This window comes from Phoenix dactylifera, chromosome 2 (assembly GCF_009389715.1).
Source record: "Phoenix dactylifera cultivar Barhee BC4 chromosome 2, palm_55x_up_171113_PBpolish2nd_filt_p, whole genome shotgun sequence".
Classification (NCBI taxonomy): Eukaryota; Viridiplantae; Streptophyta; class Magnoliopsida; order Arecales; family Arecaceae; genus Phoenix; species Phoenix dactylifera.
The window spans coordinates 28,733,677-28,857,160 of NC_052393.1; the positions used below are offsets into that span (position 1 = coordinate 28,733,677).

Below are 123,484 nucleotides of genomic sequence, written 5' to 3' on the forward strand. Positions count from 1 at the left end.
TGCGTGAGTCGACTCCTGCTACAGCCGAGTCGACTCCTGATCGCGCGAGTCGACTCCAACCCACCAACGGTCATATTGTCAGGCTGCGCAGAGTGTGCAGAACAGCCAGAAAAAGCAGAGTAACGGCTAGTTTCCGTGGGGGTTGGCTTAAATAGCCACAGAGGACTGTAGCAAGGCAGGGAACAGATATTCCACTCCAAGCATTCAAGTTTTCAAGCTCTCCAAGTGCTCTTAAACGAAAAAGGGAAGATCTGCATTTACTGCTCCAACAACTTCTTTCCAACAATCAAAGCTTCCTCCTCCTGCATTCAAGTCGACCACTCTTTCAAGAGGAGACCGGAGTTCCAGAAGCCATACCTCTTCACCAGCTTAAAAGCGTTTGAGGGCTTCTAACTCCTTTACGATTATATTGTTTTAAATCTGCTTTTTGAGAAGCTATTTTCTGTTTTCTTCTATCTCTTGTATTTACTTGATTCAATCGGGGGATTGAATCAAGGGGTTTAAGGTTGGTTGGTGAGCCAAGTTAAAACCAACGTGTGTAAGGGTTTGATTGTGAGCCCGGGAAAACAATCGGGGTTGGTTCTAGTCGGTGAGCCTGGGAAAACCGACCGAGTTCGTTGTGAGCTCGTAAAACAACAAGTTTGGTTGTGAGCTTGCAAAACAACCGGCTGTAATCCAAGGGGGTTATAGTGAAATTCCCAAGTGAGACTTGGGGAGTGGACGTAGGAGCAAGGGTTAGCTCCGAACCACTATAAAACTTTGTGTTTGTAGTGCATTGTCTCTCATCTTCTTCCCCGCACATTACTCACAGCACTAGGCTTTAATTAAATAACTTGCTATAGTTTTTAATTAATCATCCACAAAGTTTTAATTAGCCAAATTATTTTAAAAACCCAATTCACCCCCCCCTCTTGGGTTGTCTATCTGGGCAACAGCATATGAGGCGGGTGACTCCAAATCCTGCAGACGCGTTTTGGGAGGAAAACAAAATCGGAGAGGGGTGAAGGACGCTTGCGTGAAGCCCCAGAACCGGACAATATCTGGCAGGGGAGCCCCGTGTTCCCCCCTCATATGGCCACACGTGGGCACTAGGTGCCTCACGTGCTTCGCAGAGGCGGGGGCGTGACATTTGGTATCAGAGCCGAGGACGGCTCTTGTCCGATGGTGGGAAGGGTGTGAGGCCCAATAGTCCCACATCGGAAAGACTCGTTCCAGAGCCTGGGCATATGAGGCGGGTGACTCCAAATCCTGCAGACGCGTTTTGGGTGGAAAACAAAACCGGGGAGGGGTGAAGGACGCTTGCGTAAAGCTCCAGAACCGGACAATATCTGGCAGGGGAGCCCCGTGTTTCCCCCTCATGTGGCCCCCACGTGGGCACTAGATGCCTCACGTGCCTCGCAGAGGCGGGGACGTGATAATTAGCTCCTCGCATGCAGCTTATTACACAAATGATGACGGAGGTGGGTTCAAGAACCTGAGCCTTGTGAGTGGCAAACCAATACAGGCCTGGATAGAATACAATCACTTGGAAGGACTGCTTAATGTATCGTTGGCACCTATTGATGTAGCCAAACCAGGCGTTCCATGCTTGTCTTCAAATGTAACTCTCTCTTCCTTGATCTCAGACTATATGTATGTCGAATTTTCTTCTTCGGTAGGACCATTTATAACATCTCATTACATTCTGGGCTGGAGCTTTAAGTTGAATGGAAGGGCTCAAGCACTCGATCTCTCACGTCTTCCATCCCTCCCCCGCACAGGGTCTAAATCGAGCTTAGAGTCTTGGAAGATTGGGTTGCCGATAATCTTGGCAATACTCTTGTTGTTAATAATCGTAATTGGCATAATCCTTCTTGTGAATAGTAGGATTAAATTCAGAGAGGTGTTTGAAGATTGGGAGGTAGAATATGGACCCCAGAGGTTCTGCTACAAGGACCTATTCTTGGCCACCAAAGGCTTCAGAGACCAACATCTCTTGGGAGCTGGAGGTTTTGGTAAGGTCTACAGTGGTGTGCTGCCAAACACTGGCATCCAAGTTGCAGTTAAGCAGGTCTCGCACGAATCAAGACAAGGTATGAGAGAGTTCATCGCAGAGATTGTTAGCATCGGCCGCTTGCGTCACCGGAACTTGGTACAGCTCCTTGGTTATTGCAGGAGAAAAAGGGAGCTCTTGTTGGTCTATGAATTCATGTCCAATTCTAGTTTGGACAAGCACCTATTTAACCAACCTAAGCCGATGCTTAGCTGGGGACAAAGATTCCAAATAATCAAAGGTGTAGCTTCCGCGCTTTATTATTTGCACGAAGGATGGGAGAAGGTGGTTGTTCACAGAGATATCAAGGCCAGCAACATCCTGCTAGATGATCAGATGAATGGAAGACTAGGTGATTTTGGCCTGGCAAGACTCTATGATCACGGAAACGATCCCCAGACTACACATGTAGTTGGAACTTTGGGTTACCTTGCGCCGGAGCTCGCCAAGACTGGCAAGGCAACTACAAGCACAGATGTGTTTGCCTTTGGTGGATTTTTGCTTGAGGTGGCTTGTGGAAGAAGGCCAATAGAGATAAGAGCATCAGAACAAGACATTGTGTTGGTAGATAAAGTTCTGGAGTGCTGGAAGGCAGGGACTATTTTGGAGGCAAGGGATCTTAAATTGGAGAATGAATATATTGCTGAAGAGATGGAGATGGTGCTAAAGCTTGGCCTCCTTTGCTCACACCCTAACTTCAGTTCTAGGCCTCCTATGCGGCTGGTGATCCGAATACTGGAACGCGAGGCTCCCCTTCCTGAGATGTCTGAAGATGGTTGGAATGCCGAGATTTCAGGTTTGGGGAAGGAAGGCTTTGATGATATTGGCATGTCAGATAGTTCACTGTTAACCATGTCTGCCTGCTCAGCATCAGCAATGGGATCTACTCTCTTGACAGGCCGTTGATAGTGGTAAATGTTTGTAAAAGTAATGCTTAAAGTATATCTAGCTTCATGCTATGAATGGTACAAATGCTTTTTATTGCAGTGTAGTTGTTTGCCGCAATTCAAGATTAAAATAGCAGCACCTAAATGTGATGCAGTTTGCTGAAAAAAAGAAATCCAGTAGATAAACAAAAAATGGAACGTTTATGCTAGAAAAGAATTTTCTCCAGTGTGGTGTAAAGTAGCATGCCTTGCATAGGTCAACTTGAGGTTCTCGGCAACTGTAGCTAGATATATGAGATGATTCAAATATAGATACTTATTTAGATTCCACTAACTTGCTCCAATGCATCCCCTTAATCTTTATTTAAAAGAGCATGAAGTGGACACTTGGGACAGAAATGAGCAAATTGGAAAACGAGCATCTCGAACTCCTAGTTTAACAGGATTAGTCTCACTGTCTCAGATCCCTTTATTTCTGGTGAAAGATATGAGCTTCTCCTTCTCTCTTTTTGTTGCTTTTTGTTTCCGGTATTGTTGAGGGAAGAGGAGGGCTAGAAGTCCGCCTAATTTATTTCTCACGGAAAGAAATACAATTAGAGGGATATCAGAAGGGAAAAAACAAAGAAACTACTAGGATAGACTCAAAAGATTAATAACTTGTTTAGAATTCTGGGCCTGTTTCGTGTTAACCAAAAATTTCCAATAATTAAGGAGTTTGTGTTGACCATTGTGGCCATGAAATCTAAATAAACGGAGTATCTCGGCACTCCACTGCAACAATTCCATGAGTCAGAAACTAACCTAGTCGTTGCAGAACTAATCTATCCATTGGAGAAGAGATGGAAAGGAGTTGTCAAAAATTTCCTCTGGTTATGAATGGAATGCTTCTATGTGAATTAGTTTTACAGTTTCTATAAAACTTTTCCACTCCAAGTCTTCATGAAAAGATGAGGGTCTTCTGGCAAATAAAAATCAAAGTTTTATTACAGAGTCCAAAGATCAGCAACAGAAGAAAAAATTTCTGGGGGTAGCCTGCTAGATGAGAGAAAAAGGAAGCAAAGTGGTAGGTGTCCTTATTCTGCCTCAATCAGATAGATTTTACATTGAATGGTCATATTCTTCAAATCATTTTCTAGGAGTCTACTTCTGATTATTTATTATACACACTTACCTATAGAATATGTAACAGACTCTATCACTTAGGGTCTTGGATAGTCCAATTCTTACTACAAGATCTCCAATAAGCTCAATTGCCTTAAACACAGTGGTATGCTAAATATAACTTATGGCACTATCCATGTAAGCAAAATATAAGGATTGAATGAAGGTCTTAGCGCCCTCATTTTCCTGATATATGGAGTAAATGAATGTACAATTGCCCATTATGTCAAAGTGTTTTAAAGTGATTAGTGCGGTGGGTTAAAAGAGACTGATATATCAAAACTTGCATTTTCAATTATTACCGGACATATGATATCTTAGGTAACAATCCTTATGATACAGAGAATTCTATGGACACAAAAATGAACAGGAATCTTTGAAAGATATTCCGATTGAAGACCTGATATAAGTTGAAAACTTCTCATAGGCTGGAGGTGCTAACTGGCAGAACTTGTAAAGGCTTCGGTCACATGATACAAGAGACCTAGGTTTGATCCCAACATCACTCCGATATTGACCCGGGCTTCTGTCCATCCTAGTTCAAAAAGGAAAAGTAAAAGTAAACTTCTTATAGGGTGGAGAAGTTAGCAAGTGGTACAACATCAGACATGGATTTAAAATAGCCTTTCTTCGAGGAAAATGAATATCATATCATGTTTTTAATTTTAGTATCTTCTCTTACATTTCTTAAATTTTAAATCATTGGCTAACCACTACCCTCCACTTGAAGGCGTCCTAGCTCTCAGAAGCAACAACATCGAAAGGCCCCGGAATAGTTCCAGCATTTTCATCCACAAAAACTTGCGTAGCCCATCGGCAAGCAAGTCTTGTCCAACGATGCAGCAATCTGAACTCTCTCAACGTTGAATTGGATGAATAGTTCTAGCATTTTCATCCATAAGGACTTGCGCAGCCCATAGACAAGCAAGTCTTGTCCATTGATGCAGCAATCTGGATCAATCTGGACTATCTCTCAACACTGAATTGGATGAATAGTTCTAGCATTTTCATCCACAAGGTCTTGCGTAGCCCATAGGCAAGCAAGTCTTGTCCATTGATGCAGCAATCTGGATCAATCTGGACTATCTCTCAACGTTGAATTGGATGAATAGTTCTAGCATTTTCATCCACAAGGACTTGCGTAGCCCATAGGCAAGCAAGTCTTGTCCATTGATGCAGCAATCTGGATCAATCTGGACTATCCCTCAACATTGAATTGGATGAATAGTTTTAGCATTTTCATCCACAAAGACTTGCGTAGCCCATGAACAAGCAAGTCTTGTCCACCGATGCAGCAATCTGGACTATCTCTCAACATTGAATTGGATGTGGGTGGATGAACTAAAAAAGGGCTTCTACACATCATAATGTGTGGCAAATAACCACTGAATTGCTCAAAAAGAAAATCCCCATTCTTCTCCAAATGGAGCGAAAACTGTCCTTACTTTTGGTCATATGTCTGCTTACAGGAATCGCAGCAACCAAACATGATGAATTCACATACAATGGATTCCAAAGGAGTGAGTTGTACCTTGATGGCATAGCAGAGATCACACCCAATGGCCTTCTGAGATTAATCAACACTACAACCCACCAGCAAGGACATGCATTCCACAAAGTGCCACTGCATTTCAAGAACACCTCAGATGGTAATGTTTACTCTTTCTCCACTTGCTTTGTTTTTGCAGTACTCACCGAATATCCAGACATGAGTGGGCAAGGACTTGCATTTGTGCTCCCTCCAACCAGGTGGCTCCCTGGGGCTTTGCCCAAACAATACCTTGGTCTCTTCAACACTACCAATAATGGCAATTCATCAAATCATGTCCTTGCCGTTGAGCTAGACACCAACCAAAATATGGAGAAATCATGTCCTTGCCGTTGATTTAGACCCCCGCACAGGGTCTAAATCGCGCTTAGAGTCTTGGAAGATTGGGTTGCCGATAATCTTGGCAATACTCTTGTTGTTAATAATCGTAATTGGCATAACCCTTCTTGTGAATAGTAGGATTAAATTCGGAGAGGTGTTTGAAGATTGGGAGGTAGAATATGGACCCCAGAGGTTCTGCTACAAGGACATATTCTTGGCCACCAAAGGCTTCAGAGACCAACATCTATTGGGAGCTGGAGGTTTTGGTAAGGTCTACAGAGGTACGCTGCCAAACACTGACATCCAAGTTGCAGTTAAGCAGGTCTCGCATGAATCAAGACAAGGTATGAGAGAGTTCATCGCAGAGATTGTTAGCATCGGCCGCTTGCGTCACCGGAACTTGGTACAGCTCCTTGGTTATTGCAGGAGAAAAAGGGAGCTCTTGTTGGTCTATGAATTCATGCCCAATTCTAGTTTGGACAAGCACCTATTTAACCAACCTATGTCGATGCTTAGTTGGGGACAAAGATTCCAAATAATCAAAGGCGTAGCTTCCGCGCTTTATTATTTGCACGAAGGATGGGAGAAGGTGGTTGTTCACAGAGATATCAAGGCTAGCAACATCCTGCTAGATGATCAGATGAATGGAAGTCTAGGTGATTTTGGCCTGGCAAGACTGTATGATCATGGAAACGATCCCCAGACGACACATATAGTTGGAACTTTGGGTTACCTTGCACCGGAGCTCGCCAAGACTAGCAAGGCAACTACAAGCACAGATGTGCTTGTGTCACGCCCCGAGCCCGGAGCGCGGCAAATGCCGCATGCTCACACGGCGGGCCGCACAGGCGTGCAAGGCATCGGAACATATCGGAGCAAATACAGATGTTCAAAACTTATTTAAGGGTTAATCACAGATGCTTAAAATTAACATAAATAATTAAAGTCATTCAAAAGCAGTCTTACAAAATTTCAAAATAGCATATGCTAACATAATTCAAATGTCCAAACTAATCTAACTTAAATGCCAATAACTGAAAAAATCATCGGAAAATCTAACACACTCCCCAATCCCATACGATCAAGCCTCTGGATCTGAAAAACAGAGAAAATAAAATAATGAGCTATACTAGCCCAGTAAGCAACAAAATACCCCAAAGTGGGATCAGAGCATATCAGATCAAAATACAGAATAATGATTGGGATAAATCATAAATAATATCGTTTTACTGTTTTCAAAACTTATTATCATTTTTTCAAAAAAAAACTCTGATACCAGAATCTCAACATAATAAGCTACGGCCACGTAACCCAGTGGCATGGGTTGCACAAGGTGCCAAATCCACTATATTTATCCACCGATGGCAGCCGGGGTTGCACAAAAGTGCCAAATCCACTATATTTACCCATCGATGGCAGCCGGTGTCCAGAAACCACTATTCTAATCACCGGTGGCGCGGTGTCGAAACCGGTTCCTCACAGATTACAAGTCGACAGGTCCAACGTATAATCCCCATTGGCGGGGCCAGAACAGAACATAGCCATGCTGAGAATGCATATATATAAAAAATAAATTTCATAAACTGTCCATTCAAATTTCACGGATTTCAGAGCATATAACCTGATTTTCAAATAAAATTTAACATGCCTGACCCATTTTACTGGATACAAAATATATGTCAAAACTTAATCAGTTTATCAAATAATTTGGAAATCACACTTGAGGTATTAAGTTACTTACCTCTTCTCGCTTAATCCCTACTTCAGATAGGCGGATCAGGTTCACCTGTTTAAATTAAATTAATTTCTTTGTTAATTTCAGAGCTAAACAAAAATCAAAAATAATACTATTAGGTTTCGGGTTCGGATTTCGGGTTTCGTGTTCCAGATTTCGGATTCCGGGTTCGGAACTAAATTGGGCCTAAGTTGGGCCTACAAGGGTACTACCCAACTGGGCCCAACCGGACTGGACTGGGCCCAAGTTGGGCCTGCAATGGAACAGGGCCCATCGGCCCATCATTCTACTCACGGCCCACAGTGGCCTTCTTCTTCACCGAGCTCCCCATGAACAGGAGAGATGGGAGAACGGGAGAGGAAGAAGAAGGGGCTGGCTGGGGGGGGGGCGTCAGCCAAGGCGGCCGAGGGCTGTTGCCCGGCCGACGGCCGGCCGGCTGTAGTGGCGGCTGGCGGCTTCTGCAGCGACGGGCGTCGAGGGAAAACCGAGTGATCTCGGTTTGGGGCCAAAGCAAAGGAAAGGAAATCAAGCATGTTCCAGCTAGATCGAAGAGCAAAAAGGGAAGAGGGCTTACCGGCGGTCGACGGAGGCGGCGGATCCCGGCCGCAGGTGGCTCGATCCGGCAGCTTGCCGCGGCGACGGCGGTGAGGTTTCCAACGGCCAAACTAGATCGAAAAACAGGGGACTAAGAGAATCAAAGGAGCTAGGCTCCCGGGGTGGCTGAACTTGATTGGAGTGGTGCATGCGGTCACCGGAGAAGAAGGGAGAAGAGGGAGGAGAGGTCGGTGGTGGAGCAATCACAGAGGAAGAAGAATGGGGGGTTTTTAATAGGCCCCCAATTCGAACGGTGGACCGCCATGATTCTCGCGCCAGCCATGATCAGCGGTCGCTCGTGCGGATGCGGAGCGGCCACAAAACGGCCGCGGGGCTGCCGCGGATTGTCCGCGGCGCCTCCGCTCCCGTCGCGCCCGGAGAAGGCGGAGGGGGATCGCATTTGCGATCCCCTGCTCTACCCTTCCAAAAGGGGCGTTGGGCTGAAGTCGGCTGGGGCTGCCGACTTCAGCCCAGTATCTCACAGTTTGCCTTTGGTGGATTTTTGCTTGAGGTGGCCTGTGGAAGAAGGCCAATAGAGATAAGAGCATCAGAATAAGACATTGTGTTGGTAGATAAAGTTCTGGAGTGCTGGAAGGCAGGGACTATTTTGGAGGCAAGGGATCTTAACTTGGGGAATGAATATATTGCTGAACTGAAGAGATGGAGATGGTGCTAAAGCTTGGCCTCCTTTGCTCACACCCTAACTTCAGTTCTAGGCCTCCTATGCGGCTGGTGATCCGAATACTGGAACGCGAGGCTCCCCTTCCTGAGATGTCTGAAGATGGTTGTAATTGTTAAAAGTTAATGAGATTGAAAATTAAAGCATCGTGATTGTTCAGAAAGTAGTGTACCAGTTCATGAAGCATTGCAACTCTACATGAAGGGATGCATCTATGATTGAAGCATTGCAACTCTACATGAAGGGATGCACCTATTCATGTCTACATATTTCTACAAATACTCACATTTGTAATCGTTTTAGCAGTGAAATTAATTATCCATTTCTCAAGTCTATGTTTTCATAGGAGTGGAACTCTTAAGAAAGTTCATATTCATTCCAACAAAGTGGTATCAGAGCACGGGTTTTCATCTACAATGGAGAAGCTGTCGACGTCAAACTCATTAAATGCTCTCTATCCAATTTTTAATGGAGAAAACTATGAGTTCTGGCGTATTAAGATGAGAACTCTTTTGTTGGCAGAGGGTATGTGGAATGCTGTGGAGGTTAAATTCCAAGAACCAGAACAAGGAGTGCAACTCACAGAAGAAGCGAAGAAGCAAATAGATAAGAGTAGAATGGTAGATGCTCGGGCATTGGCTCGTATTCAAGCTGGAATTTCTCCCAAAATTTTTCCTCGAATTATGTATGCATCTACAGCAAAGGAAGCCTGGGATCGTCTTTGCCTTGAATACCAAGAAGATGAGAGACAATCTGCACTTAGATTACAAAATTTGCGCAGAGAGTTTGAAATGCTACAGATGAAAGAAACAGAATCTATGTCCGAATTCTTTTCTCGGGCATTTGAGCTCATAAATCAAATTAAGGCCGCAGGAGATAATATTACTGAACAACGTATTGTGGAGAAGATCCTAGTAAGTCTTCCTCCAAATTATGATAATTCAGTAATCTTGATCGAAGAGACTAAAGACCTATCAACTCTCACAGTCCAACAACTCATGTACTCTTTGCATATGCATGAGCAAAGAAAACTTCGAAGAGAAAGCAGATCAGCAGAAAGTGTGTTCTCGTCAAGAATACAAAACAAAGGGAAGAAGCCAGAATCTTCATGGAAAAAGAACTCTGCAAAACAAGATAGAAGTGGTCCGGCATCAGAAGGCAAGCAGTTGACTTGTAAAATTTGTAGAAGAAGCAATCATAAAACTGAGGATTGTTGGTACAAGGGTAAACCCCAGTGTCGGTTTTGCCAAAAATTTGGTCACATAGAACGTGACTGCAGGAAAAAAAGAGGAGAAGGACAACAGGCCAAGATGACAGAAGCAGAAGAAGAAAACTTTCTCTTTGTTGCCGCCATGAAAGCCAAAGTAGAAACTACAGGACAATGGTAATTAGACAATGCCTGTAGCAATCATATGAGTGGTAAAAGAAGTCTGTTTGTGGAGCTAGACGAATCCATCAAGCCAAAAATACAAATCGGAGATGGGACTTTCTTAACAGCAAATGGAAAAGGCACAATCAAAATTCAAACCAAGCAAGGAAGCAGGCATATCAGAGAAGTCTTATATATTCCTAATTTGGCAGCAGACTTGCTTAGTGTGGGCCAACTCATGCAAAATGGATATTCTCTTTCTTTTGCCCAAGATAAGTGCTTGATATATGACAAGCATCAAAGATTGCTAATTTCTGTTCAAATGACAGAAAAGAGATGCTTTCCTTTCCAAGTTACAACAAACAACTCTGGATTAGTAGCAACTGAAAATGAATCCGAGCTATGGCATAGAAGATTTGGCCATCTAAATTACAAATCTTTAAAGCTTTTGAAGGAGAAAAATTTTGTGCAAGGACTTCCTTATATTGATGACCTGAAGGAAGTTTGTGAGAGCTGTGTTATGGGCAAGCATTCAAGAGCATCTTTTCCTGACAAAGCAAAATGGCGTGCAAAAGCCCCTCTTCAATTGGTGCATACTGACATTTGTGGCAAGATGTCAGTCCCTTCCCTTGGAGGTCATTTCTATTTCTTAACCTTCATTGATGATTTTTTTCGAAAATGCTGGGTTTATTTACTTAAGGAGAAGTCAAAAGCTTTCCAAAAGTTTATGATCTTTAAAGCAGCAGTTGAAGCAGAAAGTGGATACAAAATTTAGACTTTAAGATCAGATCGAGGAGGCGAGTTTACATCAACAGAATTTAATGAATTCTATCAAAAAGCTAGAAGGCATAAGGAGGCAACTGACAACTGCTTATTCACCGCAGCAGAACGGTATAGCAGAGAGAAGAAACATAACCATTGTTGAAATGGCTTCCTCCATGCTTAATCAAGCTAAATTACCAAAGCCTTACTGGGGGGAGGCTATCAACACTGCAGTTTACATTCTAAATCGATGTCCAACGAAGGTTGTATATGACAAAACACCTTTGGAGGCTTGGAGCAATCAGAAACCAAGTGTGGAGCACTTAAAGGTATTCGGATGTGTTGCTTTTGTGTAGGTTCCAAAAGAGAAGAGAACCAAGTTAGAACCAAAAAGTAAGAAGATGATATTTGTTGGTTATTCAGTTGAGTCTAAGGCCTATCGTTTGATTGATCCTAAAAACAAAAAGATTGTGGTAAGTCGAGATGTGATCTTTGACGAAGATCACTTCTAGAGTAATGACACAGCAAGGCCATCAACAGAGTGTATGCCACAAATTTTTGAAGAGCAGGAGAGCGATGATATTTATACAAGGTCACCTACTGGAACTCCTGCAGGAACCCCTGTTAGAGCAGACTTATCAGCGGGTTCTCCTAGCTCATCTACAAGGGACTCAAGCTCAAAATCTCCTCCTAGAAAGTTCAGATCACTACATGAAATTTATGAGCAATGTCAAATGATGTTGATTGAACCTACCACATTTAAAGAAGCCGTGAAGGAGCAAGTTTGGCAGCAGGCCATGGAAGAAGAGATCAATATGATCAACAAAAATCAAACTTGGATTTTTGGTTGATAAACCAAAAGATCGAGCAGTGATCCGTGTCAAATGGATTTATAAGCTTAAATTAAATCCAGATGGCACTATTTAGAGACATAAAGCCAGATTGGTTGCTCGGGGTTTTACACAAAAGGCTGGAGTTGATTACACTGGCACTTTTTCTCCAGTTGTTCTTTTGGAAATAGTGAGACTTGTATTCGCTTCAGCAGTTCAAAGAAATTGGCAAGTTCACCAAATGGATGTGAAATCAACCTTTTTGAATGGAGAGATCAAAGAAGAGGTCTACATACAACAACCCCCCGGATTTGAAGTTCCTGGAGAAGAGAAGAAAGTCTGTAAATTAAGTAAGGTATTGTACGGTCTAAAACAGGCTCCACGAGCCTGGTATTCTGAGTTGGACAGTTACTTCCTCAAACACAAGTTCAGAAGAAGTGAGAATGAACCAACTTTATATTTGAAAGAGGAAGGTAATTCTATCATATTGGTTGCTGTTTATGTTGATGACCTTATTATTACAGGCAACAATGAACAGAAAATTGGAAGATTCAAGGAAGAGATGAACACAAAATATGAGATGACTGATCTTGGACATCTCAAATATTTTCTTGGCATGGAGATAGATCAGACAGCCGTAGGAATTTTTCTGTCACAAACCAGTTATGCAAGAAAACTTCTCAATAAGTTTCACATGCATGATTGTAAACTAGTGGACATTCCTTTACCAGTTGGAAAGAAACTGAATAAATCAGATGGATCTCTACTTGTAGATGCCACACAGTATAGAAGACTTATTGGGAGCCTTCTCTACTTGACTGCAACAAGGCCAGACTTGATGTTCGTTACTAGCTTACTTTCTCGATATATGCAGAATCCAAGGAATATACATTTTGGAGCAGCTAAACAAGTTCTACGTTACTTAAAAGGGACCCTCGAGTTTGGAATTTTCTACAACAACAAGGAGCAGTCTTCTCTCTCTGGTTTTACAGATAGTGATTGGGGGGGGGGAAGCATTGATGATTCAAAAAGCACATCAGGATACTTGTTCATGCTAAGTTCGGGAGCCTGTTCATGGCTTTCAAAGAAGCAAAGTGTTGTTGCTCAATCCTCTGCAGAAGCTGAATATATAGCAGCAGCAAAAGCTGCATCACAAGCTATATGGATGAGGAGAATGCTTTCTAACATTGGGTTACCACAAATTGAAGCTACTATTCCTCATTGTGATAATCGATCAGCAATAGCCATTACTGAGAATCCAGTTCATCATGAGCGCACCAAGCATATCAAACTCAAATATCATTTTATTTGTGACGCTGTACAGAAAGGCGAAGTGAAGCTAAAGTACTGCAAGTCAGCAGAACAACTTGCAGATATCTTTACAAAAGCACTACCTCGGGACAGATTTTTTCAGATAAGAGAGAAGGTCGGAATTATATCCGGCAATCTCATTATGGGGGGAGTGTTAAAAGTTAATGAGATTGAAAATTAAAGCATCGTGATTGTTCAGAAAGTAGTGTACCAGTTCATGAAGCATTGCAACTCTACATGAAGGGATGCACCTATGATTGAAGCATTGCAACTCTACATGAAGGGATGCACCTATTCATGTCTACATATTTCTATAAATACTCACATTTGTAATCGTTTTAGCAGTGAAATTAATTATCCATTTCTCAAGTCTCTGTTTTCATAGGAGTGGAACTCTTAAGAAAGTTCATATTCATTCCAACAAAGTGCCGAGATTTCAGCTATGGGGAAGGAAAGCTTTGATGATATTGGCATGTCAGATAGTTCACTGTTAACCATGTCTGCCTGCTCAGCATCAACAATGGAATCTACTCTCTTGACAGGCCGTTGATAGTGGTAAATGTTTGTAAAAGTAATGCTTAAAGTTTATCTAGCTTCATGCTATGAATGGTACAAATGCTTTTTATTGCAGTGTAGTTGTTTGCCGCAATTCAAGATTAAAATAGCAGCAACTAAATGTGATGCTGTTTGCTGAAAAAAAGAAATCCAGTAGATAAACAAAAAATGGAACGTTTATGTTAGAAAAGAATTTTCTCTAGTGTGGTGTAAAGAAGCATGCCTTGCAGAGGTCAACTTGAGGTTCTCTGCAACTGTAGCTAGATATATGAGATGATTCAAATATAGATACTTATTTACATTCCACTAACTTGCTCCAATGCATTCCCTTAATCTTTATTTAAAAGAGCATGAAGTAGACACTTGGGACAGAAATGAGCAAATTGGAAAACGAGCATCTCGAACTCCTAGTTTAACAGGATTAGTCTCACTGTCTCAACCCTTTATTTCTGGTGAAAGATATGAGCTTCTCCTTCTCTCTTTTTGTTGCTTTTTGTTTCCGGTGTTGTTGAGGGAAGAGGAGGGCTCGAAGTCCGCCTAATTTATTTCTCACGGAAAGAAATACAATTAGAGGGATATCAGAAGAGAAGAAACAAAGAAACTGCTAGGATAGACTCAAAAGATTAATAACTTGTTTAGAATTTTGGGTCTGTTTCGTGTTAACCAGAATTTTCCAATAATTAAAGAGTTTATGTTGATCGTTGTGGCCATGAAATCCAAATAAACGGAGTATCTCGGCACTGCACTGCAACAATTTCGTGAGTCAGAAACTAACCTAGTCGTTGCAGAACTAATCCATCCGTTGGAGAAGAGATGGAAAGGAGTTGTCGCACCTTCCTTCCCTCTGGTTACGAATGGAACACTTCTATCTGAATTAGTTGTACAGTTTCCATAAAACTTTTCCACTCCAAGTCTTCATGAAAAGATGAGGGTCTTCTGAAAAAAAAAATCAAAGTTATATTACAGAGTCCAAAGATCAGCAACAAAAGAAAAAATTTCTGAGGGTGGCCTGCTAGATGAGAGAAAAAGGAAGCAAGGTGGTAGATGTCCTCAGTTTGCCTCAATCAGATAGACTTTACATTGAATGGTCATATTCTTCAAATCATTTTCTAGGAGTCTACTTCTAATTATTAATTATACACACTTACCTATAAAACAGGTAACAGACTCCATCACTGAGGGTCTTGGACGGTCCAACTCTTACCACAAGATCTCCAATAAGCTCAATTGCCTTAAACAAAGTGGTATGCTAAATATAACTTATGGCAACATCCATGTAAACAAAATATAAGGATTGAATGAAGGTCTTAGCGCCCTCATTTCCCTAATATATGGAGTAAATGAATGTACAATTGCCCATTCTGTCAAAGTATTTTCAAGTGATTACTACGGTGGGTTAAAAGATATTGATATGTCAAAACTTGCATTTTCAATTATTACCGGACATATGATATCTTAGGTAACAATCCTTATGATACAGAGAATTCCATGGACACAAAAATGAACAGGAATCTTTGAAAGATATTCCGATTAAAGACCTGATATAAGTTGAAAACTTCTTATAGGCTGGAGGTGCTAACTAGCAGAACTTGTGAAGGCTTTTGTCACATTGATACAAGAGACCTAGGTTTGATCCCAACATCACTCCGACATTGACCCAGGCTTCTGTCCATCCTAGTTCAAAAAAGAAAAGTAAAAGTAAAGTTCTTATAGGGTGGAGAAGTTAGCAAGCGGTACAACATCAGACATGGATTTAAAATGGCCTTTCTTCAAGGAAAATGAATATCATGTCATGTTTTTAATTTTAGTATCTTCTCTTACATTTCTTAAATTTTAAATTATTGGCTAACCACTACCCTGCACTTGAAGGCGTCCTAGCTCTCAGAAGCAACAACATCGAAAGGCTCTGGAATAGTTCTAGCATTTTCATCCACAAGGACTTGCGCAGCCTATTGGCAAGCAAGTCTTGTCCACTGATGCAGCAATCTGGACTCTCTCAATGTTGAATTGGATGAATAGTTATAGCATTTTCATCCACAAGGACTTGCGTAGCCCATAGGCAAGCAAGTCTTGTCCATTGATGCAGCAATCTGGATCAATCTGAACTATCTCTCAACATTGAATTAGATGAATAGTTCTAGCATTTTCATCTACAAGGACTTGCGTAGCCCATAGGCAAGCAAGTCTTGTCCATTGAGGCAGCAATCTGGATCAATCTGGACTATCTCTCAACGTTGAATTGGATGAATAGTTTTAGCATTTTCATCCACAAGGACTTGCGTAGCCCATGAGCAAGCAAGTCTTGTCCACTGATGCAGCAATCTGGACTATCTCTCAACATTGAATTGGATATGGGTGGATGGACTACACAAGGCCTTACTACATTTCAATGACATGTAGGTCAATAGCTACACACATAATGTGTGGCAAATAACCACTCAATTGCTCAAAAAGAAAATCCCCATTCTTCTCCAAATGGAGCGAAAACTATCCTTACTTTTGGTCATATGTCTGCTTAAAGGAATCGCAGCAACCAAATATGATGAATTCACATACAATGGATTCCAAAGGAGTGAGTTGTACCTTGATGGCATAGCAGAGATCACACCAAATGGCCTTCTGAGATTAACCAACACTACAAACGACCAGCAAGGACATGCATTCCACAAAGTGCCACTGCATTTGAAGAACACCACAGATGGTAATGTTTACTCTTTCTCTACTTGCTTTGTTTTTGCAATACTCGCCGAATATCCAGATGTGGGTGGTGGTTGGTTTGCACTTGTGCTCTCTCCAACCAGGGGGCTCCCTGGAGCTATGCCCAAGCAATACTTTGGTCTCTTCAACTCTACCAATGAAGGCAATTCATCAAATCATGTCCTTGCTATTGAGCTAGACACCATCTCCAATCTGGAGTTTGGAGATATTGATAGCAACCATGTCGGAATTGATGTCAATGGATTGAGGTCGACAGACGCCGCGCCGGCATCATATTTCGTTGAGAAAATTGGCAAGTTTAAGAACCTCAGCCTCACAAGCGAGGAACTAATGCAGGTATGGGTAGATTATAGCAATCCAGAGAAGAAGCTAAATGTCACAATATCCCCCATCAGTGTGCCCAAACCAAGCCGTCCGTTGTTGTCTTCTTCCATTAATCTCTCCTCGGTAATATTAGATACCATGTATATTGGCTTCTCTTCTTCTTCGGGCGCCATTCTAACATTCGCTTATGTTCTGGGTTGGAGCTTTAAGATGAATGGGCAAGCGGCTGCCCTCGACCTGTCCAGCCTTCCTTCACTTCCTTTGAAAAAGCATAGAAGAAAGCTAACGTCTCTGATAATTTGGCTCTCCTTAGGAGTAGTGGTGCTCATAGCTATAACCGCCTGCGGTATTGCTTACATAATAAGAAAAAAGGCAAGGTATGCTGAAGTTCTTGAAGAGTGGGAGCTAGAAAATAGAACTCATAGATTCTCATATAAAGAACTATTCAAGGCTACCGAAGGCTTTCCCGAGAAAAATCTTCTGGGAGTTGGCGGTTTTGGAAGAGTTTACAAAGGCAAGCTGCCCACCTCTAAAACTGAAATTGCAGTGAAGAGGATTTCTCATGATTCTAAGCAAGGAATGAGGGAGTTTGTTGGGGAGATTGCGAGTAACAGTCAGCTCCGTCACCGCAATGTGGTCCAACTTCTTGGTTATAGCCGTAGGAAAGGGGAAGTCCTTTTGGTCTATGAGTTCATGCCCAACGGAAGTCTAGACAAGTTCCTCTATGATGCAAACATGCCAACGACGCTTAGCTGGAGTCAGAGACTAAAAATTATCAGAGGTGTGACCTCAGGTTTGCTCTACCTGCATGAAGATTGGGAGCAGATTGTTCTACACAGAGATATAAAAGCAAGCAATGTCTTGCTGGACAGTGAAATGAATGGAAAGTTGGGAGACTTTGGACTATCAAGATTGTATGACCATGGTAGCGATCCCCAAATCACTAATGTGGTGGGAACTTTCGGTTATATAGCTCCAGAGCTCACAAAAACAGGCAGGGCAACTACGAGCACTGATGTCTTCGCCTTCGGGGTTTTCATACTTGAGGTTGTCTGTGGAAGGAGGCCATTAATGCAACAAGAATCACTGGACCTTCATTTGGTGGACTGGGTGTGGAGGAGTTGGAGGAATGGAGTAATTTTAGAGGTTACAGATGCAAGACTGGGAGGTGATTACCATCTGGGGGAAGTGGAAATGATCTTAAAGATTGGATTGCTTTGTTCACATCCTGTGCCTGGAGCAAGACCAACCATGCGCCAAGTGATGCAGTTCTTGGATGGTAATCTTTCGCTGCCGCAAGTGCCCAGGGGTGGGAGGGGCATCACTATTTCATCACCAGAGCATGCTGAAGAATTAGAAGAATCATAATATCATAAGTTTCACTTGTAAACTGTTCCATCCACCGACAGAGAGTTAATCCTCTTTGAAGGTTTTTGATTTTCTTGAATTTAGGTAACTAGTGGAATTTGAATGTATGTGCTATATTTTGTCATTTCCTCTCTTCTCACTTCACTGAGAGACCTAAAATAACATCCAATTAAGTGGTCATATTCATCCTTTATTCTCATTTAAAGATGAACACGAACTGCGATGAGCACCAAGCAATTCTGAGCAAGTCATTCAGCTTCTTTGCCTTAGGTTAAATACTGTGACATTATGTTCTTGCTCCAGTCCATACTGTCACGCCCCGCCTCTGCGAGGCACGTGAGGCACCTAGTGCCCACGTGGGGGCCACATGAGGGGGGAACACGGGGCTCCCCTGCCAGATATTGTCCGGTTCTGGGGCTTCACGCAAGCGTCCTTCACCCTTCCCCGGTTTTGTTTTCCACCCAAAACGCGTCTGCAGGATTTGGAGTCACCCGCCTCATATGCCCAGGCTCTGGAACGAGTCTTTCCGATGTGGGACTATTGGGCCTCACACCCTTCCCACCATCGGACAAGAGCCTTCCTCGGCTCTGATACCAAATGTCACGCCTCCGCCTCTGCGCGAAGCACGTGAGGCACCTAGTGCCCACGTGGGGGCCACATGAGGGGGGAACACGGGGCTCCCCTGCCAGATATTGTCCGGTTCTGGGGCTTCACGCAAGCGTCCTTCACCCCTCCCCGGTTTTGTTTTCCACCCAAAACGCGTCTAGGAGACACTGCAGCACAGATCCATTGAGGTTGACCACGGACCGATCGTGGTGTTTGTGATTAGATTTGAATGGATTTGAACCCTTAGCCTGACGAGGACGTCAGGGCTTGAACGGGGGGAGTATGTGAGGACCTGTGCGGGCGTGTGTTTAGTTCCACATCGGTTATTCGCTGGGTAGATCTTGGATACTTATACAGGATCAAGGAACCCAAATAATACCTTCCGGCTAGCCATTTTGGGTGAGGTCCTGGGTTGTTACAAATGGTATCAGAGCGGACCCGGCCCATAACTTATGTGGACTAGGAGACACTGCAGCACAGATCCATTGAGGTTGACCACGGACCGATCGTGGTGTTTGTGATTAGATTTGAATGGATTTGAACCCTTAGCCTGACGAGGACGTCAGGGCTTGAACGGGGGGAGTATGTGAGGACCTGTGCGGGCGTGTGTTTAGTTCCACATCGGTTATTCGCTGGGTAGATCTTGGATACTTATACAGGATCAAGGAACCCAAATAATACCTTCCGGCTAGCCATTTTGGGTGAGGTCCTGGGTTGTTACACATACTTTGTTGAAAAATAACAGTTGATGTTACTAAAGAAAAATGTTTCCATGGTACTGCTGTATTCCATCAAGTAAGAATGAGCTCTCTGATTCCCAATTAAACCAGCATCTATCATTCTCAGCAAACAAAAGGCTATAAAATCCAGGTCATGATACTCAATGCTAAACTCAAACCTATACATAAATAACTGAATGTTTGCAGGTTGTTTCATCCTGTTACCCAAGAATTTGGTTTTGGCTCTTCTCATGAAGCTAGTCAGCTTCTCTGATAATATTTTCATTCTCAGTGGATTCAGTGGAGCAAACATGGGTCTAAATGGGTCTAAATGGAGGTCGCCTCCAGTGGCATATTAATGTCACCAATGACACCAGGGAAGCAGAGGACTACACCCATGCATATTAATGTTCCTCCCCGTGAAGCACACAACCGAGTTCTCTCTCTCTTTTCTCTTCTCTCTTCACTGGATTTTTCCTCTCCTGTCACTGCCTCTTCCCTCACCCTTACTGTTGCCCAAACCTCACAGGAACGAAGTATTGCCGCCCCCATTCAATTGATTTTTGCAGTCCCTAATTGTCCCATCAAGAACTGTTGCCATCGGCTAGTGTCTCACAGATGAGCATCAGATTTCCACTGTTCCAATCCTCCCCTATTTCACGAATCACCAGCCTCATCCTCTATTTTGAAGCTAAGAATTGCCACTCCCCTCCAACTGAACCCCTTCCAATCCTCCCTAGTTCACGAATCACCAGCAAATGTTAAGTGCTGTTTTATCTGCCCTGCCAATCTATTATTATATTTAGACTACTTTCCTTGGTGCTAACTGAAATGAAGTGAACTGCTTCTGAACTGGTTTGCTTGGCTATTCGGAATATAGTATGTAAAGGTAAAGAAGAGGTAAGATTGGGCATCCTAAACATGGAAAATACAAACTCTGCATTGCTATAATTTCAAGGATGGAGATTGTTGGGGGGAAAAATGGACCACCCCACAAATATAATTAAAACACCCGAATCCGACAGCAAGCCTGACCTTAGAAGGCTGAAGGCCGAGCTCAGAAGACCGACCTCAGAAGGCCGACCTCAGAAGGCCGAGCTCAGAAGGCATAAGCTCCGAAGGCCGAGCTCAGAAAACCGAGCTCAGAAAGCATGAGCTCAGAAAGCTGAAGGCTGAGCTCAGAAAGCCGACCTCAGAAGGCCGACCTCAAAAGACCGAGCTCAAAAGGCAAGATCTCAGAAGACTGAGCTCAGAAGGCCGAGCTCAGAAGGCATAAGCTCAGAAGGCATGAGCTCAGAAGGCTGACCTCAGAAGTCCGAGCTCAGAAGGCCGACCTCAGAAGGCATGAGTTCATAAGGACGACCTTCGAAGGCCGAGCTCAGAAGACTGAGCCCAGAAGGCCGAGCTCAGAAGGCATGAGCTCAGAAGGCCGACCTTAAAAGGCCGAGCCGACCTCAGAAGGCCGACCTTATCGTCCACATGCTGCAGCCATGCCCTGCAGCAGCCTCTCCGCACCATGCTTTGCTTGCCGGCCACGCCACGACATATCAACCAGGGACCATACCCTGCTACGACTGTCAACGCCTCATCGTTTCTAAGAATAGACTGCACTGCGCGCCACAAGCAAGCTCTGGCTGTGCGCCATCTCCGCCCATGATGGGAATGGGTCATATCTCCGCCACCTGGACACCTTTACAAGGACTATAAATAACCCTATTAGGTAACGCCTAAAGGAGACTTTTCGCTAGGCCTACTAAACTCTACTCTAACTTGAGCGTCGGAGGGCCCTCACCGGAACCCCACCGGTGAGGCTTTGTGCAGGTCCTCCGCCGCACGGGAGGTGGTGCTCGTCCTCTTCTTCCACTCACTTGCAACTCCCTCGACCCCTCCAGCATCGTCACCCTCGAGCCAGATTTGAACCACAACATATTTGGCGCTAGAGGAAGGGACTAAGTCGTGATCATGAAGTTGAGGGGTCAAGGAGCTTCAAATGCGTCGAGGAGCCAGGCACCAGCTCTCGGCAACTCGCTCCAAAGTCCACCCCTTGCAGAACCGACGGACCAAATTTTTCAAGTCCTACCAGAACAGTTCGATAAAAAGGATTTCGGTTATAGTTTTCCTTGCGACGGCCCAGGACGCGGCGGTACTTGTGATATTTCTGCTTGGGACGCATTTTATTTGGCAGTTTTCTGGATGTTAAATACCATTGGATGGGTTACTTTTTATTGGCATTGGAAACACATCACATTATGGCAGGGTAACGTTTCACAATTTAATGAATCCTCCACTTATTTGATGGGATGGTTAAGAGATTATCTATGGTTTGCGGCCGTTCAAGGCCTACAGCAAGTAGAAGACCAGCCTCTACTCCCTCCTCACGAGCATGAGTCCTCAGGACGCCGCTCGCGACGTCATTTTTCTATAGAGCGTCGCCACCACCGAAGCTCCCACCGAGCTCGACCCCAAGCCGGGAGGGCTTGTTGCACATCCATTATCTTGAGAGCTCGCGTCGAAGCCTGACGCCTCGAGCACGGGAGCACCCATCTGAGGCGGGGTCTGCCCCATGCCGAGCTACAACAGGAGTCCCACCCGAGCTCGGCAGAAAAGTCGAGGACTTAGAGCGGCAGATACAGATGCTTCGAGACCGAGGCCCGAAGCGAGACGCCGACCTTGACTTTACAACAGAGTCTCCATTCCCTCAATGAATCATGAATGAGTCAATCCCCCAGAGGTTCAAGATGCCACAGATTGAGCCATATGATGGCTCATCCGGTCCTCTGGATCATTTGGAGAGCTATAAGGCCCTTATGACACTCCAAGGAGCCACAGATGCTCTACTCTGCAAAACCTTCCCAGCGACTCTCCGCAAGGCAACTCGTCTTTGGTTCTCCGGACTAAAGCCTAGCTCGATTCTCTCCTTTGAACAGCTGGGCAGGCAACTCGCCATCCATTTTGCCGCTAGCCGGCGTCAGCGCCGGACCTCAGACTCCCTCTTCGCCATCAAGCAGAAGAAGGGAGAATCCTTAAAAGACTACATCAATCGCTTTACCTCGGCCATATGGGAGGTTCGCGATCTCGACCAGTCAATCGCCATGTCATCATTGAAGACTGAAGCTCGGTCCTACAAATTTTTCTTCTCCATTGAGAAGAGCTTCCCCGCCAACTTTCTTGAAATGTTGGCCCGAGCTCGCAAGTATGCCAAGGTTGAGGAAGCCTTGGCCTCTCGGCGAGAAGCAGCCAAACGACCTGCCAAGATGTAGAAGAAGCGCCAGGAGGAGCACTCCCAACCAAGCAGCAGATTCCCCTGGCATGAGAAAGAGCCTCCTTGGCCCAAGAGCCTAGCTCGCCCGAGGTCTCCCCTCCAAAAGTTTCAGACATATACTCCCTTCACATCCACCCGAGCAAAGATCCTCATGGAGATTGAGGATCTGGGCTACCTCCGACCTCCATTGAGGATGCGACCGACAGAGTCACAGAAGCACTCGAAAAACCATTTCCACCGAGATCGCGGCCATGATACGGAGGATTGCTACGAGCTCCGTGATGAGATCGAGGCACTTATCCGCCGAGGTCGGTTGAGTTGTTTTGTCCGTGATCAGGCCTACAGGAGAGAGCCCGAGGAACAAAACCTAGTGCCGCGTAAGGAGCGGAACGACAACTGATCTCTCGCGGGCATCATCAATACCATCAGAGGGCAGGCGAATAGAGGCACCTAAAGCATCGAGCTCGGAAGAAGGAGCTTCCTCAAAACATCTGTGTACTGCGAAAGTCATCTCCTTTTCCGATGTAGACCACAGGGGTGTTGAACCCTCTTTATGACGACAATATAGCTATTTCCTTCATCATTGTAAGGCTTTAAAAAGGATTTTAGTACATAATGAAAGCTCGGCTGACGCCTTATTTTGTAATGTCTTCCAAAGGATGAGCGCTCCTTTGGCCAGATTCACAGGAGATTCCATCCCAAGAAAGTACTATGAAGTTAAACCTTCTCCTAGCCCAGGTCAGCTCGGCCTACAATGCAACTCTTGGCCAACCAAGGCAACAACGAGATCGGGTCCAGCCTAGCAAAAGAAAATGCTCTTGGGTAGCCATGGATCCTGCATGATCATGGCTCCTCGACCTCGAGGGGCAGCGGTACGGCCCAGAGCTCAACGCGTGCCGCCTAACGGCCTCCAACGACTCCCAGCCGGTGCTAAGCCAAGTCCTAAGGGACCTCGAAGCTCAGGAGCTATCAATATATCTCCAAAAGGTACCTCTATCTCCAACATCGCCCCCCCTCGTCTATGTTCTCGGGTTGATGCTTACCTTCGAGCTAGATTCTTCTATTCTCGAGCTCATCCAAGTGATCGAGCTCTTCCGTTCTCGAGCTCATCGAGGTGCTCGAGCTCTTCCGTACTCGAGCTCATCCAGGTGCTCGAGCTCTTCCATACTCGAGCTCATCCAGGTGCTCGAGCTCTTCCGTTCTCGAGCTTATCCAGGTGCTCGAGCTCTTCCGTACTCAAGCTCAACTAAGTGCTCGAGCTCTTCCGTACTCGAGCTCATCTAAGTTCTCGACGCCATCTTGACGCGAATTCGACGCCATTTCGACGACATTCGACGTCATTTCGACGACATTTCGATGCCACTTCGATGACATTCGACCCCATTTCGATGACATTCGACCCCATTTCGATGACATTCAACACCACTTCGACGACATTCGACGCCACTTCGATGATATTTTGACGACATTCGACGCCACTTCGACGATATTTCGACGACATTCGACGCCACTTCGACGCCATTTCGACGACATTCGATGCCATTTCGACGACATTCAATGCCATTCGATGCTTTCTACGACGACACGCCCCGATCTGAGCGGGGGAACCCTGCTGAGTCGACTACAAGCCAAAGAAGGCCGCTGAAGGTGACCTCGGAATAAAGTCGCTTCCTTCGGCTTGGACAGCTCGGCTTAAGGACGTTAGCTCCGACTGCACGAGAGGTACATCCTACTTGGCACGTATATCTCCATAGATATTTGGCTATATTACATAACGATCGACGACTGGACTACTTCCTTCGCCCGTGCTAAAAAGCAGCTCGAACTCGGAAGTCGGGAGGTAGTGTTGGGGAAAAAATGGGCCACCCCACAAATACAATTAAAGCACCCGAATCCGACAGCAAACCTGACCTCAAAAGGCTGAAGGCCGAGCTCAGAAAACCGACCTCAGAAGACCGAGCTCAGAAGGCATGAGCTCAGAAGACCGAGCTCAGAAGGCCGACCTCAGAAGACCGAGCTCAGAAGGCCGACCTTACAAGGCCGACCCTAGAAGGCCGAGCTCAGAAGACCGAGCCCAGAAGGCATGAGCTTAGAAGGTCGAGCTCAGAAGACCGACCTCAGAAGACCGAGCTTAGAAAGCATGAGCTCAGAAGGCCGAGCTCAGAAAACCGAGCTCAGAAGACCAAGCTTAGAAGGCATGAGCTCAGAAAGCTAAAGACCGAGCTCAGAAGACCGAGCTCAGAAGGCATGAGCTTAGAAGACTGAAGGCCGAGCTCAGAAGGCATGAGCTCAGAAAGCTGAGGGCCGAGCTCAGAAGGCCGATCTCAGAAGGCTGAGCTCAAAAGGCATGAGCTCAGAGGGCCGACCTCAGAAGGCATGATGAGCTCAGAAGGCTGAGCTCAAAAGGCTGAGCTCAAAAGGCCGAGCTCAGAAGGCCGACCTCCGAAGACCGAGCTCAGAAGGCCGACCTCCGAAGACCGAGCTCAGAAGGCATGAGCTCAGAAGGCCGACCTCAGAAGGCCGAGCTCAGAAGGCCGACCTTAGAAGTCATGAGTTCAGAAGGCCGACCTTAAAAGGCCGAGCCGACCTCAGAAGGCCGACCTTAGAAGTCATGAGTTCAGAAGGCCGACCTTAAAAGGCCGAGCCGACCTCAGAAGGCCGACCTTATCGTCCACATGCTGCGGCCATGCCCTGCAGCAGCCTCACCGCACCATGCTTTGCTTACCGGCCACGCCACGACATATCAACCAGTGACCATACCCTGCTACGACTGTCAACGCCTCACCGTTCTAAGAATGGACTGCACTGCGCGCCACAAGCAAGCTTTGGCTGCGCGTCATCTCCTCCCATGATGGGAACGGGCCATACCTCCGCCACCTGGACACCTTTACAAGGACTATAAATAGCCCCATCAGGTAACGCCTAAAGGAGACTTTTAGCTAGGCCTATTAAATTCCACTCTAACTTGAGCGTCGGAGGGCCCTCACCGGAACCCCACCGGTGAGGCTTTGTGCAGGTCCGCCGCCGCACGAGAGGTGGCGCTCGTCCTCTTCTTCCACTCACCGGCAGCTCCCTCGACGGCTCGACCCCTATGGCGTGGTCACCCTCAGGCCAGATTTGAACCACAACAGAGATATTGAAGCAATGAGGTTTGTGTATGGAAAAAGTTTGTCAAATGGAAATATTACAGGAAGCAAAAGCTTTCGGCTTTTGCAAAGAAGCAGCGGAAGTCTGGCACATGGATGAAGGTTGTCACACTAACACATGAACTATGGAAGAGGATTCATTTTGTAGTTGGACAAGGCAAGTATATAAGATGCTGGGAAGATCCTTGTTCTAATAATCTCACAATTCAGTGGACTTTTCCAAGTTCATACCAGTGTGCAAGGAACCATTCAGTATCAGTGTCATCTCAATTCAATAGGAGAGGGAGACGGGAGTTAAAAGTTCAACAACATATCACTTTGGAAGGAGACAATCCATCCTTCTGTCCCAAGATTTCAATGTACCATTTAACCTTGACATGGAAGTGTTATACTAAAAGATATTTTCAGAAGTGAGCTATTCTGATGTTATGGCTTAGTGAAAACCAAAGCACAAGGAGTCATAGAACTTTGGGCATCTATTGATTTTATGAAGGTTATCTTGGATCCTGGGGAGGTTTATATTCTCTTAATTTCCTCTCTTTTTTCTGTTCATAGATACTACATTGCACTGAAAGATGGGACATAAGGTAACTAGGAATTGAGCTGATCATTCATTGGAATTATAAATTTTACTCGATTTTGAATGGTAACAAGACTCAAGGTGGAAATTAGCAAACTTCATTGATTGGAATCCAGAAAAAGAACTCGCGGCCAAGATTAGAAAAAATGAAAGGTGAGCATTCTGTTGTCTGATGTTAAGAGGCGTCTGTTCCAATATTTTGGATCTTCATGGACTTTGATCAGGCTAGAAGCAATAATTGAATACTACTAAAAGGATGAAATGATTCTGGTCTGGTAGCTTAGGCTCCATCTTTACAGGCAAACAGTGGCTTTGAATTGATTGCCAAAGCTAGCATTGAAGGCGAATTTGTCTTACATGTCAGGTTAAGCTAGCATTGATAGCAACAGAAGAGGGAATTACAGAGGAGTTGCAGCTCATTTTCATGGGAAAAACTAGTAGAGCAATTTAGCAGATTGAACACATTCCACTCTTTTACTTAACCAAGTCCATTCAAATTACCACAAAAAAAAATCCATTCAATTGATCTGCTACAGCCATATGAGTATAGGAAGATGAGCAGATCGGACACAGCTTAACACTGTTTTATGCAACCAATTCCATTCAATTTACCACAAAAGAAAAAAGAAATCATTCAATTGATATGCTACAGCCTCAAAATTCAGATGAGTATAAGAAAATGAGCAGATTGGACACAACTTATCACTGTTTTACTTATACAATTCCATTCCATTTACCACAAAAAAAAAAAAAAAAATCCATTCAATTGATCTGCTACAGCCTCAAAGTTCAGATGAGTATGAGACACCATAACATTTTTTAACAAAACAGCAGCCTTGGTCAATTGTCGTCAACAAAAAAAAAACAGTAACCGTCCTCCAGACAGAGAAAACATTAAAGTTGATGTCCATCCATCAGTACCACATCAAAGAATTAGAAACAAACAACTACAACCCCCCCCCCCCCCCCCCCCAACCCCGAAAAAAAAAAAAAAACTCCCTCCAACATTAAAGTCATAAATCTGTTAATCAAATTCTAGTTCAACTCTCTCTTTTCTAGGAATTATACAAAAGTAATTAAACATATTTAATAGTAAGAGGGATCTACATAATTCAAAAAAGGAGTTCAACGACTCCACCGAAAAGAAAAGAAAAGAAATAATATATGTAATTAATAAGACAAAATCTATTTCAAATCTATATAGAGTATATATAGATCCAGAGATAATGTGATATAATCTAATCTAAACCATGGCATTGGGCCCCACACAAGCTTTGACCACGGGACTCCACACCCACTGCACGAGAAACCTTCTCCCTCCCCTCCCGTTGATGTTGTAGCTCCTCCCCTGCCCATCCTTGCTCATCTGCCCCGTGTAACCCCCGCCGCCGCCGGTCCCGTAGACCCCCTCGCAGAGGTCGGCGATCTCCGTCGGCGCCGTCGGGTCCTCGCCGGCGTACCAGGCGTTCACCAGGGGGTTGGTCGACAGCTCCGCCAGCTCGTGCGCCACCACGCTCACCATCCCGTCCGTCCCCACGTCGCCGTTCGGCGGCCGCATGGCCGCCGCCCCGCCGCCGGCCATGTAGCTGGGCACGGCGAAGGGGTAGGCGCACATGCCCGGGCACTGGGCGCCGCTGTGGCCGACCCACGCGTAGGGCAACGTGTGGCCCACCAGCGAGGCGAATGTGAAGTAGTGGAAGCCACAGACGGCGCGGCAGAAGTCCTGCATAGCGATCTCCGGCGCAGTAAAGACGAGGTAGACGCCGCGGCGGTGGTCGACCGGGAGGGAGGAGGCCTTGAGGGCGTCGGCGATGAGCTGCTGGACGGAGAGGCGGGTGAGGGAGCGGCCGCGTGAAGCGGCGAGGTCAGAGACCTCGGCGGCGATGGAGAGGGAGCGGGATACGTTGGAGCCGGTCTGGTCGGTGTAGAGGGAGACAGTGGACCACCACTGGGCGGCGGAGGGGGCGGCGGCGGAGGTGTCGGAGAGGGAGAGGAGGAAGTCCCGGATGGGGGCCTGGAGGGCCGGGGTCCACCGGCCGTACCAGATGACGTAGAGCCTCATGGGCGTCGAGAGGACGGGGCCCATGTGGTAGCGGAGGTCGACCAGGTCGGAGGAACCCTCGTATCGCTTGGAATCCGGCAGAGTGGCCGCCGAGCCGCCGCCAGCAGAGGCGGAGGAGCGCTGGTGCAGGTTAAGCGGTTGCTTCTGCTGGGGTGTATGGTAAGGGTAAGTGCTTGCAGAGTAGAGGAGCGTTGGGAGGAGAAGAAAGGATAGAAACAAGGGGAGCATGGGAAGGAGAGACATTTTATGCTGCTGGAGTAGGATTGGATGGGACAGTGCCTTAGGTTAAGAAGGGAGGGGAAAGGAGGGGGCTGTTTATATAGTAGTAGAGAGAGAGATAAGGGGGTCGGTGGAGTGGCGAGTAGTAGCCAGCAGGAGTAGTGGAGAGAGTGATGAGAGAAGCATGGGCTGGCAGGAGGGACTAGGGAGAGGGGGAGCTGGAGACAGCTGCCCCTGTGGGGCTTTGGCTTTGGAGAGAAAAAAAGGGAAGCTACAGGCATCGATATTCGTGCACATGTTGAATTTTTATGGGTCCGTTTGAAAACGGTTCATGCGCCTCGTCATGGGAAGATTAAAGAAGTATTATACCAACGCCAGATTTTTCCCATCTTTTCTTTTTTTCTTGAAACGGATGTATCATATAAGGCAGATAAGGCAGATACGAAGACACCAAAAAAAAAAATTAAAAAATAATAAATTCTGGAGTGCACCAAATAAATCCCTCCTCCCAACCAAAAGGCCTCTCCATAATGATTAGCCATGAAAGAGGGTATCCAATCAATCGTCGTGTTGGTCTTATAGTACACATATTTTGCCTCCATCCCCCCACTCACTATCGCCCAAATATTCCGAAACAGCGGTTGTCGCCCACCCCATCCACACTCTACTGAATTCAGTTAGATTTTGAATAGCGGTATTAAGGTTACTGTTCCAGCAGTTCTGTTTGTCAACGAGCCGGGCCAGGTTCAGACCGAACCTCAGGCTTTCTGGATTCCAAAGAGAAGGAACATGGCCACATTGGCGAAAGCCGAAAGCCATAGTGGCCGGGGGTTGAGAAGGATTGAGTTCCATCTCGAGCAGCATGGAAGCCCTTCTCGTCCATTGCTAGAGGGATTTCCACCTTCAAACCTTAAAACCTAGCTTGAATTCTTACCAACTGGTGTCGTGCTCTAAGAGCCTTACCGTTATAGTTAATTTATATATAATGTAAATAACTGAAGCTGTTAGAAAAACAAAGAAAATAAGGTTTGGATCAGGTGCGAGTTGGGCCTACATAAACTTGAGCCGAATTTGTTTAATGGATGAGCTCACTTTTAAGGCTCGACCCTATCCAACGGACAAGCCGCCCTAGATTTGAGTAGATCTATTTGGCATCTACTCATTATATTATATATCATAAATTAGAAAAATAATAGTCAATATGATCTATTATTTTGCATTTTATGTGTTTATTATGATATAAATATTGGCAGTTATTTTTACATATACCTTATATATATTATATGCGACCTCTTGTATATAAACATCTCAGGTGGGGATGGTGTGAGTCGTGTCGTTTGGTGGAGGATTTGGGTGTCTCCGAATCGTTGCGGTGGTCCCGCATTACCATTTCCTAATCTAAGAAATAATTCCTTTCTCATTTATTCCGTGTCGGGGCGGTTTCGGGTGGATGGCTGGATTCCCTTATGCGGAAACAGATGCGATGCCCCGAGCCCACCATCAGGAACCGTCCGATGATGATTGGATGGCTAGTACAATAATTTCAACTTCTTGGGTACACGGATGGGGACCACGCGGCTGCCGTCGATTAGAGAGCTCACGGGACCATCATAATGTAGAAAAAGAGAGTTAGGGCTTGAGCTGGGGAAGTTCAGCTTCTCGATCAATCACAAACGTCCATCTATTTTGCAAAGGCTGTGATTGAGAGGATCGTGTACATATAATGGTGGACTGCATGATACCACGTTGGCTCTCTCAGTTATAATTATTATGCGATACATGAATAATCATAATTGAGATATTAAATCTTTCTAGTTTAATCTCAAATTATCTCTCTTGTCAAAAGAAGAATTTATAACAAACCAATTGAGATTTCAATCAAAATTTTAAATAATAATTATTATAATATTATCATAATTATTTCAATAGTTTCAATGTGTTAAAATGCAAAATTACATAATAACTGTAAGGCAGTCATTGTTGTCTTAAAATGTATATTGCTTAAGTAGATGAGTGGCAAAAATTTTGAAAAATTTTTCATTATTAATATATAACAGGAGTTCCTCAAAACCATATAATACTTATTAGTTTTCGAGCCTTGTAGTCCACTAAAATAGAAATAAAACAAGAGAAATGTTGCAGTGGCTGGAATGATGAGCATTAAGATGTTCTACACTAGTTAGTATTTGGAATGTTTTATGGGTGTGATAGGGTGCATAAATACTTTAAGGATGTTTTTGGTTCAATCGGAATCGGAATCGAAATTAAAATGAAAATCAGAATGGTCATATTTTCTGATGCATTTGGTTCAAAATTAAAATCAGAATGAAAATTGAATAATAGAGAAGAGTCGAAATTGGATTTTAGAGAATTGGAACATAATTTCCGGTATCGGAATGAGTTTGGAATTCCTCCCAACCAAATGGGTGAAATGAGAGTCATTCACATTCTCTTTCTAGAGCCCAGCCCTCCTAACCAAACATGCTCTAAATAATTACAATCACTTTATCTAACAAACTATAATATATATATATATAAAAAAAAATTAAGTTCACTTTTTTTTTTTGGAGAGATTGAGTTAAGCCTGTGATGGGGAGATTTGTGTTATTATAATCATTTTTCATTTAAAAAATGTTAGATTTACATTCGAAGGTTAATGAAAAAAATGGAATATATATAATGAGGATAGTGACTTGTAATCGACTGTCGGACCGATTTAAATCAATCACGAGCTGTATGATTAACTATATTGGATCTATACTATAGAATTTTTCTACACGTCTTCTATAGTTATTTTTTAATATTTTATTTTTTAAAAATTTTAATGAATGTATTTACATTCATTTTAAGTAATCAATTCATCCATTCTATCAATAGTAATAATAATAATAATTATCAACCAAAAAAGAAAGGGAAGGGGAGATTGACTTGCACACCCCCCCCCCCCAAAAAAAAAAAAAAAAAGAAACAACACACACACGCACACACCTTTTTTTTTGGTAATCATAAATAATCCTTTTCAATCTCCTTTCTGCTTCATCTAAAGCATGTGGAAGGCACAACCATTCAATTGTTTAAATTTGAAAAGGACTCGGATAATAGATCACATGCTACTTAATAGTTTGTTAGTAGCTTCTTCTTTTTTTTGGTACACCAGCAACTTACAAATCTCGCGTGAGCACTGCCTACTGAATCAAAAGCCAAAATACTCCACACTGGTGGAGGGACAGGTACATACCGGGTCCAGACAATGTCCTCGGAATAATAAGCAGCGAAGAAGGTGACCCAATTAGTAGATTTGTTCGCTTTCCGGAATACATGCACAACCTGCAAGACATCACACTCCTGCAGTAACCATCGGACGTCCTCTAGGAGCGGATGGTCGAAGACCCCCGACCCCTCCTGTAGAATCCACTCAACCACATCCACCAAGTCCCCCTCTAGGATGACACACCGGGCCTTTAGAACTCGCCTCGCATAGGAAACACCCTTCTATGCGGCCCTGAGTTCCGCCGCCAGCACAGATGACTCGAAGGAGTAACGCTCTCCTGCTGCAATCAGCCTGGACTCATGATCCCTAATCACAAAGGCAACATCCGTGCCTTCTCCACCAGTGGACAAACTGCCCTCAAAGATAGTTTATTCATATATCATAATTATTCACATAAGAATTTTATACATTTGTTATTCATTTATCCAGTTCATAGGATTGGAGAGGCGAAACAAAAGAAAAAGAAAAAGAAGATTGGCACATATCGCATGGGGGGTTGGCCAATTACACGAGTCCTAGGATTGGATATGGGTCGGGCCACACACTTTGGGGTATTATGTTGTTTACTGGGCTAGTGTAGCTTATTATCATATTTTTCTGTTTTTCAAATCCAGAGGCATAATCGCACGGGATTGGGAAGTACGCTAGATTTTCTGATGATTCCTTCAGTTATTAGCATTTTAGAAAGACTAGTTAGAGTAATTGATTTATGTTGTCATATGATATTTTGAAACTTTGAAAGTTTGTTGTAAGTAAATTATTGATTAAAAAAAAGATAAATTTTGAGAATTTGTCATTGCTTTGATATGATCTGCAACCTTACATGCTTGTATGGTCCGCCGTACAGGTGTGCGGCATCTGTCGCAGTCCGAGCTCAGGGCATGACAAATATAGAGCCCATTTGTTTTTTACGTCGTGCTCGGGTATGTCACTAGCCTGGCCCGAAGCCAAGCCCGAACAAGGCTCGAAACAAAGCCCAAATTTAGGCCCGAATCAATTTGTTTTTGTATGTTGTTATTTAGAGAGAATAGTGAGGAAGTAAATGACAAATTTAAATGAGTTTAGCTGACAATAATGTATCACGTATCATTTACTTGTATTATAGGAGAGAGCCTAATATTTAACTAGTTAATTTTTTTGTGAAGCAACATTATGAAATGTTAAACTTCAATTTGTTCAGGCTGGACCTATTTTTGGCCTAAAGGCTAATTTGGGCTGGCCCAATTGAATTCAGGCTAAGTTCGAGCTTGGGCTCGAGCCCGGATTATCCAAAAATTTTCGGGCGGCCGGAAGCCCCCCAAAAAAAATCGGGTCGGGTTCAGATAGAGGCATGACCTAGCCCCACCCACTTCCAGTTGTATGTGAGGGCTTTTGGAATAGATTTAACATGCGTCGGACCTAATGTGGGTCAGGTTGGATCTAAGGTCCAGGTTGGGTTGGGTTAAAGGTACATGTTGACCTTAACAAATCAAAGTTGGTTTGGCCACGTATAATATTGGCACTCTAGACCTCGACTTAAGCTCATGTTTTGGACTAAGCCTAGTCCATGCAAGTATGGACATGATCCTAGCCCGAATTTATTGAGGCCCTATTTAGATCTAGGCCCGATCAAAATAGGCATGGGCCTAGCTCAAAGCCCAACCTAAATTTTGCCCCACTCAATTCCATTTCCAGCCCTAACTAGTCCTCTCATTCTACATGGTAGGCCTATAATACCAAGGCCTTTTTTAAGCCTGATGCCGAGCTGGGCCAGGTCTATTTGACTGTTAGTCGTTCGCACCCTTGTTATGGCCAATCGCCACCAAAAACTAGGTAAGAACCCAGTATCCCTCGAGCCACCCTCCCTCTCTTCTTTCAGGACTCTTTAAAATCTTGATTTTGGCCAGTGATCACCGAATTTTGGCTGAAAAGGGCAAAGCCCTTGTTTCCCCTATTTTGACCAGTTGACCTTTGTTTTTCCTCATCATTGGCAGGTTTCGCCGTCAGCGCTCGACACCGGAGTTTCCTCCTGATCCTCCACGATAAATTACGGTCATGATCGGCGATCCAGCCACCGGGTTTGCCCTGTTTCATGATTTGAGGGGTTGGAACTCCTATTTTTGATTGTCTTTAGCACCGCCGGTTGCCTGCCACCTGTTGGCCTATATAGGTCCCTGACTCAGGGCACCATCTGTAGCCATTCTCTCCTTTATACACATAATCATAACCACTATTAGGTGATGAAACACGTTGGTCTTAGAGTCATAATAAAGTCTATAAGTGTCACTATTTAGGTAGAATGACCAAGTGGATGGAGTATTTTCTATGAGGAGAATTGGATCATTCAGAGCACTAAAAATTGTTCACAACTATGGGTAAGTTTGCGTATCACATTCATATAGTTGTCGTTGTGTGAAGTGTCCAATAGCAGATTATAGTGGCTATTTTTTGCATAGCCATTATAATAGTTGGCCCTACACCGGCATGGTGTGTTTTTTATACTAAATGGTCAATGCTACGAGACCATCTCTTGAAAAATCACCATCTTAATTGGATAAAAGCCTCTCTTCGAGCTCATAAGTTTATCCAAGTGGCGGCCCCTAAGAGATCTTTGGTAGCAAGGGAAATTTGTAGCTCTCTCTCTACCGGTCCCATATCTTCTCAAGTGAAATTCTTCTCCTGGTAACCATCACCTTCTATTTCCTCCAGGTTAATTTTGTTGGCAGCATGAATGATAGGGAAGCTTATGTTGGAGTAGGTTTGATCATCAAGCATCATAGCAATAAAAAATTTATGTCTTACCAAAAAAAATAATTGTTGGAGTTGGAGATATTGTTCTTGTATGCACACATGCAAGTGATCCTTGACCTAAGGGCATGACTACATGTTGTAATTTTGATTCCATAAATTTGTAACCAAACCTTTGTATGGACAATAATACCCTGGACTCTATCCTTGATAGGAAGCATTGTAATTTATTGTTCCTTATAAAGGATTATTCCAACAAGGAATCTATTTACTAAATTTTATTCAGAATAAAGACATATCAGACATGACAGTCCTGGTACTATCCTGGTACTAGATAGTGTTTTAGTCAAAGCAATTTTCTATATTATAATTATTATTTATTTTTATTATAATAAAATATTATTCAAAATTGGTTTTATGAGTGCATCAATTTTCTATAGTGTCCACACATGATCTAGAATTTTTAATGGGCCATGAGATATTTTGGCTATGGGTTTAACAATGATTTTCCCCAATGGTCAATAAAGGACAAGTGGAGGTACTGAATTGCAAGAACAATGTATGAAGGAAGACTTCTCTGTCCACTTTACCGATCTAGGATTAACAAAATTTTATTTCTTTATATATAGGGAGTCTGGTCCACCTTACTTCATTGTGATAGTAGCACACCTATCCAGTAAGATGGGACATGGTAGATTAAAGATCCAAGTTGACTTCAAAGTCCCACACTAGTCTATCAACCTTGAACTTCTGGAATTTCTCTTAAGTTCTCTCCAAACTCAGATTCAGTCAAATTGAGTAGATAAATCAAACCTTTGCTATAAGGATTGGTTTGTATGGACTAGCATAATAAGGAAATTAGGATTTGTTTGAGTAGCATGCTCCTAGGGCTAAACCTAAGTGGTCGGCTACCTCTACAAGGACTACGGGCACCTGTCCAAGCCTAGGGTTTCCTAGATGGTTACCAACTGCAAGGGCTTATCCCTAGTTAACCACCAAGAGGATGTCCTCAACGTCGAGGAAAATGCACTAGGGTGTATGTGTGACTCGTTCAGATCATGAGTTCGAACAAATGAGACAATCCGGAAAGCAGTTTAGGTACTCTAATCAAGTTGCAAGTTTTAGTAAGGCCAGCTATGGGAAGCAGGCCATGGACAAAGAAAGGAATCAATCGTCCAACGCTAACACAATAATTCAATCTAGCGGTCGCCACATATCTAGGGATTCCAAGGGTGGCGGCATAGGAGTTAGGGTTTCTAACTAACGGCAGTAGCTCCATTAATTATAAATAGGGGAAGGGACTAGGGTTGATGTGTTTGAAAGAAATCATAGTGCTATGGCAAAGGTTGCCCAAGAAAGGGACCACATACCCAAGTGTGCTGCTCAAGAAATAGAGGGATCGGTAGGAAGAGAAGGAAGAATATTATGATTGAGATGAGGAGGACACTACCTAGTAATTTTTGGAGAGCTTGCTAGGTGCAAGTACTCTATGTAGTGCCTAGAGATCCCTCTATTCATCTTATTCATCATCTCCTTGTGCTCTTCCACCATTTCTATAGGTAAACATCTCCCATCATGCATGCAAATTATGTGATTATTGGTGATTTAAAAGAATGATCCTATTCATGCTACTCATATTGTTTTGCTATGCAACACCCTGTTGGACTGAGTCCATATTCTTTAGTGATCCGTTTCATGGGCAACCAAACAGTATATGTGGTTTCCATGCAGTGTAGAAGGGTTCACATCTTGATTTTGTTGTGGACCATGTGGGGTAATCATGTAGAAGGGGCCAACTAGAAGGCAGTTGAGTTTTGAATGTTATTGTACTTGGGCTAAAAAACTAGCTTAGTCCAACATGGTTGGTTGACATGGTTTGTCTTTTTGATAGGGTCTTCTGGTGTTACATGAGCTTTTAGGCTTTTGGATTAGTTTTTCTCTTTTTTCGATTTTCTTCATATTTCCTTTCTGTACTCATTTCATCTCTAACAAAATATAAGGTGGTCATTTCCAACATTTTGCTCAAAAAGATAAAAAAGGACTTTCATAGAAGCTACTAGATACACTCTTAGTTCTTGAGAAGGATTATTATCCCCCTTGAAAGGATTCTAAACCATTGTCTACACTATATCCAGACTGATGATCATAGTTTGTAGACTGATCAATAGCAGGCCTCAGAAGGTCATCCAATAAAGAACGAATATTGGTGGATCTTCAGAAGGGATATCCTGCACAAGCCGAATAAGTGGTTTTAGAAAAATGTCGAGCTTCATACCAAGATGCAAACTAAGAACTCGATTAGCAAGTTGAAGTACTTGGCTATCACACCAAGTTGTACTCAGTCAACAATCTGAAGTTGTACTCGGCAAGCAAACCAAAGTTGTACTTGGCCAATAGACCTAATTTGTACTCGACCAACAGTTCCAATTTGTACTCGACCAAAAGGCCAAGTTGTGTTGGGCTAGTAGTAGGCCAAGTTCTAATTAGAAGGAGGCACCTAAGACTGAGTACCAAAAATGAAGGTTGAGTATCAGGGCTGCAAGCCGTGGGGCAAAATCCAAGGAGAGTAGCTAGTTAGTAGTTAATTACCATGACCTAAAACATGGAAAGATTGGTAGCACTATCCAGAATATAGGTGTAGGAAAAAGAAGGTAACTACCATACATAGCAATACTGACCCACATAGTGCAAACCAGTAACGACAAGTATGAAAATTGAATGGTGTGACCTATCTCGGCGGTTAATAAGACCCACCTAGAAGTACCAAGTTGTAATAATAAGAGTGGACCTCTTTCCGGATTATCGGAATATTTATTATGTTTGTATCTTCTTTATTTTCAATTAATTGTCTTTTATTTCTTGTAGTTTAATCTCTTAGTTATCACCCTCCAAGTAAGTAGCATCTTAGTAGTAAAAATTTTTGAAAGTTCAAGGCAATAGGATCTACTACAATGCTCTAACCTTACCAATTCGAACCAGTAGCATGCTTGTGCATGTGTTCGATCAGTATCTTGGTTGGCCCCTCTCATAGCAAGAAAAAAAGACCAACAACCATATTATATCTAGAAATAATCTTAAGATCAAAAAGAGGTGCAAAAAATTATACTTCCAAATTTTAATTATTTGCACATTTTAGATCTTTGTCAATTCGCGTTTGAACTAGTAAGGTCCAATTTCAAGTTACCAGCCGCTCGTGTATTATAAAAAATTGGTGATATGAGTAAGATCTTTCCCATTCATGATATGTACAAAAGAGGATGCACACTCTATGTGTAACCAATGTTTCATATAAATTTTGCAATATGTGCAGCAAAGCACTGTGTGACTCCTTAGAATCATTATATCCAAGAGTGGTATTCTGTCTCATTTTTTGTTTCATATTTTAGATCTCAAACTCTGTTTGGAGATAAGAAATGTTATTCATTCCTCTAAATAAACATCTTTCTCTTAAAAAAGAATAGAAAATAAAAGAAAATCAAGAGTACAAGTCAAAAGTTCCAAGTATGAAGGAGTGAGATGTGGCTTAACCAAATCAGAAGGGGGGCTCCCTTGAGGTTGGACCCAGTCCCAACAAAATGCGACTTGAATCTAACTACAAAATTAAATTTTAACATTTGCTCATAACTACCTAGAATATGTTTTGTTGGAGGGAGTTGAGCTCTGTAATAGAAATGTGAATGAGTGACTCCAACTTCATATGTTTGTTTAGAGGGAGTCCAATTCCTATTCTCATTTTAGAGGGAATGAAAATTGCACCAATCTCTCAAAACCCAATTCCGACTATTCTGCCAGTATTCAAATCTCAATCCACCAAGTTCCCTTTAAACAATTAATTTTCCAAAAAATCCTCTATTTAATATAATTGATTTTTTGATTTTGAATCTCATTCCAATCATAAACTAAACACTTTAGAGAATAAAACCATTCTTATTTTCATTCTAAAACCAATTCTAATTCTAGTCATGAACTTAATGGACCTTTAAACTATAGATTGCGAGCATATTCGTTCATCTTTCTTATCATGTGATCCATAGTATATTAAGTAATCACCCGAGTGCAACTTTACAATGATATTCATAAATTTTGCATATTTAAAAAATTATATATAAAAAAGCCCTATATTAATTGATCACCAGAGTGTCACAACTTTTAAAATATATTGTTTATTGTAGGTAGGTCAAATATTGCAGCACAGCCAAATTGTGTCTTTTTTTTTTTTTTTTTTTTTGCTGCTGCTAAGGCAGGTGGATCATACCTAAGGAGTATAGATACACCCAATAAAATAGAAAAATAAAATACCTCGGAGTGCCAGGGACAACTCTCCATCTCTAGCCCATAGGATACTACCGAAGTAACTGGCTACAAAAGCAGTCATCCAGTCTGCAGCCCCATTAGCTTCATGAAACACTTGCTTCGCCTCCAAGATCCCTCCAGCCTCCACCATTGCCCAGATATCTTGGAGCAAAGGGTAGACACTACCATTACCCCTAGGCCCTCCAGATTCAACTGATGACCGTGGCCGAATCCCTCTCTAGGACAATGGAACTGGCCCGTAAAACACACCGGGCGTGACGAAGGTCCGCCCAAGTGGCCCTCAGCTCCGCACCCAAAATCGATATGTCAAAGAGTTAACTATCTCCTACAGCCATGACTCTAGCAGATGGGTTCCGAATAACAAAATACGCGCCATCCAAGATGGACTCATCGGAGTTAATATTAAAAAAAAATTATGCCTTTGTTTAAAAAAATAAGCATTTTTTTTTTAAAGCGGAGGGTAGGGTACTGAAAAGTATGCAGTTAAAAATTAATCTCATTGTGGGTGTTGGAGCCGCCCCTATCAATCTTTCGATCCGTTCCAAATAAAGCGCCAGTGGGAAGTCACATGTTACGGCCTGTTCGATCGACGAGTTAGAGTATTGGCGGCTGCTTTTTTGTCTTCATTCCTGTAGTTTCTAAATATCTTACTCTATAACTTTGGTTTAGTCTACATAGATATATGTGTGATTGAAGAAGGCGGCTCATTTGTAATATTTGCAAAAGCTTGCCTGTCTCTAATATTCGTCCATATAGCTTTGCACCATAGAATTTGTATTAATGGTAGAAAGTTTTCACCGATTTTTTTAGCAGTGCAAGATGAACTTGAAGGACTGTTTAGGCTTCCAAATGTTGTTTGGCTTGATTTGGAAAAAATTCGATTTGATGATAATGATATGATTGGTAGATCAATGCAAATGATCTTGGCTTGCTACCGATATTTTAAGGCATTTGCACATGGCTTGCCGCCGGCATTTTAGGGCATTTGTACATGCACCGCATTTGTGAAGCATGTGATTCATAAAAGACTATTGAATCTAATCATGGTCTCATCATGTGGTTGTAGGGTGTTCACATGTACATGGAAGGACATGAATTAAGCTATAGCATTTTTGAAACAAAAAATTCTAATTTTTCGAGAATAAATCAATTTTCTATCAAAAGAAAAATGTTCTAGTATTTTGCAAGTATTCCTATTTTTGATTGAAATACTTATCTAGGAGAGTTCTTGAAACATGTTTTAGCGCGAGAGAAGGATAAAATACTGAAGTAGTTTGTGAGCCTTTTTTTTCTTGTCAACATAGGTGACGTAAGAGGGTTAATTGGTCACAAAATGGGGAATGAACATCAAAGTTTATCTGATTTAGGTGAAGCTTTCCTTCAACTCATTTAACTCGGATTTCTCGAAAGAATAATGAAAAAAATATGAGAATTTATAAGAAAATGATGCTAGGCCTCCTTTTTGTCGATGGTTCCATATAAAAATTAATTATAATGCCTGTTGCCCAAGGTGACAAGCCAAGAGGGGGGGGTGAATTGGTTTCTTCTTAACTTTAGTGCTTTTAAAACTTTCTTAGTTAAATGCGATGGATGCTTTCTTAGGTTATTAGAGTAAGTTAAACTAATGCAAGAATAGAAAGTAAAGCAAGAGAGAATGAAAGCACAAACACAATCCAAACACAACAATATATAGTAGTTCGGTGCTCTCCTTAGCACCTACGTCCACTCCCCAAGCGTACCCTTGGAAATTCACTATAATCTCGCGGATTACAGTTGGATTGTTTTCCGGGCTCATAATCCAAAAACCTTGTTGGTTTTACGGGATCACCAACGAACCTATACAACTTTGGTTTTCCGGGTTCACCAAAAACCTTGTTGGTTTTGCGGGCTCACCAACGAACCTTTACAACTTTGGTTTTCCGGGTTTATCAAAAACCTTTGTTGGTTTTGCGGGCTCACCAACGAACCTTTACAAAGTATTCAAACAAATGAAAAGAAAAGATTTAAACTCCTAAATGAGCATATAGAACAATATGAGCAATGAAGAAGAGTTAGAAAGAAATTATCGCTTTGAAGTCGCTTGGCTCTTCTTTGTCAAGGAAGCTTCACTCTTCAATGGGGGAAGGAGCTCTTGATGCCTCTTTGAATCTGCTCAATCCCTTTCTTTGATTTTTGAATGAAGCTCTTGATGAAGAAGATTAGGGCACTTTTGTATTCTTGTGTATTCTTTGATAGACCTCTCAAAAGATATTACTCTCTGATGAATAGTGCCCCTTTAAATAGCCTCCCACCTTCTTTGGTCAAGCCCCAATGGTTAGAATTCAAAAACTAGCCGTTACTGACCTTGGGAAGGACAAAAAGTACATCTGCAGAACTATCCGTTACTGTTCAGCCCGTGTTTGGGTCGGCTCAACCTGTCCTTGGGTCGACCCAACTTGGCCTTGGGTCGACTCAAACATTCCTTGGGTCGACCCTCTCAGAGAACACAGAAACATGAATTTCAAACTTCCTTCACTTTGGTCGACCCAACCATTCTTTGGGTCGACTCAAAGTTCACTTGGGTCGACTCAACTTCTTCTTGGGTCGACCCTCTCAGTAATTCCAGAGAGCCATTTTCTGTCTGTCTTTCTGTCTTCCATTTGGGTCGACCCTCTCAGGGTTTGGGTCGACTCAAAGTTCACTTGGGTCGACTCAACTTCTTCTTGGGTCGACCCTCTCAGTAATTCCAGAGAACCATTTTATGTCTGTCTTTCTGTCTTGCCTTTGGGTCGACTCAACCACTGTGTGGGTCGACCCTCTCAGTAAATCCAGAGAGCATTTTTCCTTTGCATTTTGAGGTTCTTTGGAGGTTGGGTCGACTCATGCCTACCTTGGGTCGACCCAACTCACTGTTCATTTGTGCTGTTTTTGCAGGAGTGTGCCAGATGATTTCTTTAAGTCCCGGGGTCGACCCAATCAACCTATGGGTCGACTCAATTCACACTTTGCTGCATTCTCAAGATTAGATCCATCCAAATGAACAAGACCATATATATATTTTCAATTAAGCATATGTACTGAGAGTAATGAACTTATAAATGAAGTATCAATTTAACTTATAGCATGCTTTGGATAATTGTTTGTTAATCATCAAAATAACACTATCATCCTCAATGCCCCTATTTATACTAGTGAAGTTTTTCCTTATAAAATCATGATCTAATTACTTTTCAATTAGAAGAGGTTACAACTTTCTAAAATAGATGTGCCTAGTAAAAATAATTATGAAAAAACTAAAATCTTCTTGGAATTAGATTGACTCATGCATCAACTTGTTTTTCAATTGCTTCATCTAATTCTTTCGATATTGAGAGTTATGTCAAGTCAAAGTTTTCTTAGAAAAAAAAAATCTTTTACTTTGATCGGTTCGTTTAAAGTCTAAATATTATTTGAAAATACCGAACGTTGTATATGTTGAATCCTTTAAGTGTTGATACAGCATCATAGATCTTAAAAAATTATCTAATTTTGAAAAAAAGATTATCTCAACTGAACGCCGTATAGAAAAATTATGGCTTTAGAAAGTTGAGATGCGCAATTCGGTTTCCAAGGTAGCAAACTCGCAGACCTTAACCAGACATTCCTAAAGTTACTAGGGGTGCTGACGGTAGGTCTTGTGATGCTCGTGGATCAAGAATTCTTGTCCATTTATTCAATAATTCTAAGAAAGATAAAGTAAAAAAATAAAGTAAAAATAATGAAATCTATGGGTGAATTATTTTTTCTTTATTGAGTAGTGTTTTTTGAGAGAAATAACAAAAGGAGTAAGTTGGGGTTCAGTGGGGGTTGCTACACAGGTGAGATTTCAGCTGAATGGAATTTATTAATTAACATTTTTATTTATATTTTTTCCAAAATTTATTTCATATCCTTATGTTTTTTATTATTTCTTGAATCAAAATATACGCTTATCTAGATTTAGGTTCATGAATTCAGAATATGATATTTGATACTATAGCTTATATTTCATCTGTATTAACTGCTAACATAATACAAACATGATTTTTTTTCATGAATTATGATCCATGAATAGTAGTCAAGGTTAAAACCACAGAGGCCCAAATGGATCAAGTTGCAACCAACACCATCTACCACTGCACCAGCCATGCAAGCAGTTGTAGGAACAAGACTTCTCAACGAATTAATCGCTTTATTAGAGATAGAGCTGCAAGCAGGTTGGGTTAGATCAAGGATTTGTTTGATTTAGATCCAACCCCACTTGGATTTAGATCCAATAGCTTGATTAAACCCTATGCAGTCATAAATTGGATGGGATTGATTGAGGTTGATATTTCTTTGTTATAGATGCAATGGGTGGGTTCAGCTGGATAAGTCGAGATCCAAATCCAGCCCAATGCTTTTGGGATTGGGTCGAAGATTCGTATCGGTCGTGTCAAGCCCACGTTGGATCAAAAAATGATCCAAACAAAGATATTTAAGCCTGGCTTTGGACCTAACCCAACCCAACACTTTCTGATATGTTGGTTTGAGTCCAGTCTTGTTCGGTTGCCACCTGGACCTGATATTGGGAAGTTCCAATCCATTTGGAAAAGGCTTCTATGATTTTAAAATGTAGAAAATTTACTATGAATTCTAACATAATGGTTTAATAGAACCTTAAGAAACTTTGTTTGGGGTCATTCAAGTGATAGAAGAGGCATGTATATGATAGCTTGCGAAACCATGTGCAAACCTAAGGCTATAGAAGGATTGGGCATCCCAAATAAAGGTGAAAGTGGATCGGATAATATTTGTATGGATCTGCTTTCGTATTTAAAACTATCTGGATATGGATAAAACTTTGAGCATCCGACTAATATCCATATCCCTATCCCTATCTATATCCGTCAAAAAAAAATGAATATATATATGCATAGATAACTATTCGATCCGTATCCGAATATCCAATTCTATTAATTCCATTTATCATCCACTTAGTAATATCTTTGATTCTGTAGTAATAAAGTTTAATTATTCAATTTATATATGTATTTATATCCATGCTTTTAGTATCCGATTAGTATCTGTATCTGTTTAAAACAAAAATGGACATAAATTTTTGCATACAACTTACATCCATATCCGATCCAATTTCAGAATCAAAATAATGACTACCGGTGGGAAGTATAGATGAGCAAAGTTACTGGTAAGATTATAATGGAACCTGATTGCTTATTAGCTTGTGTGTCGAAAGCGAAGTATCACTTTAATGGGAATGGAGGACTTACAACCATCCAAGAAATGCATCTGCTGTATGGAAGAAAATTTGTATGGTCTCAAGATTGATAAGCGACAATTTCGTTTGGTTGATTTTCAGGGGAGATGCCACTTAGTGTGAAACATGTTGTTGGTTTGGACATGAACCTACCTCAAGAATACCCTAATGCTACAATATACATCAATTGACAGACCACCCTACTGTAGATCATTTTATCTTGGAAGAAGCTAATTGGAATGCTAATCTTGTGGATCAATGCTTTCCTCCAACTGTTGCATTTCAGATTAAACAAACTCCTATTGCCATTGCCTCAAAAAGTGACCAATTATGTTGGGGACAGGCTATAAAAAAAGGGTGGATGTTAGGGCGGTCTATCATCGACTAATGTTGCAGATTGGTTCTGTTTTGAACAATTCAATTCCAGGAGTGAGGAAGCTTGGAGTTCATGTTCATGTTCGCACTTTCTGTGGAGATTGGTGTTTGGTAAACTTATGACAAAGACTTTACTGGCTAGCAGAATTTTCTCGCTATCTCCTACCTATCTTCTATGCAAAAACCATCAAGACACCATGGATCACATGTTATTCCACTGCATCATGTTTTCTCCAATCTGGCATTTAATTCTAAACCCAGATTTGCTGCAGATCCACTCATATCAGAAGGCAGTGGATTATCTGCTGTCATCTACAAATTCCATCCCGATAATGGAGGCTAAGGGCTCACCTGGCTTGTGAAAAAAGAAGGGAAAAAAGTGTGGTCAGCAGAAAAATAATGAGATGTCCCTTGTTTGGTTGGAGTTTTCAAAAGAGAGAGAAAGAAAAGTTGTATTCAAATGGGAATATAATTCCCAGAAAAGTCTTTCCCATAAGAAACATGAAAAAGTTATTTTCCCATGAGCCGAAAATTACTTCATTTTTATTTTTTCCCAAAAAAACCTTCAGCATTAAAGAGGCATTAAAGATCTAATTTTTATGAAGGGTATAATAGAAATTACTCATACCTTTTCCAGAAAAGTAAATGGTCTACCAAACATAAGCATTCCGAAAATCTGTCACTTTCCTATTGTCAACTAAACATGCTAAAAGTACTTTTGCAGACATCCTCTTTTCAGAAATCTACTTTTCTCGAATCATATTCCTAGAAGAAAAAATATTTCCAGCGAATCAAACGAGTCCTAAAACTTTTTTGGCTTTTATTCTTTGGCTAATCTTGGAAAGGTAGAAATGTGTGTGTTTCAGAATTGTGCTGTTGATGCTGGTATATAATTGTTCACCAAAGGCAGTCTTCCAAATAAGAGGCACTCAAGAGGTACTCAGTTGAAAGACTCTGGAATCTAGTGCTGCCATTTACTGCAAGTATTTGCGGATCATCTAAAAGAAACCATTGCATCTTGGAAGCTCTCACGACACAGTTTATTAAAGTGAATTTTGATGGTTCGGTTCGGCCTAATGCTGCAGGTACCGAGTTTGTTATTCGGAATAATATAGGAAGAGTTCTTTATGCTGCATCAATCCCTATAATTACAAATTCTGTACCTATAGCAGAATCTATGGCTGCATGGTATGGATTGAAAAATATAGTTCAGGGTGATAAACTTTTGATCGAAAAGGTACTCAAATACAGTGGTGAAATGGATTAATGGGAAGGAGTCTTCGCATCAACCGGCCTTGAGAAGCATCAAGATGATATACGCCACTCTCCAACTTTGCTTGTCTTCATGTTCTTCGAGAAGCAAATCAGGTAGCTGATTGTTTGGCAAATATGGCCTGCATTGAACATCATCATAAAGTATCTTCTCAATCCATTAGTGCAGACTGCAGACGCTTCGGGCATTACCTTCAAACGTTTGTAGCAAGTATCTTCTCTCCCTGTTACCAAAAAAATAAATAAATAACGGTTGCAAATGGTACTTGCTTTACTCTCTAAACAAGTATTTGTGACTCTAGTAGAATTTAAAGAAATCCTTGAATGTTCGTGCTGTAAGATGAGAATTGAAGAAGGATCTAAGCTTGACAGTTAATGCATTTATAAAGGAAATTACACACATCTCTATTACTATAATATAATGCGGGTTAATTACCTAGACCTTCATCCATGATCTTTTAGACACTGTCCTTGATAAAAACCTGCCCATAGAAATAGACAATAGTAGACCAGCCAGAGTAAGAGTGCATTTTGTCAAACAGGCGATCACAACCATAAATCTTAAACATGATCACAGTCATGCATGCTCTTTCTATTCATTCCATCTGTCCAGCACTAATGCAATAAAGCTTTTATATATACTTCACTTTTGAGAGCAAATTTCCACCATGGTCCAAATAGTTTCATTGGAAAGACAAGAAAAGATGGAGCAGCCTTTCCACATGTCAATCAAGTTATAGGCAAAAGTACAGCATCAACTTTCTCAAATTTAAGGAAAAAGCTCATACTGGTGGTACTTTACAGCTTCTGAGTCTTGAGGGCTGAGGTTATTTAAACTCACAGTATGAACTTTCTCATTGAGAGAAGGCCTTTATTATCAAGTTGTACACAAATAAATTAATTTCAAAGTTCAAATAATACATAACACAACTCACACCACACCAAGCTAGTTTTTTGCTCAAGCACTGCTAAAACCTCATGGCTGAGCCCCTAAAACTTTCAATTGGATCTCAGCAAAACAAATACATAATATCTTCTAAAATGGTTAGCAAGTAGAGCTTTCTTAACTTCAACATCGATAAAGCCATGTGAGGCCCTATCCTCCATATTCCCTCACGATCAGGAAACATATTCTGTAACCACTTAACAAAAACAAAATATATATATATACCATATACTTATAACAACTGTCTGATGATGTCATGGCCTATTGGCCCCTTGTAAGTTTGAAGCTGCTTCCTCCAAACAACCCTCAATCTGAAACCCATTGAAATCAATGAAAAGAAAATAATTGAAGCTTTTCTGTGAATAACCAAATTAATATTACCAACATGGAGTAGGATAATCTTTGCATGTGGCATGTTTAAAATATTTTCACTTGTGCGCCTAAACTTTGAGCTTGCTGCTCACGCCCATCTCCAGCCTTTCTACACTTGCTTCGATATTTTCATCAGTGAGCTTTTTATCTCTGCTCTTAAGCCATGGGTGCTGCAGGCAGTCTGCAGCTGTTGGCCGCTTCTCAGGAGCAAAATCAAGTAGAGGGCAAAGAAAGTTAGCAAATTCTTGGGCATCCGAGTCAAGAAATTTGTACTTCTCAACAAGAAGACGATCCAAGGGCCAGAATTTCAGCCTTCGGATTCTCTTCAGGTCTCCATGCCTGTCAAAGAAGTCCTTTGATTGAGATCCCGAAGTAGCAATCTGTGCTCAGGAGGATAAACAGTTAATACTTAATGACTGCAAGAGTGTTGGAAGAATAAAAAGAAAATCTCACCTTTCGAGGCATTTTCCCAAGTAGCTCCATCATCAGAGCCAAGTGATCCTGTCATCCAGACGCAGAACTATGAATTAATAAAATAAATCCAATATCCAGAAGGCATTCATCTATTAAGAGAGCAGTGAAGTACAAACACCAGAAAAACCACATGTTTCTTATGACCAAGAAATGTTCGATAGCCTACTCATCACGAATAGCTAGTATTACAACTAATAATATATAGAACCAAAACTTTCTAAATATTCAGCTCCAGAAACAAAATTCAAAAGCCAAAACGAGTTACTGGAAGAACTGCGAAACTTCAGGTGCATATTGGAAAAAAAAACTAGTCCTTTGGATAGACACAATCTTCAGGTTAATGTGAGAAAAGATAGCAATGGTGCCAGAAGAAATTATAGCCACCCGAGTGACACCGGAGCACACAATCCCCAATAAAAGAAACAATGATAATGTAAATCAAGTTTCAGACAGAATGTATAATCCCTATGTTTTAAGGGTTACACGATCTGGTGCTTTCTCAACCAGAAGTCTTCTCTATTCATTGTCACACTTTTCTCAGCATAATTTAAAGATAAGGTCTATCTGATGTATAAGTTATACATCTTCTCAAAAAAAAAAAAGTTATACATCAATCCAAATAGCCCGTTGATTCCTATGGCTTGCCAAGTTAGTCCAACGACCAACATTTGTTTTTGTGTTGAATAGAAAGTACAATAAGCAGAGTTCCATATTGTGTTCAAAATAACTTGTTTCAAAACCATGCCATTTGGGAGACGATAACCAGTAAGTTATCCCATATTTTACATTTTATGCATGTCAAGAATAATCAAGGATATTAAAACACATTAAAAACGATTTATTTCATGACATTTAAAGTAGAAGTTGTCAACAACAAAACCACACTCATAAATGAAGGTTTGTTTTTCTTTCTTTTTTAATAAAAAGATACTGTGAACCAATAAAGAGAATTCTTCCTTCCATTTTATATCAATGATATCCAAATCCCTCCATACATGACACATTTTCACAATAGTAACTGAATTGGAAGCTGGAAATATCAAAATAAGTTTTTTAGAACATGTTATCAAACACATATCCATACAACAGTTTGATTTCATAATTATTTGATCTCAAAATTTCCCAAGGATCTGAATTTCAAATGTTGTATTATGGGAAAACCATCCAGCCAATACTAACAATTACCTGGCTATCTAACTTGTCTCAGGCAATGAACAACATCTGCAAGAAGCAGGGCATTGGCAAATTATGCATAAAAAGCATGAGCATACATAGAGAATACTTATGATAGGAATATAGAGATGTGAATAATTTAAATTAACTGGAATGGATTTATAGTGAATATTGTCTTGTGTGACAGGAATGCTGGGGTGATTCCATGTTTGGGAACGCTATATGTGGGTATTCCATGTTTGGGAAACTACTTGAACCTTAATTAGGTGGCTTCTTGGTCAGTTATCCAAGGTTACTAGAAAAGCTCTTTTTCCAAGGCTCTCTTTCAGCACAGATGGCCATACAAAGACTTGGACTCTCTCACAGGTTGCTGATGCAGAACAGACTTAAATGATTAAGAACATCGATGAAGATTTCAGCAAGTTAGGAATGTTTCTTTTTTTATGTACTCTCATGCTCAATCTAAGTTTTAAATTTGGCACATGAAAACTTTTTCTAAGAAAAGACTTCAAAAATTGGGATTTCACATGGAACACCAAATGGAAACACCCAAAAAACACATTGAAACATAAAGATCTTACAACTTCTCAATTCCATTTAACCCAAAGTAGGGGTTGTAGACACTTAACCTGGTTAAAGTGAGATTCTCTAAAGCCAAGCTGAAATTAGTCTTAGAAATCAAGCAAAAAATGGCATAGAATGGGAGATAAGTACCTATTTCTGCTAAATATAAATCATATCACAATTCTCACACTAAACTGAAACATCACCTAGATAGTGCAAGCACCCCATTGTGCAACTTAATGCCTAAGCCTATGAAGCTCATCTCTGTAGATACACCCCATGTTGATCCTCAATATTATGCCGCGGGTGCATGAAGAAGAGAAGATCAAGGAAAACTTTTTGTGCATTTATAAATTTTTAAGAAGAAAAGTCATACGGTCAAAAAACTTAACACAAACATTTTCAACTTCAATCAGTAACACCACAATCTGCCACATATGCCAAGGTCCAGTATATGTTACCAAAATCAAATTTAGATGTCTTTGAGCTACCAGTTAATGCTTCAATTGCCATATCATAAGTTAATATTATTTTACTAAAAAACTAATCTCATATGGCTGGAGAGAGAGAAAAAATTGATCAGGTGAAAAAAAAATACTTTTACCTCGTAATTAGTTATAGGCAACACAACTGCCATGTAATAATATATATCAAAATCACATTTAGATCACGTTACAACTAATGCTATAAATAGTCATATAAGGAGTTCTCCCTTTCTCAAAAGAGAAGATTTTCTTGTAGTTGGAGAAAAACTACAGAAAAAGTTGAAGGTATATAGCCAAGTGACTTAGGATCTCAACCTCATCAGGAACCTAATTTTTGCATTATTGACTTTTTCACATTAAAAATATAAACTAGATCAATATTTCTTCAACACTCATTCTTAACATTGTCCATTGCAAAGTGAATATTCTTCACAAACTAATGAGTGGCAAGAAGTTAAAGCAATCACCTTCCTTGAAGACATGATCTATTGATACTAGATCTATGTCTTCTCATATGTCGTCTTATGGCATTCATTCTAGAAGTGCCACAAATTTGAAACTTGTGCTTTCACATACCAAGGAGTTCATCAAACATTCCCAAAATGCTCTCTATCACTTGACTCATCATTGCAAACCCTGGATGGAGTGATGCATCACCCATCAGGACTTTTGTTCTTACACCAATTTGAGCTAATCTAGGCTAGGATTACAAGTTAAATGGTCACAAAGATTTAGGTGTGACTGTCTAAATATTGATGGTAATACTATTCAAATCCCAATCGATAACAAAATAAAATAGAATGGAAGAAATTTGATGCAAAAAAAAAAAAAGCCATTTCCATGGTTCCCATGGTTTAAAGAAATTAGATGTTACCAGAACCTTTAACATTCTACCTAGAGACTTGGCATGAGTCTCACATGTATAATGTCATACAGCAAAATAACCTCCAAATAACTAAACACTGGAACCATTTCTTAGAAGTATCATAAGCATAACTTTCAAGCTTTATCCCAACTATTTTGGGTCAGCTTCACAGACCCTTATTTGCCAAGTATCCGAATTAGCACTCCAATATTATTTGAAGCTTTTCCACATCTTCTCACGACTTCCAATCATGTTACTTTTAGGTCTTCCTCTTCTATTTCTATATTTTTCAGCATATGTTAAAGTATCCATGGTTATTAGAGCACCCTCGGAACTTCATAGTACGCCCACACCATTATGATCGGTTCTCCTTGGTCCTAGGCCTTCATACGTGATAAGACATCGCCACATGTCTGATGCCTCATACATACCTTTTTGTTTATAAAAGTACATCCCAATTAGCCTAGCTCTTGATGATGAGAGACAAACAAGAGTAAACCAGATAAAAATGAGGGTGCATCATCAAAGTTGGAATCACACCCAACAATGCTTCCATTATGTGATTACAGTGATCCATGTGTTCCTTCACATTATATTTTCCCAATAATATCTAATTTGTGCAACTCTTGTAGTTTTCTAATATCATACTCATTTGTCGGTCCAAGGTCTGTTGAACCAAGCCGAACCAGCCGATTCGAGGCATACCAAACCAGACTAGTCAGTTACCTGCACAATTCAATCCATTGATTCAAAACAAAAGGAAAGGGAGGAGAGAGAGAAAGAGAGAGAGGGAGGGAGAGGGCGAGGGAGAGGGAGGAGGAGAAGGAGAGAGAGGGAAAGGGAGAGGGAGAGAGGCCGAGAGAGAGAGAGGACTTGAAAGCCCTCATACATGAAGTCGGCAAACCATTTGCCGACTTCAGTTCAAAATCAGCAAACGGTCTGGCGGTCTGCTAGTTCACTTTAGTGAAGTCCGCAAACTATTTGCCGACTTCAATTCGAAATTGGCAAAAAAACGGTATGTCTCGAAACGGAACGATATGAACCGTACTACACTGCATCGATCGTCAACCAATACAAGCCCCGGTATTGCTGCGAACCTTGTAACTTGTCACTCTATCCTGGCCTGACCACATCAATCTTAGTTTTTTCATATTTTATATATTTAACTTGCTTTCCTTTTAACCCACTCCATTGCCCAACATTATGAGTTATAAAACATTGTAGGCCTAACTGTTATTTCATAAAATTTTCCCTTTAGGCTATGTTTGATTTTCAGAATCCAAAGTTCAAGATTCGCTGGATTTAATGGAGTAAACTAACACTCTATTTGGATGAAATTAATAGAAGAGAAAACAAGAGAAAAGCGAAGGGAGAAAATCAGAGAAAAGAAGAGAATAAAATGACTCTCTCCTCTTGTTTGGGGAATAAAGGAAACAGAAAAAAAAAAATCGAGCGTCTAGCTTCTCTTCTCTCCAAATCTCTCAACTTTCAAAGAGAAAAAATTGTGGGTTTGGAGAGAGATGATTTCTCGCCATTTCTTTTCTTTTCTCACCACTTTTTCCTTTACTTTTGGGACCAAATGAGTGAAACTTGATTTCTCTCTTATCCTCACCTTCTTTTCTCTTCTCTCTTTCTCTCAAACCAAACAGAGCGTAAGGGAAAAGTGGAGGGTTGACTTGTCTCACATTTCTAATGAAGTTATTCTGTGTACCAACTTTCAAAAAATGCTTGTTTTGCCTTTGAGAAAAAGTGATTTAACTAAGGCGCTTAAAGGACCATTTGAATAAGGTGGACAACTAGGTTAAAGTGCTCTTTGTTCCAACATAACCCCTACCTAGGCAAGCCTATTTATATTTCAAAAGCAACTCTCCACTTCTTCCAACCAGCTCAAATTCCATTAGATATCTCTTCATCATATTGTATATAGATTTTAGATAACGAAACCAATTACTCTAGGGTATCTTTTTTCCATCAATATTAATTAAGGCTTCATCTTTGTTTTTGTCTTCTCTAAAATTGCATTTCATGTACTTTGTTTTTGTTTTGCTAATTTTCATTTATCCTTTTAGGCATTTTTCCATAACCCAATCTAAAATTTAGTCAAGTTCTTAACATCAATAGATTGTACATCTTTTTGAATGCAAGCAGTAAGTTCATTTGTAATGTGAGCAAAAAAAATATGGTCTCAACTAAGGAATACCGAACTGACCCGAACCGGGCATTTCAGCTCATATCGAACTATACCAACACTGGCCCGAGATGGTTCAGCCATTTGGGTCAGTTCGTCTACAAAGACATACTCAATCCCAAAGTTTGCCGACCCGGTACTGTGCCCATATGATGCCATGCCGGAATGTACGGAACAAGGAGAGGGAGGAAGAGAGAGAGGGAGGGAGAGGGAGAGAGGAGGAGAGGAAGAAGGAGAGGGAGGGGGAGAGAGAAAGGGATAGAGAGAGGAAAGGCAAAGGTGGAGACATCATGGCACCGTGATGGCGTCGTCCTCTACAGCAAACCCTGATCCAACAAACAAACGAAGGTGGAGAGAGAGAGAGAGAGAGAGAGAGGGGGGGGAGTCTAACCTTGAGCGACGTCTAACGTAAAGGCCTTTGCGAGGCAGACAGAGCTAGCAAGAGAGTACAAAGTGCGGGCATGAAAGCAGAGAGAGTGGGCTAGAGAGCGGGGAGAGTGGGCGAGAGAGCAGAGTCCTATGCATCTCGAAGCTTCTTTTGAAGGAATAAAACATACCAATGGAACGTTTAATAGCCCAAACCTGCAATAGCAACCAAACCATCCATGTCGGCTTCAGTTCGGTAAGGGCTGAACCATCCGGTTCGAGTCAATTCGGCATTCCTTGCTCAGTCCACTTTGATAAGCGTATTCAAGAAGCAAGTTAGAGTCACAAAGTTGCTTAAATGATCAAATTTAATTGTGCTTTTAGTCCTTCATCTTCAACTGTGTCCAGAGAAGACTTTAACAATTAAAAAAGGGCGTCTGACAACTGCATCTTAAATAGAGTTAAATTTTACATCCACATCCATGAGTTCCCTCACATTTTTCTTTCTTTCTTCATAAACAACTATCCTTTAGATCAATAAATGGAGCTTAATTTGGTTTCCAACTTAGTAGGTAAATTTGATTGAATACTAATTTGCTGGACTATTAAGACTCCAAAGGAAGGAACTATAAGGGTCATATGCTGCAAAAGGCCTCCATGGGCCAGCTGAAAAGCGGAATAGAATGAAGTGTAAAAACCTCTAAGAAACCTAGTTAGCTTTCACTCTTCCATGATGTCAAGGACAGAAAATTTCCTCAAAAACATTTCATTCTTCAAATAGCTACCTACTTTAACTCAACTTACCTAAACTTCCAGTAGACATGGGTTACATCATTCAAAAAAAGGATATTGATTAGTTTGGAGAATGCCTTATTCAAGTATCATGGATCATAACCCTCATAACTACTTGACACCACTTTTACCAAAAGAAGCTTTAAAAGATTTAGGTTGTTTCAGCTCAAGTAGGTCATATCTATAACACCCCATCATGACAAAACATTAATAATACTAATCTCTTCCCAATGCATGTTCCTCAAAAGTCTTGAACATAAAAGAACTCTAGTTTCTCGAATTGCACTTTTAATACCCAGTTACCTCCTTAACCTTCAAGATGTCACAAATATAAGTAATTCCTTATTTCCTGGATTCCAATCTTTCAAAAGAACTTTTAAGCAAAATGTTGAAATTACTAATTCGGAAGGACACAACACTGAAAAGAAAATAAGTATGAATTGAAGCTTCCAGATGCAGCAAGGGGGGGAAAGCAATGGGCTATAAAAGGGCTCAAGATATTATGCCAATTTCAAAGGTCCTACCTCCAAATGTTGCTTGTGGTCATTAAATTCAATGATTTAGCACAGCCAAGCGCAAAATGACAACATTTTTTCAGCCATCTGTGGGGCCCTTAATTACATGAACAACAGATCAGTCCAAGAGCATATTTACGTGTAGCAGTGGGAGGCAAGGACCTCAAAAAGAGGGGAAAAAGGGTAAAGAAATGCCTATGATGCAGGTGTGGGATTGAGCTTCCAGGAGTCTTAAATTGAGTGCAGCCCTTAAGTAGAAACATTTCAGCTACTTAATATCAGGATTGGCTCCAAATCTCCACTTTTTACTACCAAAGGCTGGGTACAAACTTTGTGAATCAGCAATGTGAATGGAAAATTTGATAGTGGAGATCCTGATGTTGCTAGGTTTCATCGTTTTTGGTCCAACTATAGCTTATTTAACAAGAATACATATATCACGATGCCATGTTCAAAAAATTTGCAATTGGTTATAGAGCTGGAGTCATCAGAGAAAGATTACATACATGTTGACTCACCAATCTAGTAGAAGATGATGAGGGCAGAAAGCAGGATTTCTAATGCAGCAACAAATAGGTATTTACATGCTGAACACTGAGTATGTTTCATCCTCTCGCTCTCTTAAGCTAGTAAGGGTATCTTGCCCTGCATGCTACCATATCCACAAAGTCCTTGGCACATTCCAAAAAACTGTAATCATCTTAGAAATCTATATATTAGTATATTTTTCAGCTTGTAGAAGGTCATATTACAGTTCCATTATTCTAGTTGAGTGTCACAGCTTAGGATTTTATTTTTTTAACAATAGCTTTGTTCAATTATGAAATTTATACAAATCATGGTATCATGTGGATTTTTTTCATGAAAGAATAGATGCAGATATTGTTTGACATAATGAACTAATAGGAAGTGATGAGGGCACAATCATTATGTATGCCTTGAGAGCAAGATCTGATAGCCAACAGCAATAGTTGGGGTATCACATGGTGGTCATGGTTGTAATTAGCTAATATGCTATTTACTCTCTTACAACTCAGCGACAATATATTTCTGCCACTTACTACAATATCCATAAAGTCTTTGGGCATTCCCACTATTTGAATAATTCCAGTATAAGAAAATTTTAAATTAGTAAAATAACATATTATAGTCTCTTTTTCCGTTGACTCTCCTGCAATGGATATTCCATTAGAGGTCTCAAAACTTGCTTATGTAACCAATTGCATATCCATCCTCTGTTGGTTCCTGATTCATTTCTTCTATGCATATATCTAGTCAATATCCTAGAGTTCTCATTTTATTTTTTTTTCACAATAAGAAAGATGAATTCAAGAATGAAACACGATTCCCACTCCCACCTCATATAGTCATAGGCAATTACTCATACAGTCTGAGTATACAATTTCTAAAGTCATTTCAAGAGAAAGTATGTTTTTGGCATCCATAAAGAAACTAAATTTATGGAAGAGAAAAATTCTCAACAACGATCCTACCTGGACCAAGTACGCAAACAAACACAAGATGTTTAACCCAAAGAGATGCCAAGACAAACATCATTGCATGCGCATTACATGTTTACACGGATAAAGATTACTGTCCATTCACTTACTACTCACAGCTTTCCGTACTAGCATCCATCAAATCAAGGCAAGGCATTACATTCTATGGTTCATGAACCAGAGCAAGCAAAGAAGGAATAAACAAACATACCTCATCTTCGCTATATCCTTGTCCCTCCTTAGGTGTAAACAACATGTCACCAGTTGCAAGCTCAAAAGCAATGCAAGCAAAAGACCATATATCAGCTGAAAATGAGTACCCTGCCCGGAGAATAACCTCAGGAGACCTATACTGCCTTGTCTGAATATTATCTGTAAACTGCTTATCCACCCAACAAGCATTCCCAAAATCCACAACCTTGCATCTCAAATCAATCCCATCCAAGCTCCTTTCCCGCTGTGTCGGCTGCAATGTTCCTCCCATTGATGATCTTCTCCCAGATATCCTTGCTGCTGCCCTCCTTGCTTTTTTCTTCAGCTTCTTCTCAATGCTACTGGCCACAAGTGCCCCATTTGCATTGCCCTCAGGCCTCTCAAGGATTGGGGGAAAATCCAGATCGCACAGGATCTTTCAAAGGATCAATGGTAGAGACAAGAAGAACATTTTCCAGTTTCAAATCTGCATGAATGAGACCGAGCTCCCTGTGCAAGTAATCAAGACCCAACAAGATTGATCTGCATATGTCTCTAACCCTGTTCAGGCCAATGCCCTTATATCTGTTGTACCGGATTAGCCGGAGTAGGCTGTCACCAAGGAATTCAAATACCAAGCAAAGATGCTGCCCATTTGGGCCAGCATGCTTAAAATGGTCCAGAAGACGAACTATGCACTTGGAATTTGAGGGATCTCCTTTCGCAATTGCTGAGAGAATCTCAATCTCATGAAGAGCAGCTTGAGCAAACTCTGCTGCACTTTTTTGAATTTTCAGGGCTACAAATCTCTGCAAAACAAATTGATTTTAAAGAAATCTTTAGATTGGACATCACGTCTGGAGAGAGAGAGAGGGGGGGGGGGGGGAGATTTTCCATTTATTATAAAACTAAAGTGGAGAGGGTCATAAAGGCAAGTCCATGAAGGACTAAAACACTGATTCAAATATAACATCTAAAAGAAGATATTCTTGACGGTAAGCATCAACTTAAAGTGATCAATCTACAAATATAAAATGAAATGTTAGATGCGGCGAAATAAAGAAATTACATTGATCAAACTCATAAAAGCAAAGTGAAATAAATATGCAGTCCTCCATCAGCATCCAGCACGAATATTTAACACTGATAAAGGTGAAAATTGAACAAAAAGACACAAAAAGCAACAGATCTCTGCAATAAGAAAAGACAAACGCATATATCAATAAACGAAAGGAATAGAATTTATTGAAATTTGTGCATCTTTCTGAGAAATCGAAAGTAAAAAAGAAAGAAAAATATCACTATTTTATTTAAAATAGGATCCAAACAAAAAGGTGGGTAATAATCACAACAGTAAAACAAGCAGATCACTAGAATCCAAGGACAGCCCATACTACATAACAGATTAAGAAGACATAATAATGAAAGAACGACCCAGGGTTCTCGATTGGACAATAACAGTTGAAGCAGCTAATCTCAATCCATCATGAGCCGACACAATAATTTAATCAATTGTCGCACGATTCATGCGCATAGCAATTCAAAGTAAAAAACCAAACGGAAAAAGGACAGATCGTAAAAGATGAGATCTTTAAAGCAGAAATCGCGTGAATTCCCAGAAAAAAAAACTGCCGATTATAAAATGAGGAAATCCACAATAATCCGAATAAATATATCCAAGATGAGATCTTTTCCATCGTTTTGAAGCAATCGAGGAAGGCTTGGGGGGGTGGCGGATCGAGTACTTTGCATCGGGTGTCGAAGGCGAGCCAGACGGTGGAGAAGTGGCCCCATCCAAGCTTCCGCTGGGCGATGTACCGGCCGCCGGCGAACTGGTCGCCGACTCGGACGGCGTGGTAGCCGCCCTTCCGGTAGGCGTCGACGCCCTCGTCCTCCTCCCCCGACCCCGACGACGACGAGCACGACATCACTCTCCCTCTCCGCCTCTCCCTCGATCTCTCTCTCCTCTCCTCCCTTCGCTTCAATCCCACTCTTTGGTCGCTGGAGAGAAAGAATCCCACCACCTAAGAAGAGGCGGAAGGGGGGTTTTCTTTCTCTCTCTTTTTCTCTCTTTTTTTCCGAGTCCCGGGTTTCTCCTTTCCCCTTTCGTCGGTTGGGGAAACGGGGTCGTGGCTGAGTTTTTTTAACGTGACGCCGGATCCGACTGTGAAGCGATCTCAAATGCTATTTCTGGGTGCCTCTCTAGCTTAACATAATCTGCCCCACAGGACAAGGGATTTGAAGGTTTGTGGATGGTCCTTCTCAACGTTTTTATTAGCTGATAGCTATGGCTTGCGGCTGGGCGCGGGCTGGTGCTCATAGAAAGTGGGACCCAGTCATTGTGGAGCTCCAGCTGTTGCAGTTTGATTAGCCAAAAAGGATTGGCAGCCAACCTGAAAAGTATGAGTTACTGTTTGTTTAGGGTTGTGAGGGCAGGCTTCTCAAACTTTTTATTAGCTGATAGCTCTATGGTTTTAGTTGTATGAAATTCTTGCAATCAAAAAATATGGAACTTCTGGTCTAATTCAGAATCTTTGGCCTTTACAAGACAACAATGGTAGGAATTTACTGTAATAAAGGCTTTGTTGCCTGCCTCTCTTTTGAAGAACTCTTTATTGGTAGATTAGTATTAGTCAATTGCTAATTGGAGTTTTATTAAGAAAATAAGATACTTTGCCCTTCCTAAGCATGCAATATCACATCCTTTTACTGAATTTTATTATGTTGGTTATAACATATTTGAAATGGATTTTGTTTTACCTAAATGAACTAGTCAAGCTAGCCATCTTACATTATGCTGTTAAGAGACATGTAGATGCCATGAGGTTGGAGAAACACCCTTGATAAATCTGTAATTTATAGTAGCTTTGAGTACCACTCTAACCTTGGTGAAGCTAATTCATATTAATTTTTATTTATTATTTAAGATTAGGAAGGGCTATTCCTCGTCGTTTTTCTAGGAAGGGTTCACTTTAATTTCAATTGAACCTCTATACTTTGCTCCAGTGGCAAGAAGTGATACCACCTAGGACTAACAATAGGCTCATGTTAGCTTGAGGCCCATCGACCAGGCCAGCTTCAGTGGGGTTTTGGCCCAAACTGCAGCATATTCAAGTTAGGCTAAGGCCATAGTTTCAGCCCAGTCTAAAACCTAGCCTAGTTGATGTAGGCAAATGATCCAAGGCTGCCACATGCTTAAACCAACATTACAAACATCCAAAAAGGGGCCTCATAAGTGTAATGCATATGATAGAAGACTATCCAAGCTAAAGAGAATAACATGGCTATACTTGAAGCTGTGAGCTTGAAGGTTAATTGTTTGAGAAACTTGTAAAGAGCTTCAAGAAAGAACATAGGATGACACTTGACTCGCATTTGTTTAATGAGCTTAGATTTTGAAATTTACATCCAGTCTATTAAAAAATGAAATGCAACACATTTCAATCTAAAATAAAGCTCCACTAGCATCAGTATGGTCAAAACTTCCAGATGAAACATTATCTTATATATATTTAGTAGTCTTTTTTCGTTATATCTTGAATCATTCATAATGGAGGTCGAATAAGAAAAATATGGACGATTTATTGAAGAAATGCTAGTGATACCAAACTTTTGGATATTTATGAAAATACCATTACATGGTCAAATAATTTAAGATGATTTTTTTCTCTATGTTGCAATAGGGTTTAGAAAGTTATTTTCTACCATTTACTTTGATGTTTATCATTTTATCTTCTTTTAGAAAATTTATATTCTGAGAGCTAGAAAAAGTTTGTTGATTTTAGAAAATTTCCCATATAAATATCGCAGCCATGTATTTAGTTTTAACACAAAAATTAATAAAGCTTTTCTTTTGAGAATCTTTTTTAATTTTCTTATATGGTAAATTGAAGAGCTTGTGGTGGGATGTCATGGTTTAGGAGAAGACTTTGTAAAGAGGTTTGGATGTCTTTTGGTGAGACCCTATGAAGACCTATTATGTGAAACTGAAGGTCTAGTGGAACGGAAAGGTGGCATGTTTAAGGTAAACCCTAACCTTATTTTCATTGGGTTGATGGATTATTGTAGTTTTGGTACAAATTTAGGAAAAAACTTAGGTCTAAGTCTATGTCATCAACTATCTCTAGTGAGTGTCTAGCGGCATAGATTATACCTTTGGAGTCCACTTATTCTAAGGATTCCAACATGACCAATATCATAGTTTTTGGAGATGTGTTTTAATAATTACACACGATTATTATTACATAGAAAGCTCAGAACTAAAATTGACATCATTTATCAAAATCACTCAATTGGCCAAAATTAACATAAATTAGTTTTTCGATTTATTTGGAATATTTAAACTAATTTTTATTTTTTTGGAATTTTATTTTGTTAATTATGGAATGTTGAATATTGCATGGAAGTTTGGGGTTAATTAGCTTGAGAAATAATGTTGATTTTGATATGGTACTTAGGCTTATGCTAGGGCTCTAGTGGCTATACTTTAGTATACATGTGATTTGTAATTGTTAAGTATTAGAAAAGATTTGATTTGAGCATAGCAAGTCTTCATTGGACCTAGGTATTTGGTAACTAACCTCCTACCTAAGCTAAAGTTGTAACTCTATATTTTCTAAGGCATGCCCTTGCTAATTAGTCCTTAAGGTACTTGAAATAAAATTATAGTTGAATGCATGTGATAACTTATCCTCTAAGCATTCTATCTTGTTTTCTCATAGAATACTATGTTAGATAATTTATGATGTTTCATGAAATTGAGAATCATTATTATGTGAAACCCCGTTTTGGAATTACTTCCATCAATTTTCATTAAAATGCATTTATATCAATTAGGTTTCAAATACTTTGGAAATTGTGGATTTTAAATTATGAAACACTTCTTCTGAATGAAATGTATCTATTTGTAATAAATACTTAGATTTTCATACCAAGCTAGTACATATCGCGTCAAGATCTTATAAAGTCGGTACAAAGCATTGTTTGGCACAAAAAGTGTGCTATCACTGACACACATCACTATACGTATACTCTCTTATTAGCATGTACCATTCTAGTTGTGATTCATATGGCATTTGTGAGCTATTGGTATGATACTAAAACTTAAGCTTTAATCATTGTTCTAGCAAAATGTTTTTTTGTTTATATATAAGTTAGATCAAGCAAGTGAATACTATGATATCGTAACTTTGGATTTTTTTAAAAAAATCATGTGCAATTATAATTATGAATTTTATCGTGTTGTTTCAAGAGAATGTTAGGATTATTAGAAACTTTTGCTTGAAAACTTGAACTTATATTTTTGGAACTATTTTGAATTCTCTTTTGAAAAAATGTACCTTTGGATGTGCTTAGAAGACTTCCTTGGAACCTTTCTTACATGTTTGAAAGATATTTGAAACATTTTGGATACGCATATATGATTTGAGGTATGGATACTTGTGCAAGATTTGAGGTTTGATAAAATGTTTGAGCCATTATAGTAACTTGAAAACAAAATGAAATTGTATTTACAAAATCATTGGATTTTGTTTGTTTCTTTTGGACTCCCAATTTGGCTACATTTTGAACCCCACCAATGGAATTGATATATTAGCACATTGATTGTCGAAAACTTGATCGATTTAGATCTACTCCATAAGGGTTAAGTCCAATACTTTGAATCCTATCATGGGGTAATATGGTCATAGTATCACAAACTGATGGGTTGTGTAGTTCTGAATTTGAAAAATGATTTATAAATTGCTAATTGAAATTTCATGTGAAACATTAATTAGAAAATGGTTTATAAGTTGTTTTCTAGAAATATTCGTATAAGTGATATGTTGGTTCCAAAAATTGACTTATAATTGCCCTTTGGTATTATATATGAGTTATTGGTTTTGAAAATGGTTAGCATATTATCGTTTGAAAATTTTTGTATATGAAATATTGATTATGAAAATCCTATCTTTTTTAAAAGTATATATTTTTTTTATGCATCAATAGCTTTTAAATGCATTTTCTTGTTGTACATGCTTGATCCTTCTAACTAAAGCTTTTGGTTACTTACTAGGTTTTTAGCTTACCTTTTTCTTCTCTCTCTTCTTCAAATCCCAAGGCTTAGAAGGTTGATAGTACGTAGGGTGTGAGCTTAGAGCGAGGCTTGTAGACCTAGTTGGATTCAACCTTGCTATTGGAAGTAGGGTACATCCTAAAAGATATTTGGTATATTGAACACATCATTTTGGAAATATTTTATAGATATCTTTCCTACATATGGTCAAATAGTTATAGGGTTGTGTCACATAAGTCTTTGAGATAAAAAAGAGTTCATGAGTGTCATCGTTGGGCAGAATGATCAAGTGGATGATTATGTATTCCATAGGAAGAATTGGATCATTTTAGACCTTGAAAATTGTTTAAAACTATGAGTGAGTTTGGGCACTGTACTGATACAACTATTGTTATATGCAAAGTCGAATAAAAGATTAGAGTGCTATTTTCTAGTAGTCACCAAATTAGTTGGCTTTGTACCATCGTAGTGGATATGCTCCATACTAAATAGTCAACGATATGAAAACCATCTCTTAGAAACCATTACTAGGGTTGAAAATCAATATCATAGCAAATGGTTCCCTAACTTTAGGACACAACTATGTACTATGATTTTGATTTTCACTAAATTTGGGACCAAACCCATGTATTGATAATGTTACTCTAGATCTATCTTTGATAGGGAGCACACTAGTTTATTATCCCTTATCATGAATGGGTGTAAAAATTATCCAACAAGGAATTCACCTATGGTATTTTATCCATATTAGAACAGAGACGCGTTAGGCATGAAAATTCTGAATCTAGATGATGTTCTGATCGAATTGTGGTTGCATTATATAAATAGTTGAATATAATAGAATATTTTATTCAAAATTAATTTTACATGTGCATCAATTTTTGATGGTGTCTATCATATGATCTAGGATTTTGATAGGCTATGAAATTGACTAGTTATGGGTTTGATAATGCTAGTATTTTCTTGACAAGAAAATCGAGGATAAAGGGACATGAAGGGACTAGATTTTAAAAATAATTGCAATGCATGAAGAAAGATTTTCCTTTCCAATCTATCAACCAATAATTTGTGTAATAATACATCTTTATGCATGGGAAGGCTAGTCCATCTTGCTTCATCGTGACTATGGCACACTTATTGAGGAAGATAGAATATAGTATATTGAAATCCAAATTGATCTCGGAGTTCCATATTTGTCCATCATTCTTAGCCTTTCTCTAAATCTCTCTCGAGTGGTCATCACTCATCAAACTCAAGATCGATTAGGTTAAGCAGATAGATCGAATCCTTGGTATAGAAATTGGTCCTTGTGAGTTGGCAAGACCCAACTGGGTTGGTCTTGTCAACCACTATCAAATCCTGATTAGGATTTTCTAGTATAACTTGCTCCTCGGATTAGCCTTTAGCAACCAACTATAACTAGAAACCTTAAGTAGCTAACCACACACCTAGGGATTTCTTGGTGGTCGTTATATGCTTAAGGCTTCCTAGGATGGTGCTACATGGCCTGAGGATTTTCACAAGGCTAACATTTCTTAATATAAATAGGAGGGGAGGTGCAGAATTTTAGGTCCATGAATTACATGTCATATAGAGATCTCAAGAAAGAGATCCCTAGTTGCCCACAGACTGAGAGAAGGAAGAAAATGATAAGTACGAGACTGCAAGGTAATTCTTGGAGGGTATGCCAAGTGTGAGTGCTTTGCATGGAACCTAGAGAAGTCCTCATTCATCTTCTTTCATCTTCTTATCTCTTATATCATCTCTATAGGTATCAATCTTAGTATGCAAGTAATCTATGTTTTACTATGATTTCTTGATAAGAGTGATTTGAATTTTAGTATTCCAATTACATTGTGAGTTGGATTGTGTTGGTATCTATCAGCCACTACCATAGTTTTATTTTTCAAAACCTCTTGATAGTGGTTTTGTAGAACTTGTATAACCTTGGTTCATTTGTAAAATTTTGTGTTGGTTAAATATAAGGATTGTTTCGATGGTCTTTAAGTATTGTTTAGCTTGTGGTTATTTTTGGGATTGGCATGTGGTCGGTTCAAATTATTTGAAGTTAGAAAATTATGAAACTTTACTTTGCTTGCACTATTCCCTAGTTGTTAGAATTGGACTATTTTGGTGTTTGCCTAGTTGTTGCTTTGCATGCTCGTGAGGACAATCCTGGGCATGTGGGATGTCCCTCGACATGTGCCAAGCATCACATTTCTATTTATTTCTAATTAGAATTTAGGATATACACATACATGGTGGTTACATTTTGTGAGTTATGACTATGTCATGTGACATTAAACTTGTTTAAATATTTGACTATGTGACTCCATGTTTAAGTTATACAATGATATAGTTTTTTGTGTTTTGTCCTTTAGATATGTGTTTAATAGCTTAAGTATTATGTGATGTAAATTTACAAATACAAGGAATTGACAATCTTGAGTAATTACTTTTATAGAGATATAAGTTCTATACTTCTACTTCATAGAGGTGTTATAACTTATAGTCCTAGTGGGATTTGAACCCCCAACTTTGGCTTTTGGCAATCGTTTAAATGACGCAGAACTATCCTAAAGTTAAATTAAATGTGATAGCTATTTCACCGGCAATTCTCATAATCCGTATTTTTTTTCATTATTTAAAGATAAATACTAGAAAATCTTACGATCCATGATCGATCCAACTCTAACCTCTTTGTGGGTTAAGATCCAATTTCAATCTTAGAGACAATGCTCCTTAATGTTTCTTGTAATATAATGTTATCCTCATTTTTTCATGTGTACTTAAGTAAATCTTATCTTACGAGAGGAAAACAATAGGAGCAAATGTTAGATTAAAATAATGTAAAATTGTTCATGCATTGAGAGAGAGTAGATGAATAAGGTTGTAAGTAAATAAAAGAATGGCCAAAGAGTTGTGTCTATGGATTCACAACATGGTATTTTTTTTGAAGGTATATTTTTTGCAGAATGTAGATACACCGATGATGATCAAGAGAATCTACACAAAAAAGAGCAAAACAAGATAACATATTTATGTTTTATTTATAAAGTTATTTTTTATTAATTTGTGTAAAATTTTTCAAGATGTGAGATAGTTTTTAGCTAAAAGCAAATTTGATGAAGCCAAAACTTTTCCAAATGCTCCTCTAATGTTGCAAAAATAAGTCCATTATTCAACTCAACTCAACCGAGCCACAATCCCAAACTAATTAAGGTTAACTATATGAATTATTTTTCTGCATTTTGTTCTATTTATAGACATATATTCTAAAAAATTTACCTATATTAAGTCCTCCCTTACTCTTTTATCCTACATACTTTTTTATTTTTATTTTTTTTTCTTCTTATATGTGCATAAAACCAGATCAAAGGAATATAGCCAGTCCCAAATCCTAATAAAGGGGGAGTGCTGCGGTGGGTTAATAGCCAGTGTAAAACTACTGTCACTTTCTATAAGTATAAATTTGTATAAGAAATACAAGCATGTACCAACCTCAGTGCCAAACCTAGTCAATTTTAGTGTAACATGCCTGAAATCTTTTCTTGTACTCTATCTGCCCCAAAGCATTTGCCTTGCTAACATCAAAAAATAAGCCTATTTCTGAGCCCCATTGTATCCATAAATATATACAAATATATGCCTATCTCTAAGGCCCATTTTATCCACACAACTATAAAATTAGCTATTACCGTGAGAGGTTGCTGTACTTTGCGGTGACGTCATGAACCAACCTGGAAAAAAAAGCATGGACCTTCTCCTACCTTCCAAAGCGCTGCGGTGGCACCATCCTCATCACCCATCGCCATTGATCGGACGGACCACAGATCCCGTGCCTGTGCCCAACTCATTATTACATCACCTTCCCCTATTAAACCAAGTAACCACGGTAATTAACATAACAACCAAAAAAAAGTTAGCGTTCCTCTCCCTCTCACCATCCTGTCGTCCTCTATCGAGCGAGGAATACAACACCCCACGCGACGCATCGCTCCTTCGAATCTCTTGATCCCCGTGGAGATCCTCTAAACCCTCTCTTCTCGATCTCTTCCGGCCGTCGGCTGGGTAGTCGCTCCGGATCCGGCCAGTTTTCCGTCGCTCCCCGCCGCCGGAGTCGACTCCGGGCCGATCTCGCGCCGTGAGCTGAGGATTTCTTGGGAAAATGGCGGGAGTGCGGCCTCCCAACATGGACGTCTTCGATGCGTACTTTAGGAGAGCGGATTTGGATCGCGATGGGAGGATTAGCGGGGCTGAGGCGGTTGCTTTCTTCCAAGGGTCCAATTTGCCCAAACACATCCTAGCTCAGGTATCTCGTTTCTTTCCTTTTGATTTCTTTTTTTCCTCTCGAATCTTGATTGTTTGGTTGGTGATTGGGTATGTATAGCTATTTTTCAAGATTTTGCTTGAATTCTGTTGGTCTTTTAGGGTCTGTAGATGAATGGATGTTTAAATTGGCTGGGGATCAGCGTGGATTGATTGATTTGTTTTTTCATTTGTTTAATATCTTTTCATTGGAATTCGATTCAGTTCTTATGATCTGGCCTTCGGAGTCTGTTAGGCTTTATTTCATTATAGAGGGGTGGGGGGGTGGGGGGACAAGAAAGCTAAAACTTGAAGGTTCACATCTCTTCTGTTTTCCATTGCTTTTTCTCCCTCTTGATCTTGTCTAACTTCGCTTAGTTTCTTTTTCTTAACTTACTGTTACAGTTTTGTGGAATTTTTTAATGGGTTCAGTTTTCCTTAAAGGTGTATCTAGATGTGTTTCAATTTTATATCAATGCTTAGAAGTTTGTCAGGCCCGATATTTATTCAAAGTGCCTATGTGTGTCACATATTCGTACTGATCACTACTGGAGTATTTTACTGGTTAAAGTTTCATATTGTGTTTTGCTCTCTGTATCTGTTATTATCGCATTCTGGTCATATGTAGATATGGACGTATGCTGATCAGAACCGAACTGGCTTCCTCGGGCGCCAAGAATTCTATAATGCATTGAAACTTGTAACCGTGGCACAAAGTGGGCGTGAACTAACACCTGATATCATAAAATCTGCATTATATGGTCCGGCTGCAGCTATGATTCCAGCACCGCAGATAAATCCTATGTCAACTCCTGCAGCTCAAATGGCTTCAGTCCCTACCCCTCCACCGCAAGTAAATACTATGCTGCCATCATCCACCCAAATGAGTGCTATGGCACCTGCTGCACCTCAAAATCTAGGCTTCAGGGGGCCACAGGTAGCTCCAAATGCAGGCATGAATCAACAGTTTTTCTCCTCGTCAAATGCCAATATCATTAGGCCACCTCAAGCAACACCTGCTGCGCCTTCACTTCAGCTGCATGGAGTCAGTCAAGGACTTTCTGCGGGTAGCAATGTTGCTGGTCCTCGTTTGCCAAGCTCAGTTGCACCAAACATGTCAATAGATTGGCTTGGCGGTACGACAGGTGGAACTGCAGTTGGGGCAACTTCTCAAGCTGTTAGGGGCATTAGCCCTTCACAGTTCCCAAATGGATTTGGCTTGACATTATCTGGTACAACCCCTGGAGCGCCTCCTAAACTGCAAACACAATCTGCACCAGCATCCTCAGTGCAGCTGAAACCTCTGGATCCAGTCTTCCAGTCACATGGAACTGCTGCTAATAATGATAAAAAAGCATTGGCTGTATCTGGAAATGGTTTGATATCTGACTCAGCTTTTGGAGGGGATGCATTTTCTGCTACTTCTCAAGCAAAGCCAGATGTTTCTGCACCAACTTTTTCTGCAAGCATTTTGCCCAACTCCTCCAGGATCATGTCACCTGCTGGTTCTCAAAATTTAATTAGGCCAGGTCATCCTGATCCTTTACAGCATACCATGGAACTTCCTTCTGGTAGTAGTCAGCTTCAACAGACTCAGTCAATAGTTAAGCAAGATCAGCCAGATAAAATGCAGAGCTCTTTAGCATTGGCTACAGTTTCGGCTGGATCTCTCAGTTCAACTTCCAACCAATCGCAGCCTCAATGGCCAAGAATCACTCAATCTGATATTCAGAAGTACTCTGCTGTATTTGTAGAGGTAGACAAGGACAGAGATGGAAAGATCACAGGTGAACAGGCACGTAACCTGTTCCTAAGTTGGAGACTTCCTAGAGGTAGGCATTGTTCCATTACTTTTTGCTGTGTTAAAGTATAATCATTCCAAGGAGTGAGTACGATTTACTTCAAAATGTTATCAGCACCTTAAAGATAAACTGGAATCTGTTTGACATTATCATCTAGATATGAAATTAGAATTTTAGCTCTTGCTCTTAATGCCGAATTCTGTAAGCACAAAGTCTCAAAATTATATACCCAGGTATATATATATATATGCTCAAATGATTTTGTCTCTTTATGCTTCTGGTACTATCTTGGGCCGCATGTTTTTCTTTTTTTTTTTTTTTTCTTGTTGTGCATGTAAGCTAATTAAAAGGGTAATTTACTTAACTTTCAAAAGGGTCATGATGAACTTGGAGAGCTAATATATCGGCACTGCTATCTTGTTGCTATCTTTTTATGATAAACTGCTAATGCAGTTTGTTCTCCTGAGTTTTCAGAGGTCCTAAGACAGGTGTGGGACTTATCAGACCAAGATAATGATAGCATGCTTTCTCTGAGAGAATTCTGTATTGCTCTCTTTCTGATGGAGCGGTACCGAGAAGGGCGTCCCCTTCCAGCTGTGCTTCCAAATTCCCTTAGGTATGATGAGGCATTGTTACATGCCACAAGTCAGCCTTCATCTTCATATGGTGGTCCAGCTTGGCAACCAAATCCTGGTATTTACCTATCTTTGTTTTTGTAGAAGTAATTTGAAGTTAGGACTGCAGTGATTTAGAACTTCCTCTATTTTAACTTTTTCTTGCAGTTGTTATTATACCACTAATCTTCACCCATTTGTTGTTGTTTGTTTATGGACTAGGCTTACCTCAGCAAGGGATCCTTGGATCTCGTCCCGTAATGCCAGCCACTGGAATGAGGCCGCCAATGCAAACTGTCCCTCTGCAGCCTGATGGTGCAGCACAGTCAGTTCAACAAAAGTCAAGAGTACCTGGATTGGATAATCACCTGGTAAACCGACTCAGCAAGGACGAGCAGAAAACAGTGAACTCAAGTTACCAGGAGGCAACAGATGCTGGGAAAAAAGTATTTTTGTCATCTTTTTTTTTTTGTTTCAGTTATTAATTTTAAGTTGGATGGATGCTATCAATAATTCTTGATATTTACAATTTTAGCTTCATTTCTGTACCTCTATAGCCCACAATTTTACCTGTAAATGTTCATGTTTGTATGGTTTGTTTACATGGCATCCAATACTAGGATAACAAGGCTAGTGGACATTGGGCACTTAATATGTTATGGTAGCCAATACCTAGATGTTTATTAGCCACTAGTACGGGTAACGGTCAACTTGTTTATTAACTGCCCCAAAAATTGTATAAGATCGCTAATCTTTATTTTAACATTTTTTTTCTTAATAATGATCCTTGAGATGTGGAGCTAGAATAATGGTCAGGTAGTTGATGTAGTCAACTAATGACAGCAAAGACCTAATTATTCTGTTAAAGGTCGCGTGTGCACTTACCATCCTCAGGAATTATAAAAAATATTAGAAACTTCAATTTTATTTCCTTCTTGTTTCTGCATCGTCCATGCCTTCTCACAAGCTTATACTTAAGCAGATTACATGATTCATCGCTATCATTTTGTTTTCTGGTTTTTTTTTTTTTTTTGCCAAAACCAAAAATTGCGCTATCTGAGTGATCTTTTTTATAGATCTACCTTGAAATTCGATAATCAGAAAATATAAAAGCGAAAACTTCTTCATGGGTTTATTGCTTTGAAATATCATGGAGGGAGCGAAAATATTTCATTCATGAATTCATATGCATGTCACAACTTTGTTGGATTCCTCTTTTTCTTCCCCTCGCTATATCTTCGTCGGAGAAAGTCTGCATTTTTTTTTTGGCTTAAATGTTTGTTTTTTTTTGGGTAATAAGTTTGTAGGTTTAAAGACAGATTTTCTAGATTTCCCTTTGCTCTTCTAAGTGCTTTGCACAAATGACCTTATGCCAGTTGACAAATGATTGCTTGATATGTATAAAACATGCACAAGCATGCTAATGCATTCACACAAGAAATTGCATTATTGTTGTATATGGATGTCTGGAGGGTTGCTGGATGTGTGCTAATATGATCATTCCTGAAACTGTCAAGATGCACCAATTTTTTACGTTCTCCATTATTTCCTTTTCTTTTGAAGTATCCATCTCTTAAAGATTTTAAGAATTTAGATATTGTATTTTAATCTTGATGATATGTTGTCTCTCTTCGGTGCTTCGCATGTTTTGATAAACTGAGTGAATTCTTATTTTGTTTATGAAATAATCTGCATGGGAACATATTCTGTTGCTGGTTCTTCTTTTGTACCTTTTACTTCTTTTAGTTTCTATCATCATGTAGTTATGGGCATATTGTTCTTGCAAGATAGGATGTACTAATTCTTTTCTTGTATGAAAGGTTCAAGAATTGGACAAGCAGATCCTAGATTCTAAAGAAAAGATTGAATTTTACCGCACCAAGATGCAAGAACTCGTGAGTCCCCTGCTTATTCCTTATATAATTTTCAAACAATGGAACTGTTCTGCATGAATGAGTCCAAACAACTAACTCATACTCGATTTCTCATTTCATCTCTTGAACTTTTTAAACAGCCTGATTTTGATGGCTATGTGTTAATACTAGCTAATATCTCTGTTTCCTTTCACTTTTTTGCTTATTATAGAAGTAAACTTGTTGAATCTGAGTAGTTGGAAGTACATATATACTTCATCTACATATATAATTTCCTTTTTTCGTCAACTCTCAGAAAGGCAATGAAACATGTTTGCCTTCTGTGTCATTTGAGATGATTCAAATTTTACAAATAAAATAAAATTACTTAATAGGGGGCAGAAGCAACCTTTAATGCACAAGGTTTTTCAACGAAATTTCTGCTATCTAATATATTTACTGAATCTGGAGACATGCAAATCGAAAATATTAAATCTGATGCATTTTTTCTGGAATGAGTTTTGAAATATCTCACATAGACAATCAGTTCTATGGAAATTAGATCAGCATCTAAGAAGATTAACAATGGTATAACCATTACATGTCTAGAGGGTGAGTTCTAAATGTGGATCTAATTTGAAAACTTCTGCTAAAGTGATCCTTGTGTTATATCAAGGTTGTCAGAGGATGAATTGTACATTTAGAAGGATCTTTCAAAAGAAACACATTCTTAAGGTTGGAGTTGGAGGTTATATTATCATTTGGCAGGTTATACATTTTACTGAGAGGTACTGATCATGAAGTGACTCTCTAAAATAGATTATGATGTGGAGGAATTAACATATGTTGGTGTATATATATCTGAAAGTGAGTCTTTTTTTTAAATGAATTTAAGGCAATGGGATCTTCTTTGTAGGGTGTAATCAAGCCAGGCTTGATTGAGCCTAAGCACTGGCTATCATCACCTTGGTGGTGGACCATGCTTTATGCGCGACAATACTGGATGCCAAAAAATGTGTATCCTCAACGAAATTGTCAGCTATTGTTTAAAAAATTCTAATGTTTAGAGCATAGTAAATTTTGAATTTGAAATGCTTTGATTAGAAAAAGGTAGGTATAACCATGAAATGCTAAATATTAATTTGATAAATATTGTTAAGTGAATAAAATTCTAACACTGTTATGTGGATAATTTAATATAACACATTTAGTTGCCTTCTTGCTCTGCACCCTTTTTGTTTGATAGTTGTGTTTCTACTTTCTAATAATGCAATTCTTCTTTGTGTGATTAAGGTTCTTTACAAAAGCAGGTGTGACAACAGACTGAATGAGATCACTGAAAGGGCATCTGCTGATAGGCGTGAGGTACTATACTATTAAAAAAACAAAAAAAATAAAGATTCTGCATTTGTGGATCTATGCTACTTATGTTGCTGTTATTTTGTATGTGGATTGTTTTGCAATCTTACTGTTTTCTACTTATATTTGAAACTTGTGTCAAGAGAAATCTCAGAGCATGGAGATGCTGTCACTAGTCTTGTTAAAGCTGTTCATATATTTGTTTGAAGGTGTTTCCTTCTTTCCTTTTTGTTTCTTTGTTTTATAATGTTTCTTCATCAATGGTTAGCTTCTAGTAATCCTTGCTTTGGAATTCTAATTTTTTCTCTTGTTCTGTGCTGAGTGATTTTGATGCATCTTAATGCTTTGTACAACTTATGTTGAAGCGCCCAAATCGTTCTCATTTACGCAATGAAGTTTATAAACATTTTGACTGCTATCCCAATGTTCTCCATGCTTGAGGTGGTCATATTTTAATTTACACAGTTTGATTTTAAAACAACAGCTTGCTTCGAGTAAGTCACTCTGCATTTTTTCTTCATTTAAGCTGCTAAAAAAAAGATCTAGAGTGCCTCGGCCACCATTTGGACAGAAGAAATATTATATTGTTAGAAGCATGGAAGGTATATAAGATGAGAATAAGATTTAGTGCCATGAATCTTTGTCATGGTATTGATAATGAAAAAGTCATTAGAGGTCTTCAATGAATCAGCCATATCTTCTTCATCCGACTTTCTTTTAGGGTGATTCAAGATATTGTTAGAAAACTGGCTCGATGCTGAACATATTGTAAGCGGTCTCATATGATGATTTTTTTTTTTTGGTTTTGGTGTTGGTAAAGCTTCCTTTTGGATTGATGTGCATGAGGATGCCTTTTGCAAAACTTGAGTTTGTTGGTTACCTGGAAGTCAGGTGCCACCCATAAAATGGTACTTGAGGTTTGGTGATTGTCCAGACTTCAGAGTATGTTTTATTCCACCATTTGATCTTGGCACAAATCACAAAGTGATGGATTTCATGCTTTTTCAAACATAACTTTAAGTGTAGGCGTGCAATCCTTTGGAGCTTTAACGGTCATCCATTATGTTTTACTTGTATGAGATCCCTTTACAGACATTTGAATCCTCTTTGGCTTTAGTTTTACATATGATTTGGGCATGTGGCAACTAGAATGCCCCTCACTTGCATTAATAGGTTATGCATCTGCAAAGCCAGATCATTTTAGGTTCATCAATCTTTGTATTTGTATGTATAATATGGTTGCTAACATCCTTGCCTGTCATTTTTGTCTATTGCTACTTAAGATCACACTGTTTGAGTTCAGAGCTTTTGTTCTTGGTTGCAAGTTCGAAGTGATGTTAGCACAGGAAGCTACTCATTCCTTGTCTTGTCAAGGCCAATTATGGCTGGAAAATTAACTATCATCAAGGTTAAGGTGAAAGTTTATACTAGGGTGCATTTGGGTTTTTGGAGGTAGTCTTGAGGAAGGATGTTTTTGCAGTGAGTGGATTCTTCAGATTCTTGGTTGAATCAAAATGTTTCATCCTTGGTACTTGTTAATGAAAATGCATCAACTAGTTAGTTTCCACCTAAGATGCACCTTCCCTCCTTTTTGTTTATATCGTCTTTGCTGATGTCCTCTCATGAGCCATAAACTAGAGCCTTCCCTTGTGTTTTCATGGGTAGTAGGGATATGAGATTTTGAGTTTTTAACCACTCCTAGGCCAGTTTAGGTGAAAACAGAATCATTAAGGAGATTATTTGTAAACATTGCAGCAGTTCTAGCCAAAGAATTGGTTGGTCTAGATGTGCAACCGACATAGCCTCCATATGTTGCAACTATGGATGGAATCTTAGATCGGGAAGAGTTTAATTAAGGTTTGCCGAACCAGTAGTGTGACTTGTACTAATCGGCTACTGGTATGATATGGGTCCATACTCCATACCATGCCATGCCGGAATGTACCGAAACATGGAGAGGGAGAAGGAGAGGGAGGAAGAGAGAGAGGAAGGGAGGGAGAGGAAGGAGGGACATAGAGAGAGAGAGAGAGAGAGAGAGAGAGAGAGGGAGAGAGGTGGAGCCACCATGGCATTGCTGCCGCCAGCGGAGGCGAAGGGGGGTTGATGGGAGAGGGGGAGGGCGAGAGAGAAGAAGAGGAAGAGAGGGAGTGAGAGGGGTGAGACATGGGATTCGGGTGGTGGGGAGGCTTGGCTTGGCCATTGATTGAGCGGCGGGGTTCGGCAAGGAAATTGGGGTCTCGCCGAAGGGGGGGAAGAGAGAGGGAGGGATGGGGGTGGGAGAGAGGGAGGGATGGGGGTGGGAGAGAGGCTTACTTAGGATTATCGTCAGTCGTGTCAGTTAGCAAAGGTGAGACAAGAACGAGCGAACGGGAGAGACTAAGAGACGAAGGAACCCTCGAATCGAACGACCTTGAACGAACCCACAAATCAAATGACCTTGAACAAACCCTAAGCCCCGTCTCAAATATGTAAGCTAAACTGTGGTGGTAACCGACTAGTCTTGTTCAGTACACTTTGAACTGACTAGTTTGGCAGGGTTTGGCAATCTTCGGTTTAATGGGACATCATTTCAATTAAATTTGAAATACCAGATTTTGATATTCTAGAACTTGCTGTAACTCCTATTTTTTCGAGACTATAACGGTCACTTTCATATATTGAATTTAATGGGATCCTCTATTCATGTCATGGGCAAATTGAACTTATAGGAGGTTGCTGACCTTGATGACTTACAAGTTTGCAGATTGTCTGCCAGGGTGAATGATTAATGGCTCCACTGATAACTGAACCGGGATGGATCCATCTTATTTGCTTCCTGATGAGGGTCTACCTGGTTTATAATCCCAAGGAATATATGTGAGACCTGCTTTCTTTTACTTGTTCTTGGAGAAGTGCAGCTAAATTAAGAGTTGTGGAATGAAGTCATCGAGCTTTATTGCTTTTTCTTCTATGTTAGCAGTATTTCAAAAAGCTGCTTCACTGATAAGACTAAAAATTGCGTCTGGTATGTTAAATTGGCTAACATTCAACCCTGAATCATGTAAAATGAGCTAATCATATAGTTTTCCTGACATTTATGCATCTTCTAAAAGTGAACGGATCAGTGCTTTCAGCACTAGTTTCCCCATTTTAGAACTTGTCCTGATGTTCTGGGTTTGCATCTTTTAATGAAGGTTGATGCTGCATTAGATGGTCTTGCATATTATGTTACCATTGAGGGTAGTGTTAATGAAGTTAGAAGTTTTTAACATCGTGCTTACCATATACTTCAATATAAACTTCATTTTCTTTGATGGCCGTGGTTCTTGTCATCATTTTTATGATATCTGGCTTATTATCAGTTTTGTGCATCCAGTCATCAAACTATGTTTGAAATGTGTATAATGGTTGTCCTTTTCCTCGGGATTTTCCTTGGGAAATGTGCTGAACAGTGTTTGGTGTCAGGTTGAGTCACTGGCAAAAAAATATGAAGAAAAGTACAAGCAAGTTGGAGAATTAGCTTCAAAACTGGCAGTGGAGGAGGCTACATTTCGTGATATTCAGGTAATTACAGCATAGTAACTTAAAAAGGTTGTACAAAAGTTATCCTTTTCATATCTTTGAGCTTCTTTTATGGAACTGCTCCAGCTAATTTCCTAATATCTGATAGACTGAACTTACCTGATTCACCTGTAGGAGAGAAAACTGGAACTATATAATGCATTAGTTAAAATGGAACAAGGTGGAAGTGCTGATGGTCTGCTTCAGGTAAACTTTACTTTTACTAGATTTAATTTTTCCTTGTTTGATAATTTTCACTCAGTTTCAGTACTTTGTCTGCAGGTTCGTGCTGATCGAATACAATGTGATCTTGAGGAGCTAGAGAAAGCTTTGAATGAACGTTGCAAGCAACATGGATTGCATGTTAAGCCAGCTACATCAATTGAGCTTCCCTTTGGTACTTCTGATTTCCTGCTGACACATAATTTGTTCTTAGTGCGAATTAAATCTTGATTTGATTTTGTCCAGTTGTTGTATCATGAGTTTAAAGTTTCGGAAGCATTAATAATTTTTGATTTGTTTCTAAGAGTTGTCAGTTGGATGCTTTATGTTGTTTATAACCTTCAAGTTAATCATCTGCTTCTGTCCAAGTTGTCACAAAATTAGCAAGGTTGATTATATGTTAGCACAAGTTTCAATATATATTCTTTTAGCAGGATGCTTGTTTCACTTGCAATTATTTAAATGGTTTCTCGTTGAATTCCACTCTTGTTCAACCATAGCAGCAACGTCAAAAGAAAAATAGATATATATTGGACTGTCTACCGTATTTTTGCTTCAAAAAGTTTTATGAGAAACTGGGAAATTGTTAGACATATTGTAGATTAGGAGAGGTATCTAAATAAAAGACATCTTGATAAAAATAGCTGGATTATAACATATACATAGAAAATGCAAACCTCCTATAACATGCTGAATCTGTGATATGGGGGTCAGAATCCAAATTCAAATTTATGCCACACGCATGCAACACAATCATACCATGTGTTGAACTCTGTGGATTAGAAGGTTCACAATCTTGATACGGGATTCTGCACCGGTACTATGTTGATATATCGTTGGTATGTCCGAGTACGGGGATCAGTTTGGTGTATCAAGACTTGGTATGCCCCCCTGCTCTATACCAAGCCTTGGTTTGGTATTGGTACGGTATAGTATGCTCAGTATGGTGCGGTACGCATTGGTATTTTGAACCTTGGATTAGATAGTTTCCTGAAGCATTTCCTGATCTTGGTTTATATTTGGAGTTATCACTTTATTGCTTTACATTGTTTTCTTCCAACCAGTTAATCATCTTTTGTATCAAAATTATCAAAAAGAATTTAGCACCGTTGATTCTTGCAAAGGCAATAGTTGATAATGGCCAATAAGACAATGCCACCAGAAGTTTGCAATATGTATTCTCTTAACAGGCTATTCCCTCCATTTTAGTTACATCTTGGTTCCTTGTTACGTTCCATGCTTGTTGAATCACAAGAACAACACAATGGGAGAAGAAAAAAAAGGGTTTGACTTGTTTTGTTGTTGGAATAAGTCTTGTTTAACAAAAATCCATGAGCAATTTTAAGTTATTGGAGATATAATAGATCACGAGGGATTTCTGTTAAAAAAAAAATCTCAATAATGTAATATTTGGACGAGGTGCTTTTACATGATTACATTTGTATCAATTAATGGTCGACAAAAATTTTAACTGAAATTAGTCCCATTATTATAGCTTGTCGTTTGCACTTCTTGGCAGCAAATTTTGAGCTTAATATGCAGTACAGTCTGTCTTATCTAATCATATTATTTTTGGCATTTTTATGATCTTCTCAATTTAATCTCCTTTTTATTTTTTCGTTAATGTTTTCTTATTCGCTTATCCACTCTTTTTTGATGAATAGCTCCTTTTCTTTGGATCTTGTCAAAGGTTGGCAACCTGGCACACAAGAGGGGGCAGCTGATTGGGATGAAGACTGGGACAAATTTGAAGATGAAGGTATACTGCTTTGCCTTGAGTATACAAATTTGGATGAACTTTTCTTTCTTTTTTCTTACAAAAAAGATGTTTCAGTTTATAAGTTTGCTCAAAGTTGCCTATGATGCTACAATTATGGAGGCCCGAAAAAATCACTTGGAATTGTGATGCTTCCATCCACTATCTGAACTTGTTTTCCTAGGAAGAAAAGTTGAATATGTATGTAATTGTTTAAATCATTTTTTATATGATTAGCCATTTGGCTCGTGCAATGCATGTAAATTATTTAAATAGAGGGATATAGGCAGTTCACCAAGGGAGATTTTTTAGGCGCTTTGGTAGGCATATTGCCTAGGCATCTATCACTTTCATGAATCTCATGCAAGTAAGGATTAAAGTATCATACTGAGCTAGTCCATATTGGATAGATATGGCCATGGTTTAGAGATATGCACCCTTGAATCGTGCTCATTGGTGTATGTTGTTTCAGCAAGCACATTTTTTGGTATGACTCGGTATGGCATGTTATGTAACATGCTAGCCCTTGACCGGTGTCGACTCGACACCATATGGTACTAGATGCAAGTAGTGCAGCTACCCTAGGTTGGGTACTAGATGCCTAAAGGCCTCCTAGACTCCTAGTTTTATATTGCTATGTTGATTATGGTTCAATACATTAGTGCAGCTCGAAAATGTTTACATGATAAAGCAACTCCTGTTATAGTTGCACTAGCGAACTTAGATTTTAAATAAACTTTAGATAGTTCAAGAATGATGGAACATAGTTAACATTTTTCCCTTTAGTATTGGTAAAATTCTTGAATTACTATTGACCTTTTCCTTATTTGGATGATTCTCTGAGTTATTCACAATAGATTGATGAATTATGCATGATTAATGCAAGGAGCCGTCGTTAATTAAAAATCAACAATGCTATATGTTGTTGGTGGTCTTATTCTTGCTATTTTATTATTCTTACTCATCTTATACTTTGCTCTCATGAATAAATATATAAATATATAAATATATCAGTAATATTAACGTGATGTTTGGCATCACTTTTATTTTTTCTATTTCCACAAATAGAAAAATAGAAAATTTGTTTCCATTTTTTTCGATGTTTAAAATACAAACATGTTTGCTATAGTCAATCAATTTTAAAAACGCAAACATGGCGATGCTGGCAGAGGTGATGGTGATAGTGACTGAGGTAGTGGACGTGCTGGTGGTGTTGGTGATGGGGACGATGGCAATGTGGAGGCAATGATGATGGGGGCATCGGCAATGTGATGAAGGCGACTATGATAGTGGTGGTGATGTAGTGGAGGTGGTGGTAGGATGCCAGCATGGACTGTCGTACTGCCCAAGATGGGGCATACAACTTGGTGTCGGATGTACCGTTTCATACTGGATGGAAACTGATATAAAATCTGAGTTCAGGTTGGTACAGGCCCTATACTGAGACGTACCAAGGTATGTACCAACCTATACCAAGATTTACCGACATGTATCGAGACGTATCAAGATAAAAAATGAGAAAATGGTTGGAGAGTTGTTTCGGTATGGGGTGCGTACTACACTGTACCGACCTGTATCATACCGAACTGATGAGGTACCGGTACGTTACCTGGTATTGAGGTTGCGAATATTGGGTGTTGGGCTATGTGGTAGAGGCGGCAATGGTTTGGCGATAATGGCATTGGAGGTGGTGATGATGGTGGCGGTGGTGTGGCGAAGACGATGATGGCGGCGATGGTGGCGGAGGTGGAGGCAGAGAACGATTTTTGAATATATTGAAAGTAAGGATTTCTTCCTTTGATTTTTTTTCAAAAAATAATGAAAATAAATTTTGAAAAATAGAAAAAAAAAAGTAGAACCAAACATGTTTGTTATCTTGGTTCCTGTGATTTTGTTGTTAAAAATAAAAAACAAGAAAAAAGTGATGCCAAACAAGCCCTAAGTGATTTATTTTATTTGTTTTTTCAATTAACCAAATTCTTTCCAAATTTTTGATGAATCTTCTACTTTTTTGAATTATGAATCTTCTAGCTGGATCATTTTTGAATCCAAACTTTGTGGTCGTGAGTCTAGTGCCTACACCCTAATTTAGTTGAGTCAAACTGATGCATATCGCCCCATACCGGATGTACTGAATTGTAGTGGTAATGAATTGAGACTCAGTGCGGCGGGCATACCGAGTCTCGATATGCTAAACCGAACCCAGTACTAGGCATACCGACACTGTACTAGCACGGTACCAGTGTGCAATTTGGTATCAAAACTTTGGTTGACATACCATTTTGATGCTCTCCAAATAATGCTTTAAATAGAGAAGCAAGTACATTAGCTAAAAGCGTGTATATCTACTTGTCCACTTTTAATTAGTCAATGAGATAACAACCATCCGTCAGATACATTTTTTCCCTTTCCTCATTCGGATGCTATTTGTTTAGGTTATAGATGTCCGATGAGAAATTACTATATCTGTCATGTACGTAACCCCAGTTAGTTTGGGATTAAGGCATAGTTGAGTTGAGTTGACAAATTGCTATATTTGTGTTACATTGTTGTGTAACTTTGAGCTCAGGTACACTTAGCTGCCTACTCATTCAATTTAGGCCATTAAGGCAGTCATTGTCTCGACAATTTGACAACATTGGATGCTAAATAGGTGATGATGAATGGTTCTGATCCCAACACATGTGTGCTTATGATTGATACTTGTGGAAAGAGTATTTAATGGATGGGGCAATCTTTTCAACCCATGAAATATCAAGATGTACGTTTTCTTAGTATCATTTTTTTTAAAATTGATGTGAATTATTTGGGATGCAATGCATGTCACTGATTCAAGAGAAGGGTGTATAATGGATGATTCTGACCCATCATGTTTGTTGCATGCTATTTGATTAAGTGGAAGGAATATTTGATGGTTGTCCATGTTCCCATGAATGCTTCAATGTTTTGGGATTTATTTCTTCCATGTTAAAAATGTTGCATGGGTGATTCCTTTGATTCATTGTGGAAGGTGCATCCAATGGATGGCTGCAATTCCATCAACCAGTGAAATGTCTGGAATTGGTTTTTCATCATCGTTATTTATTCCAGGAAACAAGATTTAACAAATACACTCATTTTTTAATATCTGTCTCTCTCCTGAGAAAGAATCAATGTGAATGTATTTGCTTAAAGAGGTGATGTGTTTACAGGGGCCACAGTCATGCGTATCATATCGAAACCTTATGCTATAGAGATGAATATGCATGCATATCATCATGTTGAAATATTAAAATATCTTTAATAAGGCTGAACATTTTGTGGAATTTATGTTAAGCTACAGACTTCATTTTGTGATGTTAACCTTAAGTTTGGTGACATTGAGAGATGCTAGTCTTCACAGTCAACTTCACTAGATAAATATTCTGGCACTTCTTCATCAAAGTAGACATATATTAATTTCTAATGTTTAATTTAGTTATTTGGTTCTCATTTGAGTCATGTGAGTTGTGGTTCTGTATCCCCGCATTCACATCATGGCTGAATATGTTTGTAGCAGGACACAAGGTCCACCATCAAAATTGTGTTGAATAAGCCCATGATTTTGGTTATTGGCATTGATTGAGGACCACATGCTCATCCGAGATGGCCTGGATGGATAGGCACTTCATTTGTAGTTGAGTCCTAGTCAGTTTAAACATGTTTTATTAGTTGTTTTCTTTTCTGTTTCAGTTTGCCATGAGTCCTTACAGTAGTAGAATTGAAATTTGGAGAATGTTCCAAAGTCCAAGTTAGGAGTCCAACGGTAGTCCTCCTTAAATTAGGACAAACATTCTGCTATCACCAAGGATATTCTGCTATAACTCAGGTGGCAGAACAGAACCATTTGGTAGCTTATGAGCTTACCAATGCTTAAAGAATCAAACACTTCGGATATTGCATAGAAGATATATGACTGTTTTACCGAAAGACTGTTAGAACGCCCATTGATTAGGGTTTTGTCATTTTGTTTGTATGGATGACAATTTGGTTGATTTGACTTCTCTTTAAGTTTTCTTATTTCATTTACAATGTCTCTAACACAAATGAGAGCCCCTGGAGCACTCTTAAATCTACCTTTTCGTAGGCTAATGATGTTTTTTTTTTTAAGTTAATGAAGTTCCCTCACTTGTTTTAAAATTTTTATTGCTCACTTTTTCTGGTAGAGTGCTAACTCTTAACCAACCCTGCGGTGCCTGTTTTGTAGAATCTTTATGTCACCTTGGTATTTGATTCCAAGGAGGTAGGTAGGTGACTGCTTTGCTGGCCATGTTGTTGATGCAGCGGGCAAGTGAGGGATGGGTAGAACACTGTCTTATTAATCATTATCTTTTTCCCTTTTCCCTTTGGTTTCATATCCGTTTTATATTACCAAGATTGGAGAGAATTTTTGGACCCTATTCTGTAGCTTGACCTCAGATCGTATCTCGTTTCATTTTCAAGCAAACCCTACTGTGCATACATTAGAATTATCCACTTCTATGTGTCATTATTCTGATCTCACCTGACCTCTCATACTCAGATGGTGCAATGTTAGTCTGCTGTGTGTCATGCAAACTTTTTAATGTCATTTATCTACCTTCTCATGCATTTGTTGCTTTGGGATGAGCATTCTTCTAGGTAGTCTTTCCGCGCACGCACACACAAAAGACAAATACCAGCAATGCATTAGTGCTTTTATTGTCAGTCATGCTAAACAGAGTGCTGATACTGCTATTGTTTGCAGAAGTCTGAACATGCAGACTTTCAGATAGAAGCAAGATTCTTTATGCATAGCAGGGTCTGACCCTTTGCTTCTGCTTGCAGGCTTGGGATGAGACTTTTATTTGTGTTCTTTAAATTTAAACTGAGACACTCAGAATTAACTTGGAATAAACTTCTCTTTCTTTTGCCTTTTGTTATTTAGTTGGGCTTTCCTTAAGCCTGATGATAGCAAAACTTACTTTCCACCCCTAGCCAATGCTTTTTTCCATATTATGAAGGATTGTATGAAATTTGTTTCTTTTCACATATTTCTATGCATGTGATGCAAATCTAACATGTTAGTGACTTCAAAAAGGAGATATGACCTACCTAAGAATGCAGTTAGTACTTGCTTCTCTGTTAATCCTATATAGGCCTTCTTGAATTTACCTCCCTCTTTCTTATGGTATGTAAAAACTTTTGGCAATCACCATAACCAACCAAGTCATTTTCTCCTTTGATTAAAGCCTCTTTTAAGTCCTTTTGCATGACCTTTGCCCATGTTTTGTTTGTTCTTTTTGTAATGTGGTTTCAGATCTCTTGTTTTCAACTTTTAATTCTACATGTATCATTATTTTTTCTTTGTCTAAGAGTGCATCCCTGCAAGTTTCTGTTTTACTGGCTACTCCCATCTCGTCCTTTTCACATTTGTTTCTTTGAAATCTTGATGTTTCTTTTTTTATTTTGAAAATGTTAATAATTTATAGTCAAGCTTACTAGTGCTTGCCATGTATGTGCCTGAGATATGTGCATACAGTGAATTGGAATCTTTTAAGCCAAGTGCAATTTGGCAGGAATATATGATGAAACTTATCGTGGTCATCTGTTGCCTTATTTACACTTTCAGGATTCATGGTTGTAAAGGATCTCGGTGTAGAAGTAGAAAATTTTGTTTCTGCTTCAAATCCCAAGTCTCCCACAGTTTGGAGTGATAAAGCTTCTATGGATGAGTTTTCTCCTGTTGCATCTTCTTCTAATGCTAATAGCAAGAACGAGAAGCCTTTTAGTACTAGTGAACAGATAACTGAGAGTGGATCGGCCTATGATCAAAGTGATGAAGGATTAACAAGAAGTCCTGGCAGTCCTGGAAGGAGTACTTTTGAAAGCCCATTTCGCTCTGCACAGTTTGATGTGCATGATATTTCTCCTCGCACCAAAGAAAGTCACAGGTACAAGTATTTTGTTTTTGTTTTATGATACTTCTTTAATAAAGTTTATGGTTTAAAAGTGACCCTGAACCACATTAAAAGGAAAAAAATCCCAGCTGCAATGTGTATTAGCATCTTATAATGAGATGTCTACTGTTCTGTCACTTCAATATATGACTTGAAAATTTTCTACTTTTTCCATAGATCTGCAATTTTAGTCATTTTTTATATAGCATCTTTTTCCTGATATATTTACTTATTTTATTTATTATTTTAAATTTTTTGTTGGTCATAATGTATTCACCAATGTTGAGCATTACAAGAAATTATTTAAAACTATCCCTAAATATAAACCTTGCTGTAATCTACTAAAATCTTGCATACTATCCTAGCCTACAATTCTATTGCTACACGTGGTTCTCTCACAATGTGTATTCAATCAGGGGTTGAAGTTTGCATCCTTCTTTTTCAAAAACATGTTATACTTTTTTTCTTTATTGAGAGAATCAAGAGAAGAATAAGTCTATATTTTCTTTATCAAAAGAAACAACACAAAATTTGCTTATGGTAAAAGTTTCGTTTGCATATTATTGTACAATTTCTGATGCTTTGTTACGCATTAATCCTCTTTTTGGCTTTTATGTTTTAGTTTATGACTTTTCAGGCATTATCCTGATGATCATACTTCTGTACATTCATAATAATTTTTCACAAAGAATGGCTGGTGTGCAGCAAAACACTTAGGTTCTGTTCAAATGCTGAGAATGTTAGAGTAGAATTCCAGAGAAAAGTCTTCTTTTCCATTGTTTGGCTACGGAAGAAAATTGGGAAATGAAAATAAGGAGAAAGTAAATGGCCAACATACTCTAACTGGTCTAAAAATTTTTCTCTAGAAGATAGTGAATCAGGATAACTCCCCATATGCTGACCTCTTCCAATATGGTTCCTTCTCTCTGCAATTTTTTCAATTCAACTAGGCTTGAGAAAAATCTCTATTATCTTTATCTTCACATTGTTTTGTATTCCTCAATTGATCGACTTTTCCTTCCTTTCTTTTTCTTAGCAATCAAATAGAGCTTTATGTACATGAAATCATATATTGAAAAAATTTGTGGCCTTCTGAATCTTAAGCTATTTGTTCTCTTGGTATTTAATTCTATTTATGTTGCTTGATCATTATTATAATCTTACTTGCTCGTAAATATTTGGCATGTAGTGATTATGGTGGTGCTGAATCGTCTGTATTTGGTGATAAGTTTGCTGATGAGGCCTCGTGGAATTTTGATGATACTGATTCAGTATGGGGTTCTAATGCAATACATTTGAAGGTAAAAATGCTCTCTCTTTGACAAGCAGTTCTTTTTATATTTCCTCTTGCGTGATGCAAAGTGCTTGTATCTGATTATTGGACACACCTTATATTTATTTTCTTATGTAGGAGACTGATCATGAGAGGACCACAGAGAACTCTTTCTTTGGCTCTGAAGACTTTGGTCTAAATCCGATTAAAGTAGACCCCTTGAGTGCTGTTAGTGTATCTGGGAAGGAGAAGAAAAGTTTATTCTTTGAGGATTCTGTTCCAAATTCTCCATTTTTCAACTCTGGTTCGTCACCGATGTTTAATGAGGGGCGAGGAGATGACTCCTTCAACAGTTTTAGTAAATTTGATTCCTTTAGGATGCATGACAGCAAATTTTATCCTCCAGGCGGGAGCGTTACAAAGTTTGACTCCATTAGCAGCAGCAGAGATTTTAGTCACATTCAGAAATTCGAATCATTTGATGATGCAGACCCCTTTGGCTCGACTGGACCTTTCAAGTCTTCATGAATCCTTTATCGTAGGTAAGGTTTGGATAATTGGGGTCCTTGCTGGAAGATATTGCACCAAGGAGAAGTTTCTGCTTTGTGCCATGATGCAAGGATACTATTTTTGGAGCAAGATGTTCAATTTCATATGCGCTAAGATCCCTTGACATCTTGGCTATATGCTTTGGACTTAATTTTCTTTTATCGGCATTCTTTTGTTTTTCGGTATTATATGTTGTTTTGTCTTTTAGGTTTTAGGTTTGCTTTGTCTGTGCCTCAAAGTCTTGTTTCAGTTAGCCTACTTGTTCACCTCGTATCATGTATAGGCTAATATTTGTGACTTGAGCATTGCAGAATGGTAGTAATTTTTGGTTGAAAATAATTTCACGGCATACAAGGGACAGATTGAAGCATCAGAAATCTTGTGTTTAGCATCCTCGGTTGTAAGGAAATGCACTGACGATTTTAAACAGTACAGTGATGAAATTGACATCCCTTATATTTGTGCGAATGATTTTGTACATATTGATATGGTAATTATCTTGGTTTGTCTTGCATTTATATTTTGTCAGTCTTTTGTTACTGGGAATTGAAAGTTTTGCTACTCTAAATGTAGGGGCCAAGTAGGTTCACAGTAATTCTTTGGTATCTTGGACTTTTGGCTAGACGGCAGTCAGAGATTAGTAACCTGCTGAATCTAGTGAATGTGAAATATGGCATGGAATCAGCGATGTTACAGCAGGGGTAATGTAATTGCAGTTGTGGCATGACATCAATAACTCACCATTTCAGCACCATGTACAGATTTTGGCTGTAGATTTGATTGACATCCCATATAGGCTTGTCAATGTTGATTATTAGTTTGCAACCATCAAAGCTGATGTGATCAGGAGGATTTAGCCTTCATGGGAGATGACTATCATATTTTTGTTATGAGATGCTAATTTGTCTGCAAGGGTCTTCCTCTTCTGTTATGTGGAATACATGAGTGAGCTGGCTGGTTTTTTCTCTTATGGAATACATAAGTGATGCAACTCGGATGGGGTGGGGAGGTTGATGGCTATCCTGCCCTAGCCCAACTTGATCTGTAAAACGCTCAATACTAATTTGACCTGGCCTCAAGTTTGAATTTGTTCCAACACAATCTCAGCAAGCTATGTTTGATTGGGTCGCATTATCAGATTAGGTTGGTTTCAATGACTTTAATGGAGGCAAAAGGTTTGGGACGCGTTCTGTTGGGTTAAAATTTTAGTATAGAGGGAAAAAAATGGGCAGGGCAGGGGTAAGTCTGGTTGGGTGTCCTTGTTGCTCGGGCTTCAGGCTGGGTTCAGGTTTTGGAAATTTTTTCTAGGCCCTAGCCCATAATCCAATCAAGCTTGTTCTTGATCTAAGCCTGCATCCGTTCGTGATTAGGGCTCCCTTCGTAATTAGGGCTGAAGGCAGGTTGGATTACATTCGACCGTATTCGTTTTCGTATCCGATTCGGATATTTTTTTTTTTTTTTTTGATTCGATCAGATCTGGATAGTCAGTTCAAAATTTTTTCAGATACGGACATGAATGTAAATACATATGATTTTTCCAGATTCTGATTCGGATATCTGTGTAACAAGGCAACAAATTAAGTGATTAACTAAACCTGAAGTAAAATGAACTAGAATATGGGATGACCGTCATTTAAGATAATAATCCGAATATAGAATACTTGATTCGAATAAAATTTTTTGAATCACCCTGCATGAATGAAAGATTCAAATCTCTCGTTCGTCCATTTCATTCATCTTTTCTCTTCGTCGTCTTCAAGCAACTAGGATTTCAAGATCTCGCCCATTTTTTAGTCTTCACTCAGCGATTGCAACCGACAACGGTCATGAAACGCTTTGGAAGTGCTATAGATCTCGCCTACTGTGACGAGTAACTTTAAGCGGTATATCTTTATAAAATTATTAATTTTTATTATTGATGAATGTTTGTTAAATTATATTTTTTTAACTAAATTATTTTTTTATGAGCATGTCTTTATTGATAGTTTTTATCATTAAATTTTGCTCAAAATTTGATTAGTAACTCAGTCTGACTAAATTAAGTGATATCTCAGACTGAGCCCATCTCAAACCCAACCGAGCCCCCTGTTAATTGCCCATTTGAGATTTGGCATCCTTATAGGAGGGGTGGTTCTATATACACCCCCCCTATTGCTCAGGACACCCCCCAAAAATTAAAAAAAAATTAAATACTCTCTACACCCCCCCATTTGCTAAGGACACCCCTAAAAAATTAAAAATTCCTAAATTACCCCCCACCCTCCCCACCCCCTCACCTAAATTGCTCTCTACACCCCCCAACCCCTCCCCCCCCCACCCCGCTCTTCCCCTCCAAAACACCTCGCCAACGCCCAAAACCCCCCCGTTCCCCCTTCTCCCTCTCGTCGCCAGCATTCTCCCGATCTCCGACCACCTCGCCGGCTTCTCCCGGAACCACCTCGCCGGCTTCTCCCGAAATTTTTTTTTTTCACGGTTCGTGCTCCATTCGGCACTGGATCGCCGAACAAAAGGCTTCTGTTCGGCTGAACAGTGCCGGACAGAAGCCTTCTGTTCGGCACTGTGCAGCCGAACAGATCTGTTCGGTTGAGGGTTGCCGAACAGAAGGCTTCTGTTCGGCACTGTTCAGCCGAACAGAAGCCTTTTGTTCGGCGATCCAGTGCCGAACGGAGCACGAACCGTGAAAAAAAAAAAATTCGGGAGAAGCCGGCGAGGTGGTTCCGGGAGAAGCCGGCGAGGTGGTCGGAGATCGGGAGAATGCCGGCGACGAGAGGGAGAAGGGGGAACGGGGGAGGAGGGGTTTAAGGGGGGTTTGAGGGGTGTTTTTTTTTTTCTTTTCAAAACGAAACGGAGGAGGAGGAAGGGGGGTGTATGAGAAAATTTCAAGGGCAATATGGTAATTACACTAAAGGTTAGTTTGGGTATTTTCTTTTTGGTTTTTGGGGGGTGTCCTGAGCAATAGGGGGGGTGTATATAGAACTACCCTTATAGGAGGTGAGATCTTCAGCTTTCTTATTAAAATGACAATACTACCCATATAACAATGATCCCTAATAGAATAGATATATTTTCTAATTTAGCAAGCAAGAACCGCATATCCTAGTTAACAACAACAGCAGCAGCAGATTATTAAATATCTTAGAAGCTAAAATCATTGGCATGACAAACAAATATTTTCAACTAAAAAGATCTTTCCTTACTATATTTGAGACAACTTGCAACAAACCAACAGCGTGAAAGCTCCGATGGGATGCTATCTTCTGTCCGGAAACAAAAATAGAGCATTTGGAATGGCTGATATACATCCAACGACCCCAACCCAAACAACAATTGTTTGGATTTCCGAGGTAACCATCACAACACAACACAAAAATTTCCAGTTTCAGCTAATAGAGATCAAAGAATGGATTTTTGAATCATGAATCCGACAAATCGTGACAGGAATGATTCATGACACTTCCACCGAGGATAAGATCTCCTGGAGAGACGACACGGTTCCGGACACCGCCAGCGCAAGGCCCAGCACCAGGATCCCCAGGTCGGCAGCCACCGAGCCCCACCCCAGCTCCATCCCGAACACCTTCAGGTGGAAGGCCGCGGGCAGGACGAAGGCGAGGACGATGCACACGCTGCTCCCCACCAGCGAGAGGAAGTCGGCGAAGTTGGGCACCAGCATCGCCGCCAAGCTCACCGCCGCCACCAGCAACCACCGCAGCCAGGCGCAGTACCTCTTCCCGCAGAACCAGCGCTCCACCACCTCGTACACAGGATTCATCATCACCGGAAACGTGAAGAAGAGGTTGATGCAGAGGCCCAACTGGACCAGCACGGTGACGACGCCGGTGCCCAGGTTGGTGGTGATGATGTCGCGGGTGTCATCGCCGAAGGCGAAGTAGCCGAGGACGCCGAAGAGGCCGTACATGACGGCGATGAAGAACATGGAGAGCCCGAGGGTCCTGCCGAATTTGGCTTTGTCGGCGGCCTCGGACTCGAGGGGGAGGACCATGCCGATGCCCTCGAAGGCGTAGACGGCGACGCCGACGCCGTAGAGCAGGACGGAGGGGCCGGCGAAGGCGCGGAGAGGTGGGGGGTGGGCGAGGAAGGTGACGAGGTCCTCGCCGAGGACGACGGCCATGGCGCCGAGGTCGACGACGTCAGCGAAGATGCTGAGAGGAGCGAGGAGGGTGAGGGTTTTGATGGAGTTGAGGCCGAGCTGGAAGGGGAGCATGGCCCAGATGTAGAGGGCTTTGGGGGCGAGGAAAGGGGAGGGATTGGAGGGGAGGCGGAAGAGGTAGGCGAGGGTGTTGGAGATGAAGATGAGGTAGCCGACGCAGAACCCGGCCTGGCTGAGGACGATCATGGCGTCGACGGCGGCGCGGCCGGCGGGGCCGGCGACGGCGAGGCCAAGATCGCCGAAGCAGGCGATGTTGGAGACGCCCACGATCTTGGATAAGTCCTGGTCGCGCTCGAGGCGGCGGCGGGTGCGGACGAGGAGGAGCATGCAGTAGAAGGTGAGGGCGGCGACGGCGGCGAGGAGAAGAGCGCCGGCGGCCCACCCGGTGCGCATGAAGGTGTAGGGGAGGCCGAGGACGCCGGAGCCGACGATCGCGATGAATACGTTCGCGAAGGTCTTAGGCTGGGAGGAGAGGCGGGCGGCGGAGGGGTGCGGCGGGAGGAGGGGGCTCGTCGGGTCGACCAGGCCGTGGGTCGACGAGCTCGCCTCGCTGTTCTTGATGCTCTCGAAACCCATCTCGATCGATCGATGTTTTTCTTTTTCGTTTTACTCTTTGGATCCTTTAATTCATGGGTTGGCTGGAGGAGGAAGAAAGAAGGGGTTTGGATGGGATTTAGATGGGCGTTTGAAAGCAAGAAGGGGGAAGGGAACTCCGTTAAGCTAAAAAAAAAAAAAAAGGGTACTCCTCATATCACGTGTTTTTTATGGTTAGAAAAAAACTTGTGGGTCCCACGTGACGTTGGGAAAGGGAATCAATCTGCACCGTCAAATGGGTGATGTCTTTTTATCTTTTAAGCTGTATGCGATTCACGGCTGGCCACTGCGCGCCGGCACGTCGCCTCCTAGCGTATGTGGTAAGGAACGATGGGCGTGAAAATGAAAGGACACGTGGTTATGGGTGCTTCATTAAAGGTAGCGATTGGTGCATACATGTAGTCAATTTGGTGAGTCCAACTTTTATTTTTCCCTGCCTTGTTGCTGACGATGAAAATGGATTGGATAATATCCATTCAAAGCAGACGCGTGACTTCCAGCTTTCCTTGAGAGAGACTGTCATTTGTGGCAAAGATTTTCGAAATGCAGAAATTAATTTGGGCAATTATTATGTACAATATCTTCTCGTCTTAAATAATACTATTTATTTATTTATTTATTTATTATTATTATTATGGTAAATCGGCTACTCACATGGCTCTAGCATGAGCATAGCCAGCTATATCACTAACAAAAAAACTATACAAACTAGAAGGAGAAGTCTGCTGGATCCATAGAAAATCTCTCAAATGATGAGCGGCAAATGAGGCGACCTGATCTGCAGTTCGGTTCGTCTTCTGAAGAACATGCTTGATCTGGACAGCACGGCACTCCCGCATCATCCGTCATGTGTCATTGAGAAACAGATGCTCTGGCACCTCCCATCCCTCCTCCCATAATCGTTCAATCAACACAGCTGAGTTTCCCTCCAGAATGATATAGTCAACTTCTAGTGCATATCTCACGAAGGAGAATTCCTCCCATACTGCTCTGAGTTCTGCCCTAAAAGTTGAAGCTAATAATACTATTTATCAAGTACAATTAAAAATGCTATGGCTAGTTATTGCCCCCACTGTTTTCTAATTTATATCAAGTTTCATGTAATGCATGTTCGAGATTAAATAGAGAAATTGAGAGAGATATCGAGCTGAAGCACCCCGTTAATGATCCTAGCCAGCGCCATCAACATGATACATAATGAGAATTTGGCAAGATACATCTTTCTTTGCACAAATTTACTATTGGATCGCACAATGGCCATTTCAAAATAAGTGCAGATGGCCAAATCAAGAAATTTAGAGTATTTCGAGATTTGTGCATAATGCTATCTAATGGTTAATATCATGCAAAAAAAGGTTAATCTTTTTTCTTTTCTTTTGCACGGAACCTGCAACCCGAACTATTTACAACATTTCCGTAACAAAATGCTAAAGATCACCCCTCAATTCACCAGGCTAACATAAGTTGTGCTAAAGATCAAATTGCCACCATCATCCACATGCATGCAGTTTCTCTCTCTCTCTCTCTCTCTCTCTCTGTGTCCGTGTGTGTGTGTGGACTCGTTGGAATTTTTGACTCTTCTTTTGTTTTGCCCCTCTTTTAGCAGCAAGGCAAAGGGAGGAAAATAACAATGATTAGATGAAAGGACTGTATCATAAATAAATTCTTTTTTGCTTTTCTCCAACACCAGAGTGGTTTTACGTAGTGCGAAGATTAGATCTTGAGATTTCTAGAGCCATATTTGACTCGGAAACTAGGTATATGAGTCAATCACATAACCAATCTCTCAAAAACTTCGCATATAGGTTTTCGTATGGTAAAGGCACATGCAATGCTCACTTCTATATTATAGTCTGAATTTCTTATCAAAATTTCTTAGTTATACTTTTGACTGTATGTCGTCAATTTTTTTACTTTTTAAGTAATAAAGTAGATAATAGAATTCATTAAATATTGCTTAATTTATAGAGCATGCATTATTAAAAAATTAGTAACTATCCAAGACCCAAATCCAAAACCAATTCGACAAAATCCGATAATTGTTGGTGAATCATGCTAGACTTGAGCCCAACATAAAGGCTTGGTGGGTAAAGTTTAGGTCAAACGTTTAGATGGTATGTCCAAGCCTAATCTAAGTTGGAGGTACCCACTACAAGCTCTAACTATGCCATGCATATAAGAAAACTGTTGCAAAAATCAAGCTGGAGAGCCATTCTTAGGGAACAATGATCGATCTGGATAAACTTTACTGCATATTTTTTCCAATATACATCAACCTCTGTTTATGTTTTTGATACCAACTTTGTTGCGAGTATTTTGAAAGCTTTTAATTTCCAATTAAAATATATGGAATGATGAGAAACTTATAGTTCATTATATGTTAGTCCTAAATAACTAAAGCCATAGATTAATAGTTGTTTGGTAATAATAGTTTTTAGCAGTTAACAGTTGCAGTAATGCTGCAAAGTCCATATCAGGAATTATAATAGAACATTTCAATTCAAATTAATAAAAGTGAACTAATTGAAAATGCGAGACAAGCACTGCAAGCTGAACCCAAAAAATGGGACAGGAATTAAGAGACAGTTTGATGTTGTGTCTTAGCTGTTTATGATTGGGGTGCATTGTTGGAAAAATCACTAGAGAGAGAACTGTGTGATTGGAATTTAAAAAAAAAAAAAGGTGAAATGAGATCCTCTGCAGTGCGACTTTTGCACCATAGAGTATGGTACCATCATGGATAGATTTTTGTTTTGCTCAACATGGCATCAAATTTCAAAAGGTTGGAGTTTGGAATTCCAAACATTCTCAATTTGCACCTAAGATTAACTTCACACAATAAATGTTAGGGTGCTTCTAACTTATGCAAAAAATAAATGTTAAATAGACATTTTAAAAGAAGGGCCGTGCTGATTGATCAAATCTTTTGCAATTATCTACTCCTAATAGCTGAGTCTATATAAGGTTTATTTCACAAAAATTTCTCTCTCTCTCTCTCTCTCTCTCTCTATCTATCTATCTATCTATCTATCTATCTCTATCTTCTTTCCCTTCACTTCTCTCCAATGCGTTGCTCAAGCCCACAGCCTTTAAGGCATTCTTGGGCCAAAGATTTTAGGCATGAATGGCCGGACCGAGCCTAGAAAATTGATGCGTTTGACAAATGACAGAGCTCAAGCTTAGAGATTGAAGTCTTACCTAGTACTTATTTTTTATTTTTCTTTTATTATTTATTTATATTTGATGTATTTACCGATTTAATAAGATAACAAATATATTGTAGGTTGTTGGAAGTATTTAAAATATTTTAAGTTTTTTTAGTATTTTTTGAAAAATAAAAAAAAGTGGTGGTCCGAACTTAGAGTAAGAGCCAAACTTGGATCTGAAAGGTAGGCCGAAGGTCAAGCAGAACCTCGATAAATTGTATAATACTTTTGGCAAAATCTACTTCAAGCCTACCTTAGCCCGACTCATGAACAAGTCTACTCCCCCTCTCCTTACTCTTTCCATACACATATGGACACGCATACGCACAATGAAATGGCCTTTGTCCTTTGTTCCATCTCAAGCTTCGTATCTATCTCCTACCTTTTTTCGTCATATAGAGCACAGAATTCCCATCCTCCCCAATGAGCGCTCCTAGGTTTATTATGCACTTCTTCCAACATGCACCTATCCTACCATTCATGCTAATATCACAACCTTCCTCCTCGACGCCTCTTTGTTTTATTTATGACCTTCTTCCTCCTATTACGTATCCTTTCTACACATCATACTAATGCTATAACTTCTCTCCTATCCCTCCCTCCACTCAGCATGATACCCTCTCTCCTTACTATGGTGTTCTTATGATTGGAACTAGGCTGGGCTGGTCAAGTTTCCTTGCAACCATAGCCCGACCTGAGAAATGTTTTGGACTTCAAGCTGGCTCAAGTTCGAACTAGCATGAAACCAAACCCTAGCCCAATTTGAAGCCCAAATGAGCCTGACCAAGCCAGGCCGAGCTCCATCACAAGGTCCGATACCTTGACCCAACAAAGCTCGGCTCAATCACCCAACGTGGCACCGTAGGAGATACTGGTTGAATCGGATATATAATAGATCAAAAAACTATTAACCCGAATCCAACCTATTTATTGAACATATCAAAAAGGCATATCCGAGCCATCTAGTTTGATCTACAATGGGTTGAAACAAAATAAATGGGTTAAACGGTTGACCATCACCACCCCTGCCATTAACAATGTCCTCCTCTTCCGTTGTTATCTACCTCTAGTCTTTATTGTTCTTCTTTCTCTTGATAGTGTGAACCCTTCTTTTGTATTTATGCCATTATAATTGTTTTTCCTTGTTTATTACCATTGCCCCACCTCTTTTATCCTTAGATTGAAAAGATTGCAAATTGAGGTGATGAAGCAAAACTAACACAAACAGTATGAAGCATACTTCTTTTGCATATATAACCTTGAGAAATATTTATTATCGGAAAAAAAAAGGTTAAAATGTACCTCAAAAAACAAGGATGTCATGTTGTTACTGCCATGCTCCTTCATTTTCATTCAAATTACTTAAATTGGATTCAGCTAAAAAGACCAAATTGCTTCCCCCCCCAATTTTCATGGTAAAAATTAGTAGAGCACCAATGTAGTCTTTTGCACTCTTCACTTTTGACAGGATTACTTTTTATATTTCCCATCTCATACATCTCTAATCCCTATTTATACACTTCCTGGTTTTGCCAATCATCGCCTGCACTTCCTTGGACATTTGCCCACATATAACTTCATGGATAAGATCCCATCCATTCTTTTCACTTCTATCTCTTTCATATCTTTCCAATTTTTATTGGGAGAAATGGAAGGAACCCCACCGCATTATAATTATCTAAGTCCAGATTTTTAAGATGCACTATTCAAGAATCAAATCTAAAACCTTTGATTGATAAGAAGAGGAGTATAATTATAGAGGCAAGCCCCAATTCGATCTCTTTCATGAGGTTGGCCATCCCGCTAATACTTTAAATAAACCAACATAAGAGGACATTTCATATTTATGAGATACTTACAATGAAGTGCTTCAATTTGATATGGTGGAGAGCCAGCAGCTTTTACCTTGCTTTCATACCTTTTCAAATCAATATTATAAATATCAAGGATATGACTACTAGAGCTGATGCATATATGATGCTAAGTTTAACTTGACATTTAGATATGATAATTAGCAAACAATATTTGAGCTAATGTGCATGAAGCTCATGAATAAGTAGTAAAAGCCAACTTATGGGACTATTTTTGATTTTGAAGGCATGCAACTTCCTTTTTGACTTTGAGCTAATCTGCATGAAGCTAATTAATATGGGTAGAAACCAACTTGAGGTACTAACTTTTCGGTTTTGGAGGTTTCAAACTTCCTTTTTGACATTACTTTGAGGTTAATTATCTAAAGTGGACTCTACATTTAAATTATTGCCCGAAATAATTCTAACTCACCATAAATTTTTAAAGACTTATTGATCCAGTATAACTTCAGCCCGCTGAACGAGTATAATTTTGCTTTACTGGTTGAATACAACTTCGTTCTAATAACCGAGTATTTTGATTTGCTGATTGAATTTTGTGTCTATATCTTGGTACTTAACTGAAGATTAATATCCTTCCAAATTTTTTTATTGAGCCTGATGTCTTTTTTAAAGGCCCACCGACACTTGGTTCATGAACCATGGTCCTGTACCATGAAATGCCCACAGATGCTCCCTGCGGTAGCTTTCAATTTTTTATTAGACTTGTAGGAGACCAAACGAGCTCGTGGCCAATAAACAAGTACAACTTGCCCAAAAGGGTAGCAAGTTTAAAAAGTGGAGGCTGTAACATTTTAACGGCCGTCATAACCTTCTGCATGATAACTGACAGCAATAAAGAAGATAACTTCTCTGATTGGCCGGATCCAGGTCGCCCTAGTGGCAGTGAGGAGGGTCGTTCTTGTTTCAGAATATTTAGGCTACCATGGATGATGGTGTAATTTTTCAAACTAAGCATATATTTAGAGTGACAAATAAAGCAGTAGTTTTGTATGTATTTAATCACTCTGAAAATAAGAGAAGAAGAGTTGTCTAGAACGCTCTAGAGCTTATTGTTTTTTGACTTCTGTAAATGTACCTGTATTCGAATGATATAAATTATTTATTTTAGTAAAAAAATAAATAAAATAATAGACTGTGGATTAGAGAAGGAGAGTTGTCTAGAGCGCTCTAAAGCTTATTATTTTCTGGTTTCATTAGATGTATATGTATTTGAATGTTATAAATCATCTGTTTTAGTAAAAAGTAAATAAAATAATAACTTTTCTAACTGCCAGTTATAATGCAAACATTGGTCATCAATTGTGAAGCAGTGAACTATACTTATGGAATAATATATTTTAACCAAAAAATAGAACCAACTGAAAAGGGTCATTATTTTGATAATTTTAATACTAAAAACTCAAAATCATGACGGAAGGACATAACGGCCGTTATAGTTGTTATGACGGTGAAAAAGCCGTTCCTCGGTAACGGTTAGCCGTAAAAATGGAAATGAAACAACGCCCCAACCACCAAACACCGATTGGCGCCGCCTGGACGAATTACCCGCTCCGTCTTATCCCACCTCTCATCAATTCGCTTCGTCTTCTCTACTCTTTTCCTTCTCTTTGGGCGAGTCAAAAACCCTCTCCCACTCTCGTTCCTCCGCGCTTCCTCTCTCAATCCCCACCCTCTCTCGCGCTCGCGCTCGCGCTCGCGCGTGCTCTGATCGCTTCCATCTGCGACTGTTCTGTCTCTCTTAGCTTCTTCCTTCGAGCGGCCGAGGAGTTGGATTGCGCCGCGGGGCTAGAAGGGCCGTCCGTGGAAGGCGGAGCATGGGCGGCGGCGAATTAGGGCTTCCAAGGGAAGATCGTCCGGAGAGACCTTGAAAAGAACTCAAAGTGGTATGATTCGGTTCCCTATTCCAGTTCGTTGGCAGGTTTTTTGTTGATTCATTGCCCATTTTCTTGTTTATTTTTTCTGGTTTAGGGTTTTCTAGTTCTGGCATTTGATGGATGCTTTGAATCGATGTGCATTGAGATGAATCTTTGTGGATTTTGGTTATCTATCCTTTCGTGGGAACTTCAATTTTTGGATAAATATCCTTATAATGAAGTTTGGAGTAAGAAGTAATAAATGCACCCTCAAAAGTTGAAACTTTTTTCTGGGAATTATGGGTATTGTGACCTCTTTGTGTTTGGATTCGGAACAAGGGAAGGAACTCCTTCTTTGAGATAAATGTCCTTGTATAAAGGAGTATCGAGTACACTCGAAGGTTGAACCTGTTTTTGGGAAGTTGGGTATATTGACCTATTTGTGATCAGTTCAAAGGTATCACGGGTCATCTTTTTATTGTTATGGAGATATGGTTGGTTGGTATTTATAATAGCTTAGTATATCCAGATCAGCCACTTGGCTTTTGCATTCTCTCACAGGGACAGTGCTGCGTGGTTCTTATAGCAAGGTTTTCTCACTCTTTTGTGAGTTGGAACATGTTGATGCCACTTATAGCATTTTTCTTAAGAATCTAACAATTCATTGATATTAAAGCATGTCATATTGATAACAATTGAAGATCAACTGATTTTTCAATTGAGTACGTTAGGATCTTACAAGGAAACATTTTTTTGACAAAACTAAATTGAGAATTTTTTAAAATACGGGAACAAATTCATCTAGTTTTAATGCTTTTAACAATGGATGGTTCCTAGACTTCTGGATATTTGGACAATTGGGCCCATTTTGATACCTCACAGGGGTTACAGCATGACCTGTTTAGAAAGTAAGATAAATCGAGAGCCTTTAAAAAATACATGAACAAATATATGAAGTTTTAATGCTTCTAATAAAGGATGATTTCTAGATGTCTAGATATTTGGACAATTGGGTCCATTTTGATACCTTATAGTGGTCACAACCAAGGTTTGCTGTACCGGTCGGTACCAGTCGGTACCGACCGTACCGTACCCGTACCGATGGGTACCGGTATCGGTACACCAATGTCGGTACGGTCGGTACCGAGCGTATGGTACCGTACCGACACTCGGTACGCCTATACTAGTGCGGCACCGGTACGGGGTTCGGTACCGGTACGGCGAACCTTGGTCACAACTGACCTGCTTGATTCTAGATTAGGAACTAAGGTACATGATCCACAATTTGGCACCTCGATGTGGATTGATCATGTTGAATAATTTAATCACCAGAGAACTAGGAATTGCCATTTATGGAGGGCGATAAGCAACAAAGCCTCTGCAGGAAAGAAATTGGTACCTTGGAATTTTTAAAAAATAAAAGATGCCATAAGGTGTCAGGTTGTGAAGCTCTTCTGTATCATCCTCATGCACATCCAAGAGTTGTTGTCCTGACATATTTTAGTTCATGTAGAATGACTTTCTTTCCAGTGAAATAGCCATTGATTGGATAATTGTGGTAGAGTTTGTTATTGTTCTGTGCCATGTGATTTCTTATGTAATGAGCATAAAGTCACATGCTTCAAGAAAAGCCAGGCCTCCTAAGATGAAATTTGTTAGGGAAAACAACTACCTGCATTCTCGACCGATCACTTTACTTTGGATATAAAAACAGTCTTTTAACTGCATGGCATCATGTTCTGAAATAAGACCACAACAAATTCTAAACAACTATAGACATCACTTGGCCTATTTACCATTCAGGCAGCGGCAACTGAAGTGGTTGGATTTTTAGGATTTGTTCTGTTTTGCTTTTGCCATTGTTTAAAATAAAGCTTTTGGCTTTATGCTAGGAGTCAAATGGCCAGGGTGGTCATCGGTTAACCTGACCAAAAGAGAACTTTTACTAGGCTATTGCCTTTCAGCACCTGACTGCCAACCTGGACCAGGCTAGGTCATTTGGAAAAAAAATTCTGGGCCTTGCCCAACCAGGCCCATCCCAATCATATTTTATGTCTAATAATATAAAACTCAAGGATATTTTTATGATTCACATGACTTGCTATCTAAAAACTCAAATCAAGTTTAAATCATGAGATACCAGATTGAGTAATTTACTTTGAAACAGGATTTTTGGTAGGAGAAAAATAGTAAAACTCCATATGTGAACTTTTAAAGCCCAATATAACATATCCTAATAAGAGAGGAGCACTTATAGATTGTGCTGATCAAAGGTTGTGAGATTGCAGCCAGATTTCACTATGTCAATCAAAATGATGCTGTAGAAAGAAAACCCTGAGAAAATGTTGGGTGACAGTGTTTTGATAATAGGTCTGGGAATAACGAGAATGGAGGAAGAGAAGGGTTTCATGAGATGGGGTATAAAGACTAGAACTGCCATGCCAAGACAGATTCTTCTTGCACTCCCTTTATGTGCATTTTGTAGTACCGAGGCAGTGCGTAGAGAAGCCCATAGAAACTCATACATTGGCAGGGTATTTTCTTTGTGAAGAGATGAGAGGAGCCATCTTTTATGGTAAATCCAAATTCTTAGGCATCGGTGAATGAGTGATTTGATGGAGTTGTCTATATTCTTAGCAAGTAAACTAGTAGGATAGCAATAAATTGTTCCTATAATCAAGAAAGTAATTGAATAATCTGATTTAGTAAAAAGACACATATATACACACTTCATTTATACTTTAGACATTCTATGGTCATGTTTGAATGTTTGCCAATAACCACAAGCAAATGAAATTGCAACTTAAGAAAATGACAAGGCCATATAATTTGTATGAACATCCCTGTAGTTTAGATTTATTATATATATCTAAAAAAGAAGTAAACAGGATGGTAAAATGCTGCATCAAAAAACAAACAACAAAAAAAAAAAAAAAACAGGTTGATGGAATGATGAGATCTAGAGCCATTACCTGCATTTGAAATTATACTCAACTATATTTTACATTTGATGTGATAATCTACTTGATCATTGGACGGGACATATGCATGAGATTTGTGTGACATATAACTTGAATAATTTCCTTTGATGTTGATATGCTTCCACTTGGACTTTAATAATTATATTATCTTTTTGAGAATATGAATCAGTTAAATTATGAAGCACATTTGGGATAACAAGTTATAACATTGTGATAACTTTTTTTGTACTCTATTGGCACCTGTGCACATCATCGTTTATAGTCAGTGGATCATATTTGTATCCTTTGTGCGAAAGAAGGATTCACCTTCCTTCGCACCCATCCACCGTTGGATCACCCAATGCACAAATCTCAAAGTGCTCTGAACTCCATCATTCACACATGCATGGATCTCAAAGCATGCAGTGGATGATTCAGTGTGAATGAGCATGAAGGAAGGTGAATCCTTCTTTCACACAAAGGATACAAGTATGCTCCAGAATGAGCAACAGGATGTCACTGATTATCAACCAATACCTATGAAGGCACTATTGTTCAAGTCAGCAAATTCTAACTATTTATGATTCTACATATAAGGGAAAAAAATGTAATGTTATGTGCATTGGAAGAGATTATGCTGTTATCGTGGATATAAGACTATAGTGAAAGACAAACTAGATGGATTAAGAATTTAATTGTAAATCTAATTTATTAGTAGCAGAGAAATCCATTAATGGTTCTTTCTCTCATATCTATCTATTTGTCTATCTATTTATATCTATACATATATTTGCTAGATTTTACTGGAGAGTTGGAGGAGTGTGGAAATCACCACTTGTCCCAAAAGCTTAAGCTGATAGGATGAGATAGATTTATTTATATATTATATATTTTTTTACACTCCCCCTCACACGTGGGCCGGACTTTCCTTTTAATGGGCGAGGCCAATATATGAAAGTTTTTTAATAATGGGGTTAAAGAGTGCGGAGACAGGGTTCGAACTCAGATCCTCTGCTCTGATACCAAGTTGAAATCACCACTTGTCCCAAAAGCTTAAACTTTTAGGAAAAGTGGTGATTTTAACAAGAAGACAAGTCAACAATCAATTATTACATCCATTTTTGATTTTTTTTCAAACATCTTGTTTGATGAAGAAATTTGAAAAGGCTGAGACCTCCTTCAGCTCTTTAAGGGAAGTTAGTTTAAGATAGTAATGGGATCATGCAAAATATTAGCGGCTATAAGCACTGTCCACAATTCATTAATCAGTAATTACCTTTAAAAAACCAGTTGAGTTTTAAGTTTAGATTGCCCACCATGTATTTTGCAGTGACTAATATTTTAAATCCTACAGGCTGTGCGCATTATGTGCTTGTGTATATGGGATGTATTATCAAACACATAATCTTCTTAACTTTTATTGTGAAAATTATTAAAACCAGGGCATTGTTATCTGATTCACGTGTATATGTGTGTTTTATCATTGTTTTATGAACATTTCCTCCAAGGATTTACTCATAAAGTTGATTGCCCAGTAGTGGGTGCACTTTGGTGTATTAAACGTTGTACCATGACCAATTTAACAATATGTCTTTTGTTATTTTCATACTTTGATTTGTAGTTCACTTATACCTAATGTCTCATACTTTTGCATCAGTGGGTGCACTCTGGTGTATTAAACGTTGTACCAAGGCCAATTTAACAGTATTTCTTTTGCTGTTTTCATGCTTTGATTTGTAGTTTACTTATACCTAGTGTCTCTTTTGCATCTTCTCATTGTTTTTTAATCTTTGGATACCTGCATTGAAAATTTGGAGGGATTCAGAGTTGAATTCTTTTTGACTTATACTCATCTCTGAAACCTTTTTTAACATGACAACTATCTCTGGTGAAAGCATCCTTAGTTGTATTTGTATCTCACTGTTTCAGATTTTACACACACAGGCATATATATATATATATACACACACACATATACATCTATATACATATATAATGTCAGTGTGTATGTGTCTTTGGAAGTCCATGAATCATTTTCTTTTTCTACTGGTCCTTGGAAGAAGATATTTTTCTTTTAATTGCCTTATGAACCTCTATGATCAATTCATATGTTTTTCCATCCCTTCTATGCGAGGCTCAACTCCACATGTGATTGGATGGGCATGTATTATTTATATTTGCATGGTTTTGTGTTTGAAATGAAAATTCCAAGGTTATATATGGTAGGATATGTTATTTTACATGTTATGCAGACAATTACTTTGAACCAAAGCATGCCACCTTTTTGACACATTAATTTAAGATTTGGCCACATTTGGAGCATCAAAAATGAGTTCTTTACTGAAATTTAGTATGTTAACAATGCCTTATCCTCTTTGATAAGAGGAAGATTATCTTATGCCTCAAGGATTACATCTCACATTATCTGAGTTTTTGTATACTCTCATGCCTTGACCTTTTTTGAACATTATAAGCAAGCAATATTGTCCCATGTCCCCATCAGATTCACTGGTATTGGAACATTGTAGATTGACAGACTGACTAATTCTTGTTTTGTGTAATAGTTGTTCTTTTTGATGTGGAAGGCCCTACCTTATTGTCATTGCAGCTTGACAATTTGAATCATTTTATACAGCTGTCTCATCCTGCTACCACAATTAAATGTTGTCCATCTTTACCCAACTATTGCCTGATCCGATATTAATAAACAACTAGTTTGGACAGAGTTCATCAGGTATTGGTCCTATCTTAATGATTGCAAGAAAAGTTAGGCCTGTAATCAAGGTTATTAGCAGGATGGAGCCTAAGGTTTAATTTTGCAGCTTGTATTTGGTTGGGTCTTGACCTCTGTTAGTGCAAGAATTTTCTATTATTGACTTTATTACTAAATAATTATGGTTCTGATCATATCCATGGTGCCTGGAACTAACACAAATTTGTTTGTTGCAATAGGTTTTTGTTAGCAAATGGCAGAAGATCGGGAGGGAAATTATGATTCTAGTAGCCACTCCAATGAGAATAATCATGAACAGTTGCACATTGAGCCTATTTATGAGGCCTTTCTCTGCCCACTTACGAAACAAATTATGAGGGATCCTGTTACACTAGAGAGTGGGCAGACCTTTGAGAGGGAAGCTATTGAGAAGTGGTTCAAGGAATGCAGGGGCAGTGGGAGGAAGCCAATTTGCCCATTGACACTGAAAGAGCTAAATTGCACTGACCTGAACCCTAGTATTGCTCTAAGGAATACTATTGAAGAATGGACCCAAAGAAATGAAGCTGCTCAGCTTGATAAAGCTTGTAGATCTCTCACTTTAGGAAGCGCAGAAAGTGATGTTTTACAAGCTCTAAACTTTGTCACTTATATTTGCCAGAAAAGCAGGTCCAGTAAGCATGTTGTAAGGGATGCGGACTTGATACCTATGATTTCTGGCATGATGAAGAGTAGCAGCAGGAGAGTGCGATGCAAAGCATTAGAAACTCTTCGTATTGTGGCTGAAGAAGACAACGACAATAAGGTTGTCCTTGGGCTTGTTGCTGTTTTTTTTTCAGCTGCTTTTGCATCTTTCTTGAGTTGTATGTTTCTTGATGATATATTTTTAATTTCCTTGATGTGCAGGAAGCTATGGCTGCAGGGGACACCATTCGTACTATTGTAAAGTTCTTGTCACATGAGCATTCCCAAGAAAGAGAGGAAGCTGTCTCTCTTTTATATGAGCTTTCAAAATCTGAATGTGTGTGTGAAAAGATTGGTGGGGTCAACGGAGCAATTCTTATACTAGTTGGGATGTCAAGTAGTAAATCAGAAAACATTTTGACTGTTGAGAGAGCTGAGAAAACACTAGAGAATCTGGAAAAGTGTGAAAAAAATGTGAGGCAAATGGCTGAAAATGGTAGACTGCAGCCCCTTCTTACCCTGCTCCTTGAAGGTACCTTCTACTTATTATATCTATATATTCTGTTTGAAACTTCTTTTCTTTGTTGCTTGTACATTGGCCATGGAGACTGACTATACAAGAGATATATGAATAATGCATGGTATGTAAATGCAAGGGGAGGGATGCTTCCATAAAAAAGTAATAAGTTATAGTAAAATCAATTGTGGTTTGAATATATCAGTGCATCTTTGCAGTATGGAGGTAATTTCTGAAAGTCTCACTGAGTGCAATGTATCAGTGAATTTTTGCATCTTGTGAATTTTGGACAGATGAAATGTTGCTGCACCAATTTTTGCAAGCTATTCACCTCAATGTATGCCATGAAAAATTTTGCAGGTTCACCTGAAACACAGCTATCTATGGCTGCATATCTCGGGGAGCTTGTTTTGAGCAATGATGTGAAAGTATTTGTCACCCAAACTGCAGGCTCAGCACTGGTTGATATCATGAGAAGTGGGAGCAAGGAAGCAAGAGAATCTGCTCTCAGGGCATTGAACCAGATTTCATCCTATGAAACAAGTGCCAAGATACTAATCCAAGCTGGCATTCTCCCCCCTCTCATGAATGACCTTTTCACTGTTGGTGCCAACCAGCTCCCCATGAGGCTGAAGGAAGTCTCTGCAACAGTTCTTGCTAATATTGTGTCTTCAAGTGCTGGTATTGAGTCTATCCCACTTGGTCATGACCACCAAACCTTGGTCTCGGAAGACATTGTTCATAATCTACTACATCTCATCAGCAACACAGGTCCTGCAGTTGAGTCTAAGCTCCTTCAGGTCCTCGTTGGACTTACAAGTTCTTCCACAACTGTTCTAAACATAGTGGCTGCCATCAAAAGCTCTGGTGCTACCATCAGCTTGATTCAATTTGTGGAAGCTCCACAGAGGGATCTCCGCATGGCTTCTATTAAACTCCTCCATCGCATTTCACCTTACATGGGTCAAGAGCTGGCAGATGCCCTTTGTGGTACTGCTTGCCAGCTCAGCAGCTTGATCAAGGTCATCGCAGAGAATAATGGGATCTCTGAAGAGCAAGCAGCTGCTATTGGGCTTCTAGCTGATCTTCCCGAGGGGGACTCACGCCTCATTAGGCGTCTTCTGGATGAGGGGGCCTTCGACATAATCATTTCCAAAGTTGTCAGGATTCGGCAAGGGGAGACTCGTGGTAGTCGTTTTGTCACTCCCTTTCTTGAAGGGCTTGTAAGAGTTCTCTCAAGGCTGACATATATTCTGGAGGATGAATCTGATATCGTATCCCTTGCTCGCGATCATAATCTTGCTGCACTTTTCACTGATCTTCTTCAGATGAGTGGGCTTGATAGGGTACAAATGGTCTCTGCTATGGCATTGGAGAATCTCTCAAAACAGTCAAAACATCAAACAAGAATTCCGGTTGTCCCGGAGCAAGGATTTTGTTGTTCTATATTCCCATGTCTCAGTAAGCAGCCTGTTGTAACTGGCTTGTGTCGAGTCCACCATGGGATCTGTTCTATGAAGGAGAGCTTCTGTCTGTTAGAAGGGAAGGCAGTGGAGAAGTTGGTTGCCTGTTTGGACCATACAAATGGGAAGGTTGTGGAGGCTGCCTTGGCAGCCCTGTGCACGCTGTTGGATGATGGTGTGGACATCGAGCAAGGTGTGATGGCGCTATGTGATGCAGATGGGATTAAACCAATACTTGAGGTATTGCGGGAGAACCAAACAGAGATACTCAGGCAACGAGCTGTTTGGGCTGTTGAGAGAATTTTGCGGACGGATGACATAGCTTACGAGATTTCAGGAGATCAAAATGTGGGGACGGCTTTAGTTGAAGCTTTTAGGCACGGTGACTATCGAACAAAGCAGATTGCCGAACGAGCACTGAAGCATGTAGATAAGTTGCCCAACTTTTCTGGAATATTTCCTAAGATGGGAGGTTGATGGGTGGGCGAGGACAGAAGCCTTTTTTGTACAGTAAGCTTGTATGTCTTTTTTCTTTTGTTCCCTCATATTTATCTGTTTCGCTCCCCAAGTTATTGAAAGATTTGACATTCTCGTATCTTCACTGCATTCTGTTTGAATTTTTTATATTGGGTGGGATTTTTTTTTTCTCTTTATTTTGAATCATTCAGTGTGTTGATTGTTAATGGTGCTATTCATCAGTTGAAAAATAAAATATCATGATGGCATTGGTCAAAGCTTTCAGGTATGGTGCTTACCAGATGAGGTAGATTAGTGAGCCATGTTTCATAGATTGCAAAACTCCGGGGTGACGGGTGGAAGAGGATGGAAGTGTTATTTTCTATCATGCATATTTACTTTCTTGTCCTTTTTATCTGCTTTGCCTTTCAGAGACTAGAGATTGTTTATATGTTCATGAAATTCTGTTTGAATTTTTTTTGGTGGGATCTTTTTTTGCCTTTCTCATTCTTATGAAATATGAAGGGTAATGATTGGCGTTGTTATCAATCTGTAACTGAATACAGTCGATCCAATTAGTAAAAGTTTTTGTGTGGACTTTACTCATGCACAAGGTTATGCATCTTACTTTCTGTTCGGTCATGTATATTAAATTGATATAGAGTAGAGATTGTTTATTTGTTGATGAAATTCTGTTTGAAATTTTGTTTGGTGGGAATTTTTTTTTTTACCTTTCTCATTCTTATGAAATAGGAAGGGTAACAAATGGCACTGATAATACAATCAATCCAAATTATAAGAGCTTATATATGGACTTCACTCGTGCACAAAGTCATGCATCTCTCTGTTCTTCCAAGTAATGTATATGACTTTTTCAAGTTCTTTTTTTTTCCAGCCATGTATATCACCATGATCAAATATTTACGAATGCTCTTGTTACTTGATCATCCATTCCAATTAGGAGTGTGCACAATACTTAAATTTGACATTCGACTCCAACATATTTCGAGAATGGAACAAAAAAGTAAAAAAAGAACTCTGACTGATAATAAAATAGTAAATACCACAAAACTGGGAAGGCAGGGTTACCCCTGAACTTCACCCCTCAGTTACATCCTTCTTATCCATTCTAGTCTGCAAAACTGGGAAGGTGGGCTTAACCCTACGCTCATCACCTACATCCAACTAGTATCTAGTTTAGCCCTGTGCTGCACCCATCACTTTGCTTCTAACAAGCATATAGTCTACAAAATTGTGGAGGGAAGAGTAATCCTTCACTGCACCGAAGGCCCCGAAGCTGACGACGGTGGCACCTCTGTTTTCATATTATCCCTGAATGTGTTGTTGGCCTTATTACCTATATCACCACCTCCCATCAGAAACTCGCTGCTTCTACTCTCTGGTGGGCAGCATGGAAGGTCACTGCGAAAGGCTCTGTTATTTTCTTCGATGTTGCGATACCGGTGGATGCGGGTGGCATGACAAGTGATGATGGCATGGAGGAGAATGCCTGAGAAGGATTGAAGAAGAAGAAGAAGAATCGGCGACTTACACACAACAGAGTGTGGGTGCAGCCCATAAGGTCAGAAAGAAGAAGAAAATACATAGGAGACGGAGTCGAGACATAATTATTCTAAATAAAATTTCCAGAGTGATGAGCCGCGAATGATGCCACCCAGTCCGCCATACTGTTTATCTCTCGGAAGACATGAGTAGCTCGATGAGAGGCGTACTCTCTCAAAAGACTACGAATGTCGTGTATCAGTTGCAACCCGCCAACCGTACGACTTGAATCTTGGATCCACTTGATCATCATGGCTGAGTCCCTCTTCAGGACAATATGGTTCATTCCCGGCACTCGTCTTGCATAGGGGACACCCTCCCATGCGGCTCTGATTGCGGCACCGACCACAGTCTGATCGAAGAGCTGTCGGCTCCCAGCCACCATAAATCTGAACTCTTGATCAAAACCCGGCGCCACCCTGCCGTCGAAGTTTATCTTGTCTGGCATCGAAGCGAGGATCCCACAGGGCGTTTGGGCTGCCGGCTTGGGGAGGGCTCCTTGGTCGTCCGAACATGTGTTGAGCCGGCTGTTGGGACCGAAAGAGATGACGACAATGGTGGGGACGCCGCAGAGAGAGGAGAAGTGTGCTGGCCTCCTTCTTGAGGCCTTCTTTCCTCTACCTGTATCTGGTTTTCTATCAGCTGGAATCGACGCCGTTGACGAGCCATCGTTCGGTTTTCCTTGAAGCTTCTGTCAGGAAAAAAAAAGGATATAACCTGCTTTAATATTATGTGGAATCCTTTATCGACAAGGATTCGGAGGGAGCTTGCGGTGGAAGGGAATCCTCTACTTGGCTACTCCATTGGCGAGGATTTGGAGGAGGAAGTTTGGTTTTGAAGGCAATTCTACTTTGATTTTTTTTTTTCTTCTTCTTTATGTATTGCGGGTCTTCTTGGGCCACAGGATTCGGCCTGAGAGGTGATCGAGTGATATAGGCTAGTATCCGAATAGCCTGCCCAATCCATAAATCCAGCAGTAAATCAGTTCTGGACCAAACAAGCCTTTAGACTACTTAACATTAATAACATAGCACTAACATGTGCATCTAGTTACACTAGCTTGGTTTAACAAATTATCAAGGGCTTCGAACCACTGAGGTTCTTATGGTCATCATCCAGTTATTGAGGAGATAGTGGATTACGAGGTAGTGGTGAGAAAGAACTTGAAATATTGCAAGTGCAAGAGCTTACAAAAGAAAGGGAAGCATTAACAATAGCCTCAACAAGTATGACCCCGTTTTGTAACCTTTGTATTTTGAAAGCACTTCATTCGTAAACCATGGATACATTACCTAGCTGAGAGATAATGGAAAAGTGCTTGAAAAGAATGATAAAAAATTAATAATGGCTCTGTTGCTCAGGTTCAGGCTGTGGCTGAATGGTGTTGGATGATGCTAATTTTGTGACTTTGTCGTGTTTCTATGCAATTGTAAATCTATTATCGTGTTTTTTGCATACAAATCATATATATAGTATCAAGCAACGTTTGCCATACCGATCGGTACTGATGCATATCCACTCATTCCGTACCGTACCCGATATACAGTGATCTACTGGCACTCGATATACTGAACCAGTTTCCGCACCAAGTATACCGATACTATAATAAAATGGTACCAGTATAGAATTGGATACCGAAATGGCAAATCTTACTATCAACAATATAAGAGTTTTACTAAATGTATGAAAATAAATGCCTATGCAAAATTCATTCTTACATAATTATTATAAGTTTCCCTAATTTGTATTAAATATTATAGTTGTACTAGAATTTCTTTTAACTATAATTGGCTAATATTGCATCATTGGACCCTATTTCCACTTGTACAAGAATCATAATTCTTAGCATAAAGATGAGTTGTTCCAGTCCGAGGACAGCATGCCACATGTATAGCACTTTCACTATTTATACAACCACAATTCAATTTTGTAAAAAATGCTCGAAAGATTTCAGTAGCTGTACAAGTAGTTGTTCAAAATCAAAACATCCTTGTACAGGGTGAGTTTGTACTTATTTTAAGTTTTCTAAATTTGTCCTAAATATTTTATTGATGCAAGATACTTTTGTGGTACATGGCTAATAATATACAATTTCCCTACTTATACAATGGTCACAGCTATTAGCACGGTAATATCATGTTTTGGTACAAGGCATTTAGTTGTATAAGTTGCTTGACATAGCCATGACACTTAATAGGCAAGTTTAATTGAAGTACAGAATGGTGCCTGCAAACGTTCAGTAAAACTTACTAGAACTATTCTCGGAGATCATTTTTTGTATTATAAATGTACATATGTTTATGTAATGATTATTATTTAGCTGTTACCGTATTATTTAAACTAAAGCAACTATTGTTTAATATTTTCTTTTCCTCAATTAAAAACATTTTTGAATTAGATATCCATGCAAGTTTAGAAATGTTCATCTTGTTACCCTTGACATGGCAAAATAACATTGCTGTTTTACATTTTTTTCCCTTCATTTCTCATTTTGATATCGGCTAACAATTATGGTATCCTAAAGAAAAAAGCACTTTTATAAAAAAATATTATTTTTTATCCTCAAAAAAATTCTACTCAAACTCCACAGCATAATATGGATATATTTCTAAAAAATAATCAAAAGCTTGATTATTATGCGAGGATATTAATGTAGTTGAGACCATAGTTTAGTTAGCATGAAAATTGATATAAGAAAAAGATGTTTATTGAAAAAATTTAAAACAAAAGAATATGATAATCGTCCCTTGTATACTCTTCTTTTAAAGTGAAAATTTTGAATGGGAAAACCAAAAAAAAAAGTGCTGCTGCCCCTCACCATTAAACGTTACATTTTGATTATTTTATGTTAAATCAAAAGATAAGAAAGTCAACTGAACTCAGAGAACTCGGAATGAATCTCACCGGCAGTCAGTCCTACATGGGGTGTGGAGTCATGAAACATCGCAAGGGAATAGGTCACGCAAAAGGGCACGGAAGGATCAAAGGATTGGTCTGGCCATGCAAATTGGGTACAATACACAGGTAGTTTGAATCATGAGTTACCATACCAGCAAATTGAGGGAAAACTTCTATTTTTATCCAACATCATTACACGCTTCAATTATATTGGCATAGAACTGAAGATCTATTTTATTCTGGTTTAAACCATGCATGTTTGCATGCATGGTTTAAACTTTAAACCATAAGCGCACATTTTTCTTCTGAGATGCCTACTTCTTAGCGTCTGGGCTTTGGGTTGCATCTTTCGCGTGAAAGAATGATTGATTTTCTTTTGCAATGTCAGACCATTCGATTGCACCATACACAGATCTGAAAGCAATGCACACTCTTTCTCCGTCCATCTGTATATATCTTGAATCTGTTATATATCTCAAAGCAGCTACTGTGTGATCCAATAGTAGATTTGCGCAAAGGAAGATCAATTCTTTCACACGAAAGATACAACCCCGTCCCTGTTGCTTATGGGGACACTTGGAATCTCATGAACCAGTATTAATTCAGAAGTCGAGCTTCCCCATCTTGGGAGAAGGAAACCATGCCGCCAGTTTTCTAGCTGGCTTTGATTGTAACGAAGTTATCTGGGACAGGCATGCACTAGCAGTAGCAGCATTTCCATGTTTTAAAACTCAAAAAGTATAAACCGCAAACGCATATATTATTAGTCTAAGCACAAAAAAAAAAAAAAAATCAGCACTGATGTCACAGTGGATAATGTTAATACCACGGTCTCTTCGTTTAAAGAAAAATCATCCATCAACAAAGCTCCCACCCCCCCATTAACACTGCATCTACAGGAAAGGGGTGCTGTATATTTGGTCGCGCGGAGGTAGAAATCACTCACAAAAAGATGGGGGCCATGACCAATGTAATGGTCGCAAGCATTTTGATAAGGACGTGGAGCGAAGGCCCTGCAGTGTCTTTGAATGGATCACCAACTCTGCAAGTAAAAGAAGCTAATGTCAGTGCTTAAACAGCTCAAGTTTTTGTGGTGTTTGTCAATACATGCAGTTAAAAATGATCCAAGCTGACCATCAAAAGGTTAAAAGGAGGGAAAAAGAAAATCAAAAGGACTACCAAAAAAATAACGCAAGCTGGAACAAAATGCACAATGCAGCTTCATGCAGACGAGGAAATGGGGGTGGGAGGGAGAGGGAGAGAGAGAGAGAGATGGGTTGAGGTTCTTGGTGGAACTTTATTGTGGAATAAAATGAACAGAAAGAGGCTACCTGTAAGGTAGATAACAAGACCTGTCTTAAGAGGCATTGGTATTCTTCTAACACTATATTACTATTCTAGTTTAACTAAGCTAATATTGTCAGTTAATTGGAAAAAATAAAGAACAAAAGTGAGAGACTCAAATTCCAAACTCTCATCTCCTTTTATTATTATTAATTTATGTTTATGGTGCATGTGCGACCAGTGCACCAGGCAGGATCTAATCATCTCACACAGACACATGGGCATAAACGTATGTTATAAATAGAGCACTAAGCATCCATATATTTTATACATGTCCCATATATTACATAAAATATAGCATATTTTGTGAAGCTTACAATATATACACATATTGAAGTATCATATAAAGATTAATTTATAACAGTCTATGAAATATAATAAAGTATATCTGGAGATTTATGGGAATAAATATGCATTGCACATGCACACACAAATACCACTAGAATTCAATCCAACCATCCTGAATAGGATGATATTCTGCCTGCCTATTTTCTATCCCATCCTACTGACTCTTCCCTCTGGTATCTGTCTTCTAATTATACTTGACATGAACTGCATATGCCCATAGACACGAAACCACACTTTACCTCTGATATGCAAGCGCATACAACCAATTTTTTATTAGTCTTCATCAAATTCATCCAAATAGCTCCTTCAGATCACCTCACTTAAAAATTTAGGTACAAGCCATAACAATATCTTGCATCCATCTATTCAGCATAGAAGCTTCATTAGGAGTACATACAAAAGGGCACATACAGGGGTGTTTGGATGCCTAGCTATGAAATTTATGGGAAATCACACCACCACATTGGGGAAGCAATTGGAATGATGTGTTGGAGGGCATTCTTATAAGGTTATTGAGTTCGAGTTGGAAATTTCCCACCATATCCTATATCAGAAGCTGTAATCCATTAAGAAGGTAAGCATTCCCAAAAATCTTGGGATAGAAACAACAACCTCCCAAACACATCCTACTTCTCCCTCCTCCATCCCTTCTCTCAACTTAAGCAAAATATTCAAGTTATGTTTTGTGCCTATATATGGGACATCACATGAATTGGGTGGTTGGGCATTCGAGGTGCTCCTACAATATTTCAGAAGCCTGCATAGTGCATATAAAATGTTATGGACTCTGCCCAAGAAAATTTCAGACTGTATGAAACACAAGGACGCTTCTTGATTTTTCACTTTTTTGGTTGAATTTGTCGACTAGGATACTGCAAAAACAGCACATGCAACTAACTTTAGGACTAACTTTGCACAAAAAGTAACAACTTGGGAATAATCTCATGAAAACACTGACACAACAAGTGAACCACATGCAATAATCACATATGGTTTATGTGATAACAAAGCTGAAGATGTGGAAAAATAAGAACACATGGCAAATCAAGTTTGGGAAACATACGTATCACCAGTAACTGCTGCCTTGTGACAATCACTGCCTTTCCCTCCAAGTACACCAGTCTCTATATATTTTTTTGCATTATCCCAGGCACCTCCAGCGGTGTTCAGAAAGAGAGCCATAAGGATACCAGCCACTGTTGCAAACATAAGCATCGAGGCCACAACTTTCGCCCCAAGTAGCGGTTGGCTAGTAAAGTGTCCCAAAATTCGGAAGAGCAATCCTGTCAACCAGAAAAAAATAGATCTCTAGAACCTCACTCATGCAAAGCCCTCTCCATCCTCTGTCCAATATATTACTAATAGGGTTTTTTGCATGTATACCCTCCAAAATATACAAAATTGTATGAATACCCTTGTAAAATTGCTATTTGCATGTATATCCTCATAAAATACTTATTTTGCATGTATACCCTTTTTTTTTTATATATGTACCCATATCATCTAATGCCATTAAAAAAAATGATTTAAATTTGAAATGGCTGAAATACCCTTATAGGTTGACGCGCAAAAAGAAAATTTTATAAGAATACACATGCAAATAGCAACTTTTCAAGAGTATTCGTGCAATTACGCATATTTAGGAGGGTATATACTTAAAATAGTCCAATAAAAAATGATCAAAATTTGGTAAAGATAATTTAGTTGTCCTTATTTTACTAATCTAAGCATCTATAATTAATTTAAATTTGATATGCTTTAATCTTTTAAAAATGATGAAGAATATATAGATTTTATAGATTTAATAATGATAATATATAGATTTTATCTTTCTTTGTCCTGACTTATTACCAAAATAATCACCTAATATTCCAACTTGACCGACTTAAAAAAAGAAATTGACAATGTGGCTCAATCTTTTTTTGATTTGTCAATCCAACTGAATCATAAAACACTTAGCAAGTTCCAGCTGAGTTTTGATTTTTTTTAATGGATTGTTTGAATGTATACTCTTCTAAATATAAGAAATTGCACGAATACCTCCGCAAAGTTGCTATTTGTGTGTATGCCTTTATAATTTTTTTTTCATATATACCCATAAGGGTATTTTAGCCATTTTAATTTTAAGCCATTTATTTTTTAACGACGTTAGATGGTACGGGTACATATGCAAAAAAAGAAGAAGAATATACATACAAATAGTAATTTTACGAGGGTATTCATGCGATTTCGTATATTTAGAAGGGTATACATGCAAAAAATCCTTACTAATAACAAAAGAATTGTATACTTTATCAAATAGAAATAGAAGAAATTTGCCTGGTTGAGTGTGTTGTGCTGTGTTCCCTCAAAAAAATAAGGGGTGTTGTGTGGGGTTTTGTGTGTGTGTGGGGGGGGGGGGGGGGGGGGGTGGAGATTTCCTTTTGCATGCATGTGTGCATGCACATGTGTGTGCATGTCACATGTGTGTGCATTAAAGGCTTTATAAAGAAAAATCAAGAATTAAACAGTACTCACCAATTACTATAGGTGATATAATTGCCAGAGCACCAGGCTTTATCATTTCCCGCAAGGATGCTGTTGCCACAATGGCAACACAACGGCCATAATCTGGTTTTTCTTTATAGTCCTGGACAGGCATGTCAAATCAATGCCAGCAACACTCATTTAAGGATCACAACAATTACCTGGCATGGCATAATTGGATACTCACCATTATACCTGGCCTCTCAATAAACTGGCGTCTAACTTCATTAACAACCTCCTGAGCAGTTTTGCCAACAGCTGAACAGGCCCATGCACTAAAAACAAATATAAGCATAGAACCCAATAAACCACCAACAAAAACCTCTGGAACTGCTATGTCAACCTGCATATCCAGAAATTCAAAAATTTTACAGAAATTAAACTGTTATTAGAAATAATGATAATAAGTGCATAGCAGTTATACCTGCTTAAAAGGAACGTGAGCAAATGAAGCTACTTCATCCATATATGCACTGAAAAGAAGGAAGGAAGCAAGTGCTGCAGACCCAATAGCAAATCCTTTTGTGGTAGCTTTTGTAGTGTTACCAACAGCATCTAGAACATCAGTGATTTCCCGAACGCTTTCTGGCTGCATGCAATTTAATTGCTTAGAATTAGGACAAAAATGATAATCACAAACAATGTCCCAGAATTATATAAGCAAATATACATTCCTTATCAAATGTCTCGATTATTTATACTATTTGCCAAGACCTAAGCTAGACCGGTAAGGATTTCGTATACAAACCTTTTAAGCACGAATAAAGAACTTTTTTTTGTGTGAGAGAGATGGGAAAACCTCACCAATCCATTTCACGGATACAAAGAAACGAAATTAAATTACATCACAAGTTGGCTTCTAAAAAAAGGAAAGGTCCACAGCAGATTTCGATGAAATACAAGAGGACCACTTGTTCCAAGTGAAAACAATCTCCCTGTGAATATCTTCATAACTTCCTTTAGTTCCTTGAAAGAAACTTGCATTCCATTCAAGCACAAACAAAGAACTATATTTATATTGTGAGAAGATGGTGAAAGTGGTCTTTTCCTTAAAAGGAGAACAGTGCAACACTTAGTGCATCATATTGAAAAAAGTAGCACCTGAATGCTATATTGATTAGATAATAAGTTTCAAATCAATTTCATGTGCTCATTAATCATGGTACCTGGTGGCTCATCTCTACAATTCCACCTGCATTGTCAGCTATAGGGCCAAACATATCCATGGTGAGAACAAATGCAGCAGTACTAAGCATGCCCATTGTTGCTACGGCTGTCCCAAAGAGACCGCCAGTTGGATTCCCAGTTTCATCTACCAAGCCTGATGTATGCCCCAGCCAGTAAGCTGCAATAATTGCTACACTTATCACAAGAACAGGGAGAGCTGTTGATTCTAATCCCAAACTCACTCCTGCAATAATATTAGTTCCATGTCCTGTGGCACTTGAGAGGGCTAACATGCGGACAGGCTCATGCTTGTAATCAGTGTAATACTTGGTGATCCAAACAAAAAGATATGCCGTTATGATACCGACCAAGCCGCATAAGGCAAAATTGAGCCATGCAGAAGGTGCTTGTTCAGTGTAAAGGAGCCACCGAGTAGACTGCCAAAGATGCAATGGCAAAAGGTAAACAAAGAAAATATCAGAATAATATAAAAATTGTCAAAGGTACCAGGACATCATAGTGGTTTAATTAAATGAATCCAGGTGCTGAATCATCATCTAAATGAAAACAAGTGGAAAAAAAAATAACACATGCACTAGGAAATGCCCTAATGGTCATTCCCATCTCTCCTTGAAGGAGATAAGTAAGTTCCTGGTTTGGGTGTTGGGCGGTAAATCCCCAGGCAGTTGGGAGCTGGGCAATTTACTTTGGTGGGTTCTCCTCCACACGTCCTCCCAACCTGAAAAAATAAAAAAAGAACCCCAAAAAACGACACTAAAATGTGAATTAAGATCTGTATTTATAAACAATATTAACTTACCAAACCAAAAGCTAAAACAGCAAAAAATATTGTCACAGAGTAGCCTTTCTGAAGTATCATCATTGGGTCCTCTATAGGGACAATTAGTCCAGATTCACGAATCCCTCTAATTGAGAGTATTCCAACTGATGATACCACCAAGTCAAAAGAATGGACAACAAGAGGAAACAGGATAAATCCAGATGGATCTGCAAAGAAAATTAATTAGTTGGTCATCAGATAATAATAGTAAAAACAAAGAAACTGTTCAGACTAGAATCATATATAAAGAACATTTAATTGGCAGTCTGGAAGCCAAATACAGTTACTTTCTGCATCCAAAAGAGCTGAACAAAAATTAAATAAGTATGTGTGTGTGTGTATTATGCATAATACTGAATTAAGCAGTTTCCCCAGAAAAAACACATCAGAAATGTTCAGATATTCACTGGGAACACATGGAACACTATATTAAATGTTGATGGGGACAGATGTACAGAAATGCTAGGCAAATAACCATTCTTTGATAGTTTTCACAACATTTTTATGTATTGCTTATACTTCTCCAGTATCTGCTATATGCCAAAGAATGTCGATTTTTGCTAAAGATGTTTCAATTCTTCTTGTGCTGTTTCATGTGCCCATTTTAAACCTGTCATTTATGCTATTAGTTCAGAAATCCCATGCAAAGGAATTGGTAAAAGTGAATTAGCATTCATAAGTTAAAATATTGAATGGAATGAGGGTATTGCCAATAGTGAAAGAAAAAGCCATACATATGACTGCAAATGAAACGGGCTGCCAAAAACAGCTTGGTCTCAGCTTTGATTAGGCTCAATTGGCTTGTTTGATTAGGAAATGAGCCAAAATCAAGCCTCATTTAAGGCTCAATGCATAAACAAGCTAAGTCTGTACACCCTGGGCTCACAGAAATAAACAGAAGGATGTGCTTAGCTGATTAATAGGCTTGTTAGTTAAAAATCTAATAAAAATTGAACATTTATAGTGAAGTTTTGTCTGAGCTCGGCTTGGCTAGATTCATTCACAATGTCTTTTTTTTTAGTGTAATTGATTCATCATTCACAATGTTAGAAGAAGCATAAATACTTAAATAGTAAGCAGTCCCCCCGTTGGAAGACCTATTTTCAATTTCATAACCTTTTTCTTTATATGAACTATAAGCACCGGCGATAGTTCCGCTCTAGTTGGGCAAGGGTCCCTAATGATAAAAGTTTCCTAGCAAACTTGGTATATATTGTGTTAAGATGTACATGAGCTTTATATCAGCAATTGATGTTCTTCATAGTACCAAGGCAGTGAGCTTGGAAAAGTCGGCAATGCAAGAAGTGCCTACAAAAGCATTCTGATAAAGACTAATAGATGTAACTCAAGGAAATGGAAATGAAGAGGTTGTAGAACAAAATTTGCCAAGTGTCAAATAGTTACTGCACCAAGCAAGTGAAAATGTGTACTTAAACCCTCGAAAAAAAGACTTGATTGCTAAAAATGATGGAATTCATTTCACAAAAGATCTCAAGCAAAATTCCAAATACATTTCCCATAACGTATAAGCAGTCAGTAGTGCCAGCAAGAGAATGCCAAACAGAAACATTATCATAACCAACAAATTCAGCCAAACTTCTGGTGTGCCATCATGAATACCTTTTGCCAATCACTCCTATTAGGGGAAGACGAAGGATCCCAGCTCAAGAATATCCCTGAAAACCTAACAACCAGCAACAAATCCCCAGACCCAACAAACAGCAACAAATTGGAATAAAAATACACATTCACCCACTCAAAAGAAAATATATGCCAATATATACCAAAACACAGCACAAAATCGATGCCTAAAAGATGAAGGATGATTGTAGTGTCAAATCTTTTTTCTCTCTTTTGTCAAAACTCTTCCAATTCTATGGAATCCTATTGCTATTTAATTGTATGGACTTAACTATGTAGAGAATCCAATCGGTCTTCCCCACCAACTAGCATTGGAGTTTAATTATAGGACCCTCTTTGCCCAAAGGTTCTTTTGCTAGGAATTTGGCATCAATGGGTAGGCAGATGATATCTTGTTGAGAGTTGTTAATGGAACATTCTCAATATTTGATGGATAAGATCTTGATAGATAGAGAGCCAGGTTGGAATTGAGCTTTGTCTTCCCAGGCACAGTCTGAACTAGAGCACCCCAGGCCAAAGCCCAATTTTGGACTTGGAATAAGACCAGACTGAGTCCAGAGTTTTTGATCAAAATTCAGACCCAAATAAAACCAGAATACCGTAAGTGCCCAAAAGTTTCTTCTTCAAATTGCAACTCAGCTTGCCATAAAGAAAAAAGGACTAATGGAGATTTGATATTGTCTGCAGTCTATGCAAGCACTAATCCTCGTAACAGAGAGCTTATTTTGGAAGGGAAGAATATCAATAGAATGGCTGAACAATATGACCAGTACCCATCGATGCTAGCAGGGGATTTCCATGATTTCTTTAGGTTGGAAGATAGAAGGAGTTTCAGAAACGACACTACGTCTAATCGTAGGAGAGCTGAGAAGTTTGCACCGATTAGTTAGTAGACAAGCCAAAGAAGTCAATCACATGGCACCATTTGCTTAATAAAAGAGAAGAATGTGTTGAGCAGGTGATCAAGGTATTTTTTTTGTGGGATGACATGTTTAAATTATTTAAATTTGATCTATGAATTTTACATAAAATCCAGTGGCTTTAAGTCAGCTAGCTATATCATAACCTTTGAGCACCCCATTCGCTCCAAGGCTTGGGAGGTACTGGCTTGAATTTATGTTCAGGCCTGGCTACTCAAGCCTGGGCTCAGCTCTTGAGCCTAACTCCTGAGAAAATTTTAAATTGGGTCCTAGGACCAATTGGGATGCTCTTACCCATGGATAATGTTACTTGTTAGTTAAGATTCCGGAAAGTGAGAAGAAATAAAGATTGGAGTGTTCAACCACCACCCTCCTTCTAAAAAAAGAAAAGAAAAAAAGAAGGAACAAATACAAAAATAGCACCAAAGTAAGTGCAAAACAGGCATACAGGCTACAGAAAGTATCATTTGTTGCTTTAGAGTGATACAGAACGTAATCAATGATCAATTGAGTGGATTTGGTTCGACACATTAGAACCTATATGGACTCCCTAAAGATATATTCGATAGTATAGAGGCCATAAGAGGATGAAGGATGAGGTAAACTGAACCAAATTACTGCGTTCCAGATGAGTTTATATGCATGAATGAGATGGAGAGCATTTCAACCAAAATGGCACAGATGTCCAATACTTACCTGATCTTGCATAATTAAAATCTAAAGCTCTTCCAGGAGGTACCAAAACATCTATGATTCCATGCTCCTTGATGAATGGCTTTTAAGTTAATGCAAGTATGAGCGTCATTCATGATGAGATCATGATTAGAGATTAAAATATGCATGCACATGGCACAATGAGATGTGTTTACTGCACATCTAAGCACATGTATTGCAGAGGATACAACACATTATTTATACATACCACATAGTGATAGCATACAAAAGCTTGAAAGTGTAGCGGTACCAATATGTTGGAAGAAAAAGCAATCATGTATAACGGCCATTTGAACAATTCATGCAATAGAATACTGACCCAAATCCATGACTATGTTTTAGAAAAGTTTATCATACCAGTGCATCTTGTGTAATATGCAACATATACATGTACGGATTCGGGTATTATCAGCAAAAATGAACTTTGACGTTTCACATGCAAAATGTGTAGCACTTGAAGCCGTACAAGAACAAACATTATCACCAGTGGCTACAGCACAATATGAAAAAAGAACAATTATAAATTCAAACCAAAATCTCAAACAAACAAATTTGCAAGCAAGGGAAATGATTTTCCTTTTTTTCCTTTTAAGATAAGCATATGCTCTTGCCTTCAATTTTGCAGCGTTGAGCCATTGTTCCTCCCAGTATCATAGCACTGATTATCTCTGCTGCTATACTCTCGAAAAGATCAGCACCACGGGCAGCACAGTCACCCACATTATCACCAACCTTCAGCAATCCCATTTAAGTTATAAAAGATCTCAAAGAAAGGCAATCCAAAAACTAACAGGAAATAACACAAGAAAGAAAACCAACATTAAACTAAAGTACTAGGTTGCTAGTTTTAAACAAATAACGAGAAACTCAGATGACATAATAAGCCAGCTAATAAGAGTCATAAAAACCTGCAGACATGGTATACTTCAGGCTGAATGTCAACCAATAGAGAATATGACCAACATCATCCAACGAAAGCAGAAAGAGAGAGAGAGAGAGATGCTACAAGCTGACATGGGTAGACCAACAGAGATTTAAGAAAGAAACTGCTGATGAACGTACCACCGGTAGATTCCTAGCACCAGGACAAGGCCTAGGCCACCAAAACATAAAAAGGTAAGATACTGGCTGGGTCGGGTCGGCACTGACCAGTAGTTCGGCCAAAACGATGCTCATAGTGGTCATCCGAGCTAAAATGGATCAGCAATGACTGGTACCAAACCCAGTATTACTGGTTCAAAGGTGTCCTAACCATTTTAAAGTGAAAAGGGGGGATGGGGGACCAATTGGGCAACATGCATTTAGGTATCTAGTGAAGGGCTTCCAAGACCTCTTTTAACCCATCTGGTGAGAACAAGAGTGAGAAAGAGAGGTGAGGGGAGAGAGAAGGAAAGAAAGAGGGGAAGAAGGGGAGAGGGACTTTTTGCTCTCACCAGGAAGGTTATGCTAGCAGATCAGCAAGGGAGGGCACTCCATTTAGGTGAGGGCCCTCAATCTCAAAATTTTTGCCCAAAGTTGGCAAAAATTAAAAAAAAATAAAAGAAATACATGTCAGATTTTTTTTGTTTTACTTGACTTTTGGACATGTTGTAGGCTGGACAGCATCGTCAGTTTTGGATTACATGGATTATATATATTTCTGCATTGAAATATTAATAAAAAAGAATATATCGGATTTTAGACTGAAAAATTTTAACATGTTTGCATCCATGTTATGCACATGCTACGAATTTTATGGTTTGAAATCTTTTTTTCAAAAAATTTATCATCATTTAATTATTTTTGTTATCAAGAAAATAACTAAAAAATGCCCAAGTTCCTTAAAAATCTAAACAATCATCAGCATATGTCCTAAGCATAGATGCGTTTCAGAAATTAATGGGTTTTTTTGTGATTTTTAGACTTTTTAAGGGAAAATAATTATAATTCTAAAAAATCTTAGTTAAATATAATAAATATGGAACATGCATCAATAATTAACCAGATGAGTTCTAAAGTTGTCGTCTTGTATTTATTGATTAACATATAATTTTTGATTTTCTATCGATTTTGTAGATTAAAAATTAAAAATTAATTTAATTCTAAAAAAAAGAATATGCATTTTGATAATTAATAAGAAAAATTCTAAACTTTTTATCTTGCATTTTGGTCATTGACAAAAATAATAATATGATAAAAAATTCTAGCAAAGTAAAAACTGCCAACAAAAATATCTTTCGTGAATCTTGATTTGAGTGGATGATATTCAGGAGCACGGTTTTTTAGGTTGGCAGATGGGATTCTGATAAGAGTCAAAAGGAGCCTGATCAGAATTTGTTGTGCCAGAATCGGAGCCCGATCCGGTTGTCCGGCGGCACAGAATGGTACAGGGGCGGAGGCCGACGACCCGGACGGAGGAGGCAGAGGAGGGCTCTGCAGCCGAGTCCCCTATTTTGAACGAAACAAGGGACCCGGCCACGGAGCCTCCTCCGCGCAGCTCACCAACCCTCCATCAGCCGGCCTCCACCTGCTCTCTCTTTTCCTTCCTCTCCCTCTTCCTCCCCCGCTCGCTCTCTCTTTTCCTCTTTCCTTCTACTTCTCCCCCTCCGGCGACGAGTTTCATTTTCGTTGCCGAAACTGTCCAGTCTGCCGTCGGGACGGCTCGGTAGGACTAGAAGTCTAGAACCGCCCGATTCCAGACAGTTCTGCCGACCCAGAGCCAGATACTAGATGGTGCCATGGAAGGATGGGCTTGGAGAGACATCACTAGTTATACAATTGTTATGACATGGACAATAAAGAAGCTGAGGTCACCTGGTTGAAACATCTGGCAGGTGGCTATAGTATATGCAGAAGTGTACCGAGGTACCTAGAGAAGTCAGACATGTAATGAGGGACCATTTGCAGAGTCCAAAGGCAGTGGAGTAGGTAGCTAGATACGAGAAGGCTCAACAGGATTGCAAGGCAGCCGAGGTCAATGTTCAGCCTAGTAGGGACGACAAATGCAGTGAGTCTGAGCTATCTGATCTAGATGATATGGAGGCTATTACGATACATGAGACAATCTAGGCCTCTTCGCAGGCAATCTAGACAGTTCGGATCTCCACATAATTGAAGGGATAGTGTTGCATCTAGGGGAGGGCATGCAGCCAAGGATAGCTCCGAGCTACATAAGACCTAGTCAACTAGAGGTGATGATGGAGGCATTATATCCCTATTCAGTGCATTTCAAAGAGGGAAAGAACACCAGATCAGGTCCACCATTTCTAACATTAATATGACAACTTACTCAGACCCACCAGCTAAGTAACCCTGGATAGATGACTGTATCAAGAAGGACTAAGAGCATGTG

General features: G+C 39.6%; 8 protein-coding genes and 1 long non-coding RNA gene across 10 annotated transcripts; 4 read left to right on the plus strand and 5 right to left on the minus strand.

Moving 5' to 3' along the window:
- Positions 1 to 1,396: 1,396 nt before the first annotated feature.
- On the plus strand, positions 1,397 to 3,018 carry LOC120110025 (L-type lectin-domain containing receptor kinase SIT2-like; the record flags this gene model as incomplete). The annotated part of the gene is made up of 1 exon (XM_039123992.1): positions 1,397 to 3,018. A coding segment is annotated over one exon (1,542 nt), but the record flags the coding sequence as incomplete, so codon positions are not given.
- Positions 3,019 to 12,764: 9,746 nt separating this feature from the next.
- LOC120109968 lies at positions 12,765 to 14,963 on the minus strand. The gene is made up of 2 exons (XR_005510786.1): positions 14,561 to 14,963; positions 12,765 to 14,322 (listed from the first exon to the last, which is right to left on the minus strand). It is a non-coding gene; the product is annotated as an uncharacterized LOC120109968 (long non-coding RNA).
- Positions 14,964 to 16,137: 1,174 nt separating this feature from the next.
- LOC103720115 (L-type lectin-domain containing receptor kinase SIT2-like) lies at positions 16,138 to 18,400 on the plus strand. Its single transcript, XM_008809681.4, has one exon. The coding sequence runs from the start codon at positions 16,261 to 16,263 to the stop codon at positions 18,193 to 18,195; it is 1,935 nt and encodes a 644-aa protein (XP_008807903.2). The 5' UTR covers positions 16,138 to 16,260; the 3' UTR covers positions 18,196 to 18,400.
- A 9,170-nt stretch (positions 18,401 to 27,570) lies between these two features.
- Positions 27,571 to 29,014, minus strand: LOC120109969 (protein EXORDIUM-like 5). The gene has a single exon (XM_039123887.1). The coding sequence runs from the start codon at positions 28,811 to 28,813 to the stop codon at positions 27,752 to 27,754; it is 1,062 nt and encodes a 353-aa protein (XP_038979815.1). The 5' UTR covers positions 28,814 to 29,014; the 3' UTR covers positions 27,571 to 27,751.
- A 17,725-nt stretch (positions 29,015 to 46,739) lies between these two features.
- Positions 46,740 to 58,605, minus strand: LOC120109970 (SRSF protein kinase 2-like). Its single transcript, XM_039123888.1, is given in 5 exon segments — positions 46,740 to 47,700; positions 47,774 to 47,821; positions 56,453 to 56,845; positions 56,847 to 57,242; positions 58,179 to 58,605. Coding segments are annotated over 5 exon segments (1,332 nt in total). The 5' UTR covers positions 58,362 to 58,605; the 3' UTR covers positions 46,740 to 47,388.
- A 7,795-nt stretch (positions 58,606 to 66,400) lies between these two features.
- On the plus strand, positions 66,401 to 86,214 carry LOC103720111 (epidermal growth factor receptor substrate 15-like). Its single transcript, XM_008809671.3, has 13 exons — positions 66,401 to 66,800; positions 67,425 to 68,628; positions 69,073 to 69,291; positions 69,435 to 69,658; positions 71,033 to 71,107; positions 72,359 to 72,430; positions 75,869 to 75,967; positions 76,100 to 76,171; positions 76,247 to 76,361; positions 77,877 to 77,945; positions 83,551 to 83,872; positions 85,068 to 85,179; positions 85,290 to 86,214. Exons 1-13 carry the CDS (start codon positions 66,657 to 66,659, stop codon positions 85,677 to 85,679), a joined length of 3,117 nt encoding a protein of 1,038 aa, XP_008807893.2. The 5' UTR covers positions 66,401 to 66,656; the 3' UTR covers positions 85,680 to 86,214.
- Positions 86,215 to 88,870: 2,656 nt separating this feature from the next.
- Positions 88,871 to 90,733, minus strand: LOC103720110 (amino acid transporter AVT3B-like). Its single transcript, XM_008809670.4, has one exon. It carries the CDS (start codon positions 90,445 to 90,447, stop codon positions 89,146 to 89,148), a length of 1,302 nt encoding a protein of 433 aa, XP_008807892.1. The 5' UTR covers positions 90,448 to 90,733; the 3' UTR covers positions 88,871 to 89,145.
- A 6,395-nt stretch (positions 90,734 to 97,128) lies between these two features.
- LOC103720109 (U-box domain-containing protein 44-like) lies at positions 97,129 to 106,476 on the plus strand. Of its 2 annotated transcripts, none has more exons than XM_008809668.4 (4): positions 97,129 to 97,463; positions 103,311 to 103,876; positions 103,978 to 104,287; positions 104,633 to 106,476. In XM_008809668.4, the coding sequence occupies exons 2-4, from the start codon at positions 103,325 to 103,327 to the stop codon at positions 106,210 to 106,212; spliced, it is 2,442 nt and encodes an 813-aa protein (XP_008807890.1). In that variant the 5' UTR covers positions 97,129 to 97,463; positions 103,311 to 103,324; the 3' UTR covers positions 106,213 to 106,476. The 2 variants fall into 2 exon arrangements, with proteins under 2 accessions (XP_008807890.1, XP_008807891.1); XM_008809669.3 differs by having other exon boundaries at positions 97,130 to 97,428.
- Positions 106,477 to 111,388: 4,912 nt separating this feature from the next.
- Positions 111,389 to 120,915, minus strand: LOC103720114 (pyrophosphate-energized membrane proton pump 3). The gene is made up of 8 exons (XM_039123890.1): positions 120,765 to 120,915; positions 116,858 to 117,045; positions 116,037 to 116,474; positions 115,295 to 115,459; positions 115,058 to 115,213; positions 114,862 to 114,973; positions 113,408 to 113,627; positions 111,389 to 111,694 (listed from the first exon to the last, which is right to left on the minus strand). The coding sequence occupies exons 1-8, from the start codon at positions 120,898 to 120,900 to the stop codon at positions 111,595 to 111,597; spliced, it is 1,515 nt and encodes a 504-aa protein (XP_038979818.1). The 5' UTR covers positions 120,901 to 120,915; the 3' UTR covers positions 111,389 to 111,594.
- Positions 120,916 to 123,484: the final 2,569 nt, after the last annotated feature.

Bases quoted from the DNA above. Each gene is read 5' to 3' on its own strand.
- LOC103720115 (XM_008809681.4), top strand. From the start codon at position 16,261: ATGGAGCGAAAACTATCCTTACTTTTGGTCATATGTCTGCTTAAAGGA.
- LOC103720110 (XM_008809670.4), bottom strand. From the start codon at position 90,447: ATGGGTTTCGAGAGCATCAAGAACAGCGAGGCGAGCTCGTCGACCCAC.
- LOC103720111 (XM_008809671.3), top strand. From the start codon at position 66,657: ATGGCGGGAGTGCGGCCTCCCAACATGGACGTCTTCGATGCGTACTTT. The intron at 75,968-76,099 runs GTAATTACAGCA...ATTCACCTGTAG, and splicing joins CTACATTTCGTGATATTCAG to GAGAGAAAACTGGAACTATA. The intron at 76,362-77,876 runs GTACTTCTGATT...ATCTTGTCAAAG, and splicing joins ATCAATTGAGCTTCCCTTTG to GTTGGCAACCTGGCACACAA.
- LOC103720109 (XM_008809668.4), top strand. From the start codon at position 103,325: ATGGCAGAAGATCGGGAGGGAAATTATGATTCTAGTAGCCACTCCAAT. The intron at 103,877-103,977 runs GTTGTCCTTGGG...CTTGATGTGCAG, and splicing joins AAGAAGACAACGACAATAAG to GAAGCTATGGCTGCAGGGGA. The intron at 104,288-104,632 runs GTACCTTCTACT...AAAATTTTGCAG, and splicing joins TCTTACCCTGCTCCTTGAAG to GTTCACCTGAAACACAGCTA.
- LOC120109969 (XM_039123887.1), bottom strand. From the start codon at position 28,813: ATGTCTCTCCTTCCCATGCTCCCCTTGTTTCTATCCTTTCTTCTCCTC.
- LOC103720114 (XM_039123890.1), bottom strand. From the start codon at position 120,900: ATGGGATTGCTGAAGGTTGGTGATAATGTGGGTGACTGTGCTGCCCGT. The intron at 115,214-115,294 runs GTATAACTGCTA...CTGGATATGCAG, and splicing joins CTCACGTTCCTTTTAAGCAG to GTTGACATAGCAGTTCCAGA. The intron at 113,628-114,861 runs GTGAGTACTGTT...TCTGGTTGACAG, and splicing joins TATATCACCTATAGTAATTG to GATTGCTCTTCCGAATTTTG.